A 140,555-nucleotide genomic window follows, 5' to 3' on the forward strand; every position below is an offset into this window, starting at 1 on the left:
GTAGCTCTTGCTGCCTGGGAAGGCTATTGAGCAAAGCTGTTCCCTTCCCCCCTCACCACACCTGGCCAGCTGTGGCCAGTTTGATTCCCCACTCCTCCACTCTGAGCTGCTGGAATAGCCTTGGGTGGGAATGGCAGGAGTTGTCCTTGAAAGGGCAGCTGCTGTGAGAGCCCTCTCAGCCCCACCCACCTCACAGATGTCTGTTGTGGGGGAGGAAGGTGAAGGAGATTGTAAGCCAGATGTTTTTTGCCTACAACTCCCATCAGCCATGCTGGCTGGGGCTGATGGGAGTTGTAGGCAAAAAACATCTGGAGAGCCACTGTTCCCCACCCGTCATGGAGGAAAGGCTGTTCCCTTGGCCACAAGGGGTGGGGGTGGGATCAGGGAGGCTGAGTATTGCCACTCTTGGCAAAGGGAACTGTGTTGCTTGCCAGAGAGAAGAGGGTGGCACAGTGACGGGTGCAAAGCAGGAGGGAAGCGTTGGCACAATTCTCCACTCCCAATGAGGAAAGCAGAGGGTCACAGAAAAGAAAGAGGGGCTGGGGAGCACAGAAGAACTCCGGAGGCAGAGCCCAGAGTCTCTGAGAAGGGAGCCAGTGGAATCTGGATCTCTCCAGGGCCATCTGCAGCTTGGAATTCAAAAGTTATACAAGTTACAAAACAGAGGGGGAAGCTAGGAAGTTGTCCATGTTGTGGTGGCGACCCCTGAAAGTGTGGGAAGTGGGCATTTCCACTCAAGAGAAGGTGCACTACTCCCGTGCCCCCGGGGGAGCCAGGAAACACAGGCGCTGGGCTTCCAGCGGAGGCTGCAGCCTTGGCCCAAATGCCCACGAGAGGAGGTGAAACGTGAGTGGAGATGGGCTGCAAGCCAGGTGACCCTCCCGGAGGCGTCAAGGGCCAGGCTTCCGAGCTCTGCAGGGGGCGGGAGGGGCTTTGCTGAAGCGGGCAGAAGAGTGTGAACGGTGGTGGTGGTGGGGGGGGCTTCTTGTGTTCTCTCTTGCAGCGCTCAGCCGGGATGCTGCTCCTAGGCAGCTGAACAAAGCAGGAGTCTGGCTTGGCCCACTGTGCCGGATTCCTCGTAAGCGCACAAAAGCTGACGTTCTCAATACAACTTGGTTGGTCTTCAAGGTGCCACTTGACTCCAGCTTTATAGATCCAACTAGGCAGCCGTGTTGGTCGGAAGGAGCAGAACAACGCAGGAGTCCATTTCCCCTTGAAGCCCAACGTAGTTTTATTCAGAGCGTCCGCTCCCGCGTGCAGGCCCGCTTCTGCAGATGAGGCACACCGAGCTGGTGCCCCCGAGGTGCCTCTGCTCACTGCGCCTCGGTCCTCGTCTGCAGAAGGGGAAAGCGGAATAAACCGCGGGGGTCTTAAAGGCGCCGAGGACTCCTATTGTGCTTGACTCCTGCTTGGTTCAGACCAGCACGGACCCGCCCGCTGGGCTCTCGCTACTAGGCAGGGAGGCGTGTTTCGTGCCGGGGGTTCGAATCCTGCCCGCAGGCCGACAGCCTGCCCTGCCGCACTCCAGGGGGGAGTATGAAGAAGCCGAGCGCGGAGGGGGGGAGGGCACAGGTCAGCAGACCAGCAGCAGCAGCAGCCCCTCCTCCTCCTCCTCCTCCTCCGGCCCGGGCAGGCGCCCACGTGGCTCCTGCTGCTGCCCCCTCCCCTCCCCACGGCGGGGCGGGGCGGGGCGGGAGGAGGCGGAGAGCCAATCGCCGCCCTGGCCCCGCCCCTGCCGCTGCCTCCCTGCCCGGGCTCTGGGCTGCCGCCTTCCTTCTCCTCTCTCGGCGCGGCCATGGCGGCAGCAGCGGGACCGCAGCAGCTGGGTGAGAGCCCCCTCGGGGGGGGAGGGAGGGACGGGGCTTGCCAGCTCCAGGGCGGGGGAGGAAGGAGGGCGCCGCGCTCTGCAGAGGAGGGCTGGCCTGTGCTTCTTCCGCTGCCCCCCAGGCATGGGGGTGTTGGGGGGCTCTGTGGCCTGGATCTCTCGCCCCGCAGGCTCAGGGCCGCCTCCAAGAGGCTGGGGCAGGGGTGGCCACACTTGCTTAAGGCCAGAGCCACGGGGAACGAATGCAAGGGGTTTGAGAGCCACAAGACATGAACGGCAGAGGCTTGAGAGCTGCAAGACAAGAGGGAGGGAAAGAAAGAAAGGAAGCAGCTTTCGCTTTAAATGCATTCTTCAGAAGGCTAGTGTCCAGATCATGTGAAGGGATGGTTTCGCTTTGCTCTGCTCTGGTAAGTCTTCACTCCTCACCTGGAGTATTGTGCTCAGTTTTGGGCATCACATTTTAAGAAGGATATAGACTAGCTGGAAGGGGCCCAGAGGAGGGCGATGAAGATGATGAGGGGTCTGGAGACCAAGTCCTATGAGGAAAGGTTGAAGGAGCTGGGCACGTTTAGCCTGGAGAGGAGGCGGCTGAGAGGTGATAGGATCACCATCTTCAAGGACTTGAAGGGCTGCCGTATAGAGGATGGTGTGGAATTGTTTTCTGTGGCCCCAGAAGGCAGGACCAGAACCAAGGGGTTGAAATTAAATCAAAAGAGTTTCCGGCTCAACATTAGGAAGAACTTCCTGACCATTAGAGCAGCTCCTTAGTGGAAGAGGCTTCCTCCTTCAGAGGTGGTGGTGGGCTCTCCTTCCTTGGAGGTTGTTAAACAGAGGCTAGATGGCCATCTGACAGCAATGAAGATCCTGTGAATTTAGGGAGAGGGGTTTGTGAGTTTAGAGCGGTTCCTCAGTGGAACAGGCTTCCTCCTCGGGAGGTGGTGGGCTCTCCTTCCTTGGAGGGTTTTAAGCAGAGGCTAGATGGCCATCTGACAGCAATGAGGATCCTGTGAATTTAGGGGGAGGGGTTTGTGAGTTTAGAGCGGTTCCTCAGTGGAACAGGCTTCCTCCTCGGGAGGTGGTGGGCTCTCCTTCCTTGGAGGGTTTTAAGCAGAGGCTAGATGGCCATCTGACAGCAATGCAGATCCTGTGAATTTAGGGGGAGGGGTTTGTGAGTTTAGAGCGGTTCCTCAGTGGAACAGGCTTCCTCCTCGGGAGGTGGTGGGCTCTCCTTCCTTGGAGGTTTTTAAACAGAGGCTGGATGGCCATCTGACAGCAATGAAGATCCTGTGAATTTAGGGGGAGGTGTTTGTGAGTTTAGAGCGGTTCCTCAGTGGAACAGGCTTCCTCCTCTGGAGGTGGTGGGCTCTCCTTCCTTGGAGGTTTTTAAGCAGAGGCTAGATGGCCATCTGACAGCAATGAGGATCCTGTGAATTTAGGGGGAGGGGTTTGTGAGTTCCCTGCATTGTGCAGGGGGTTGGACTAGATGACCCTGGAGGTCCCTTCCAACGTGATTCCAAGTGTCTGGCCAAGAGTGCAGTGGGAGCTTCAAGAGCCCCACGATATTCATGGAAGAGCCACACTTTGGCCACCCCTGGTCTAGGGAAACATTGGCTTGGACCTAGCTGAGCCCTGCACCAGAATTAGAACCTGTGGAGGACCAAGGCAGCTCCACCACCAGGTGGTCAACCCCTGCAGCACAATCAGTAACTGGACTGGAAGCATGCGGGGCCTCTGGCCACAGATGATGCAGGGCTGGGGTGGGGACGACAAGGAAGCCCACCAGGAGACCAGAGCAGGGGAGGCCATTCAGATGGACTCCCCTCCCCCCCCCCCCGCCAGAGGCCTGGTGGAACAGCTCCGTTGGACCAGCCCTGCAGAAGTGCGGCCAGTTCCCCAGGGCAGAGCATCCCATGGGAGTCACCAGGAGATGGGGGGCCAGAGAGCGTGCTCCCCAGGAGGAGGAGAGGTCTGGGTCTCAGGTTCCCCTGCAGCAGCCAAGGGCTTGATGGTCAATGGCTCAGAGAAGGGCAGGTCTGGGCCACAGCCTCTTCCAAGCCTCTCTCTCACTTCTCTTTCCTCTCCAGCCTTATTCAGCGTTTCAGACAAGACCGGCCTGGTGGGGCTGGCCCAGTGTCTCCGGTCGCTGGGCTTGGCCCTCGTGGCCTCCGGGGGGACGGCCAAAGCCCTTCGGGATGCAGGCCTGGATGTCAGGTAAGAACTGTGCCTGTCGAGGTGCACTGGGTGGGCAGTGGTGAGGAGCTGGAGGTCAGGCCCCTTCGCTGCTCATGGCGCCGTGGAGCGGACCGGCAGGAAGGAGCAAATGGCCTTCCTCTGCTGCAGCCTCAAGCCCTTCATGACGGGGCAGGTGAAATGGGAAGAGGGAGGCCTCAAAACCCCCTTGGGGGAACTTGCTCTGCTCAGAATCAGACCACGGGGCCATCCAGCGTCATGTTGCCCGCTCAGACAGAAGAGGGTCTTTCACCACACCTGCTCCCTGGATCTTTAATTGGAGCTGCTGCCAGGGACTGAACCGGGGACCTTCTGCGTGCCAGCCCCATCTCCCATCCCCCGTTCACCTGCTGAACCCATTGGGATCCGTCTCCTGTCCGTCAAAAAAGGATGCTGCTAGGTACGGCAGGAAGTTGTGGATTCCAACAGGCCTGTCAAAGGCAGCAAGAACTGCCCAAATGCAAGCCCACTGCTTGTCGTAGGGCTACAGTATCTCATAGAAATAAGAAGGCTTAAAAGATGGCTTAGATATCTCTTGATGTCAGTCTTTCAGGGCAGACTGATCCTTGCAATGAAGAGAAGGCAAATCTGGACGTGTCCCCTCTGCTGGGACTTGAGCCTGGCATGTAGACTTGGTTACTGCTTCAGACAAAGCTACTTTTTTGGCCCTGCCCAAAGGTTGGAAGACACAGGCTGGGAAGTGAAACACTGAAGTTATTTTTCAACTGGTTACATCAGGACAGAGATTTCTGACATCCTCTGTTGTGTTTTTCCAGCTCTGTGTGTCTGTGAGGGCGAGAGGGTGTTAAAGAGCACCGGGGATCCTTTGCTGCCTGGCCTGTGTAGGTCAAGGGTTGCTGTGTTGCTAATTTGTCCTTCCTTCAGGGAGGGCAGGCTGGCATAGGCGTGGCTCTCCCCTCCTTCGTTTCTGTCCAATGGGAAAGGCCTGGTGGGCGTGAATGCCCCCCCCAGCCTAGAAGTTTCATGGAGCCATGAGGGTTTAAACCCACCCACCCCCCTTTCTTTTCCAGTACCCTTCTCTAAATCTGTACGATGAAGGCAAAATTAAGTTCTCAGAACTGCTCTTTTTTTGGAGGGGGAGTGCTTTCAGTTTATTTGGAAGCCTTGATTGTTCTATATTTTAATTATCTGGGGGGAAATGTAGGTCATAAATAAGCCCACATTGCCTCCACTCTAGCCTTGATTCAATTTCTGTTTTTAATGAGAGCTTGTAGTTTTTCTCGTGTTTTTTCATTTGAAATTCAAGTTGAGCGATTTTTTTTCCGACACGGGTTGAATCCTTCTTTTCAGTGTCCTAAGAGCCCCCGCTCTTTGCAGTCATGTGGAAGTCATTTGATGCTTGCTTGATGTTGGGACTTCTGAAAGGAGATGTTGAAGGTCTTTTGTCCTCCTTGTAACCAGTGATAGAGTTGAATCTGGGCCCGGATAAGGGAATGGAATCCCTTCAACCACTCGCCAACACCTCTGATGTGGGGCCAGAGCTGCAGTTGTCCCACAGATACCTGCGCGTCCTCCCAGGCGGCCTAGTTCCAGACCTTCGTACCTGATCGTATGGCCCTGTTTGCGACACAGAGTGTGTGAAGGGAGGGTTGGTGTAGTTGGGTCCTGCTGTTGCATTAGCAGCCCCTTTCTGGGATGAAAAGTGACCAGTCCAGTCCAGGCACTGGCTTTCAGAATAGTTGGGTGGTTCTTCCCATTTTAGGGAGCAGCTGAGAGAGCAGCAAGTGGAGAGCTCAAACAAGTCCAAATGGTCACCTAGCCAGTGTCTTGTAGCTGGTCCCAAACATTACTAGGCATACAAATGCTAAATATCACATTTATCTTAAAAAATAATTCACTAGATTAAGGACAGCTGTATTGCTAGGAACTCGAGACACATTACTTTGGGGGGGGGGACCCATATTCTTTATAACCAGGTTGAGAGCCAGTTTGGTGTTGTGGTTAAGTGTGTGGACTCTTTATCTGGGAGAACCAAGTTTGATTTCCCATTCCTCCACTTGCAGCTGCTGGAATGGCCTGGGGTGAGCCATGGCTCTCACAGGAGTTGTCCTTGAAAGGGCAGCTTCTGGGAGAGCTCTCTCAGCCCCACCCACCTCACAGGGCGTCTGTTTGGAGGGGGGAGGTAAAGGAGATTGTGACTGCTCTGAGATTCAGAGTATAGGGCGGGATGTAAATCAGAAATCTTCCTGTGGCAGGGGCCCTGGAATTGTGTTGGATTTGGACTAGGGAGGTTGTTTTAGCTACAGTATTTCAGGTGGTCTTGCGTAAATTGCATTTGCTTATCTGTAACTTGATCCCAGTGTTGTGGAAGGAAGCCAAGTGTGTCCAGAACGAGGGGGAAGGCAGTGATCAGCATGCGAATGCTGGCAGTTCCTGCTGGATTTCTTAAATGTCCCCGAGAGAGAGATTTGTGGTGCAATCTGAAAAATGCTTTCCGGGGAGTCGGCCCTGTCAAATAGACCTGCTTTGGATTTCTGTCTTTCATTCATTTTGGACTGTGGAGTAAAATGCCTCTGTCCATCTCATCAACCCTAGTTCTTAAGGAGGGTCAAGACCTGTGAAGGAAGGAGGGGGGGCGCTCAGCTTGTCTCCTGTGGGGGCTGGCAGCCCTTCAGAAGACTTCAGGGGCTGGGTAGTGCTGCCAGGATGCCCTGGGCCCTGCTCGTTCCTTTCCCAGGAAGGGCCAGAGATGAGGTGTCTCCGATCCCATTTAGACATTAGTCTTCAAAATCCAGTGGGAGACCCTCCCGAAACTGCACACCTGGTGAGGGGTGGGAACACCCCTGGCTGAAGCAGGCGGAATCCACATTGGTGCATTCGCTCTCCTCTCCCTCTTGGTGCTGGCTGGAGCTTCAGTTTTTGGGTCTTCATTGAAGCCACTGCTGACTCCAGATACTGTTCTGAGTGCCTCTGTCTCACCTGGGTTCAGCAGATGCCCAGGCTGGGCAGGCAACACTGACCTTGAGGGATGGAAGGTCGGATTCCAGGTATGACAGCTTCCAGTGTGATGGATTCCTGCCAGCATTTAGTTGCCTTGATTCTTTCCCCCTGACCCACCCCAGTTGGATTTGTGAGCTGTGTCTGAAGTGGCGAATCCAGCTGACTGGGCCTTGAATGCAGGGCTACTGGGCATGAGGGGCCCCTGTGGAGTCCTGGTTCGAGTGTCAGGTTAGGGTCTGGGAGACCTGTGTTCAAATCCCACCCCCCACCGTGGGAGCTCACTGGGTGAGCCTGGGCCAGTAAGATCTTCAGCCTAGCCTGCCTCGTAGGGTTGTTGTGAGATTCAAACAGGGAGCAGAACCACTGAAGCCACCTTGGTTCTCCAGTGGGGAGAGAGAGAGAGAGAGGCAGGTGTGAAAGAGGGAGACAAATAATCAGGTGCCGGAGGAAGGTGCCTGCTTTGTGATTTCTTTTTCCATCTCCACAGAGATGTTTCTGATCTCACCGGATTTCCAGAGATGCTCGGAGGGCGAGTGAAGACGCTGCACCCTGCAGTCCATGCCGGTAGGTGGAAGCCCCCCAGGCTTTCTCTGTGGGGTGGGGATTCTAGGCAGGGCCCTGAGAGAGACTCCTGTCAAGCTACAGATCCCCCAGTGATTGACCCACCCCATGGCAGCCTTTGCACCTTTCTGTGCAGTGCGGAGGGCACGTGGCTGTCTGCATGGTGTGGGTCTGCAAACATGGGAGTGGGGACAGAGAGCCAGTCTTTGGGCAGAGGGACTTGTGTGGCTCCACCCTTCTGTGACTCTGACACTTCTGAATGCTGGTGGAGGGTTACATGTTTTAAGTCCCTGGCCTCAAAGGCAAAAGTTTCCTCTCAGTAAATGTTCAGAGTTCTAGCCCAGCTCCCTCCTGAATATGGAGGCAAAACTTTGACATTTTGAAGCCATGTATTTTTTTACAAGTCCCCAGAGGTCTTGTCAAGACAGTGTGCGATTGCAATAAAAAAGGCCAACGCCATGCTGGGAATTATTAGGAAGGGAACTGAAAACAAATCAACCAGTATCATAATGCCCCGGTATAAATCGATGGTGCGGTCTCATTTGGAATACTGTTTGCAATTCTGGTCAGCGCACCTCTAAAAGGATATTATAGCATTGGAAAAAGTGCAGAAAAGGGCAACTAGAATGATTAAAGGTTTGGAACCCTTTCCCTATGAAGAAAGGTTAAAACGCTTGGGGCTCTTTAGCTGGAGAAATGTCGACTGCGGGGTGACATGATAGAGGTTTACAAGATTATGCATGGGATGGAGAAAGTAGAGAAAGAAGTCCTTTTCTCCCTTTCTCGCAATACAAGAACTCGTGGGCATTCAATGAAATTGCTGAGCAGTCAGGTTAAAATGAATAAAAGGAAGTACTTCTTCACCCAAAGGGTGATTAACATGTGGAATTCACTGCCACAGGAGGTGGTGGCGGCTACAGGCATAGCCAACTTCAAGAGGGGATTGGATAAAAATATGGAGCAGAGGTCCATCAGTGGCTATTAGCCTCAGTATATATATATATATATGTGTGTGTGTGTATATATATGTGTGTATATGTATATACACACACACATATTGGCCACTGTATGACACAGAGTGTTGGACTGGATGGACCATTGGCATGATCCAACATGGCTTTTCTTATGTTCTAGCTTAGAACTGCAGAGGTTGGGAATTCCTGGGTCAGGCTGAGTTCCTGTTCAGCCTTCTCCTTTCTTGAGCTCTCCTAAGGAAGTTTTGCTGCAGGAGTTGCATAAATTGTAGCATGAAGATTTCAATTTTTAAATATGCAGGAAGCAGAGATCTGTGATAGACAGCGTGTTGCTATCTGTCTATGTCCTGCCCTTTCTGCAGAGTTCAAGACGTCCAGCCATGGCTGGTCCTCCCTCTGTTTTGTCCTGACAACAACCCCCCCCCCCCCGTGTGATGTAGGTGGTGGTTCTGGTCCCGAAGAGAGTGGGTCGCCTCGTGAGGTGCAGGGTGGGGGTTGGAACTGGAGTTTTTCAGCTGCTGATCCGACACTCTTGCACTGCCCAGCAGTGGCTCCCATGGATGCTGCATTTCTACCGGATGGCTTTTAATCTTTTGCAGTCTGAGCTCCCTGCTCATGACCTGAGTTTGATCCCTATGGAAGCTGGGTTCAGGTAGCCGGCTCCAGGTTGACTCAGCCTTCCATCCTTCAGAGGTTGGTAAAATGAGTACCCAGCTTGCTAGGGGGAAAGTGTAGAGGACTGGGGAAGGCAAGGGCAAACCGTCCCGTAAAAAGTCTGCCGTGAAAACGTTGTGATGCAACATCACCCCAGAGTTGGAAACGACTGGTGCTTGCACAGGGGACGACCTTTACCTTTTACTTCCCTTGAATAGTTTGTGCTGAAAGGGAATCCTCTCAAAGCACGGCTCCCTCAGGTAGCATCTTTTCCATCTAGAGCTTGCAATCTGTTGCTCCTGAACAGGCTTCAGTTACTTAGGAGTAGGTCCCATTGGACTCGCTGGATCTTTCTGAATATGCTTGGCCTCATGCTGCGTGGTTTTTAGCGATTGTCCTAAGGACGGCCATGTTCTTCCATGTAGTTAGGGAAGTGGTGAAATAGGGCTTATTTGTAGCAGAACCAAAGCTGGAGAGTTCCAGAATCACATCCCTGCCAGAGAACAGCCAAGCAGGAGGCCCTTTCCAGTCACACTTCCCTCTTCCCCTCCCCCCACTAGGCATCCTGGCTCGTGACACCCCACAAGATGCTGCTGACATGAAGAAACAGGATTTCAGCCTTGTGAGGTGAGCCTGCGGAGGGGGTCTTGGGAGTTGAGAACTGGTCTGGTGCCACTCAGCAGAAGTGGAGCTGCAGGAGAGACCACGGCTTCCCCGCTTCCCCTCTTGAAGTGGCTCCTTTCCATGTGGAAGTTATTGGGTAATTCTTCGAGACGTGTTGCGAACGGGCGCCTGTCTTTGGACTGGGGAACTGCCCAGGGAAAGGGACCTCCGGTCAGGGGCTCTGGTGCTGAAGTACAAGCAAACATGCCCTTTGAGACTGACATAACACTGTTTGCGTTTCGACATTCAGGTTAGCCTCAAGCGTAGCAGGGCAGGAATTCAGGGCCCACCTGGGCTGCTAAGAAACTCCGAGCGGGTCTCCTCCTGCTCCTTTTACCCCCCCTCCCCCCGCCGCCACTTTGGTTCTTCCGCCATGAGCTGGCTTGGTGCTGGACTGAAGCCACAGTCGCCGCCCTTTCTTGCCCTGAACAGGGGTGGGGGGTGCTGCCTTGTGCTGTGCTTTGTGAAGACTCCACTTCATTCCCTACCTTGCCTTGGGCGGAGAGACGCCATTTTACGCTATGGGTATCTGGGAGCTGGCAGTAGGCTTGCCAACCCCCAGGTCCCAGCGGGGGTTCTCCCGTTTTCCCAGGCTCCTTCAGCCAGCTGGCTGGTGGGGGGAAGCCCCGCCCCCACAGCCCCCATGTGCCTTCCCACCTCCGGAGGCTTCAGGCTCCGATTGAAAGGCTTCCTCTTGGGATGGGGTGTCTGTGTTACTTGGAAGAAGTTGGCAGCAACTCGTGAGTAGAGAGGCCAATTCCTCACTTCAGAGTCACCAGAAACTGGGGGGGAGGGGGAATATCTGCTGGGCACTTCATTATTCCCTATATGGAGATCAATTCTCATAGGGTATAATGGGGAATTGATCTGGAGGTATCGGGGGGTCTGTTTTTTGAGCTAGAGGCACCAAATTTTCAGTATAGCATCTACTGCCTCTCCCCAAAATACCCCCCAAGTATCAAAACAATTGGACCAGGGGGTCCAATTCTATGAGCCCCAAAAGAAGGTGCCCCTCTCCATTATTTCCTATGGAAGGAAGGCATTTCAAAAGGTGTGCTGTCCCTTTAAATGTGATGGCCAGAACTCCCTTGGAGTTCAATTATGCTTGTCACACCCTTGCTCCTGGCTTCGCCCCAATGTCTCCTGGCTCCACCCCCAAAGTCCCCAAATATTTCTTGAATCGGACTTGGCAACCCTAGTTGGCAGGAAGAGGACAACAGGCAGGCTTCAGCCTAGTCTCTTCCTCCTCCCCCCTCCGGTCTGGAAGCAGCCATTCTGAGGAGGCCTCCTAGAGAGGCAGGAAGTCTTTCAGGCTGGTCTCCCAGAAGGCTGCAGGAGGGTTTTATATTGAAGATTTAGGGCGGGAAACCTTGAGTTAAAAGTTGTCAGGGGAAGCTGACAGTTTGATTTGAGTCTTGGAGGCTCATGAGTCAGTTCTGGATGGGAGCTTCAGGGCCCATTGCATAATAGGGGAAGAAGGAGCGTTATCCCTATTTTCATCTGTTACTTCTGTTCATCCTGTATTTAAAAATGCCTGTAAATAGTTGCCTGTTTTAAATAAATGCTTTATTTGTTTAAAAGGCAGTCCCTCTGTACCACCAAGGTCCCCCAACCGCACTACTGCAAGAGGGGAGTCCAGGGAAGGCATGCAGGTGGCAAAGGTGCCAGTCCTCCAGGGGTCTCCCAAAAAAGGACTGTGGTCTCTGGGCTAACCAGGTGCTGGGTGGGCAGAGGACCTTGAGGCCAGGCCACAGAACTGGCGGGGGGGGTATGTGAGCAAGAGACCCCTAATTTCAGTTATATACGGACATCGTAATTACCCATTTGGTTGCCAGGATGCCTGGAGATTCAACTCACAAACATCTGCTGTGAAACGTGGGTTTTATCTACCATTTTATAAGAGACTTATGTGAATACTAACAGCCTCAGCGTTACAACAGCACTCTATATCTCTGGAAGAGTGCTAGCCAGAAGTACAGATGGGTTTCCAGCTACTCCGTGTGTGCACCATCCTGGCCGTTGCAGTGGAAGAAGTTGCATCGTCAGGAATTGTCCGGGCAAATGGTTTCCAGCCTTTTAGGGCAATTTGCCTAACAATTGGGAGTCCTGTTCCTCTCGGTCAGGAACCCCTAAATTAAGCAGGTGGTGGCAGCGTGCCCTAGTGGTGGGGAAAAGATAAGCGCCCTCCAGGAGTTGGCAACTCAAAAGGGAGTTGATGGGTCCAGATCTGAAGGCAGAATCGGGCCGGTTCCGTCACACGTTGTCCTGTTGCTTGCCCACACCGGCTCTGTGAGTGTTCCCTGAGGCAGAGGCTTGTATCTGGTGATCAGGGCAGGACGAGGGGCTGTTTCCTGGGCTCTCCTTGGCCCTTCTCAGGCTTCCTTCCCTGGCTCTCCCAGCTAGTCAGCATCTCTTGGCCATTGCTGGCCCAAAGGATGTCCGGCTTACCTCGACCAGGGCCAGGGCTTTCTCGGCCCTGCCTGGTGGAACCAGCTCCCCTACCGGATTTGCCACCGTTCTGTAGGGCCTGCAAGATGAAGCTATTCTGCCAGGCTTCTGGTTGAGGCAAGGGCATCCTCTCTCTGCTGCTTATGCCATCTGTTTGCCCTCCCCTACAACGATTTAGCAGTTTACCATCTTGACTATTATATTTCGAGCCAATATCTATGTTTTAATCTGCAAAATGTGCCTGCGTGCGTATGTTATATTTTATCTTGTGCTTGTTTGGATTGTTTATTATTGTTGTAGTTGGGTTTTAACTGTTATTTATTATGACTGTAATTGGCCCGAAGCCTGCTATGGGAAAGGGCGGAATATAAATCTACTAACATGAAGGAAGGAAGGAAGGGGTGGAGCTGGGTGGGGACATTCTCTGTTCTTGGATCCTTTGGTCAGGCACAGTGCAGAATTGGGTAGCAGCACTTTAATTCCCACTGCCTTGTGGTCAGGGCTTCATGTCCAACTGTGGTTCAGCACAGGCCCCTCCGAGGCTGGAAAGGTGAGGCTTCAGGGTAGGGACTGAGCTGCCTGCTGAGCTGGCCTTGAGCAGATCGTTTGGGGCGAACCCCCCCCTCACCACACACACCCCTCTTTCTTCCTTTTCTTCTTCTAGAGTGGTGGTGTGCAATCTCTACCCCTTTGTCAAGACCGTCGAGTCCTCAAATGTGACTGTGCAAGAGGCCGTTGAGCAGATTGACATAGGTAAGGTCTTTGGGAAAGTGCAAATGGCCCACAGAGTCTCTGTGTGCGCAAAGAGGGAAACGTGACTGATGGAGCCACTTGATGGAACAAGTCAAGTCATGTCCTCCTCCGTCAAGTCTTCTTGACCAATAAAACTCCGTTTCCAACCCAAGGCGGAGTGGCTTTGCTGAGAGCAGCTGCGAAGAACCATGCGCGGGTGACTGTGGTGTGTGACCCGGGAGACTATGCCCTCGTGGCAAAGGAGATGAAGGCATCGAGCAACAGCGACACCACCCTGGAGACCCGCCGGCGGCTGGCCCTCAAGGTGCGTTGTGTGTGCTTGTGGAGGAAGCAGTGCTGGACCAGCAGGAAGGCTCTGAATGTATCCTGGCTGCTTTTCCTCCAGGCCTTCACTCACACGGCTCAGTACGACGCGGCCATCTCCGACTACTTCCGGAAAGAGTACAGCAAAGGAGTGGCTCAGCTTCCCCTGAGATATGGCATGAACCCTCACCAGACGCCCGCTCAGCTCTACACACTCGGGCCCCAACTCCCCCTTTCAGGTAGGGGGGCTTCTGCGTCACATAGCAGCCATGTCCCTGCTGGCATTCAGGTAGCGCTTCAGAGAGGTCAGGGGGCTTCACCTGCCTTTGTGCTTGTTGTCAGAACAGCAAATGGGTAGTGGAGTGGGGGGAAGCATCCTCGAAGGCCCCGTGCGTTGAGGGGGTCAGCCCCCTCCCCCCCCCACGTGAGCTCACAGTAGAGACTTTCAGGCTTTTAGGGCAGCTGCAGCAGCTCCTGGATTCCCAGGCTGACAGCATTTCAGCCTCAGAAGGAAACTTCTGCCATCACATTTGCAGTGGAAATAACTTCAGTTTGTCTATTCATATTCTTGTCTGTCCTTTCCTGTTGAGCAGTCTTTCCACCACACTGTTCCTGACCCACTATGCATATGAACCTCAGCAGAGCCCTGCTGGGTCAGACCAGTGAGGGTCCATCTAGTCCAGTCTCCTGTCTCACACAGTGGCCAGTCAGTTTCTCTGGAGGGCCAACAACAGGGCAGAGAGGATGAGGCCTTCCCCTGAGAAGAACATCAGAGGAGCCCTGCTGGATCAGACCAGTGAGGTTCCATCTAGTCCAGTCTCCTGTCTCACACAGGGGCCAGCCAGTTCCTCTGGAGGGCCAACAACAGGGCAGAGAGGCTGAGGCCTTCCCCTGATGTTGCCTCCTGGTCCTGGGACTCAGAGAGTTAGTGCCTGCGAATGTGGAGGTTCACTTTTGCCACAATGGCTAGTAGTTCCTTATAGACGGTCACTCATTGTGTACGGAAGTGTTTCCTTTTGTCTGTTCTGCATCTGCGCCCCCCAGCTTCCTTGGCTGCCCTCGAGTTCTGACATTTGGGAGGATGGATGAAAAGTTCTGTGTCTGTGGCACCCCCTGTATCTGAATGGTCACTGAGCACCAAGCCCTCCAGCACCTCCACCTCGGCTCAGAGACTTCCAGGACTGGCATGCAGGCACCCTCCCATCGGCTTCTGGCTCTGGTCTCTTGGGTTAAGGGTTTAAATGTCCCATTGATCCAAACACATGCTGGACTGTGCTCACAGGACTCGTTTTGTTTGATGGAATCGTGTGTCTGTGGGGCCATCTTGGGACTTCACATGTGTTGTACAGAAAGGCTAGTCTGCCTCCCCCCCCCCCCTCCCAAATGGGCTGAGTGCAGGAAGGCTGGAGAAGGGGTCTGTGGCAGAGACTGCAGCTTCCATGCCTGGCTGACTGGGCCATCCTGATCTCTCTCTCTCTCCCACCCTGCAGTGCTCAACGGCTCTCCGGGGTTCATCAACCTGTGCGATGCCCTGAACGCCTGGCAGCTGGTGCGGGAACTCAGGCAGGCCCTGGGCATCCCAGCTGCAACCTCCTTCAAGCACGTCAGTCCAGCAGGTGAGACACGATGGTCTGTGGGGCACCTTTGGCTTTCTCTTTCTGCAGCTTCTTGTTTTGGGTGGCCACAGCAGCCTGTGCATGGGTGTCCATGTGTGTGTGTGCATGCAAAGACCTGCTTGTGCCTAGAGAAGAAGAGCCGGCACTGGTCTGCATGTGTGAGCGGGAGAGCAAGCGGTGGGCATCCCCCAGGCCGTTCAAATGTTCAGAGGGTTGCCTGTTGCTGGGTGAATGGTTGGTGGAGCGGCTCTTCTGTGACAGTCCTGCATGCAGTCTGGAGGGAGAGAAGAGCCAGGACAGGGTGTGGCCGGGCAGCAGAGAGGCAGGGGGGGACTCCCAAAGAGTCTAGGAGATGGCCAGGACTTGCCCCTTCCCTCCTGGCGAAGCTCCACTGGGCGGGGTTTGGGGTGCTTCGAATGGAGGGTGACGTTTGTCAGTGAGGCAGAAGGAGGGAGTGCTTGAGACTTCTAGCCAGTTTTTTCCTGCCTTCCTGGTGGTTAAAATAGAGTGGGGTGAATTCTGGATTTGCACGGAGAGGTGTTCCTGAAGGCTGTGCTCCTCATGGACTGTTGGTGGCAGCAGAGCATAAGGCCTGGTCTGTGAAAGAGGAGCTCCCTGGAGGTTGAGCTGCTTCAGATGCGGCCAGCTGAGGAAATCCCTCATTCACTCCCTGTGGTAGAAATACAGGCGGGGCGGCCGGTTGTTTGACCACATTCATTATCAACATTTCCGTGTTGCAGATGAGGGTCCAAGACCCCAGGTTTGTGTGGCTGGCCCCCTGGTACAGGTGAGATTTGACCTGCCACTCCTTGGTTTGTCCCTTCACCTCATGGCCACTGTGCTGCACCGTCTGGCTTTGCAGGGGCCCCAGTGTGGCTGGAGGGCGCTCGATACGCAACAGTCTTCAGCTAAGTTTACCAGATCAGAGTCTGTGTGGACGTTGTGTTGGGTGTGGGGGTGATGCCTTTGAGCTTCTTTCCACCCGATCCACGGATGCATGTGCCTCAGGCCGATGCTCTTCAAGCCCTGACCAGTTGCTCTGAGGCGGTCGAAATGCCCATGAAGCCCTCCAGGCACCAACAGAAGCTGCTGGGATCTGTACCGTCATCTCTTGCTTGTCATGGCTGAATCATCGTGGGAAATTATCATAATAAATAAATGCCTGTGGTCCCACAGTGCAGCTTTGCTGTGGCAGGGGCGGGGGGGCTCCTGATGCCGCGTGCTTTTCCTCTTGGGCCTCCTGAAAGGGCAGGGGTGTCACAACAGTCCCACTAAGAGATCAGTGAGCACATAAACGACTTCATCGAATTATAGCTGGATGAGCTTGCTGCTCAGTGCTGGGCACAGCTGTGCGAGATGGCTGAAGTGGTGCTGCAATCCAGAGGAAGCCGTGTTCTTCCCATCGCTGGGGTGGGATTGGCTGCTTGACTCCTTACTGAGCCATTCACTGCGCATCTCCGCCCTCCTCTTGACTGTGCGTGGTGCCTCTGTGGGTTCATGACCTTCAGAGCTGCAAAGATATTCCCCAGACAGCCTGACCAAGGCCTTGATAAGTGACCTTGAAAATGACTTTCAGTGGTTATTTGCCAGGGTGCCCTCCATCCCATCCGCTCCCGGTTTTGCCTCCATCCCATCCGTTCCCAGTTTTGCCTCCTTGCTCCAAACATGTGGGTGAACTGTTTTCTTGTGTGCATCTTGGATGCTGGCTGGACTTCCTGTCTGTACTCCTTTTCCCCACCAGGTGCGGCTGTGGGAGTGCCACTCAGCGAGGAAGAGGCTCACGTCTGCATGGTCCATGACCTGCTCCCCACTCTGACCCCCTTGGCAGCCGCGTACGCCCGGGCAAGAGGTGGGTGCACTCATGACAGATGGCGGCGGCAGCCCCTGGTCTCTCGAGGCGAGCTTTTCCGCACACTCGCACCACTGTAGTTCAGGCAGCCTCTGCAAGCAATGCTTATCTGGACCCCCTGAACTCATGCAGATTGGCTATGAACCCCCCCATTTCCCACAGAGGGGGCTGGTGGTGGCGAGACTTTCAAATAGACCACAAGCCCTTATTCTTTGTTCTGTTCCTGGGCAGTGCTGGAGAGAGAGAGAGGAGGGGTCTGGATCCCAGTGTTGACCTCTCTGGCCACAACGTATTTTAGACTGGGTGGGGATGAAGGTATCCAGTGATCTGGTTGTGCTTTTCTGTCCCTTTGCTGAGTTCTGCATGTGCCTGGCAAACCCCTCGGCATCCCTGCATAAGGGAAGCAAGGGAAATGGTCAGTTCCTACCCCGTGGGGGTCTGTAGTTTTCTAGTTTGGTGTAGTGGTTAAGTGTGCGGACTCTTATCTGGGAGAACCGGGTTTGATTCCCCACTCCTCCACTTGCACCTGCTGGCATGGCCTTGGGTCAGTCATAGCTCTGGCAGAGGTTGTCCTTGAAAGGGCAGCTGCTGTGAGAGCCCTCTCCAGCCCCACCCACCTCACAGGGTGTCTGTTGTGGGGGAGGAAGGTAAAGGAGATTGTGAGCCGCTCTGAGACTCTTCAGAGTGGAGGGCGGGATATAAATCCATCATCATCATCATTTATTTGAAGATCTGAATGAGGAGGAAGGTGTTTTTCCCAACCCTGCAGCTGGTGGCAGGATGAGAATCAGGGAGGGACGTTCCCATCCCCTTTTGTCCTGAGCCCCCTGCCCCAAACCATCTCCCTTTTGAACAAAGCAGGAGTCAAGTGGCACCTTTAAGACCAACCAATTTTTATTTAGAATGTAAGCTTTCGTGTGCTCTTAAGCACACTTCATCAGACAAGGAATCCAGCACAGTGAGGCTCACTGCTGGATTCCTCATCTGATGAAGTGTGCTTAGAGAGCACACGAAAGCTTACGTTCTAAATAAAATTTGGTTGGTCTTAAAGGTGCCACTTGACTCCTGCTTTGTGCAGCTGCTTCGGACCAACCCTGCTGCCCCCCTGGATCCACCTCCCTTTTGGTCATCCTGGCCCCTGAACTCAGGTGGGCTTTATTGGCGCTCATTAGGAATGTTTGTTGCCGTCAGTCTACTTTGCTGCAACACGACTGGCAGTAAGGAAGGGTGTGGGTTTTGGGAGGGGCGGGGGTGAAGAAATTAAAATAAAGCTGAGATGAGGGAAGAGGAGGATTGACGCTTCTTCAGTCTGGGACAGGAAACTTCCAGAATATTTCTCCGCCAGCCACATAAAACCTGTTGTTATAGAAGCATAGGGGACCCCCAGTATTGGCTCTAACTGGACGGCCCTGCCAGAGTTTCCTGGTCCCCCCGAGATCTGCAGATGATCAGGAAGGCCTCCCCCCACCCTTGGCTTCAGCTGGAGACTTGCTGGTATACGGGGAGCCATTACTTGAAGGCTTTCCTTGGTCCGACTCAGGCCTTCCCGGTTTTGCCCCAGCTGTTTTATTGCATCACTGAAACTTGCATTTGCAAGGTGGCATTTGCCCAGCACCCCAAATCTCAGCTCCAGTAGAAATAAGTGATATGTTTCTGCAGGGGTCATTTCATAGAAAAAGAGGTGCTGGAGCTCTTAGCACAACTCATTTGCATATGCCACCCCCCCCCCCTCGACATCACCAGAAGGTGTGCTAAGTTATATCAGCTCAGCTTCTACCTCAAAATGCTTCTTGAGTTAGAATTGTCATGATAAAACCTTACTTCCATCATCACACTTCTAAAATTACTTTCTCCTCTGTGGCCACAGTGGCAGGATGAAGATTTCCATCTGTCGGCTTTACGTGTTTTGGTTCTTTCCCCATTTTTTGTGGGGGAAAATGTTAGAAAGTTTGTCAGATCTTAGAGTTCAGCCAAATTCTCACAGGGGGTTTGAACAATGGAGCCCAGAAGCAAGTGGTTTGGAGGGGAGAGAAAGAAAGAGCATAATAAAATCTAGAGGTTCCGCAGTTCTGCTCCTGCCCAAAACGAGGCCTGGGTTTCTGCCCCACTTCTGGAGAGGGATCTGGGGATGGTGCCCACTTCTTTCCCAGGATTCCAGAGTCCTCCCGTCCTCAACATGGTTTGGATACCCAACTCTGAGCTACAACACCCAGCAGTGGGGCCTTGAGGAGTTGACTGGTCTGTTTCTGTCTCCTTCCCCCTCCCCCTAGGGGCTGACAGAATGTCTTCTTTCGGGGACTTCATCGCTCTCTCTGACATCTGTGATGTCCCCACAGCAAAGATCATTTCCCGAGAGGTCAGCAATGGTACCGTGTTCTTCCTCGGGGGGGGGGGGGGCTGCGTTACTCCGTGAGCTCAGATGCCCAGCAGGTCAGTGTGGAGGGGCGGGGCTGATGATGGAGAGAGCCTTCTTTGGTCTCAGGGCAGCTCAGGCTGGTGGGCAGTGGGGCTGCACTGGAAGATGCTCTGGAAGGTCAGGGCAACCAGGAAGCAGCTTCTGCCAGGGGCCTTCCAAGTGTCCCCGCTTTGTGTGCTGTCTTGGGCCTCTGCCGGCTGACCTGTTCTTGTTGTTCTGCCTGCAGGTGTCAGATGGAGTGGTGGCCCCTGGCTACCAGGAAGAAGCCCTCAAGATCCTCTCCAAAAAGAAGAATGGGGGCTACTGTGTCCTCCAGGTCAGGGCTTGGGGCAGTGGAAAGCACCCCCTCTCCCCCTCCCTCCTGGGGTCAGCAGATGCTCAGCCTCCCGGACCTCTTCCTGAGCCCCATCATGGTCTGACTCACTTCTGTGGCCCCACAAACTGGAGAGCCAGTTTGGTGTAGTGGTGAAGTGCGCGGACTCTTATCTGGGAGAACCGGGTTTGATTCCCCACTCCTCCACTTGCACCTGCTGGAATGGCCTTGGGTCAGCCAGAGCTCTGCCAGAGGTTGCCCTTGAAAGGGCAGCTGCTGTGAGAGTCCTCTCAGCCCTACCCACCTCACAGGGTGTCTGTTATGGGGGGAGAAAATATAGGAGATTGTGAGCCGCTCTGAGTCTCTGTCCTTGAAAGGGCAGCTGCTGTGAGAGCCCTCTCAGCCCCACCCACCTCACAGTGTTGTGGGGGGGGAAGGGAAAGGAGATTGTGAGCCACTCTGAGTGGAGGGTGGGATATCAATCCAATATCATCTTCTTCACTTTTGGGGTAGGTGGGGCTCACTTGAGGTGGTTTCTGCTCCATCATGTGCAGCAAGGAGGAATCCACAGGTTTAGTGCCCAGAGGAATCCCATTTTGCACTCAGATTCTGCAATGACTCACAGCTTAGCTGGTAGAAATCCGCTCACTGGGACTGCTTCAGGAAGAGGCTTCAACCCCCCGCCCCCGCCTCTTGTGTTTTGCAGTGGGTCAGCCCCACGTGAGGGCCAGATATTATCCAGGCTGGCAGGAGCCGGTGTGCCCTTCCCAGCTCCCTGGGGGTGCAGTTCCCTTTAGCCTTGAGGAGGGATGCTGGCACAGCTTCCAAAAAGTGCTTTTTTCTTTCCTGCCTCCAGATGGACCCGGCTTACGAGCCAGAGGAGAACGAGCTCCGCACTCTCTTTGGGCTCCACCTGATGCAGAAGAGGAACGACGGTGTGATCAACCGGGCCCTCTTCAAAAACATTGTTACCAAACACAAAAATGTGAGGTGATTTGGGGGGCGGGGGGGGGCAGAGTATGCTTGCCCAGAAAAGCATGTGTGAGAGGAGATCCCCAGCAGAGCTCCCACAGATATCAGAGGCTCTCCTCTGTCAGGTTGCCCTCTTCAGTCATGCCAGCTGTGCAGCAATTCCTATTTTCCCCACCGCATGTCTGGCCTGTTACGACTAAAACTTTCCTCCTTTCCTGACTTGATTTTGCTAAGTCACCTAAACCACAATGAATTCTGGCTGGGAGGAGGCTGGGCTGCCCTGGGCCTCTGCTCTGACGGCTGCCCAAACTTTGTGACTGGCCTGGCTGAATGGGCACGCCTCGGAATCGTTTCTTTTAACATGGGATTTTTATCAAAGCTCTTAGAAAAGGTGAAATTGATTCACTGACATCTTAGTGACTCTTTCCATTCCGAACTCTGAAAATTTTCTGTCTTGCATTTCTGAATTACCAGTGAAAGCTTAAAAGGCTGAGCCAGGAATCTCTCACCGCCAGGGAGACGGGGAACTATATCCCAGATTTTAAGCAAGGAGATTGGATTATGTCGGTGTCATAAGTGGCATCTCCTCTTTCTTTTTGGAACTGTCCTGAAATTGTTCTAGCACTCAAGATTAAATGTAGCTGCTGAAATTCAGGTGTTGCTCTGAAAAACACCATTTCAGTAGCCCTGGCAGCAAGATTAAAGTGTCCAGATGCTTACCTTGTATCTCTGCTGTCAACATGTCATAAACTCGCATATAAAAATAGTTCCAGTGAGCCTTGATGTGTGTGTGAGATTCTTAAAGCCACATCATGTTTTTGTAGAAAGTGTTTACAGGTAGCTGAGAAGAAGCTTTTCATTGCTTGGCACCCTTTTTGAGACGCTTAAAGTGGGCACGCTGCAGTTCCTTGAGCGGCTTCATTCTCCATTCTCCACAGCCGGGGGGGTGTACGGGGGAGGGGGAGGATGCTGAGTTGAGACCACGTTAACAGGCATGTGGTCCAAGCAGTCCACAGTCTTTTGTGCTCAACGACTTGGGGGGCCTCACTTGTGTGCTAAAGGCCTCTCCTCCTGCCCATGGCCTTCCATCCCGTCTGCTCTTGTTTCTGAAGGTGGCTCAGTGGTCACCTGAGTTCTCTGGACCCACCACTGGAATGGTTCCTGCATCCAGAGATCCTGCTGGGCTTAGCAGGTGCACACCTGAGCAGTGCTCCCTCTCAGCTGAGTTAGTGTGAGCTCGCTCATAGTTTTTTACCCTCCGGCTCACAAAGCTTTATCCTAGCTCAGGACGGACAGCCCCAGAGCAAACTAATCTATGCAGTAGTCAAATCGCTCCCTCACAATTTGAATGCCAGGAGCTCATGAAGTAGAATTTTTGCTCACAAGACCCCACAGCTTAGGGGGAAGACTGCACCTGAGCACTAGGACCCCTAACCCTGGCATCCTCCTCCAGGACCAGCCCCCCCCCTCCAGGTGCCTGCAGCCCACCTGGGAGCCAAACGAGGAGGCGTGGCCCTTTCTGCTCTTTCTCACGGGAGAGGAAGGCATCAGCAGGGAAAGCGCAGCCCTCACTCAGCCTTTGTGGGATAGCGGTTATCATCCCTGTCGTCTTTGCCAGGTTTCCTCAGTTAAGAGCAGCAAGTGTTTATTCAGGGGGCAGAAAGTCTCCACTCCGCCTGTAGCTGGAGGGTGCCCAGAGCTCTCCAGCACAATAGAGAGGGCCGTAGCCTCAGTGGCTGGTTCTCTCAGGGGAAATGCCCTTGCCTGAGAGATTCCTTCCCACTTTTAGCACCTCTGAGGGATTGTTGGGGGGAAGGTTGGCTTTGTCAGTGCTGGAGAAGAAGACCCCTTGTGGCCTTTCTGAGCAGCTCCCTCAGCCTAACCAAAACCTACTTTTAACAACTCCAGTGTTGCTTACTGGCTGTGCCCGACTCTTTGAGCTGCCGCTGGTGTGCTGTCTGTCTGTCTGTGTCCCTGGGCACTTGTGGGTCACCCACTGGAGGGCCTGTAGTGGAGCAGTGCCAGCAGGTGCAAACCAGTCAGCTGTTCAGAATCCCCCCAAGGCAAGGTCAGCAACACACCATGCAGATGTGTGTCTGCTGGAGGGAAGCCTCTGAGAAGCTCTCCAAGGGATGTCTTGTTTGTTTCACACGGGCAGTGCCAGGGAGTGAGGACTTTCTGCTGGTGTTGTTGGCAGAGGTACCCTTATGATGGCCGTCTCCTTGTCCTTTCAGCTGCCCGAGCCAGCCACCCGGGATCTGATTGTGGCCAGCATCGCTGTCAAATACACACAGTCGAACTCGGTGTGTTACGCCAAGGATGGGCAGGTAAGCAAAGGAGGGGGCAGGGCCTGTCTAGCAGAGGCCCCGTTAGAGCTCGCCAGGGGAAGCTGCCTGAAGTGGCCAAACCAAGCAGCCTGCACCTGACTCTACTTTCAGGTTGACCTGCAAGATGATTTTGTTGGCCCCTGTTGGGGTGAAGGGTCGCACCCCCCAGCTTGGCATTTTAATCGCTTCAGGATCTGCTCCTTGCTTCTCACTTCTCTCCATTGCAGAGATGGTGCAGATGAGTAACCGGGGTGATTGCCTGGTTGCCAGGGCAGGCGAGCCCTGCAGCCGCATGTTTGGTCAGGTTTTTGCTCAGCTCGTGGCTCATCTGTTCCAGGTGATCGGCATTGGGGCGGGGCAGCAGTCCCGAATCCACTGCACCCGCCTGGCTGGAGACAAGGCCAACCACTGGTGGCTGAGACATCACCCCCGAGTGCTCTCCATGAAGTTCAAAAGCGGCGTGAAAAGGGCGGAGATCTCCAATGCAATTGACCAGTACGTCACGGGGACCATCGGCGAGGTAAAGCAGAGGGGCCCTTTGGCTCAAGGGGCTAAGACTTGGGGCTCCTCTTCTTTGTGTTTAAAGCATGGCCAGGTCTGAGATGTGCTTCCAGTATTTTCCCTCAGAAATGCTGTGGGGATAGGAAATGGCCATCGTGTGTCCTGTCCTCTCAGCTGCAGTTTCTTGTGTTGACCGTGAGAAAGGGAGGGCTGGTGCTGAAGCCTGCTGCCCACTCTGATGTCCCCTCTGAGCCAGGGCAGAGTTCTCAGGGGAAGGACCTCTCTTCCTTTTTCGGCCCTTCAGCCCCCTTCCCCAGTTCAGGCCCCAGGCAGTCAGCTGAGGGGTTCGTCGGTCTGCCCGAGCGCCTGGGGCAAAAGAGCCGGCCTACATATTCTCCCAGTTTTGCTGTTCCAGCACACATGGACTCTGGTTCCTTCCAGAGGGCAGACAATTAGAATGAACACTTACCAGGACTGCCCTAAAGGAACTGTGTAAAGGATCATGATAGAATTTTGCCTGGAGTGCTAAAGGGTTAAAACAAATGTCCAGATTTGAAATTCCAACTCTCTTTCCACCCTCTTCACATACGTGAGCAGAGAGATCTGTGTGTTTTCAGCAGCTTCTGTTGGACGCACCGCATCGCTCAGCCAGCAGAGTGCCCAGTTCAAGCTATAAACTCTGTAAATTGGAGTTGTTTCTAAATCGTGTGCTTGGCCAACCTTGGCGGCAAATCTGGTTGTTTCCTGAGGGCAAACGGGAGCTGGAGGAACGGAGCTGAAGAGGGTGGACAGCGAGTCAAGATCCTGTTGGCCAGACTTTCCATTTAGTGCCTGGAACTGGATCCCGTGTTTTGGGTGTTCCGATGTTTGCTCCCAGACTGGAGTGGCACAAACCAGGCCAAGCAAAGCATGTTGTGAAGCAAGCAAAGGGAAGCTTTAATAAGAGGTTTCGAGGGTTTTAAGCTATGACAGTCCCCTTTGGCTCAGGTTTTAATGTATTCTGGCTATGAATTTTCCAGAACTAGTAGTGTTGTAATTGTAGACCAGATGTGAGCGTCCAAATAGAAACTGTGCCAGTCCTTGCAATGGGGTACTGGAAGTAACACTCACCAAACACTTCTGTCACTAGGCTTGTTGTGGATTGTTGATTCAACTAATGTAGTAATTAAAAATATTTTTTCAGGATGAAGATCTGGCCAAATGGAAGGCCCTGTTTGAGGAAGTCCCTGCTCTCTTCACGGAGGCAGAGAAGAAGGCGTGGATTGCAAAGATGACTGGAGTCTCGCTCAGCTCGGATGCCTTCTTCCCTTTTAGGGATAATGTCGACAGGGCAAAACGGGTAAGTCACCCCCCCCCCCATGCTGCCCCATTGGGAGCTGGCGATGCCTGTCCTTGGAGGGGAGGACTGGAGGGCCATCTCCTTCCTTTGGCGACTATGCTCACAATGGCCCAGTGGGGTGGGCCTTCATGGTGGGATGTAGGGGCCAGATTTGGCTTCCTAAGGCAGAGAGCCCAGTCAGGAGTCCAGGCAGAAACCAGACTTCCAGTTTTGGCCCTCCAGTACAGAGGAGTCAGCTGGCTGGGATGCCAGAGCCCACTGGGTTATTCTGTGTCCATGTGCAACACATGGATTCAGTGGACGGCATCTTGTTCTCTCTCTTCTCCTCCACTCAGAGTGGCGTCCAGTTCATCGCTGCCCCTGCTGGTTCGGCCAATGACCAAGTCGTGATCGAAGCCTGTGATGAGCTGGGGATCACTCTAATTCACACCAGCCTCCGCCTCTTCCACCACTGAGCGGCTCCGGAGGAGACATGGCAGGCCTCTCTCTTGGCTAAGAAGAAGCCGCATCTCCTTCAGCAAGGATCGAAGAGCTTGGCTGCAGAGGCCTCTTTCCCTCTCAGAGCGGCCTCATGCTCCTTTTTAGTGAACGTGAAGGCGAAGCTGCTTGTGTCCTGCAAAGGCTGTCTGGAAATGAAAAATAAATACATCCAATGGTCCAGTCAGAATGGTTTCGGAAGGGTCTTCTTGCTGCTTGCGTTGCCTTTATGCTGCCTAGATTCTCCCGGGTTTTTTGAAGTGGGTCTTTCCCCCTTGCCTTTGACTCTGGCTGTATGTTGGCCCTTTGTGGGGGCAGGCGCATGCCTCAGCCAACATGGCTTCCTGTGTCCAGCTCCTTAGTCCTTGGCTTCATCGCCTCTTCTTGGCCAGTTGCTGCTGGCACCACCACTGTCGCCTGGAGTCCCTTGGATGCTGAGCCGGACCAGCCTGCATTGCTGAATGGCTGGGAGGCTCCCTCACCTTCAAGTGGGGAAGGTAGTCCCCAGTTTCTCAGCTGGGAAAAAACCCCCAATGATAAGGTGTTTGTTTCTAGCCACACGCCAAAAAAGGGGATTTGTGGTCAGAAGCGTCAAAATGCAGAAAATACAATCATTGTTTTTGGCTAGCTAGCAAAACTCTAGCAGGATCCCTTGCTGCTCCTCAAAACGGATCAGACCAAGCCCCCCCCCCCCCCCCCCCCCCGGTGCACATACCTTTTGGAGCCTGTGCACAGCAGACAGAACCACAAAATGGCTGCTGTAAGAAGCGGAGCCACAGAGAGAGAGGAAGCCCAAGGGCAGGGGAGAAGAGACGCTACTTTCTGAAAACACTTGTTGGCGGGTGCCAGGAAGTGTCGGCAGGCTCCACAATGGGGACTCCGGATTTCTAGACACCCCGCAGTGGGCAGCTGTCAGACAAAAGGCTGGCAGGAAATGGGTTCTCTGCAAAAAGTCCCTTCTGCGCCATGCTTGCCCAAAAAAGGACTGCTCCTTATTTTTCCTTCAATTATATTTCTGTAAAAAGGTTTTAGTTCACCAATAACCCAGACTTTACAAAGACAATGTATAAATTTAACTATGCATTTGCTGTTCTGCTCATTAAAATGATACAATCTTTAAGTAAGTGGAGAAACACAGAGCTGGAAGGGACTTCAAGGGTTACCCACGCTTAACAGCCTGCACAATGCAGGAAATTCACAACTACTCCCCCAGTGATGCCTGCTTTTATACTCGGAGGAAAGCAAAAACCCTCCAGGATCCCTGGGCCAGTCTGGCCTGGAAGCAAATTCCTTCCTGACCCCAAAGTGGTGATCTGCATTGCTGTGGGCAGAATCAGAAATATACAGAGAGTGCTGCTCATTGTTTTCTCATCCTTTGTCTCATCTTCACAACAACCTTGAGAGGTAGGCTGGGTTTACACAATAGTCAAATGTAGGCTTGCTCACAACTTTAATGCTAGTAGCTCACCAAGTAGAATTTTTGCCCACAAGAATCGCCAGCTTAGAGGGAGCATTGATCCCACTATGTCAATCTCTTTCTGCCTGGCTTTCTCCCTTGCGTCTTTTAACTCAAGGTCTGTTTTAATCTCTTCCTTAAACTCCTCAGAGTTTTTATTTATGCCGCCTCCTTTTCATAGAATCATAGAGTTGGAAGGGAGCTCTAGGGTCATCGAGTCCAACCCCTGCACAATGCAGGAAACTCACAAACATCTCCCCCTACATTCACAGGATTTTCATTGCTGTCAGATGGCCATCTAGCCTCTGTTTAAAAACCTCCAAGGAAGGAGAGCCCACCGCCTCCCAAGGAGGAAGCCTGTTCCACTGAGGAACAGCTCTCATGGTCAGGAAGTTCTTCCTAATGTTGAGCCGGAAACTCTTCTGATTTAATTTCAACCCACTGGTTCTGGTCCTACCTTCTGGGGCCACAGAAAACAATTCCACACCATCCTCTATATGACAGCCCTTCAAGTACTTGAAGATGGTGATCATATCACCTCTCAGCCTCCTCCTCTCCAGGCTAAACATCCCCAGCTCCTTCAACCTTTCCTCATAGGACTTGGTCTCCAGACCCCTCACCATCTTCATCGCCCTCCTCTGGACCCGTTCCAGCTTGTCTATATCCTTCTTAAAATGTGGTGCCCAAAACTGAACACAAAACTCCAGGTGAGGTCTTACCAGAGCAGAGTAAAGTGATACCGTCACATCACATGATCTGGACACTATACTTCTGTTGATACAGCCCAAAATTGCATTTGCCTTTTTAGCCACCACATCACACTGTTGACTCATGTTCAGCGTATGATCCACTAAGACCTCTAGATCCTTTTCGTACATACTGCTGCTAAGACAAGTCTCCCCCATCCTATAACCACGCATTGGATTTTTCCTACCTAAATGCAGAACTTTACATTTATTCCCGTTAAAATTCATTTTATTGATTTTAGCCCAGTTTTCCAGTCTGTCACGGTTTCTGTATCCTGTATCTGTCATCTTTTTTTTAAAACAATTTTATTGATAACATATGGTTACAATGTCTAATTATATCCTTACTATCTCTAATCCATATGATATTTTCAATCCTCCCTCCCTCCGTTACTAGACTCCCGCCGAGGTTGTATACTTAAGTTCAATTATAAAGGTACCCTTAACCAATCAAAGTGCAATGTCTTTCTTTTCTCACATTCATATTAAAAAATTGTCCAATGTCTTTTTACATTCCACTCTTGCTCTATATATCTTCTAAATTTATTCCACTCCTTTTTAAACACGTCCAAATCATAGTCTCTTAAAGTTCTTGTTAATTTGTCCATCTCACTCCACGATAAAACTTTCACGATCCAGTCCCATTTCTCTGGTATTTTTTCGTGCTTCCACAACTGCGCATACAATGTCCTAGCAGCTGAGAGCAAATGCCAAATTAAGGTCCTATCTTCTTTTGGAAATTTTTCCATTTGTAATCCTAGCAGAAAAGTCTCTGCAACTTTCTTGAAGTCATATCCCAAAATTTTAGAAATTTCTTGTATCATCTGCCAAAACTTCTTCGCTTTTTCACAAGTCCACCACATATGAAAAAAAGAACCCTCGTGATTTTTACATTTCCAACATCTATCCGACATCTTTTTACTCATCTTTGCCAGTTTTTTCGGAGTCATATACCACCTATACATCATCTTAAAACAGTTCTCTTTAATATTCTGACATGTTGATATCTTCATCGAGTTCTTCCAAAGATACTCCCATGTATCCATTTGTATTTCTCTATTCACATTAATTGCCCATTTAATCATTTGAGATTTTACTACTTCTTCTTTTGTAGACCATTTCAATAGTAATTTGTATACTTTCGATATTAATTTTTCGTTATCTCCAAGCAGAACCCTTTCCAGTTCTGTTTGCTCACGTCTAATTCTAGTTTTAATATCGTTTTCCATCAAGCTTTTTATTTGGTGCATTTGAAACCAGTCATACTTGTTGTTTAACTCTTCTGCAGACTTTAATTCAACTTTGTCACCTTGAATTTTTAGCAGTTGATTATATGACATCGCTCTTTCTTCATCAGATTCAGCTGTCATTTTTATTACTTCTGCTGGCACTATCTAGAGCGGCTTTTTCTCATCACCATATTTCTTATATTTTATCCAAGTGTTTAGTAAGCTATTTCTAATATAGTGGTGAGAGAAGAGACCGTCCATTTTATTTTTCCCATAGTTCAGATAAGCGTGCCAGCCGAATTTATTCCCATGAGCTTCTAACCATAGAAGCTTTTTATCTAACAGCATTATCCAATCTTTAATCCATGTCAAGCAAACGGCATCATGATACAGTCTTAAGTCCGGAAGCTGAAAGCCTCCTCTCTCCTTAGCATCTGTTAAGATTTTCATCTTAATCTTTGGTTTCTTCCCGGCCCATACAAAGTCCGAAATCTTCTTTTGCCATTTGTTAAATTGTTTGCTATCTTTGACAATTGGAATAGTTTGGAACAAATACATTATTCTTGGCAAAATATTCATCTTAATTGCAGCAATCCTGCCCAGCAAGGACAAGTTAGGACTGTTCCATTTCATCAAATCTTTGTCCATCTTACACCATAGCTTTTCCTAGTTATTTTTAAACAAGTCAATGTTCTTCATAGTTATTTCTAAGCCCAGATATTTAACTTTACAGGTAATGTATCTGTCTTCTGTGTTTGCAACCCCTCCCAATTTAGTATCACCTGCAGATTTAATAAGCATTCCCTCTATTCCTTCATCCAAATCACTGATAAAGATGTTGAACAAAACCGGTCCCAGGACAGATCCTTGAGGCACTCCACTTGTCACTCCTCTCCAAGAGGATGAGGAACCATTCACAAGCACTCTTTGGGTGCAATCTGTCAACCAGTTACAGATCCACCCAACGGTAACAGGATCCAAACCACATTTTACCAACTTGTCAACAAGGATAGTATGTGGAACCTTATCAAAAGCCTTACTGAAATCAAGATAAATGGTGTCTACAGCATTTCCCTTATCCAGCAAGGTAGTCACTTTCTCAAAAAAAGAGATCAGGTTAGTCTGACATGACTTGTTCTTGAGAAAATCATGCTGGCTCTTAGTAATCACATCCATTCTTTCTAAATGTTCTAGGACCGACTGTTTGATGATTTGTTCTAGAACTTTTCCAGGTATAGACGTCAAGATGATGGGTCAGTAGTTACCCAGATCGTCTTTTTTCCCCTTCTTGAAGATGGGGACAACATTCGCCCACCTCCAATCTTCTGGCACCTTGGAACATTTCAGCAGTGCTTTTCCTTGGGACATTTCAGCAGTGCTGCCAAGTCTCTAGCCTATTCTCTCTCACTCTCTGAGCTGGTTCTAGTGACCCTCTGTGCATGCTCAAGTGTTGTCTGCCTGGGACGGTTCTTTGAACACTTGTAAGCTAAATGCCCTTTCAGCCCACAGAGAAAGCATTGTCTATCCTTCCAGCTTGCACCTTTATTCCCTTCTATGATTTTGTCCTCTTTGTAATTTCAATTCTCTCACACATTCCTTCTCTTTCTTCCTCTTGTCCTCTCTTTGATTTAAAAGCTGGTTTATGAGGAAGGCCATTCTTTACATGGTGGTCCCAAGAACCTCTTGTGCCAGACAGACACTTCCTATGAATTTCCAGTTCCCCATCTGCTAACTGGGTAGGCTTTCACCCCAGATAAGGAATTGCGATTGAGGAGGGTTTGTTCCTTTATAAATTCTTCCCCAGAAATAGGCACCTAGGCACACTGAAAGTTGAAACAAACACCAATTTGTTAAAATGGGTTGGAAAATTATATTTACACATGAGGTTTGGTTAGATTTGATAGAGGTTCAAAGATGCATCCCAAAACTGTAAAAAACCAAAAACCTATAGATATTTTAGAGAGTATGTTTTCTGGATTGACTTTGGCTTGCTCCTGTTACAGATGTTTCAGAGTTTATAGAGAGATGTAGATATTACTAGAGCTCCTTATACTTCAACTGTTTTTCACATCAGGAGATTTCTTTCCCTCCTTAAATATATGTAATGTTTTGGTGCTTCTTTGCCAGAATCCTGGTCACCATCCCCAAGTCTGTCATTTGCAGAAGTCACCACACCCTCCTCTGCTACAGACGGGGTGCCTAACAGACCCTTTTTCTGCAGAGTCCCTCCCTAGTGGGAGTTTTTCTGTCCACTCGGCTCCCCAGCTCCCACGCCAACTCTTTTTCTCCAACTGGCTCACTGATTCCTAAACACTTAAATACTTATTAACTACCCCGTGTTCCATTTCACAGTCAGCTGCCTTCACCCAATCCGAATGAGCTCTATGAACTGACAATCCTTTTTCCAGTCAGCTCACCCTTTCTCAGACAGCACTGCTTAAAAGCCTGCCATTGCTTGCAGTCTGTCATATCTCTATTAAGTGTTAACTGATCAGCCTGTCCTGCTGCCTGGTTGACATTTTCTGGAAGCTTCTCTTTCACCAGAAGCCTGATTTCTGAGGGAAGCCAAATAAAAATTGATCTAAAACCATTAGATTCCCTATTCCCTCTTTAGAGGCAGCTTTGGCAGATGAAATCTGCTTATCAAAACAGTCAGTCAGTTTGGCACTTAAAATCTTAAATTACTTCTCTTTCTGAGGCAATAAGCTAAATTACTTTCTGAAGTAATCAGGACCGAATCTGAATCTGTCATAAACTACCTCTTTGTATTCAGCATAGACAAGTTTATCTGAGGGAAATGTAGACTGGGTAAATTCTTCATATACTGTGTGTCTGGTATTGCCCAGTTCTGAGCAGACCTTTCAAAAGTTGACAGGGAGATTTGTGGGTCTTCTCCTGACACTTAAACCATAACATCTTGTGGGGTAACTTGAAGAAAATAATTTCTGAGTACAGAATTTTCCCTCCTTTTTATCCCCATTCTTAAGTCTTTCTAATTGTAATCTGTCTGCTTCCAAAGTGGTTTGTCCTTCCATCTCTTGAGATCCATTTATCTAGTTGAGCTCTGCTTCTTCAACTTTTCTCTCAGAAACTCTAAATACTCTGGACAGGGTTTATCCATCCCCACAGTGTGTCTCTCAGCTGCGGTTCTCCTAGGCTGCATAATTCTCAGTTCCCCTACACTTTTCCCCTCATGAGGTAAATTTCATTCTTCTGAATCAGAGCCTCCTTCTTCATTCTTAGACACTCTGCCATGTTTCTCTCTTTTAATTGTATTTCCTTTCACAATCTACTAAACCTTTCAAGATTCTGGTCTGTCTTCTAAAGTATTAGTTTCTTTGTGTCTTTTCTATGTAACAATTCTATTTCTCTCACAGAATCCAATTGTACATTAAATCTCCTCAGCCATCCATCCCCTCAGAAGGCCTTTCTCTTAGAGCAGGGGGTCCTCAACCTTTTTAAATAGGGGGCCAGTTTCACTGTCCCTCAGACTGTTGGAGGGCCGGACTGCCGTTACTGTACAAGGCCGTGGGCCGTCAGTTCTCCGTCTTCTGCATCTCTCTCCCTTCCCACACCACACACCCTGGCCTGGGAACTCACCTCACCTCGGTATCACCTCACACTCTGTCTCCGCCGCCTCAGCCCAGTGCCGGAAGTGTGCGTTGCTAACGCGAGTTTAGGTCGAACGTCACTTCCGGTCTGATTTTGCCATAACCCGGCGGGCCGCATAAACGTCCTCAGCGGGCCGCAGGTTGAGGACCCCTGTCTTAGAGCTTTCTTTCCTCCTCAGGTATCCTGTTCCCTTCCCTTTGGGACAAGTCCTGCACCTCAGATTGTTTTATTCCACTTATAATAATTTCCCCTTCCTCGGGATGTTGTATCCCACTGCTAAGCCACCACGTGCCACATCATCCTCTTAGAGTATGCAATGCTGCTACTTTATTCCAAACACTTTAACATTCCCCCACGCGCACACACTGAATTGTGCCCAAGCTCTTGATTCAAACAATTTTATTAGTAACATATGGTAATAAATTTCAATTTCTTCATTAATAATTACTTTTTTATCTATCCCATATATTACTTTCTACCCACCCCTCCCCCCGTTACTTGACCCCCGCCGGTGTTATATACTTAAAATCTTAATATTAAAGGTGCCCAAGCTCTTCTAAGACTTCTTCGTTGGACTCTGCGGCCCTGAGGAGACTCAGATGTTATACTAAAATATGGATCTAGGTTTTAATAAAACAATGCAAAACTTTTATTTGTATGTGAAGTGGATTTGGTTTCTGGATGTAGAGCTACTTATAATTTCTGTGGAAATTAATGACCGCTAGCTGAGGGGTCCCACTCCTTCACTTCACTCCACTCCTCTCAATCCCTCCTCTACACAATGCCCTTTGGCTCGTCTTCCTTTTGTTTTTGCTTCCTTCAAGCTTTCCCTCTTGGACTCAAGTGTCTGTCAGTTTCTTCCTCTCAGACTCTTAGCGTATGTGGGCAGTCTGAGGGCGGACTCTCTTTTGCCTCTGAAATGTCCTCTTAGCGGCTTTAGAAACTTCCTGTGCCTTTCGCAGCAGCACTCATAAGCGTTTCTACCCAGAAGGCTGATGTGGATTCAGACTCGACCCAGGCAGCTGCTGCTTGGCCAGGGGCACTCCACGCCCTCTGTTGCTGCTGCCAGCTGACTTCTCCGCCCACACTCACACCAGCCAATCCCCTCACTCCCTCATCCCCCTCGCCCTCTCCTCTATGCCCAAGCGTTGCCCTCCTGCCTTCTTCAGGCTGGAGGTTTTGCTTGCCACCCTCAGGCTAGCAGCCTTCCTGTCCATCCTCAGGGGTGATCTGTTGGCATTAGATTAACCCCAACAGCAGAATGGCTCCATTTTGGAAATATTATTCTCCCAAATGGAAGGCGTATGCACACGTAGGGAAGCTTATTGCCCAGAAGTGAACTTTGTGGGCCTTAAAGGTGCCCCTGGGCTCCACCTATGTTCTGTTGCTTCAGGCCTCCCCACCTGCCTTTTGCTGTCTGTCAGCAAGGTTCCTCAGGGACTCCCCATGTTTTGACACACTTGCTCCAAAGCGATGGGGAGCATTTGCCTGAATCAAGACCATCCTTGGAGAAAGGGGGATCACAACAGCAGATATTTCTTCACCCAAAGGGTGATTAACACGAATTCACTGCCACAGGAGGTGGTGGTGGCTACAAGCATAGCCAGCTTCAAGAGGGGATTGGATAAAAATATGGAGCAGAGGTCCATCAGTTGCTGTTAGCCACAGTATGTGTGTGTGTGTGTATACACACACACATATTGGCCACTGTGTGACACAGAGTATTGGACTGGATGGACCACTGGCCTGATCCAACATGGCTTCTCTTATGTGACCCAGAGTGTTGGACTGGATGGGCCACTGGCCAGATCCAAAATGGCTTCTTATGTTCTTATGTGACACAGTGTTGGACTGGATGGGCCACTGGCCTGATCCAACAGGGCTTCTCTTATGTTCTTCTGTGACACAGAGTGTTGGACTGAATGGGCCACTGGCCTGATCCAACATGGCTTCTCTTATGTTCTTATGTGACCCAGAGTGTTGGACTGAATGGGCCACTGGCCTGATCCAACATGGCTTCTCTTATGTTCTTATGTGACACAGAGTATTGGACTGGATGGACCACTGGCCTGATCCAACATGGCTTCTCTTATGTGACCCAGAGTGTTGGACTGGATGGGCCACTGGCCTGATCCAACATGGCTTCTCTTCTGTTCTTATGTGACACAGAGTGTTGGACTGGATGGGCCATTGGCCTGATCCAACATGGCTTCTCTTATGTTCTTATGTGCCACAGAGTGTTGGACTGGATGGGCCACTGGCCTGATCCAACATGGCTTCTCTTATGTTCTTATGTGACCCAGAGTGTTGGACTGGATGGGCCACTGGCCAGATCCAACATGGCTTCTCTTATGTTCTTATGTGACCCAGAGTGTTGGACTGGATGGGCCACTGGCCAGATCCAACATGGCTTCTCTTATGTTCTTATGTGACCCAGAGTGTTGGACTGGATGGGCCACTGGCCTGATCCAACATGGCTTCTCTTATGTTCTTATGTGACACAGAGTGTTGGACTGGATGGGCTACTGGCCTGATCCAACAGGGCTTCTCTTATGTTCTTCTGTGACACAGAGTGTTGGACTGAATGGGCCACTGGCCTGATCCAACATGGCTTCTCTTATGTGACCCAGAGTGTTGGACTGAATGGGCCACTGGCCTGATCCAACATGGCTTCTCTTATGTTCTTATGTGACACAGAGTATTGGACTGGATGGACCACTGGCCTGATCCAACATGGCTTCTCTTATGTTCTTATGTGACACAGAGTGTTGGACTGGAGGGGCCACTGGCCTGATCCAACATGGCTTCTCTTATGTGACCCAGAGTGTTGGACTGGATGGGCCACTGGCCTGATCCAACATGGCTTCTCTTCTGTTCTTATGTGACACAGAGTATTGGACTGGATGGACCACTGGCCTGATCCAACATGGCTTCTCTTATGTGACCCAGAGTGTTGGACTGGATGGGCCACTGGCCTGATCCAACATGGCTTCTCTTATGTTCTTATGTGACACAGAGTGTTGGACTGGATGGGCCATTGGCCTGATCCAACATGGCTTCTCTTATGTTCTTATGTGTGGACTTAGTTCCAGACACAGGCGTGGGGGGGGGGGGGGCTCTGGTATCCCACTGGCAAAGAGGACTGGAGAAGTTCCCCCTCCCACACTTTTCCTTGAATGAAGGAGTTGACCAGCCTTTCCCTGCTGGACCTTTGGGAGGCTTCTACTCCTTCCTGTTTGGGCCTCAACGCTGTCCTCCTCCTCTCTGCAGGCTAGTCCTCAGCCTCCCAGGCTGACTAGGGGGTAGAAGAAGGGCCTGCGTCCCCCGCCCCACCCCACCCCCCGCACACCCACATGCAGAGCTCCTGGGTCAGAGCCACTGAGGGGCTTTCTGCAATGAGACGGCCAGAGGAAGACTCCAGTGGCCCAGGAGATCTAAGATGGAGGGAGCTGGGATGACAGCCAGAAATATGGCACGGAAGACCCCCTGCAGCCTAGGAGCCCTGCAGACAAAGACCCTGCTCGGCCCCACCCATTGCTCTTTCCCCAGAACTCCCCAGGCCAGGAAGGTGCCCTCCATGGAGCACAGTTGCCAGGCAGAAATCCTGTGACCTTGAAAGCAGCCTGGTGCAGCAGGAAACATGCTGGGCCTAGGATCAGGGGGCTCCTCGGGGGACTCCATGGACCGGCTGCTTTCTCTCAGCCCAGCCCACCTTGCAGGGCTTGTCGTGAGCAGGGCAGTGCTGGGACCAGCGACACATCCAGCCGTGTGCTTCTTGCAGAAGGGGCCACAGGACTGATTGTGCCTCCAGCCAGCTGGCCCCCTGGCCTTGGCCCTTGGAGAGGGACCCCCTCCCTCTGGCCTGCTGGGAGTGGAGGGGCCCCTGATTCGTGCAGGGCTCTCTCTGCCACCATCTGACCTGTGGTGGGCAAGAGGCCCTCAGGGAAAGGGAGCCCCATGGTGAGGCAGGGGGAAGAAAACGCTCCAGATGAGCAACGGGGGGGGGGGGGCGGCAGCTTCCTCCATCATCTCTTCATTGCTGTGTGGTCCAGACCCCACGGTGGGCTTTGCAGGATGAAGGTCAAAGCAGGGGAAGAATGAAACAACCCTGAGGCCAAATTGCAGACCTCTGCTGGCTGTGCACCCAGGGGCTTCTCTCCCTTTCCTTAGGGAAGGGTGCTCACCCTGCACCCTGTGGGGACCCCTGTGCTTTCGAGGAAAAGAGGGTCTGGTTTCCAAGGGTGTGAGGGATTCCTACCCCTGCATGACGGCAGGCCCAGCTTCCTCACAGTGGGCTGCTGGACAGACTCTCGGGGGTTCCTTGGAAGGAGGGCAGGGTAAAAATGCAACCCAGCGGAAAGAGTCCTTCCTTACACAAGGCCACCCCACACCCTCCCGCTCACCTGGTCCCTCCCTAGTGGAGAAGGGTGTCTTGAAAAGCGACCTGGCAGAGTTTGCTGCTTCCCGGGCCGCACTGATACCAGCTAAGAAACAAGCCCACCGCTGGTTTGTAAAACTTTTTATTAAAAGAGTGGTCTCCCACTGTAGTAAAGCTTTGGCACTTAACAGTATAAAAATAATTACTGATCATAATTACACCAAATTCCTCTGTCAATTGTGTTCTACGTGTCTCCAATATATCTTCCCCACAGAAACACACTTGGGGAAAAGGGGGGGAGAGATCAATTTGATAAATAACAGCACAAAATGCTAACCGAGCGCCGGGGGGGGGGGGGGAGAGGAGGAGGAGGCAGCTGGGACCAGCTTTCGGGGGCAAAGGGAGGGGGCCGGAGAGCTGCAGGGAGGGGGAACTAAAATTTGGCTTTCCATTCATTCCTTTCTAGGGCAGGGAGCTCCCCCGATCCCTTACGGCTCTCCCACGTAATTACCCTGGGGGGGTGGAGAGAGCAGAAATACTGACTGGTACTGAAACTGAGTAGGAAGAGAAGCCAACAGACAGGGTCCATTTGGGGGAGGAAGTCCGAGATGCCCCGCCATGAAGAAGCCGTGCACTGAGCCAAGCGAGGAGGCAGGGCCCCCGGGCAGCCCCCAGAAGGCTGGCCAGCTTTTCCCTCAATTTTACTGGCGGGGCTCTCGGCAAGCAGCTCTGCCTGGGCCTTGTGACAGTCTGTCGTTGCGCGTTAATCTCCACGTCGGTTTTGTGCGTCTGACTGTAGATGGAGAGGGTAGAAGCACTCGATGGGACAGTGCACGTTCTGTGGGGAGAGAGAGACGAAGAGGCAGTAGTGCTCCCAGAGGCACTCTGCGCTGGCCCCGCTTGACCACTCCCTCCTCCAGAGCCTCAGCCCTCACCTGCTCCTCCCTCCCACCTGTGGGTCCCTGAGGGGCCTTCGGGTGCCCCTTCCTCATCGGACCTGATCCATGCCACGGGGGGGGGGGGGCAGGGGGAGCTGCCTAAGCCTGCTAGGAGCAAAGTTTTTCACTCAGGTAGCCAGTAAGGGAAAGAAGCCCTTGTGGATGTTATCAGCCCATTGTGGCTAGGTCTATCTAAGGGACTTCCGAGGAAGATGGAGAACTGTACCTCTCTGAAACCATTAGGCTTATGAGCTGTACTGAAACTGTTAGCCTGTTAAACATAAATGCAGTTTATTTGGAAGTATAAGTGAAAGCAACCATTTTGTTTAGAGTAAGGATCCCTTTTGACATCACAGCTACTCCCACAAACTGATCTTTCAGTCATCTGACCAAATATAACCAAGCCCTCTCGTTCTATGTGTCCAACTAAGAAGTGTTAGGCAAGAGTAAGGAAGGCAAGGAGGCAGCACAACACATGTCACCTCAGCACATTCCAGAGAGGTGCCATGACAAGGGTTACCTACAATGAGTCTCAGAAAGGAACAAAACGGTACAACCACAAGGTGGCCCAGCGTCACACTTGGGCTGAGAGAGCAGAGACTGTCAGGGGGTCTCAATGGCCTCTTTCTCGGGACTCCCCCCCAAACTCTGCATCCAGATCAGGCTGAGAATTCAGTGCCACCCAGAGCAGAACAGAGCAAACGGCCCTGGTCCTTTAGGAATGCCTGATCCATGAAATTCTTCTGAACAGACTGAAGGAGTCCCCATTCTTACCTCATTGGACCTGGCATCTCATTATGTTACCAACTTGGACCTTGTTGAACAGATCTCTCTTCTCAGAGCCGCCCTCATTATGACAGAACTATAGAGCTGGAAGGGCCACAAAGGCCACCTAGTCCAAGCCCCTGCTCAAGGCAAGATCAGCCTAGAGCATCCCTGATAAGGGTTTGTCCAGACTGCTAGTGAGGTCGGGGGGGGGGGCGGCTCACCACCTTCCTAGGAAGCCAACTGCTGAACAACCCTAACTGTGAAATTTTGCTTCCTAATGTCCAGCATTCTTGTCTTCTCCTGCTCCACCCTTCCAAGAGGGCCCAGGCAATGTAGATCTTAACGGCTGCACATATAGTCTACTTGCAAAGTTAAAATTCCCAGAGGCCACTGCAGGAAAGCTGTATCAGTCTGGCTTATAACCATTTCAGACTGGCATGTAAACGTCATGTTTTGAGACACTGTCCTGGCAACGTGAATGAGGGAGAGGTTGGAAGCCCCTGATGCTCCAGCCAAGCTGCTATGGACCCTGAAAGAGCCTTGTGTTTCCCAAGTGTGAGAGCAGGAAGTGGGGTGGCAGGGTGGGGGGGAGGACTTACAGTCGTCGTGGTCTGATGTTGTCTCTGGGAGTACTGGGAATAGGTGTGGCCCGGAGAACTTTCTGGAGAACTTGGAGCCCCTGGTCTGCGACAGTTGTCACACCGCCAGCCCTGAGGAAGCAAGCGGCCCACAAGTTACCCCCAAAAAGCAGGTGCTGCTCTACCCATGAACACAACAGGTCAATACGCTTATCCCAATCGCCTTGTAAGACACGCTGGAAAAGGATGTCCAGGAATGACTCTTCTTAGCCCTGGGGGGCAGAATGTGCCAGGAAGGAGGAGGAGAGTGGATTTGTGCCCCACCCTTTGCTCAGAGGGGCTTATAATCTTCCCTTCCTCTCCCCACAACAGACACCCTGTGGGGCAGGTGGAGCTGAGAGAGCTCTCCCTGAACTGCTCTTGAGAAAGTAGCTCTTACAAGAACTGTGACTGGCCCAAGGTCACGCAGCAGGCTGCATGTGAAGCAGTGGGGAATCACACCTGGTTCTCCCAGATTAGAGTCCACACACTTCCCCACTACACCAAACTGAGGGGGAGGCTGGTCCACAGGCCCAGAGGTCTGTCTGTGCTTACATCCTTCTTGCCCTTTGTTATGTTTCTTCATTCAGACTTTGGCTTGGTCAATTTCCTGCTGAGCCCAACAGAAGGGAAGAGGCTTAACTGATCCACCCCGCCCTGGTGACCCAGACTAGATCTTAGAAGCCACATGGGGTGGCCCTGCTCAGTCCGTGGATGGAAAGGGAACTCCAGGGTGGCTGGGACTTCATGACAACTTAAAACAACAACGGTGTTCAGGATTGCAAACGTGGTGTGCAGAGGTGCTGAAAGCAATTCAAGAGTCAGGACATCGGAAATATTTGCCCAGTCTGCCCATAAAGGAGACTTTCCGGGACAACAGAGGAGTGAATCGCTTGTCATGTTGAGTTGTTCAAAGGGGGGGGGGCCTCTCAGGACACGCCAGATGGCCTTTGTTTCTGTAGGCAGGGCCAGCACGGGGGCAGGGGGGCTTGGGAGAGAGCCCTGCCGGCCTCTTCGGATTATGGCATCATCCTTGTCAGTTGCCTTGGAGACAAACATGCTTCAAACATGACCGACTGGATGAACGTCCCAAACCTTCTCCCCCCTCCCTCTCAAAGGCTGTGCCCCCCCACCCCCCAGACCCACCTGCTGCCCTCCGTAGCAAGTGCAGGAGCAGATGGCCCCCAGGTACTCCTTCTGCCACTGCTCCCCCACGTGGTACATCTTGCCGTCATCGTAGCAAGTGGCCTCATCTGCAAGAAACAGTCAGGAAAGGACAAATGCCATTAAGAACATGTCAGGCAGCAACAGGGAGCAATCACCCCAAAAGAAAAAGTGTCACCCTGGAAGCAGGAATGTGTGAATTCCACCCCCCCACGCCACCCCCTGCACCAGCAAGAGGCCTGGTGAGAGCCCAGAAGGGACAGGGCATGAGAACATAAGAGAAGCCATGTTGGATCAGGCCAATGGCCCATCCAGTCCAACACTCTGTCACACAGTGGCTTTTGAAGCTGTCTATGCTTGTAGCTGCCACCACCTCCTGTGGCAGTGAATTCCACATGTTAATCACCCTTTGGGTGAAGAAGTACTTCCTTTTATCCATTTTAACCCGACTGCTCAGCAATTTCATTGAATGCCCATGAGTTCTTGTATTGTGAGAAAGGGAGAAAAGGACTTGTTTCTCTACTTTCTCCATCCCTTGAATTATCTTGTAAACTTCTATCATGTCACCCCGCAGTCGATGTTTCTGCAAGCTAAAGAGCCCCAAGCATTTTAAGCTTTCTTCATAGGGAAAGTGTTCCAACCCTTTAATCATTCTAGTTGCCCTTTTCTGGACTTTTTCCAATGCTATAATATCCTTTTTGAGGTGCGGCGACCAGAACTGCACACAGTACTCCAAATGAGACCACACCATCGATTTATACAGGGGCATTATGATACTGGCTGATTTGTTTTCAATCCCCTTCCTAATAATTCCCAGCATGGCGTTGGCCTTTTTTATTGCAATCACACACTGTCTTGACATTTTCAGTGAGTTAATCTACCACGACCCCAAGATCTCTCTCTTGGTCAGTCTCTGCAAGTTCACACCCCATCAACTTGTATTTGTAGCTGGGATTCTTGGCCCCAATGTGCATTACTTTGCACTTGGCCACATTGAACGTCATCTGCCACGCTGACGCCCACTCACCCAGCCTCAACAGATCCCTTTGGAGTTCCTCACAATCCTCTCTGGTTCTCACCACCTTGAACCATTCTGCAAACTTGGCCACTTCACTGCTCACTCCCATCTCCAAATCATTTATGAACAAATTAAAAAGCATGGGACCCAGTACCGAGCCCTGCGGCACCCCACTGCTTACCATCCTCCACTGCGAAGACTGCCCATTTATACTCACTCTCTGCTTCCTATTAATTAGTCAGTTTTTGATCCACAAGAGGACCTGTCCTTTTACTCCATGGCTCTCGAGCTTTCTAAGAAGCCTTTGATGAGGAACTTTATCAAAAGCTTTCTGGAAGTCAAGGTAAATAACATCTATTGGGTCTCCTTTGTCCACATGTTTGTTCACCCCCTCAAAGAAATGCAACAGGTTAGTGAGGCAAGATCTTCCCTTACAGAACCCATGCTGAGTCTTCCTCAATAACTCGTGTTCATCAATGTGCCTATTCATTCTGTCCTTGATAATGGTTTCTACCAACTTTCCCGGTATTGAAGTCAGACTGACTGGCCTGTAATTTCCCGGATCTCCTCTGGAACCCTTTTTAGATGGGGGTGACATTTGCTACCTTCCAGTCCTCAGGAACGAAGGCAGATTTCAATGAAAGATTACATATTTTTGTCAGGAGATCCACAAGTTCAACTTTGAGTTCTTTCAGAACTCTTGGATGTATGCCATCCGGACCTGGTGACTTATTAGTTTTTAATTCGTCTATCAGTCATAGGACCTCCTCTCTTGTCACCTCAATCTGACTCAGGTCTTTCAACACCCCTTCCAAAATTAGTGGTTCTGGAGTGGGCAAACACTTCTCATCTTCCACAGTGAAGACGAAAGCAAAAAATGCATTCAGCTTCTCAGCCATTTCCCTATCCTCCTTCAGTAATCCTTTTACCCCTTGGTCATCCAAGGGCCCCACTGGTTGGTTTCCTGCTTCTAATATATTTGAAGAAATTTTTATTGTTGGTCTTTGTTTTTTGCAATATGCTCTTCATAGTCCCTTTTTGCCTGCCTGATCACAGTCTTGCATTTGATTTGCCACAGCCTGTGTTCCCTTTTATTAATCTCACTTGGACTAGCTTTCCACCGCTTAAAGGAGTCCTTCTTACCTTTTACAGCTTCCATTACTTTGTTAACCACGCAGGGCAGCTGGACTCAGAGCTGGAAGGCCGAGATGCCAGCCCCACCCTGCCCCAGAAGCTGGTTGGATGACCAGGTTGTCCTTATGGGTGAATGCAGCTATCTTGTCACCTGCCTTCCGGTTCACAAGGAAGGAGCAAAATTGCATTCCAAACAATCCACGAACACCCCCTTCCTTTCCGAAGGAAGAAACAAGAGAGACTGGTGAACTGAAAGGGTGGTGAAGGAGGGAAGGAGATACTTACGTGGCTCACACTTGAATTCTCCTTTCCCGTTCCCCAGGCAGGTGCAGCTCATCATCTGCCCATTCTCCCCCTGCCGGTCCCACTTCTCCCCAATCTTGTAGTTGACGCCGTTGTCATGGCACCACTCTGGAAGAGACAAAGCCAAGAAGGCAGCCCCATCACCTGCGGGAAGCTGCATCCATGGGATGGCGGGCACTGGGGGATTTCTGCACATGAGGCTGCTGCACAAAACAGCCTCTCAAGAATGAGGAAGTTAAAAGCTCTTCTCCAGATAGGTGTGTGAAGAAAAAGCCTTGGTTTACGCAGCCAGCTTACAGAAATGATGGTTCAGGCATCAGCGCTGGTCTGCCCGTGTCCACAAGGCACCCCAGGGTGCCTCAGCCACACCTGGTTGCCGAGGATCTCCTTGGAATTATGGTCTCCCTCCATCCCGTTCTGCCACTGTTTACAAGTTATTCCCTCCAGGAGGAGCCTGATCTGGGGCTAGGGGGAGGGTGGACTTTCCATGCCTCTCAGCTTGTGATTCGCCAGTGGGAGAATCGCAGGAAGAACAGAGCCCAGAAGGCAAAGGGAAGTCCAAGAGCACTAAAGGGTTCCTCAGCAGGCGCCAACAGATCCTGTGGCTCTTTCCCTCAACAGCTGTTGGCATCTCATGGGTGAAGAGACTCAGGCTGTAATCCAGGCACAGTGCATCAAATTGTATCCAGTCGTCTTCTTGTAATGCAGCTTTATTCGGGTTGGGTTTGGCCAAAGCGAAGCACTGAAAATGCTCAGAAACGTGGGCCTATGAGTGTGTTTCCTATAACTGCCCACTCATTCTGGGGTGCAAATAAAAGGTAGCCACCAAGTAATGAGCAGGGCAAAAGGGGTGTGTGTGTCTCTTTGACGGGTGAACAAAATGTGTGTCATGGACTGCCCCCCCCCCCACATCGCCCAGCTACTCACTGGAGGAGTCGCACCGGAAGTGCCCGCTGCCCAGGCCCAAGCACTGGCACCAGAGTTTGAACCCGGACTCCGACAGCCTCTCCCACTCCTCACCGACCGCGTAGAAGGAGCCGGTGTAGGTGTCATAGCAGGTGTCCTCCGAGGGCTGGTTCAACCCGTCAGTAACTGGGAAGCAGAGAGAGAATTAAAAGGCAAAAGAAGCTGCTTTCCTGTAACTGGTGATCTCTGAGTGGCCATCTGGGCATTCACACTCTTGGCATAGTGCGCCTATCGGCACTTAACAAGCCAAAGGATTTTCACGCCCAGACTCCAGTGAGCATGTGCAGAAACCCCACCATGCATGCTCAGTGGAGTGGGCGCCGACATCCCTCCAGTTCCTTCTGGCTTGTTAAGTACTGATCGAGGTTGGCGCAGCCGCACTATGCCAAGGGTGTGATGCACACAGACCACCAAGAAGATTGCCTGTTTCTCCTCTCAAGCAGGCTCCCTCCAGTGATGAAGCTTCCTCCTTATTCCCATCCAGAGCCTCGCCTGCTGCTGCTCCGGCAGATCTGCGCTCAGGTAGGCCTCTCCCTGGAGGCAGGCGCCTTCTCCCCCTCAGCTTTTGACCCCCAAAACATTATTGCTAGGATTGTTTTTTTAAAAAGGGAAGAGGAACCCCTGCAAAGTGCCAGGATGACTGGGATGAAACCCAGCTGCAGGGCGCATCCCAAGACTGAAGGAGCTGGCTTGGGAAAGGACCACCTCTTGCAGAAGGCAAAGGGCCCCTGCTGAAGGGAAGAACCCCACCCCAGAGCCCAGGGCTCAAGCTGTGGCCCGAGGCCACTGACGACCCAGGCAAGCTCCAGTTCTCTGCGGGGAGGCCTCCTTTATCCTGAGGGGAACAAGGAAGCCCCTTCTGCTGAACTCGGCACACCAGCTGAAACCCCTGCTTGCACCTGCATGGAAGTCCTGGGTGACTGGGAAGGTCAGGGGGCAAAGGCCACAAGGGCTGCCTCCAAAGCAAACCACCCGTCAGCAAGGGAACCTCTGTGCAACCAGAAACCACACGCTGCCATCCCTGCTGGCCCTTCCTCCTCACAACGAAGGATCCCCAACTGGGCAGGAGGGAGGCCTGGCGAGCTCCACGATGCTCAGCTATGGCAGCACAGAAGTGTTCTCTGCAGGGGGCACAGGCCCTCACATTTTGGAGAAAGGCTGCCTTTCAAGGAGGTGATCCACCAGGGCTCTGAACTGGCTCAGAATGTGGGAGAGAAGGAGATGTCCTGGGTAGAAGAGCATTCATGCATACTGCTCCCCCCCCCCAACATGCACACTAAAGGGACACCTCCACGAAAAGTAGACTTTAGCAGCTTTCCTTTGTCCTCTGAAGATACACTAACTGTGTTTAGGAATACGACGGGAAAAAGTTCTTTGGAGCTGAAAGATCTGCAGGTAAGTCAATCTCCGCTCCAGCCTTCAAGAGGAAGGGGGATTTTCTATGAATGTGCCAGCCCCAGCAAGTCTGTGGCCAAGTCTCCTGGCCTGAGCTTTGTGGCACTTGAGGCAAGGCCCAGGGCTGGGGCAGCAAGGCAGGCTCCTTCCCATCAATCAAAAGACGCCTCTTTGAAAAGGCCCCCTGACTGCAGGGCTGTCACTGGGAAGCAAGTTCCTGGAGATTTACCAGGTAACATCCCTTTGATCAACAGACAATGCTTTCTTTAATAGGGCAATAGCCCTAATAAGACCCTGGGATGATCCTGGGCCTAGTGAGGCCTACAAGCTCCAGAGAAGCCTGCCTAGGAGTTACTACAGAAAGCCTACCTTTCCCCAGGTCCCTTTAGTCCCTCTGATTGGGTGGCAAAGTTTTGGAGGGAAAAGTGGCCCAGAGAGGGGTGGGACCTGGGAAGAGAGCATAAAAGGGCAAAGCACAGCCAGGGTGTGGTCTCTCTGACAGGGAAGTTCTCCAGCTAGAGGGCTGAGCTGGAGGCAGGCTGTAGTCTAGAGAGCCTGCAGCTGGGGAGAGACCCCTCACCCAAAGGAGGTGGTGAGTTTTGGTATTTGTAGCAGGGACTGTCTAGTCAGTTGCATCAGGGCTTCTGTTTATTTGCACCAACTTTTACTGTTTTCATATTCAGTATAGCACTCCATGTTTATCACCCATTTATTGCTTTAGAGCACTAATAATAAACTTCTTTTTGTTGTTATAGTGCCTGGGTCCTCATGTCCACAGTTAAGAGGTATTTATCAATAAGGAAGATAGAGAGGTGGTTGGGTGCTGTGGGTCCTCCCATGCAGGCCCTGACCAGAGCGGAGGCACCAGCAGAAGGCCCTGCTGTGTGACAGACCCTTGCAAAAGAAACCTGTCACTCGACCCGGGAACTGACTGTTGCTTCGCTTCCTGAGGGGCAGCCTGGCTAGTCGGCTGCAGCAAAAGCAAACTTTGGGTGCCACAAGAGTCTCTCGTCTGTTTTCCCTTCAGCTCCAGATTCACAGCTCTTCTTGGCAAGCAGCTCTGAACCAGTTTGGGAAGGCAAAGTTCTTCCTCCCACTTTGGTCACCCTCCCAGCCAGAAGAGACCCCCCCCCATCCCCGAGTGCACGGCTGCAGGCCTTGGGGCAGGTTTGCTCGAGCCCTTCCTTGGCAGAACGAGAGCCCTCCTCCTCCTGGGAAGCCAGCCTGCTCATCCTGCCCTGTGATTGGCTGCCAACAAAAAGTCTGCCAAAGACCTCAGATGACCACGAGCCGGTCTGTGCGGATCTCCGGCCTTGGTCTTCCACTGGAACCACATGAAGGAGGGAGCTGGCAAAGACACCTTCCGATAAACACGCTGTGTATTTACAAAGTCCTTGCCCCCATGCCCAGTGATAGCAAGCTGAGTTTAACGCGCTTACTGGCATTGCCCACGGTGACCTTCTCCTCCAGGACCTTGTGCCGCCGGTGGTTCTTGACGGCCTCCACGATGATGTTGTAGGTGGCCCCCCGAGTCAGACCAGTGAGGGTTGCACTGGAGGAAGTGCCAGGGACTTTGAACTGCAGTTGGAGGAAATGCCGCACATCAGAATGCAGCCTTTTGCTTTAACCACAAAGAAAAGACCACTTCTGGAGCAGCTTCAGGGTCTTCAGAGCCTCTGGAGCAGGACGATGTTTTGCTCCCCCATTCAGCGCCCCACCACCAAGACTCCAGGGCTCCCCTCTAGCTAACCTTCTGCTGAGAGCTCTCTGGGGATGGACAGCCCAAGGCTGGGGCAGGGGCAGGGCGGGGGTTCCTGGCACCAGGGCTTAGCCTGACTCCTCTGCCTTCACCTCCTCTCATGCTCTCTCTCCTCTTTGCTCCTTCCCACAAAACCTTCTTCCCTTACTCCCCCCCCCTCCTGCTTTTCCATCCCTTACGCTTCCTGCTCATCTTCACCTGCTGCTAGCTGGGCTGGTCCACTTCCTGGTGCCTCCCACACCCCCCCCCCACCAGGAGGACTAGGGGCAGCCAAGGTCGTCGTAGCCCTGCTGTGTCATTCCCAACCGTCTCATGGAGATGGCCCCAACTCAGCTCCAGGCAAATGCAACCACTCACTCAGCATCTGCCTCTCCCTGCACAATGCAGGAGAATTTGGCTCCTTCCCCCCAGCTAAAGCTCCGTTTCGTGTCCTGGTTGCCTCCCACAGGGACAGCAGCAACCAGCTTCTCCTCTCCGGTCTGCACCAGGATCCTTCACCCTCTCCCAGCACTCGGGGAACAGGGGGCATCCCTCTCTTCCCAGGCCAAGAGCACACGCTGGCTGGTTCTCTAGCTTTAAACAGGTCAACTGCAAGATCGCTAAAGAAACCCTCCTCCATTTCCCCCCACAGCCTCACTCCTCTGCCTCTCAGGCACAAGGAGGAACGGGGCAGGGCCTGGAACACATCGGGCGGGGGGCGGGGGGGGGTTCCCAAGGGCCTTTTTAAACCAAATTTTTCTGATGGAAAAAGTAGGGAAACTTGGGGAGCACCAGCCCCCCCCCCCACAAAACACCTTACATTAAACTTTTTTCCCTCTTTTGGAATGAGTGAACTGTTTTTCAAGCCAAATTTTCCCTCACTCAAAATATATAGTATCCAAGTCTGAGAGGTTTTTTTTAAAAAAAAAAATTCTGATGGGAAAAACAGAAAATATGGAGGAGTATGAAAGAAATCCTATGAAATATATTTTTCTTTCTTCCAGAATGAAATGCTTTTTGAAGTCAAATTTTATTCATTCAAAATGTAGAGTGTGGAAGTCTGAAGACTGTTTCTCAGAAGAACTAAAATTTTGGGGAGAGCTAAGAAACTGCTATGAAACACGCACACACACACACACAGAACACAGGAAATGTGATAAGATGGCACCAGCTGCAGTAGTTTTAAGCTCCCCTCCCTTCATTATTGAGGATATCTGCAATTCTGCATCCAACTTAGGCCCTGACCCTTCTGCTCCCCCAGCTTGCCCGTCCTCCCCTGAGTGTGTCTCCCCCCAGTTTCTCACAGCTTCCAAGGAACCCCTTTGGTCTGTTTCCAAGACCTATCTCTGCAGCCACACCCAGGCCCTCCCTCCTCCTCCTCCACCCCCTGCCCATTGTCTCCTGTGGCCTCCAAGAAGGCATGCTGGGCAGAAACGCAGGGCTTCCCGAGAGCCAAGCCAGAAGGCCATACCTCTGAAGGCTCCTCTTCGGTCCCAAGAGGGTGGCAGGAGATGACATATTCGGAGCTCTCCCCCAGGGGGCTCCAAGCGATGGTTGTCTGAGAAAGAGCCTCCTGGAGCCGGGTGTAATTAGTCCTGGGCCCCAGGCTGTGCGGGTAAGAAGGCTCGTCCAGGTCTGGGATGCGGATGGGGTGCTGGCTCACCAGCCCCGGCTCTTCGTCCACCCTCGGCCTGGGCCGAGGCCTGATGGGCGTTGCCACGGTGGTCTTGGCAGGGGTCCGAGACCCGTACACTTCCACAAAGACCTGCTGGCCCTGGTTGCTCAGGATGGGCTGCTGGCCGGAAGTGCCTGGAAGTTGGATACCGTTGCCGTTGTCATAGGAGTCCGTGAGGTAAGGCGTGTTCTCTACAACAGAAGGGACGTCCAGGATCTCTGGTCCGCTCTGGCCAGGGTGTGGATGCATGACCAGGTGGGGGAGCACATCTAAGCCAAAGGAAGGTTAGAAGCCAATGAAGCCAAGCCCTCCAGCCGCTGCAAGCACTGCGTTCGTTAAGGGGCGCATGAGGCCTCTGCGCTGGGAAACACTGCGCCACGTTCAGACAAGGCAATGCTAGCAGCGTCCTCCATAGCCTTCAGGCAAGCGCTGGCACCCACAGAATCACCTTCCAAGGACACCCTCAAAGCTGCAAGGAAAGCCCTGATTGGCATTTTGGACATAATTAACAGCTTTAAGTCTACTGCTCAAGAGGAGGAGCACCGTGGGCCTATTATGAGATCAAGTAGCCTGGGATGGGAAGCCCTGGGCCCCTTTCTAACCTGAGGGTGGCCACACACTTAAGGGATGAAGGAAGCCAAGGGAAAGAGAGGTAAGAACTCGTCCATGAATGAGGGACTCTTCAATTACATTTTGTGAGGAAAAAATCTTCAGTTTTGTTGATAGTTGTACAGTTTAAAAAGAAACAGAAGTAGAAAAGAGCCAGAGTCCAGGGGCACCTTCGGCTAACAAAATTTGTGGCGAGAATGAGCTTTTGTGAGTCCCTGCACTCACTTCTTCAGAAACAGAAGAATTGGTGACAGAGAGGCCTCTATAGCAAACCAACCAGCTTCTGCGTTCCAGCTGGGTTTAAACCACCTACAGAAGCCTAAAACAAACAAGATCCGTTTTCATCGACTGAACTTCCTTCTATGAATCCATCAGAAATGAGAATTGATCCAAACCAAAGGAAGATCACACTGAAAACACTGGAGACTTTTCTGCGGCTGGATTGTTCCCTAATAATGATGATCATAAGGTGTTGTGTGTGGTGTAGCTGGGAATTCCTACGATTGGCTGCCTAAAGCACTACTTCTTTTTAGCATTATGCATCACTAAGTGGTGAGTTAAACTTTTTTTGGGGGGGAGGGGCCTGAGAGAGCTCTGAAAGAGCTGTGACAGACCCAAGGTCTCCCAGCTGGCTCCATGTGGAGGAGGAAGGTGGAATCAAACCTGGTTCTCCAGATTAGAGTCTGCTGCTCTTAATGACTACACTGCACCGGCTGACTGTTCCCTAGAATTTGGTGGATACAGTCTCACCACCAAACACAAGCTCGGAAGGGAAAGTATTCCATACAAGCCCATCAGACTGAACGAATGATTATTCTGCATAAATAATCACTGTTCAAGCGGCGAAGAGCAGCTAGACAATGCCTATAAAACACGCAGGCGGAGAGAATGCTGCATAGACCTCCTCCCACACCCACAGATGTCCAAACCGTGAAAGCATTAAGCGCTGCAAAACGGCGGCGGCATTAGTCCCCAGGCTCTCCCGGCTCAGCCAGATGAAGGTGGGGGTACCTGTTGTGGTCCTGCCGATCAAAGGTTCGCTCTTCTGATTGTTCTTCACGGCGATGATGTAGATGGTGTACTCTGTCCCAGGCTCCAGACCTGAGGAGGGTTAGAAGCAGCCTGTTTCTAAATGGCACCAAACTACACACAATTCAGGACCAGCTCAACAGCTGAAGATCAGGTTTGCAGAGGCCAGAATGGTTCATATTCTGGAACAACTCAGCTAGAACTTGGTCAGCCTGCCTGCCCGGCAGATCCCAGGATCCCATCAGCTTCCAGCACAACCAGGAGATGGATCCCAAGGTGCGGCTTAGTTGGATTCAGTGTGGCATCCAGAAGTCTAGTTTGTTCGTTCCCAAGAGATATTCGAGGTAACTCACCAATTCCAAGGGGCTGAAGGAGGAGGGGGAATCACAGGCCCCTCCCTCTCACGAGCCCTCAGAGTCTCCTCCACCCCCCCCCGCCCCCCCCGCGGATCTTCAAGAAGTCCCCAGCAGTGTCCTTGGCCAAAGCCCCTGTCCCTTCGCTGGAAGGACAGACCCACCTGTGATTGTGGCCTCCGTCGTGCCTGGCCGGGGGCGAGGGAGCAGCTCTCTGGGGTGCCCCCCGGGGGTCTCGTACTTGATGATGTATCCTGTGATCTTGGCCCGGGGGGGCTGCCACGTGAGCAGCAGGGAGTTGCTGGTGGTCGTCAGGAAGCGCAAGTTGGAGGCTGCATCAATGGCTGAGGAGAAACAAAACCACCTTCAACGCCTGCCTGCCAAGACGCCTGCTGTGTCTCCCCAGAGGGGAAACAGTTCAGCTGTGCTACAAATGATCTACAGAATCCAGGGAAAGGGAACCATCTCTTCTGTTAAGGTCATTACCAGTGGAAGCATCAACCACCGCCGGGGAACTGCGAGCGTTGTCGTTCAAGGAGTAGATGTAGATCTTGTAGTCGGTGCCTGGCTGCAAGCCTGCAAAGCGGAACGGAAGAGGCAGGCGCCTCAGGCCAGGGCAGCATCTGGCAGGTCCCCCTGCCCACAGAGAAGCTGTCCATGGGGAAATGTGGAGTGGTGCTTGCCCCCTGGGCATGACAAGAAGGCCACCGTGACCTGGAGCACCAGAGAGGAAGGAGCCACTCTCCCATGGGGGGGGGAGAGCAGGGGGGGCCCACGAGAGCTCGCGTGGTCAGAGCACGGGACCTGGACTGTGGACATCCCAGCTGCCTATGCCTTATGCACCTCACCGGGTGGAGAAGAGAATCAGATCTAATGGGGTGAAGGAAACAGGCAAGAAAGCCAGCAGGGCTGTGAGCCCAGGAGGAAAAAGCCCCCCCCCGCCCCCGCTGCACTTCTGCCATTCCAGCAGCCATGGGGTGGAGAGAGGGGAAGCCGCCCTCAGCCAAGTCCCCCGTTCAGGGTATGGCCTCCACAGCAACCCTCAAGCAAGCCTGAGCAAATCCAGAGCATCGGTTCCAAGTGCTTCTCCTGCAGCAGCTGCTTTTCTCGGAACCATCTCCACCCACCCCCCCGCTCCCAAAACGCCCTCCAGAGTAGTCCAGCTGAGGAGCCCCAGCCCCAGCCCCTGCAGAGCAGACGGGCTGCTTCTTTGTGCCCCTCCGGCATCTTCCCTGCAGCACAGCGCTTCCTGAGCAGTGGGCACGTACCAGTGATGGTGTAGCTTCTAACGTCGGGGCTGATGGTCCTCTGCACGGGGTTCTGGCCGCTGGCAGGGATGGCATCGATCTGGAAGCCAGTGATGGTCTCGGTCTTGGTGCGCCACGTAATGGTGACTGTTCTCTCTGTGACGTCTGTCACACGTGGCCTGCGAGGAGGACTGATGTCTGCAAAGAAGAGGGCAGCGTTCAGCCACCGTCCCAAGAGGAAGGACTGCCCAAAAGGCCCCACGAAGAATTCTCCAGCTTCAGTCAGTCATTGCAGATACCCTAGCAGCTACACCCCCACAGCCTCCGTTCTCACAGTCCCCACTCAGGGGCTGCTCTCCTGACTCCAGCAGCATCCCCTCCCCGGTTGCCCCACCCCTGGCTCAGGGGACGACAGGGGATGGCTTACTCTCGAGGGTAGTGACGACACCCTGGACGGGTCTGCTGGTCAGAGAGTCTTTCAGAGCATAGACGTTAACCTCGTATTTGGTCCCCATCTGGAAGAAACAAAACCAGGCAGCATCCAGTTTACATCCCGCAGAAGGAGTCACAACCCACTCCAACATGATTGTTCACTGCTTGTGTTCTGGATAACGTTAACCCTATGAAGACTTTACTTCTCAGCAAAGACATCAGCAAGAGGAATTCTGGGAATACAGGAAGAAGGAAATGTCCTGATTTCCTGTTGTATTTTGAGCTGCAGTAATTTACAGGACAATTCAGTAACAAAAATAATCAAACTTACTACTCAAAATACAAATAAAACATTAAATCTACACAAAACTAAGCCTCTGAATCTTAAGAGCCAGAAGGCAACATCAGGGGAAGGCCTCAGCCATTCCATGATGTTGTTGGCCCCTGTGTGAGAGAGGAAGCTGGACTAGATGGACCCTCCCTGGTCTGATCCAGCAGGGCTCTTCTGATGGTCTTATTATCAGAGGAAGGCCTCAGCCTCTCTGCCCTGTTGTTGGCCCTCCAGAGGAACTGGCTGGTCACTGTGTGAGAAGACAGGAGGCTGGACTGGATGGACCCTCCCTGGTCTGACCCAGCAGGGCTCTTCTGATGTTCTTCCCAGTGGAAGGCCTCAGCCTCTCTGCCCTGCTGTTGGCCCTCCAGAGGAAATGGTTGGCCACTGTGTGAGACAGGAGGCTGGACTAGATGGAACCTCACTGGTCTGACCCAGCAGGGCTCTTCTGATGTTCTTCTCAGGGGAAGGCCTCAGCCTCTCTGCCCTGCTGTTGGCCCTCCAGAGGAAATGGTTGGCCACTGTGTGAGACAGGAGGCTGGACTAGATGGAACCTCACTGGTCTGACCCAGCAGGGCTCTTCTGATGTTCTTCTCAGGGGAAGGCCTCAGCCTCTCTGCCCTGCTGTTGGCCCTCCAGAGGAACTGGTTGGCCACTGTGTGAGACAGGAGGCTGGACTGGATGGACCCTCACTGGTCTGACCCAGCAGGACTCTTCTGATGTTGTTCTCAGGGGAAGGCCTCAGCCTCTCTGCCCTGTTGTTGGCCCTCCAGAGGAACTGGCTGGTCACTGTGTGAGAAGACAGGAGGCTGGACTGGATGGACCCACACTGGTCTGACCCAGCAGGGCTCTTCTGATGTTCTTCTCAGGGGAAGGCCTCAGCCTCTCTGCCCTGTTGGCCCTCCAGAGGACCTGGCTGGCCACTGGTGAGAAGACAGGAGGCTGGACTGGATGGACCCTCACTGGTCTGACCCAGCAGGGCTCTTCTGATGTTCTTCCCAGTGGAAGGCCTCAGCCTCTCTGCCCTGTTGTTGGCCTTCCAGAGGAACTGGTTGGCCATTGGTGAGAAGACAGGAGGCTGGACTGGATGGACCCTCACTGGTCTGACCCAGCAGGGCTCTTCTGATGTTCTTCTCAGGGGAAGGCCTCAGCCTCTCTGCCCTGTTATTGTCCCTCCAGAGGAACTGGCTGGTCACTGTGTAAGAAGACAGGAGGCTGGACTAGATGGACTCTCACTGTTCTGACCCAGCAGGGCTCTTCTGATGCTCTTTTCAGAGAAAGGCCTCGGCTTCTCTGTTGTTGGCCCTCCAGAGGAACTGGTTGGCTCCTGTGTGAGGCAGGATGCTGGACTGGATGGACTCTCCAGCAGTCTGATCCAGCAGGGCTTCTCTTATGCTTGTTTAATCTTGCTTAATCTGGGGCCATCTAAAACCATTATCTGGTGGAGCAGCTGAGTCCATATCGGGTGAGACTCTGCTGCAGAAAGCCTTTTTCCAGGGCCACAGCCTTCCTACCTGCCCAGCCCAACCCCTCTCCACCCCAGCCCAAAGGGAAGGCTGACCATGAGTCCAGAGACGACAGCAGAGGTGCTGTCGGGCGAGAGGTGGATTTCCTTCATGGGCCCGTTCTTCTCCTGGGGATTCACTCGGAGTCTGTATCCTGTGAGCCGAACGGTTGGAGCCACCCAGGTCACCGTCAGGCTGGTGGGAGTGACCTGGATAAACTTCAGATTTGTCGGAGGAGGGATTGCTGTGGAATTGAGAACGGACAGAATCACAACTGTTCTGGAAGGAGCCCAGTTCTACCCAACCAGCCTTTAGCCAATGCAGAACCTCCCAGGAAAAGGGATGCACAAGAAATGCTGCCCCTTCACCCCTGTCCTTCTGGGCACCCATTAGGAGCACCTTCCTGGTTTGCATTTGTGAGGTGGGGAAGAAGCCCAGTGCCTCTCCAAAGCTTCAAAGGCTCCAAATGGGAGCTCCCTTTCGGATGCAGCCACTTTCAGGTGGGCACTGAACTGGCCTGCAGGAGCAGAGCAAGGTTAGAGTCCAGAAACACCTGAGAAGACTTCCAGGGTCTCAGTTTTGCAGACTCAAAGCTCCCTTCCTCCAAGGGAGGAAAACCTGCTCCATCTTTATGGTGCTGCTGGACTCCCATCTTGCTGCAGACAGACAGCTGTGGGCGGAGCCTGACAGTGAGGGGGAGGGGGCAAGCAAGCTCTATCCCTACAGACAAAGCACTCTGATCTCCCTAGGCTGGCATTCAGTGCCAGGGCACAGTCCAGGAAGGTCCTGCTGCCCACAGATGGCTGTGGCTAACCTGGCTGCTGGGTTTGAAGATCTGAACGCCTGTCTCTGCGGGGAGCATCCTGCTTCCAACCTCTAAACCTCTGGCTCTCTTTGAAGCCAGGACTGACAGCTTTTCATCTCTAGGATGAAGGCAGCAGCAGTACAGATATGGTCCCAACTGGCTTCACCTGGCCGACCAAGGCAAGAATGTTCACAGGCTGGTTTGAGGAGGAAAACTGAGCCCAGCCCTCTTTCTACAAGACAAGCCACCCTGCCCACAAAGAGGAGATGGGCACCCCGTGCAGCCAAGGAAAGAGAAAGTGGCCGTCCTCTCTGAAATCAAAGGCCAGGTGAGCACAAAGTTAGGTCTGTCCTCAACTGGGTGGATTCCCAACACAACATGGACAGGAAGGGAGAGAGCTAGAGTTTTCTCTTGATGTTAAAAAACATTTCTCTCCTGACTTCCCTTGTGCTTCAAGGCAGTGTCTGAAACGGTGTCTTTAACAAGTCCCAAAGGTGAAACTCCCAGAGAACCGAGCCCTGCTCCCGTATCTTGATCCCAGGCTGTGCAAGATGAGCAGAAGGAGTATGAAAGCATCCCCCAACTGCTGGGGAGGCCTCCCTGTCCTCTGGTCTGCCTGAGGAAGGAAAGATCTGGCACCTGGAAGGAGTGGAAGACACTGACATGCTTTTGATAACTGCAGCGGCCTCACCAGGAGACTCCCAGGCTGCTGGCAGTGGGGCTTCCTTGCAGCCAAACCAAGGAGGGAAGTGGGGTGGACTGGGACCCAGAGGCCTGGGTTCAGACATCTATTTCTGGATCTCATGGAAACCCCAGCAACCTTCTGTGTTGCATTCTGACTGGATTGTGGACTCTTTCCTCGGCATTTTGCAACTGGACGTGGAACAAATGAACAACGGCACCAACAACACCAGCCACTCTGTGGCTTGCAGTTGCTCAGAGTTGCACCAAACCTTCCAGGAGCTGCACAGCCACTGCAGACAACTTCAGGGGGGCAGCCGGGTTGGTGTGAAGCAGCAAAACAAAGTCTGAGTTTCCTGCATTGTGCAGGGGGTTGGACTGGATGACCCTGGAGGTCTCTTCCAGCTCTGGGATTAGGAAGAACTTCCTGACTGTTAGAGCAGTTCCTCAGTGGAAGAGGCTTCCTCCTTGGGAGGTGGAGGGCTCTCCTTCCTTGGAGGTGTCTAAGCAGAGGCTGGATGGCCACCTGTCAGCAATGAAGATCCTGTGGACTTCGGCAGGTCATGAGAAGGAGGGCAGGAGGGCTGCATCAGGGCTTCGTTCTCATGGGCCTTCCTGACACGCCCAGGGAAATGCTGGTTGCCACTTTGGGGTCAGGCAGCAATTTTTCTCCAGGCCAGTTTGGGTCAGGGATCCTGGAGGTTTCTGCCGTCTTCTGGACATAGTAAACTAGGAAAATAACACTGTGAAATTAACAAGCTTTGAAGCAAATGCACATAAACAGTTTATATAGCCGATTCATTGGATTATTGGTTTATTTATTGATTTTTTAATATAATTTTGGGAAGCAGTATATTTATTTATTGAGCCGCCCTGAGCCCGCCTTTGGTGGGGGAGGGCGGGGTATAAAAATAAAGTTGTTGTTGTTATTATTATTATTATTTATGTTAAGTTCCTGATAAAGATACAGGTGGCCAGTGGAAGTGGCAGAATCTTGGACTTGTGTAGCCACATTTGTTGGATGGAGGACTGCTACCTCTACATTATTTGAATATATGGCATTCCTGCGTCTTTCAGCAAGGAAGCTTACAGACACTAGGTGTTGTGATCCTGGGCCTAGCGAGGCCTGCAGACCCCAGGGAAACCTGCTTAAGAGTTACTGGGAAAAGCCAGTTTTGTCTGATGAAGTCTGCTTAAGCATACGAAAGCTTACATTCTGAATAAAACTTAGTTGGTCTTAAAGGTGCCACTTGTCTACTGCTTTGTTCTATTGCTTCAGAGCAACACGGCTGCCCATTTGGATCCCCTCTGTCCCTCTCACTGGATAGCGAGGGTTTTGGAGGGAAACAGGCCCAGAGAGGGGTGGGGCTTGGGAAGAGAATATATAAAGGCCAAGCTCAGGAAGTGGGTGTTCTTTTCCTAGCAGGCAGAGCTGAGGAGGAGCTGCTGCCAGGAAGAGACCCTTGCCCTTAGAGGAATGGTGAGTAGGCTACGTTTGACTGAGACAGTAGGGACAGTAAGATAGATGTGTTAGGGCATTTGTTTATTTTCCCTTCACCCTTTTACTGTTTTATTGCACCTTGTTAATTCATATTGCACTGCAAGAAACCCTTTTGTTGTTGTTCCTTCTGCCTGGTTCTCGGGCCTAAGCTACAGGAGGCCTGAAGGGCTTGGGAGGGGACTCTGGGCCTTCTCAAGGGGAACCCTGAACCCAGAGTGGTGGCAGCACTTGGTAAGACCCCCCTGAGTCGTGACAGCAGGATATATTACCAATCAATCACAGCACTGAGATAATTTCTTTGGAACTAGAGAAATAATAGCTGAACTTCTGAGTTCTGTTGAGCCCTTTTGATTTTTGTTTGATGACTGCCTTTGTTTAGTTCCAATGAATGGGCTATATAAAGTGTTTCTGTGCATTTGCTTCGAAGCTTGTTAATTTCACAGTGTTGTTTTCCTAGTTTACCTAAACTGTACAGGATGGTTTCCTGCTTGCTCTCATCTTCTGGACATGGAGCAGGAGTCACTGGGAATGTGTGTGTGTGTGTGTGTTGGGAGGGAGCTATCTGTGAGTTTCCTGTATTGTGCAGGGGGTTGACTAGATGACCCTGGAGGTCCCTTCCCGCTCTAGGATTCCATGGCAGTTCTGTTCCTGGTATAAGCCTTTGTGTGCCCTTTGTAGGTCTTAAAGGAGCCCCTATTGGCAGCTGCTCCCCTTTCAAAGCCAAGGCAGCCCCACTGCTAGTGCCCACTGTGGGGCTCCCCCAGAGGAGGCCCTGAAAGGGCAGCGGGGCCGAGGGGCGGGGCAGGTACCTGTGGACTGGGTTCCAACCAGAGGCGGGCTCTCCAGCTCGTCATGCAAGGCCACGATGCGGACCGTGTACTCGGAGCCGGGCCGGAGGCCATGCAGCTCCGCCGTGTCGTCTTCGCCGTCAGGAGCAGGGAAGAGCTCTTGGATCCCGTCCTCCGGGGTGGAGTAGGTCACCCTGTACCTGCTGACTTGCCCCTGGGGGCTTTCCCAAGCAATTTTGATGGAATCAACATCCACATCGGTGAATGTTAATCCTCGGGGGCGGTCAATGTCTGTTAGGCAAATTAACGGGGAAAGGTTAAGTGGAAAGGGGGGAAGCAAAGCAGCTGGCAAAGGGCATGCAAAGCAATTTCCTCCTGCTGCAGATTCAGACACGGGATGGCATGAGCTGACCCAGAGCCTCCTGGAGAGATCTACAGCAATGCAGGGGGGGTGCCCCAGCAAGTGAGGCTGGTGCGGTGCCTGCGCACCGCAAGGGGGGCTTTGTCAGAGAACGCACCCCCCCCCAAGCCAGACTGGCTGTCACATCCACACAAGCACAGTGCATTCAGAAAAGGCCCCTTTTGTGGGTGCTGCGGCCCTGGCCATGGGACTGGCCACAGATGGGCTCCTAAGCAGTGAGTGGGATCCCATCCGAGATGAGGCTCAGCTCAGACCTCAAGAAGCACAGCTCTCCTCGCTAGCAAAGGCTTCGCGGGGGGCCTGCAGCCAAACCCCCACCTGCAGCAGAAGGAACCATGGCAGCTATTTCCTCCTTCCCCACTGATCTTTGCGTCAGTTCTTCTGGAAATTACTTCTGCAGTATATGCGCAAGGAAGGATATATCAAGCACAGATTAAAGAACCAGGATTTTGGTTTGTTTTTGTGTTACTGCGTAAACACAAAAGCAAGTCACTCCATGCCTGAAGCCACCTGTTGGAAGGAGGGCTCCGGGTGACCAGCCCAGCAGTTCTGGCAGCCATGCCATGGAGGAGCCCCCAAAGCACTTCACACATCTGCCTCCGTTTCCTCCAGATGCTTCACAAGTGACTTGTGGGAAAGGCTTCTCCGGGCATCTCAATCTTTGGCAGGCAAATCATAGTCAATCAATATGAATCCGGTTGAACCTCATTGGAAAAGCGAGTGCCGCAATCCTCACTGGGAGGTCAGGCCTCCTCATACCCTCCTGTGGAGGAGACAGGCATTCATATTGATCTGCCAGGCAGGCCCCGGGAGGGTTTCTGCCACGAGGTTCAACCGATGGCACAGTTTTGCCATGAATCATTGCAGGGTGCGGTTAGCTGCGTGTTTCTATGCCTTCCAAGGTAAAAAAGGTGATTTGTTTTCTGTGATAATGCTTGGGCTTTGAGCAGAGGTTGCTCTGTCTCTCCTTCAGGTCTCGGCTTCTTTTGAGCCCTTCGGGGCGGGGGTGTTCCCTTATCCAGGAGAACTGCTGGGGTTCAGCTTCCCTTCTCCACTGGGGGGCCAAGCAGCACGTGCCCGTTTCCCCGACTGCAGGCTCACTGGGCTGGGCTGCTGCTGCTGCTGGAAAGGGAGGGCTGGACTGGAGGGACCGATCGGATCCAGCCGCATCCCTTAGGCAGCTCGGTCATGTTTTGCATACCTGGGAGCCTCAAGAAGGAGAGAACGGCAGGCCCTTCCTTGCTCTCCTACCCCGCAGAGGAACAAGGACCGGTTCCTCAGAACAACTTCTCTCGCCCAAGAGTCAAATCACCTTGGCTACCTTCCCATAGAAAAGAGGATCTTTCCAAGCCCCCAGGTTCCCCAAAGCCAATTCAGGTTTTTCTTGTCCTTGGCACTCAAAGCACAGGTGTTGGTGTTGCTGTGGATCGGTGTGTTTGTGTGTGCGTGTGGAGGGGTGGATTTTGGCAGGGAGAAGGGGGCCAGTTCCTGCTGTCTCAGGAATGTTCTGGACGCACAACGTGTCCATTCAGGATTGACAAGACTCCTGGTTCCTGCCTTGGAACTCAGGCCACATACTTGTGACAGCCGTCTCCACCAGCGGCTGGCTCTCTCCATCGTGGCCCTGGGCGTAGACGCTCACCACATACTCCACGGTGGGCTGGAGCCCTTCGATTGTGACTTCCGTTTGCTCTGCAACAAAAGGCCAACAAAAGAGCCGTCAGGAAACAGCGTCCTCTTGGGAGAGCTCCTCGTCTCCAGCACAGCCCTGGGCTTAGGAGTGTCCACTGCAGCAAGGCCATTCCCTCTACCCGGCTGAGCTGCTTGGAATTATTCAGGCCTGCAAATTCACAAGAGTGCAAAAGGGAGAAACACTTTGGCCTAGAGATGGTTTCAGTTGTGCACTGGAGGGGCTTCAGCACCCCTCTGTAAGACCCAGCTTGATGTGGCGGTTCAGACTGGCACACTCTAATCTGGAGAACCGGGTTTGACTCCCCAGTCCTCCTCCTCCACAAGAAGCCAGCTGGGTGACCTTGGGTCAGTCACAGTACTCTCAGGACCCATATTCCCTCTAAGCTGTGGAGTCTTGTGAGCAAAAATTGAGAGCTACTGCATGAATTAGTGTGCTCTGGGGCCATTTCTCCGGAGCTAAGACAAAATGTGTGAGCTGGAGGCTAAAAAACTGTGAGCTAGCTCACACTAACTCAGCTGAGGGAGAACCCTGCTCAGAACTCTTCTTAGCCAATAGCCCATGGGGGGAGGGGGGGGATGAGAAATGCTGGGAAACCCAGCCAGGGCATCTTACCTGCCGAGAGCACTTTGGTTTTTGTGGGGCCGTGACCATCTTTGGGGGCCGTGGTCACTCGGTAGCCAGTGACGGGGGAGGAGGGGGGCTGCCACCGAACGGTGATGCTGCTGTCCTGGACGTCGACCACTTGCAGCTGGGACGGGGTGCCAATCTCTGGGCAGGGAAAGGGGAAGCTGCATCAGCCCTTAACCCTCCTGTGGATTCTCTGGCAATGTCAGCCACCCCCTGCAGCCTCCTTTCCTCATTACGGCTGATGCAACACGTTCCCTCTTCACACACTCCGAGGCCGCCCATCCTCAAGGGGCTTAAGGCAACTCACAGCACAATCCATTCAAACAATCTGCACACCACCCAACAGAAAGTGCTGATCCAGGCCTGGACAGTGTGGTGTGGTGTGGTGCGGTGTGCCGGCGTGTGCTTTGTTTACCTGGGATTTGGCAATGGGATGCCAGACCCAAGGACAGCTGCCCTCGCCCGCCAAGTCGCACCCACCCTGTCCATCTAGAGTCAAGGGAAAGCTGCCCACCTCCTAACTCATCCCGCCCCCCACCTAGCTGCATCTGCTGGTGTAGAGATCAGAAACCTCAAACAACTCAGACCTGCCCACCAAAGCACAGGCAGCAAATGCAGCACTGCCTTGAAGGATCACAACAAGCATCAAAGGAGCTAGGAAACACCAGAGGAAAAGCCAAGTAGACTGAGTGCCACAGGAGAGGCAGCTGGGTGGGAACGACAGAACTGAAGAGTGGGCCTAGGCAGCACCGAGGAGGAAGGCTGGAAGGAGCCAGCAGCAGGCCTGGGGCCTCTCTAGAGAGCAGCCTGCAGCCCAGCGTTTCTCTTGCAGCCGAGGAGAGCCCTACGGAAAGGCCTGCTTGCTCAAGGCTTACCCATCTTGTAGCTGACCGTGATGGGCTTGCTGCTGGCGGGGCTGTCTCCGCGGCCGGTGACAGCATAGACGGTGATGGTGTACTCTGCTCCGGGCTTCAGGCCAGGGATGGTGGCCGTGGAGAGGTGGCCGGGCACCGTGAACTCCTGGACGGGGCCGCTGCCTCCTGGGGACAAGCGCAGGACAGGCGGGGCCAGGGCTCAGGTGAGGATCACAAGACACGCCCAGCCCCAGGATGTCAAATCTCCCAACTGCTGGATGTCTCTGATTCCACTGCCTACCCGGAAGAAGTTCTCCCAGACACTGGTGCCCACCTTCATCATGACACCCGTTCTTCTTGTCTGGCTCTCAGGGGAGATGGTGAAGAAGGACTCCCCCGCCCCCACTCCGCTGTGTGACCCTAAAGGCTGCTGCACACCTGATGCAGCTGACGGAGAACAGGCCTGTGTGCTGCGCAGAGTTCTGGGGGGAAAGCCCAAGCACAGCCCAGTCCCAAGGAAAGCTCAGCCCTTCTGGGTCTCTGCCTCAAGCAGTGGCGAGGGTGGGGGGAGGAGGCAAGCAGTGCCTGGGACGGCCTTGCTAGGCTCCAGAGCAGGGCTCCTCAGCCTAGGGGTGCTCACGGGAGCCCCCCGTCTTTCCTGGCCCTGCCAGGCATTTCCAGAAACCGGCTGAGCCAGATGGCCTCTGGGCAGCTGCTGGAGAACTGACTGGCTGAGCAGACGTTTAGGAATGCTACTTTGGGAGCAGCTGCCAGCACAAGGACCTTCTCGGAATGGCTGAAAGCGGGCTGGGCGGATAGGCAAGGAAAACAGGAAAACAGATTCCTTTTAAAAGGCACCCTGTTCGAGCGAGCTTGTGCCTCCAATGCTGAAGGGCTGCTCTTAGCGTTCTGCATAACCTCGCTGCCTCCTGCAGTGGCCATTCGGGGGGCTGTGCCCCAAACCACCTCCTCAGCAGAATTCCAGAGGGGCCCACGGACCCAAGAACACTGGGGATCCCCACGCCAGGGGCTGCCATCAGGAGCAAGAAAGAGCAAGTGCCTCACCCTCCTTTCTCCCCCAGGCACTTCTCCTCCTCCTCTCAAAAACACCCCCAGGAGCTCCACTCTCGCCCTTCCACTGCTGCTGCTTACAGCTGAGACTGACTCCATTTCCTGTCAGGGAGAAGTTCAAGAGCTCCGGCCAAGAGGCGGTCTGGCCCACTCAAGAGGCAAGCAGAGTGAATCCTTAATGTGCACACTTGCATGAGATACACAACTGCAGGTGCGTGTCTTCAGACTGGCTATTTTAACTATGCGCCTCACACCTCTGAGGCAAACGCCCAGCTATGGAAGGTGGACCTGAAATCACCTGGGCAGAGGAAGCCAAACCTTCTCTTCTTCCCAGGTGACTGTCCAGGTTCCTCTCCTGCTCATCCAAACAGCTACGCAGCAGCTCTGCTGGCCTTGAGTGCTTGAGGAGCATGAAGCCAATTAGTGTGTGTGTGTGTGTGTTAAAATGCAAAAAGTGCTGCAAGTGATTTGGTCTCACAAATCCCACAGCATAGTTCCATATTGCACAGGCGGGCAGGGGAATGATTTACATGGTGGTTCATTGTGTTCTCAAGCAAGTGGGCAACCTGGGGTCCACAAGCAGCCCTAGTGCACTCCCCCCCCTCAACAGAGACTCCCCAGGCCATTTTGCTGAGCACAGTGACTCCTTTGCTCTACACCTCACAAGCAGGGGGCAGCTCAGCCCAAGCAGAGCTCTTGCTGGGCCCCCTTTTCTCCCCACCACTTTGGTCTGCTGGCCCCCCAACCTCTTCACAGGCAGATGAGGCACCTCCTTCCATGTCCAGCCCCCAAAGGTTGCTAAGCAACAAGACAGAAGGCGATTGCTGCAATCCAAACAGAGCTTTCACCACAGCATGGACAAAGCTTGGTTCCCCTCCTGTATTTTATGCCTCTGGTCAATATCTCAAAGTAAAGGGCAGATGAGAGCCAGGGCCTAAACTCCTCCAACGCCTGGTTTGAGATCCTGCCAAAGAGCTCTTCAAAACACTAGCATTCCTCTGAGGGTGCACAGTAACGGCACAACTGCTGACCTGTCTCTCCATACGTGATCCTGTAGTATCGAACGGTAACAGCAGGGGCATCCCAGGAGATGACCAGGCTAGTGGGGCTGGCAGAGGTCACCTGCAGGTCTCCTGGAACGTCAGAAACTAAACAGAAGAGTTCAAGCAGAGTTAAGATTGTCCCACATTCACTCCACCCACATTCCCTCTGCTGCACAACAGAGAATGCAACAGAGAGGGAAGCATTCAGACCACTTTTGCCAACAACATGAAGAGCCTGCCTCTGAGATCTTATCCCATAACAGCCCTTGACAGGTATTTCCATGTCTCCCACAACCTCGCATAAGAGAGAGGCCATGTTGGATCAGGCCAATGGCCCATCCAGTCCAACACTCTGTGTCACACTGTGGCCAAAAAACCCAGGTGCCATCAGGAGGTCCACCAGTGGGGCCAGGACACTAGAAGCCTTCCCATTGTCACCCCCCCAAGCACCAAGAATACAGAGCATCACTGCCTCAGACAGAGAGTTCCAACAATATGCTGTGGCTAATAGCCACTGATGGACCTCTGCTCCATATATTTATCCAATCCCCTCTTGAAGCTGTCTATGCTTGTAGCCACCACCACCTCCTGTGGCAGTGAATTCCATGTGTTCATCACCCTTTGGGTGAAGAAGTACTTCCTTCACCCAAAGGGTGATGAACACATGGAATTCACTGCCACAAGAGCCCCCCACAATGCCTCACTATTCCCTTCTTCATTCCAGGTGGACAACAGCCTCAAGGACACCATCTTGCCCAATAAGTCCCCCTCCATCCATGGGATCCAGGCACCTCTGCATCTGCCACAATCCCATCCTTATGCTGTGCAGCTGCCCAATTTGGTACCAAAACACAATCCAGCCCTGGGAAGACCCAAGGCCAGAACTAGACGATAAATGAAGATGCATCTTCCACCAGCAGCACTGCTGCCTCCCCTCCCCTCTCCCAGCTCTCAGGAAATGATTCCACAAAAGCAGCCTTCATGCTTCCACTGGATTTCTCCAGCTCTCACCTGTACTTTGTTGTCCAATCAGGGGCAAACTTTCTTCTTTGCCATTGAATGCAAAAATGCTAACCACATACTCAGACCCTGGAATCAGGTCAGTGAGAGTGATGGAATTACGAGACGGTGCAATGCGGACTTCTTTGGGTCTGCTCCCGCCTTGCTCGAGGTAATGCCGGATCTTGTAGCCTGTGATGGTCGCGCGGGGAGCGATCCAGTGGACGGTGAACGAATGGGCTGTGATCTCGGAAAAGTCCAGCCCAGTAGGAGAATCCAGCCCTGTTGTTAAAAAATATATATGTGGATTTACTTCAAGCGGACAATTGGTAAATGTCTTTTAAAAGGGGGGAAAGCATCTGCACATACAAGCAATTACAATGATTACAACTCAGATTCAGGTGGGCAGCCAATTTGGTGTGAAGCAGCAGAACAAAGTTTGAGTGCACTGGGACCCTGAAGAACAATAAAGTTTAGTTCCAAGTATAATTAAATTTTATATGTACACAAAAGCTTCTGCCCAGAATTAAACTTTGTTGGCCTTAAAGGCGCCGCTGGACTCGGACTTTGAACTGAACCAGGTAGCAGCGTGGCCACCAATGGCGTGACTGCGGAATGTACACAACATGGACGCTCCCCCTGGCTTTGGACAGGAACCAAGCTGTGGCATTCTGCAGCAACTGGAATTCCAGGGCTGCCTTGGAGGGCAGGCCCATGTTCTAAGTCTAGTCCTAAGATTAGTGGGCATGAATCCGGGCCAAGGCAGGGAGCCCTCTTCCAGGCTGAAGGAAGGTGGACAAAGGCTCTTGACCAGGGCCTGTTTTGCAGCAGGACCCCTTTGCATATTAGGCCACACAGCCCAGATGCAGCCAATCCTCTCTTAGCACAGCCTAGTGCCGAGCATGTTAGCAAGGGTCAGCTGAACCCCATGAAAAGCGGAAAGCACCGTGCCCTCCCGTCAAGCCTTCCCAAGCCGCATCGCCCCCATCTTCTCAGGATTCCGCTTCAGCTTGTTCGCCCTCAGCCCTTTCACAGCAGCAGACAAGCGCTGGCTCTGGACCTCTGCAGCATCACTGCAGGATTTGGAATATCAGACCGGGTCTTGTCAGCCTACTCTGAAGGATCAATGATTTCTCCTAAGGTCAAAGGGGATGGGGGATGACGGAGCCCAGGGGATCCCTCCAGGACAGGCCCCGTGTTGGACAACTGGCCTCCAACAGCAACTCTCTGAGCTGGGTCCATATGGAATGATTTAAACCACTTCCCTCAATCTCTCTGCCTCCAAACGCCTCAAAAAGACGACACGGTCACAGTACCAGAGGCTGCTGATAAATCCAGTAAGAGCAACAAAGACGTACAGCTCTTGTCTACATTTAAATGGAGATAATCAACTGAAGTCACCAGCACTGTCAGCGTCCCATAGCCTGTCCTAAAACCAGACTGAAATGGGTCTAGAGCAGATCCAAGAAGAACAGAATTATTCTGCAATTGTCCTATCCTCTTGCCCAGAAAAGGCACACTGGAGAGTCTTCTTTGCAGAACATGAGACCTTCCCTTGCAGGCGGAGTGCATCAAGCAGAGATCCATCCGGAGGGCCCCAGACTGCCTACTCAGACTCAAAATCCACCTCACATCCTCCTTTCCAAGCGTTCCGTCATCTTGGCATGGAGGTAGCAAGTCTGTTTTAAGCAGATCTGAAATACAATTTTAAAGCCAAACCTCTGGCTGGCCACTGCTCAGCTAAATCCAGTTATGAATTGAGCCTTGTCTGAATGGAGCCAATGGAACAACTTAGCTGTGAGAAATGTAGATCAGACGGTTTTCATTGGAGCTCAGGCAGCAGTGCCATTTCGGATTATTTGATAGTAAATCTCAGGTTATTCAGTAAACCCACGGAAGCACACAGGAAATCAGGGTATGAGTCACAACTAACTCAGCCTGCAAATGAATTCATGGAAAGTAACAGAGTGGATCATCTTGTCCCATGGAAACAGAAGTATTTTCCCCCAAAGAACTAGAGGGTTGGATCCAGACGAGACATTTCCACAAGTGCAAGAATTTCCACCCCACCATCCTGACCTCCCTCACTACATGGAAGTCTAGTATGCTGTGGAAATCTTGTCCTTAGAGACATAAGAACAGAAGAGAAGCCATGTTGGATCAAGCCAATGGCCCATCCATTCCAACAGTCTGTGTCACACAGTGGCCAAAAAACCAAAACTAGGTGCCATCAGGAGGTCCATCAGTGGGGCCAGGACACCAGAAGCTCTCTCATAGTTGCCCCCCCCCAAGCACCAAGAATTTAGATCAGACATGACACAACCACCCTGGAACAGGACTGAGGGGTGGCATTTTATGGCCACTGTCTGAGGTGGGGGGGGAGAGGAAAGTTACACTTTATGAGCAGAAATCCTTGCACCAGAGGAAATGTTAGACTGGATCCAATTTTGCAAGTCGCTTTGATGCAGCTGTTATGTCGGACTAGTTTCTTGGTGACTCAGAACTCTCAACTCTGCCAAGAAATGTTGCTGGGGGACCTTCAGCTGATCACAAACTCTCCACCTCACCCACATCACAGTGTAGTTAGGAGAAGAAAATGGAGGTGAGAAAAATGATGAATAATGCATATAAAGTGTTCATTCCGGGTATAAGCTTTCAGGTGCACGCGCATGAAAACTTTTCCCCAGAATTAAAACTTTGTTGGCCTTAAAGGTCCTGGCGGATTCCCACTTTGTTCTTTTGCTTCAGACCAACACAGCTGCCCACTGAAGAATACTGTAAATTGTGTTGGATCCCTCTGGGGAAAAAGACAGAGTAGAACTGAAGTAGATTAACTGATGTTCCATGAAGGCAGGTCTCTCCTGATATTGAAGGGAGGCAGAAACGATTTTTTCCATGTTTGTCATTCTGCATACCTGTTCTCTGCTCTCCACTCAAAGGTTTACTCTCATGTTGTTCATAGATACTGTAGACCCGGATTAAGTACACCGTTCCCGGCAGGAGACCTGGGGGGTTAAAAAAGCAAACAGTTACAATCTCTCCATTACAGAACTCTTAAGGATGCAAAAATTTGAGCTTCTTACCTAGCAGAATTCCTTAATCAACATGAACACTACTTTTTGCTCATCAAGCAAACTGAATGGGTCCCAGCAGTGTGTCCTCTTTTTCTTCCTTTTGTGGTTCAAGTGCATTTCCCCCCAAAAGGCATGCTCTTAATGACTTTGCTCACAGAGATTTATTCAAGCTCGAAAAATTCCCTTCATTACCACTGAAAGGTACAGTTTCTGTACCGAATTGATTTATGAAGAGGAGGAGGAGTTGGTTTTTATACCCTGCTTTCCTCTACTCTAAGGAGTCTCAAAGTGGCTTACAATCGCCTTTCCCTTCCCCTCCCCACAGCAAGCACCTTGTAAGGGCAGGTGGGGCTGAGAGAACTCTAAGAACTGTGACTGGCTGCATAGGGAGGAGGGGGGGAAATCAAACCTGGTTCTCCAGATTAGAGTCCACCATTCTTAACCACTCCGCCACCCTGGCTCTAATTAATTTATGAGAAGGCCTAAACTAATTGCATCCTTATCAAAATGTACCTATTAACTGTTGCCTTTGGTGCAAGTGGTTTCCTAAACCCAAAGGGATAAATCAACCTTTAATGTTTACAAGTAAATGGGGGGGGGGGGGGAGAATCTCTAGACATGCCACTACGGCATAGCAGTTAAGAGGCAGACTCTAATCAGGAAAACTGGGTTTGATTCCCAGTTCCCCCAAATCATAAGAGGCTGCAGGGGTCCCATCGGTTGGTAAAAAAGGCCTGTCACAACAACCCGGCTTTATTTCCCCTTCCTTGGCTCAAAACGTTATCCACTCCAAAGGGTGGAATGGTGGTGCCACAAAGGCACTAAGGAATCCCGCTGCCTGGAGGTGAGGAAGGGGACACCTCAGCCAAGATCTCCTCAGCTGAGACTGGCTGCCTGTCAGTCCAAAGGGGAAAGAGATATTTCCTGAAATGCTTGTGTCTTGACAATAATGAAACCCTCTGGAACATTTTCAGTGCTTCTGTGGAGCATCTGGAATGTAATTTGTTGCTTGATACAAGAAGTGAGAATGAAATGGCTCTATGCCCTCAAAACGACACTTTCTGAACTGCGGAGCGACCCCTCGCTTGGCACAAGACAGGAGGGAAGGTGGCAGAAATACAAGAAAGCAAAACAGGCAGACAAGAAAACACAAGAACGGGAGGAAAAGAAACACAAACCTGCTGCCCATCCCTACATGCAGCTCCCCAAATTCCAAAAGGGAACTGGAAAAACGATGGTGTCGTGATCCTGGGCCTAGCGAGGCCTGCAGGCCCCAGGGAAGCCTGCTTAGGAGTTACTGGGAAGAGCCTACAGTTCCCAGGATCCCTCCTATCCCTGACTGGGTGGCCAGGTTTTGGCGGTGGGGCCTGGGAGGAGAGAGAAAAGGACCAAGCCCAGGCAAGGCGTGTTCTTTTCCTAGGAGGCAGAGCTGAGGAGGAGCTGCTGCCAGGAAGAGACCCTGGGTGAGTAGGCCCAGGCTTGACTGGCAGCTTAGGGACAATGAGTTCAGGTGTGTTAGGGCATCCCTTCACCCCTTTTACTGTTTTATGCACCTTGTTTGTTATATTGCACTGACCTTTAAATAAACCTCCCCCACCCCCCCACTGTTGTTCACTCTGCCTGGTCCTCACACCCATTATTTGGCCTAAGCTACAGGAGGCCTGGAAGGGCTTGGGAGGGGACTCTGGGCCTTCTCAAGGGAGACCCTTAACCCAGAGTGCTAGCAGAAATTGGTAAGACCCCCCCGAGTCGTGACAGATGGAGAAAACATTTCCTGCACCAGAGAACAACACAGGTAGATTCTTACCTGTCAAAACCACCACATTGTCTGAAGGCGAGATAGTCAGCTCAGCAACATCCTCCTCGTTCTTTACAGGCGAGTAACGCACAAGGAAGCTGGTCAGTTCGATGGAGGCGGGGGGAGTCCACGTCACTCGAATGGTGTCCGGCCCCACGTTGGTGAAACGGAGGTCAGTGGGAGGCGGGACAGCTATGGTGGAAGAGGCAACGTCTTAGTTCTCTAACAAGGAATGCAGTTTGACATTCAAGAAACAGACAAACGGTACCCCATGCAAAAAACTTCCCAAAACTAAAAATGTACTACGGAGTAAAATCCATGCAAACATTAACTAGCGTTAACTAGGTTCATTCCGCTATTACAAAAACTGCTGTAAAGCACTGTCAGACCTCATGGACGCTAAGCAACATGTTATGGCCCCTTTTTCAGAAAGACAGCCCACCCCCTCCTGTCAGCAGGAAGGGGCCCTTGGCTCTTCAGCAGCTCCAAGATGGGAAACACCAGCGGCATGCAGACAAACAGGAGGGGACTCTACAAGGACTTGCATTTCAACAAGGTGATGAAAGTCTTCCCAGGGCCAAGGGGGACCCTGCTGGCTTCCAGGCACCACAGGCTCTTACTCTGCACATGCACTAAGACGACTTTCACGGGTTGCCTCACCTGTCACTAGCAGGAGCTTGGAGGACTTTTTTTTTGGGGGGGGGGGAGGTGGAATCACTTGGGCCACAAAAGTCATCCCACCCTCTTTCAGGATCAGAGCACAGAATGCCAAGAGCTAGCACTCGGAGAGAGAGCCAACATGGCCTGTTTTACTCTGAATGTGTCTTTTCAAGTTCCTGCTCCGACAAAGAATATTGGATAGCAATAAGGACCGGATGCTGCTGCTCCCCTAAGCACCGGGAGCCAAAGAAGTCCCCACTAAGACCTCCAGCCGCCTTGGGTTTTCTAAAAGGACAGCCGCCCCCTGCCCAGTGGAGCCGTAGGGGCCTAGCTCTTCTTCCTCCGGGGAGCCAGAGTCCTCCAAGCGGCCTTTGGCGACAGGGGGGCAGCCCTCTCGCACACACGGCAGGCCTTCCGCAATCACCCGTCTGCTGCGTCAGGGTGGTGGGGGCGCTCTCTCCGCCACTAACGAGGGTGATGACGCTGATCTCATAGTCAATGCCAGGCTCCAGGCCGGTGACCCTGTAGTAGCCTACTGAGGAGTCCACAAAGTCTTCAAAAATGGGGACGCTTTCTCCTGCCGCCAGCACCGTGATGCGGTAGCCAATGATGGAGGAGGCGTTGAGAGGGCTCCACCTCAGGCCGATACTGGTGTCAGTTATGTCAACAAAGCTTAGGTCAGCGAGCTGGGGCACTTCTATGGGGTTAGAGAGCACACCCCCCGGAGCACAGGCACACAAAGGCAAAAAGAAAAACGAGGAGGAAGAGAAAAGAAGACAAGCAGTGACCATCGGCTTCAGCTTGCACGAATTAAAAATGAAAGCGACAGTGAAGTCATTACGGTGATAAGTGAGATGCCCTCAGCAATTCACAACAGCCAGCAATCAGCTGTGTGTTTGATGAGTCTGACAACAATGACAAAGCCCTCTAAATCCCCATTAGGGGCACCAACAAGCTTTTAAACTCAACCTGATGAAACGTTCTGCCAATAGGAAGCGTGTGGAGGGGGGGAGAGAAAGGAGGTCTCCAGGCAAGAGGGACAACCAGCAACCCCCCCTCCCCCGTCATTTCAGCTGCCGCAGCCGCGTTTCCCACCCTCCAAGTCTTCCTCCTCAACAGCACTGGCAGCTCTTAACAGCCTCCCTAGTGAATGTGGACAGATTCAGTCTTTTATCAGATCCAGCAGTGGCTCACCCCAAATGACTTCGCTAGTTCAGTCTAGTATCCTAACACCAAGCCTCTGAACTTGGATTTTTGGATTTATTCCAGGGGCATCCCACTTTCCAGGCCCATCACACTGAAGCAGTCAAGGCAGTTCCCACGGCCTCCAGTGTCCAAGGGATAGAATCCCCTGGAACCTTGTGGAAGCTGGGGGGGGGGGGGGAGAAAGAGAGGTGGCCGGCCAGTTTGGGGCTGCAGAAGATGCAAGCCACCATCAGACCTCCCTCTACCTGTTCATGATGGACACACACACACACACAGCTTGTTCCTGTACTCCCACAGGCCTTTGGGTGTGCAGCAGGACTGTGGGAAACGGTTGGCTTGTGGGGAGGAAGCCACCCCTGTATGCCCCTCCCTACACCTGCACTTAAACCTCACAGCCAATTAGAGTTTGCCTGAAGGCTCCCCTCAGTTGGAAGTCTTTAATTGCGCTCTGGATGTGAGGAGAGAAGCAAGGAGTAGGCAGAAGGGGATACGCAAGTATCTTTTGGGGAAGGCCGACAGACCACTTTGAGGTCTGCAAGAAAAGTAAACCCATATGAGCTGGGCTGGGGAAACAAGGAATGGCACGGGAGTCCTGGATGAACTTATCCTAATTTGCAAGGAAGGGATGAAGACAAAGAAGCAGGATACCAAATGTGGGGGGGGGGGGGTGGAATTCCATGTGAAGCAGGAAGCCCTGAGTTCACTGCCTGAGCCCTGCAGTGAAAAGCTCTCCTGTTCATGCTGCTCCCTGAAATGGCCTGGCTCCAAAAGTCCAGTTTCCATCAAGAGGAGGCCCTTCCATCAGAACGGAACCTTTCTGCTGCCCCTCCCTCCACACAGGCAACTGAATACCCCCCGAAGTGACTTCCAGTCTGCCAAGAGCAGCATTTCAGAAATGCCGGAGGAAGGGAAAGGTGAGAAAGTTCTGTTCCAGTGAAAGAAAAGCCTTCTGGCCAATGGAAATCTAGCCTGGACCCAGAGTTAGAAGTATTCGCTTCCATTGCTTAATAAAACCTTTTAGTTCTGTTATGCAAAGCCTTTAAAATAAATATGGTGCAGAACCAAAGAAACAAGTTCCACATTGCCTCCAAACACCACTTATCTTTGAAGACTGTGATGAGCATCTCACCCGCAAGGACAGTACTAAAGAGGCCTCCACCAAAGATGCCTTTTCCGTACTTCTTTGCTGTCTAAAGTGGCATCTGATTACAGCCTCGATGGCTTGGAAGAGCTCATGCCAGAGCGTTAGTTACCCACAGGGCAGCAGCAGAGACAGCCGTGGTGAGAGCACAGAAACCTCAAGCAACGTTAACAGCAAGCATCTGTCTGTGTGGGAACTCCCCATAATCACAGCCTTGGGGCTTGGCTACAAACACAGGGCTAGACTGAGCTGTCTCAACACTAACACAGCTTGGAAAAGATGTTCAAGCCCATTACTTTGAAGCACATAAAAAAGAGCACGGAGATCCCTTTCATGGGTCTATGCACATCTGTGCAAGCATGGCTCCCTTACGGCAGACAAGAGGACCCACCTCCAAGCAAACAACCACAGAATCAGGCAGGCCAACTGAAGCAGCTGACTTGCTCTGGAGTTTGTGGTCATGATCCGTTTCTGATCCTCGGCTAGCCAGGCTCTTTTTCAGAAAAGAAGAAGAGTGCCGGCACTAAAGCGTGCAGCCTTTGCCTCACAACTCCCATAATTTGGCCAGCACCCCCCCCCCACCTGGAGCTTTCCCATCCACCAGGTTGTTTGTTTTAAAAAATGACTCAAAAGACACCGGATCCCTTGCACTGGGCGAGACGGTTCTTGGGCAGATCTGCTCACTCACCTGATCTATGCCTGACGCACATCAGGCGTCTGGCAAAATAACAGTTGTTCTCTCTGCAGCATGAAGAGAAAGGACCCCTGTCTGCAACACGGAGGGATTTGGCCCCAACTAAACCCCTCTGAAGTAACATGGTTGTATTCCTGAGGAGACAGAGTCAGTGTCCCGGAGGCTCACAGGACCCGGATCCGTGACTCAGATTCCTAATTTTACCTTGGGTGATGGTCTCAAAGATGGGCACGCTCTCCTGATCGTCCTTGACAGCGTAAACACTGACGTTGTACTCCACCCCCGGGCTCAGGTTTTCAAAGATACAGGTGGTCTGCTCTGCATGGACCAGCTCCTCCAGGGTGTAACCCTGCTGTCCATTGGTTGGGACGGTCGTTATTCTGTACGCAGTGATATCTGCAGAGTAAGGAGGAGCACATTTTAACCTCTAAACGGGAGCTCTTAATACTCAGAAACCTGAGAGCAAGAACTCTGTCCACCAAGTGTATTCCAGATAATGCTGCACTACGCATATTAAACCAAGAAGGTCTTTGAACGTGATCTCCGTTTTCTCCCCAGGTGGAAGTGTGTGTGTGCCTGCATTCAAGAGTACACAGTAAGTAGAATCTGTGTAAGTAGAACCTCCAGAGGCCATCTGGAGCTCTCCAGCAGAGCTCTGCTGCTACCAGCCCTTCCCCACAGAGGTAGCCCAGTAGTCTGCAAGGAATGGGAGGGAACTTGGGGGGGAGGCAACACCTTGGCCAAGCCTCCTCTTCACTTCTGATCACAGACCCACCCCCACAAATCACTGCACGCCGTGACCCTCTCTGCTCTAAAACAGAAGGGAACTCTTTCCTCTTGTGCCAACGCCTTCTCACTGCTTCAGAGATGTGGTCGTTTGCTGCCTGTGCTCACTGCCTCCCTCTTCTGGTGACACAAACAGGAAACACTCCCTCCCCTGCCCCCCCCCCCGGGTTCCCACATCACACTTGGAGCCTCCCAGAACCCCTCTGGAGACCAATCTGAAAACCTGCACGTAGGAGACCCTCCAAGTGCCAACACAGACAGGTCCAGGCAGGCAAAGAGAAAGTTTTGCTGTGGCTCAGAGAGAGAGGGAGGCCCCACCGCGCTCATGCTGGCAAAGCCTGAATGAGGAACACAGCTGTCCCTGCACAGAAGCCGTCCCCAGTTTCTTGAGCAGGAACAGAATGGAAGAGAGGGGATGACGGTCTCTCCCTTGACCCACCAAGAACGGAATTCACAATGGGTGGAAGCTTCTCCTCTCTCTGGGGACGGAGGAACAGGGCAGTTGGGGATGTAAAAAAACAAAATGCTGCTTCAAGAACGCAGGTAAATCTGGGATCCCTTCTTGGAGAAGACTTCTGGCAGAAGCAGCATCCGATGAAGGGAGCAGGTCAGTGTAAATGAGCTAATTTTTAAGTACTTGTCTTACAAACAGAGACACAGTCCCCAAATGCAGCCAGAGCGAGAAGTTAGCATTGATGCACAAGAACCAAGCGAGGCGTTTCTGAGTGAAGCAATGGAACATTTCCGTGATCCATGAACTTTGGTTCCAAACATGTAGAAATTCAGGGCCTGAACATCCAAGTGCTGCCATTTTCTTTCCTGAGGGTAGCACAGGTTGGAGCAAAATGATGGAAGAACAAGTCTGCTTAGCTCTGTGACACCATTTTGCTCTGCCGGATGTGGAGAACGACCTGTGACCTGGCCTAGAGTCCTGACATACCAACAGGAGTTTCTGATATACTGGCGGGAGTTTCTGACACACCAGACGTATGGGCTGGTGGTACAAGTCCCCCAGCAGGTCCCTTAAGCCCACACACAGGGCAGCCTGAGGCTCTGGGGAAGAGAGTGGGGCTAATGGCCTCCTTGCCTCAGGTGAGGCGGCCTGGGGGCACCCCCAGAACAGGAGGGTGACCACTCAAGGGAGCAGCGCTACCTTGACCTGCGTGGCCTGAAGACGCTGTGAACTGAATGAGCCGACTCTATCGCACCCCCCCCCCCCTTCATCTCTTTCTGAGCCTGGCAAGTGGGACTACAAAGTCAGCAGCCAATAGGGAGGGAGGGCCCTTCTGTGTTCTGTCCATCCAGGATGACCAAGCCGTGAGCCAGCAAAGGCCTCACAATCTACCATCTTGCACAGGCCAAATACCTGGAGTTGTGCTTCTTTCCCAAGAGACAGTGAGGATTCCGGTGTCTGGATTAGACTCCAGGTGCAAGTCGGACGGGGGGGAAACAGCTGAAGGAAACAAAACCAGCATTGTGAGACTTCCCTGGAAATGCAGCGGTTTCCTCCTTTAAAAACAAACCCTGAATCAGGAAAACTTCTGCAAGTTCCCAGAGCTCCCCTGGGTGGTGGGCCATATGCAGCCCCTTCCCCATGTCCATCAACCTGCCAGGGTGGGGCCCCCTCCAACATCACACTGCCCCCCCCACACACACACGGGATCAGCTGGCTCCAGGCCCAAGGGACTGGCAAATGGGCTGCAGGAGCCCTAGTGGGACTCACACACCTGCGGGCAACCCCGCTGCACAACAACGCCTTGGGAAGTGCGGGGGGGGGGGGGAGTGACCGAGGTCAGCCCAAGATGCCAGCTGTCCACAAGGGCCTTTCCCACTTTGGGTGTGCATCAGAATCTGCAGGATCAAGTCCAGCTACTCCAGCACAGGCCTTCCAGACATCCAGGGGTGGAATTCTAGCAGGAGCGCTTTTGCATATTAGGCCACACCCCCTTGATGCAGCCAATCCTCCAAGAGCTTCCAAAAAAGAGCCTTGTAAGCTCTTGGAGGACTGGCTACACTGGGGGTGTGACCTAATATGCAAAGGAGCTCCTGCTAGAATCCCACCCCAGGGTCTATCAGTGAACCAAGGCCTGCCCACCCATAATTCAGGGAGGAGACTGCTTTAGCCACTCTCGCATCACCCCTCGCCAGTGGCAGGAATCTCCCACACTGCCTGGGACTAGTAACTCCTACGTTCTTTAGCCCACGTCCTCCGTCTGGATTTGGGGGCACTCTGTGGATGACTCGGCTCCTTGGCCTGAGACTGTCCCCCTGCAAGAGACATGAAGGGGCCTTACGTGTGACGATGGTCTTGATGATTGGCGCGTCCCTCTCCTGGCCGTCTGTCAGGACGGTGATGCTGTAGATGTACTCCACACCGGGGGTCAGGCCAGAGATGACGATGCTGCCCGACTCGGAGATGACCTCCCGGGGTGCTTCTCCCCCTTGGCTCGGCCGCACGCCCAGCTGGAACAACCCAACGGATCAGGGATCCCCTCCATGGGGAGAAGGGCCTGGGGCCCAGGCGGCTCATGAGCATGGCACCTCAGAGGGAAGCAGCTGCCCCTCCCACCTCAGCCCCAGAAGCAGCCCAGCCCAGCCCAAGGGAAGCAGCTACAGAGAAGTCCAGGAGCTCCGCGCACTTGGAGGCCTCCGTGTAGCTCAGGGTCATCTAGTCCAACCCCCTCACAATGCAGGAAACTCGCAAGTATCTCCCCCCCCCCTCCCACCCACGCTCCAGTGGCCTCTGCTCCAAGCCCAGAAGATGGCCAAAATCAGGACTCTGGAAACTAATTATTTTCAGGACATCACCTAAAACACCAAGAACTAAATATGTGAAAGAAAAGGAGAAGAATTCAGCCTGCTCAAGGCCCCGCGAAGTTCAGGAATCCAGAGGACAGAAAATTTCCAGACTGTCCTCCAATCCCATTCCTCACAGGGAAGAGCTCCATTCTGCATAACAACACGCCAGCTGCTGGGCAGGGATTTACATTTGGACAATAAAACGCAGTCATTTGAGCCTCTCGAATTCACATGTTAGACAAGCAAGCCTGTATGCCTGAGGAACTGTAGAGGGTAGGAGGGTTAGCCAAACAAAACAGGAACCTCCTGGCAGATTTCTAGGTCGACCTCTTGGGCGCCACTCCATGCATGACTGTGGAGGAAACTTTTGAAATGTATAGCTGGAGAGAGGCAGGAAAGAGGAGGGCTTCCAGTTTGTATAGCGTCATGCGAGGGAGGGAGGGAGGGAGGGAGGCATCCCACAAGGGCAGCTTCTCCTGCAGCTGGAGCACGGAGGAGCCAGGAAGAAGCCCCCCACCCCCACCCCGGACATTGCTTTGTGCAGCACCCAGAAGGCCTGGTGTGTGAAGAATGGGAATGCCCAAAATGCCTCAGACTCCTGTGTGGCCAGGAGGGGGTGCTGCTACCTTCTTCCCTTGGGCCTCAGTCTGTCATCTCTTCCCTTCACCCCAAATCTACCCCCCTCCCAGCCTTCTGAACCACCGCAGCAGCCTCAAGCAACTTCTTCCAAAAAGCATGTTGAATACCAAGGATTCCTTTTCAAATACTCCTGTGCAACCATCTTGTGCGTGTCTGTAGTACACATGCTGGGCCCAGGCGAAGACTCTGCTTGGTGCAGAGAGCACCTGTGTCTTTTGATCTTGGCTGACTTCTAACCTGCTCATGCTGAGGGCCTTCTTGACACTCTGAGGAGACTTCCCACCCCCTGCCCTGTCATCTGAAGCTGTTTGCATGAGAGCCGTGAAAAGCCACCGCCCGGGAGAGCTGGAGGTCTTTTCCTACCTTAAAGCCAATTCTGGGCGCAGGAGTCCAGGTGACAACAATCGATGTCTCCGTCACTTCCGTGTTATAGGGAGGGATTGAGCCCTGGCGATGCACTGCGGAGCAAAAGCACAACGAGAATAACTCCCACTGGACACGGTCAAGAGATGAGCATCAACTGCACTGCGCCACAGACACACAAGGAACATCAAACACTCACCTGGGGGGTGTATGTTTTGCTTTAACATTAACATATATTGTTATTTATTTGTGCAACTGACCAGGTATGGCCTTAAGGAAGCACACAATGCAGCACGCCCAATGAGCACGAATACCCTTTTCTGCCCCCACACGTCCCATCTGGACACGGGAAGGAGCCCCTGACTCACTCGCTCCCTGGCACCACACAGGCTCCCCTTCGTGCCCATACTCTGCTCTGGTTTGCTAGTGCTGGCTCTGACATTTCCTCTCAGCCTGAAGAAAGGAAAGAGAAAAGACAGAAGGAAGAGACACAACTTGGACCAAAGGAAGAAAGCCACCCTATCTTTCTTTGTACAGGCAAAAGAACAAGAAAGAGCAGGGAAAACAGTAACAGCAGTTCTCAGAGGGCCAGCACACAGTTGCCAACAGCTCAGGAGACAGAAAAGAACCAAGCAGGAGAGGCAGCTTCCTCCCTCAGCAGAGGCATCTGAACACCAAGCTCTGGTCGAGAACTTTCCAGCACAGAACCCAAAGGCAGAGTCTACAAATGATCTCCAACAACACTCAACAGTGCTCCTGAGAGGAAGGCAGCAAGGCTGCTGCGGCTGCTTCTTGGCGCTATGAATGTGCGGGGCTTCTGAATGCAATTGTCAGTCCATGACAAGACGTGGCTTTTAGTGCTTCATCATGCAAAGAAGAAACCTCTTGACAGGCCAGAAATCCCAACCCATGTTAGGCAGCGACTCTTTGCAACCCTTCGTTGGACTGCCAGGAAACGCTGGGTGCTCCTGGACAAAGGAAGACCCCTCAGGGACCACGGAGTGAAGCTGGCCACAGAAGTTGCCACAGATCTTTGTTAGAGCTTTGTTAAAACTCCACAGCCCCAACCTCACACTTTCACAACCAGTGCAGAGTTCTTTTCCTGGGCCTGAGGTCCTCACAAGTACAGCTTCTGGGAGGCAACTGATTGAGTGGAAGAAGAAGAAGAAGAGCCCCCCCCCCATACTTACAGGTGGTGAAGACTCCGGTTTCGGGGTTGCTCTGCAGGTTGCCCTTGACAGCCACCAGGGAGAGGGTGTACTCAGAGCCCGGCTGCAGGTTCCTCAGCAGGTACCTGGGGGCCTGAGGGCCCAAGGTGTACTTCTTGGGCTGCCCTCCTCTGGTCAGCCCCACCGTCAGGCGGTAGCCTGTGATGTGGGCCTGCGGGGGCCTCCAGGTCACCACCACCGTGGAATCCGTCTCGTTGATGAACCGCAAGTGGGTGGGGCCATCAAGTCCTGGAAGGAAGAATCAAACCACTTTCCTAAAGCTTTGCTTCTTCTATTCAGACGCTTTCTTTGTTTCATTATTAGCGTATCTGAGGCTCCAGCCAGCTCCAAATGTTAAAACATATAAAGTACAGTAAAGCCAAAGTAACAACCTTCTCCCCCCCCCCCCCATACACACAAAAAAAAGAAATGCTGGCAGCCTTATTAAACCCCCTGCTAAAAACTTCTCGAGATGTTGCCTCCAGTCTTCCCTCGAACTAAGCTGAGTGAGTGTGAGCCAGCTCACAGGTTTTTAGCCTCCAGCTCACTCATTTTTGTCTTCGCTCAGGAAAAATGGCCCCAGAGCACAAGAACTGATGCAGCAGCTCACCACTTTCATGCCAGTCGCTCACACAGTAGAATGTTTGCAGCTCAGAGGGAACCTTGGTTGCCTCCCTCCCCCTCCTGATGCTGATGCCAGAGGGCAGGCGGGGCTGCTACAGACCCCAAGCGGAGGCTGCCCACTCAAGCAAGGGGCCCCACTACACTGCTCTGCAAGCTGCCAGGCATGAAGGAGACATAGGCAAACTCCTGCCCACAATTCCTTAGCCCCAGGCTTCTAATCCTCCCCCGGGAAAAGCAGTTGCCCGAGCACAAAGAGCCCCATCGCAACAGAGAAAGATCTCGGAGGGGGAGGCAGCAATGCACACTGGGAAAGGAACCTGTGTCGTCTTTGCCCCTCCATACTCAAAATGTCCCTTCGCACAGGAAGGGGGCATGCCAGGGAGGTTCTAGCCTTGCCTTTCCACTAACAGCCTCGTTTTCCACGTGGATGAAATCGGAGCGCACGAAGGGACTGACCCTCGTCTGCAGTGTGAACCAGACGGGGCTTCAGGCGTGAGACCAGAAGAGCGCCACTGAGCAGAGATGAGGAGATGCACTTACGGGTTGCCTGCTGTCCTGTGAGAGGTTTGCTTTCTCTGCCTTGCCCCAGGGCGTAGATCTTGAAGAGGTAGGTGGTTCCAGGTAGGAGCTCTGTGACCTCTGCGAAGGAATACCTCGTCACAGGCAACTTCTGCCCATGCTCGCCTGGGCGGTTCACGGGGATCACTTCCACCCGGTAGCCGGACACGGTGCTCTCGGGGGGATTCCACATGATGGTGATTTTGACGTCTGTGACATCCACAAACTGCAGGTCTTTCGGGGGAGGAATCTCACCTGGGCGGAGAGAGGCGCAAAGGACATTCCTCACCGAACAGCAAACAAGACGGCAGCAACTGGGAGCTGGACATGGGTCCTGACACCCTGGTGACCACATCAGGACCTTCCTCTTACCGCAGGGTGAGAAGACTGGGGCTGCCAAGGAAGCTCAGCTCCACGTCACACCCAGCACTCCATCAGACGAAAAGCCTGGCATTGCCTATTCAGTGTTATGGGACACAAGCCATGACAGGCGCCCCACAGCTGCAGAGTGGGAAGAGCAGCCTTGCCTCCTCCCCTCCGAAACTCTGGACTGGGGAAGGAACGGGCATTCCCCAACAGGGGGTTCGAATTCCAGATGGGAAAACAAATCAGAAAAACAACTGGGGAGTCCAATGATCCCCTGCAGCTCTGAGGGCTGGACATGCGGTGCTTAAAAATGCCTTTGATCCAATGGGTGCCCCTGAGTGCAGCGGCAGGAAGGCAGTCTTGGTGGGCACCAACTGCTCTGGCTGACCAGCTACCAAGCTCAACCCCCCAGGTAACTCCTACAGAATAAATGTACTCAAATTAGCTCCTGCTAATAACGAAGCTGCAACCTGGTTGAAAGGAAAGGGAGGAGGGTCTCTCTGCCCAAGCTATGCAGGCCATCACTCACTGCACACTGGAGGCCAGACCGGGGGGGAGGGGGGGCAGCTGCCACACTCCATGAGTCCCCCCTTGCACACATTTCTAGTGCAGGCATGAAGGATACAGGGCTGTAGCCTCCCGGGAAGGTTCAGGAGGGAGGAGGACTGCCTGCTCGCTGTTTCACTGGACACCAAGAAGCCCTGGGAGGAAAGGCTGAGGAGGGACTAGGGAATGTCCAGGTTGTTCCTGTTGTCAGGAGAGCAGAGGACTTGCGATGAAGGTGCCTGCTGGATATTCGGAACAACTTCACACTGAGAGTCATCCAGCAGTGGACTCAGCTCCTGAGGGAGGGGGTGTGCTCCCCCTCCCTGGCAGTCTTGAAGCAGCGGCTGGACAAACCCTGGTCAGGGATGCTCGAGGCGGATCCTGCCTTCAGTGAGCAGGGGGTGGACTAGATGGCCTCTATGGCCCCTGACAACTCCATGATTCTATGACTGTTTGTTGTATATATTATCTTGTTTTTGCTGCTTTGTCTTCAACTTCTGTTATCCATTTTCTATACTGGGGTTTGAATTTGGGGGGGGGGGTGCGGGTTTGTCTGCTGCACAGCCTTTACATTCTGCTGTCCTAGTCTTATCGCATTGTTAACTGGATGTCTTACATCGTCTGACTGCATCGTTTTGTATTGGGTGATCCACCCTGAGTGCTGGTGAGACCAGCAGGCCATAAAGGAAGCAGATACGCAAATAAATGGAAGAAAAAGACCCACCCACCCCCTGCCCCTTACCCTCCTGCAGGATGCCGGTGGTCTTCTGCTGAATGAAGACGGGGCTGCTCTCCTGGCTCTCCTCCACAGCGTAGATGGTGATGTTGTACTGCACCCCCGGCATCAGGTCGCTCAGCGTCACGGAGGTGGCCGACTCCGGCAGGTTCAGCTCTGTGCTGCTCCCCTCCACGGATGGGGTGTAGACGATGCGGTAGCCTAAGAGGGACAAACCCATCAGAAACCTTTTGGATCCATTCAATTCAGTCTTTTGAATCAATTCAATGGCCACAGTCAGAAAACACATTTTTATTAACTTACACATTGATTTTTCAAAATCACGGTTTTCAGGTTAGTTTGCTGAGTTCAAGATTGAGGGGAGCAGGCTGGGAAAGCAAGAGCATGGCTAGTCAAGGGCTGAAAACCCCAGAAGCCTCTGCCATGGGCCTGCGAGAACAGCTGCTGACCTGCCCTTTCTTTCCAAAGTCTTCAGCCGACACTGGGCACAGCCAGGGTAGGGAGGGACCAGGTGGTCTACCTGCCCACCCCTCACCTCCATGAGACTTCAATGCCTACCTGCATTCTCAGACTTCACTGACACACTAAACTTCCTGACTCATCTGTTTATGGGACTTTCCCCAAACAAACCCTGAGGGCTAGAAGTGAAGAAGAGAAACAATCCCTTGAGCGGGGCACTTTCCCTCAAGGGTTAATCGAGGAATCTTTACAAGACTTGTGAGGCAGGTCTTGTGCGTCTTTGCATTTATTCCATGGCAGGATGGGGAGGGGGAGCTTGGCTGAGCAGCCCCCTGTAGGGCTCGCCAAGGCTCCAGCCACTCTTGCCGCACCCCGAAGGAAGGAAGGCAGGAAGAGCAGTGGCACAAGGACCACTGCTGGCCACTGGAGGGCTATTCATCCATGGTTTTAAGATGTGTTGGCTTTATTGCTCTTGCCCAACTTGGGCCCCAGTTTTCTGGGAGGGAGGCTGGTCTACACACATACTAAAATAACACAATTTCTACCAAATTCCCTCTAGAAGGGAAAAAAAAGCTACACAAACTGTCGGTTTCAACTAGGTAGGAAGCAAGATAAATCCTCCCCTCTTTTCGCCTGAATACTTTTCATCTGGATTGTCAGACACACACCCACAAACACGCGTCTCTCTTGCAAACGAGAACACAAGCAAAACCACCCCAACTGGGAGGTCAAGAGAGGCAAAGAGGGCAGACCTGTGATGGGGGCCTCCGGCCGGCTCCAGCTCACAATGATGGACGTGTCATCCACACTTTCCACAATGTGTTCCGGAGGAGCATCAGGTGCTGTGGAAGAAGAGAACAAGAAGCCCAGGTGAATGGCAAATGCAGCCCCGGGAGCACCCAGCAGCACCCCTTCCCCCGGCCTGGCGTGGCCAAAACCCACCTGTGGTCTGCGAAGTGGACAAGATCAGGTTCTGCTTGCCCTCTTCTGAAATCTGATAGACGTTCACGATGTATCTGCGGCCCGGAAGCAAGTTGGGGATGTTGACCGACGTGGCTGTACTTGGAAGGTCTTTCAGAACACAACAAGCACAAGGCAGGAAAGCTCAGATCCCTCTAGAGAGACACAACTTGTCTGCCCCCTCCCAGACTTCTGTCAGCAAAGTGGGCCGGGATTACGACAGAGGCCATCCTGGTTATTTAAGTTACTTAAACAATGGCAGCCTTTGCTAATCCATTAGGGGGTTTCTATTCATGTTCCTAGTGTCCCCCATTTCCACACAAACATGTGGAGTTTCGGATGGAGTGTGGTTCTTGTAACAAGTGGACAAAATCTGACATGGTGCAAAGGCTTCCTGCTCAAGGTGAGGAGTCGAAGGAAGTTCTACCCAACCTTTAATCAGCTCCGCAGGGCTTGCAAAACCACCCTCTTTCTGCAAGCATATAAGGAGCCCTGAAAGCGATATCTAGCCATCGGAATACATCTTTTGAACATAGCACCTTAATTTATTGTAGTTTTAACTTTTTATGTAACTGTTTTTTAAATGTATTTATTAACTGTATTTTAAAATTGTTTTATGCGAATCATGGTTATACCATGTCTTGTTAGCCGCCCTGAGCCTGCTTCGGCGGGGAGGGTGGGATACAAATAAAAGTTTTTTTTTATTATTATTATTATTATTATTATTATTATTATTATTACTGAGCCTGTGCACAAGACGGACTGTGAACCACAGAGAATGTGGGCTGGGTCAAATGAATTTTTGCAGGTCCCAGGAATTATCACTATTTCTGCCATCAAATCCTGATCAAGAAGTCCAGGCCACTCTTCTTCCCTTACCCAGATACTGGGGCTCGTCACCCTCCTCACTCAATTCATATTCGACCCGGAATCCTGAGACGGTGTCAGAAGCAGAAACCCAGGAGACCACAAAGCTGTTGGCTGTGATTTCTGTGACCGACTCCGAGGTGGTCACCACAGAAGGAAGTGCTGTGGTTTCTCCAGACACGTGGCTGCCTGTAGTGGGAAGATCAAGAGGCAAGACAGCAATCGACATAAAGCATTAAAATAATCTTCAATCAGATTTTGGAAGTTGACCTTTAATAACATTTTTTCAAAAACAAATGGGTCCCTGCATAGCAAAACACAAGCCATCCTTTCAAAAGCTAAAATTCACAACTCAGAAGAGGAACACACAGAAACAAGATCTGAGAGGGAGAGGCGGCAAACACCAGCTTGGCCACAATCCCCTAAAATCTGCCTTCTCAGTCTCTGGGAGGACCTTAAGATAGCTGAGCAGAAGGAGGAGTTGATATCCTTGCTGCTAATTGCAGCAAAGTTTGCAATAGCAACAAATTGGAGGTTAAATTAGCCTTCCTTGTTGACTGTCTGGCTGAGTAAGAGCTGGGAATATTTTATCTTGGATAAAACTGCTCACCATCTGGGTGGCAGGATGAGACCAGGAGGCAGGAATGCCCTTCTTCTTAAGTGGTCCCCTTTTCTAGATTATTTTGCCTGTGGTATTTCTGGACAGGGCGGGTCTAATTCTAGTTTATAGGTTTGCTCTCATGTTAGATTTTATATGCTGTAAGCCGCCCTGAGCCACCTGGTGGGAAGGGCGGGACACAAATTACAAATAAATAAATAAATAAAATAAAGTACCAATTATTTTAATATCTTATATTAACATGTAACAATCTATTTGTAAACTGTCAATTTTGGTTTGGATATTTGTTATCTTGTATATTATTTATGAAATAAGATTATTCTGAACTTAAAAAAAGAAAAGTCTGAGGGACAAGCAAGGCATCCAACTGCAAGCAAGACAACAGGATGAATGTGGACATTAGACCCGAAGCAATCCCATAATTCCTCCTGTGTCAAGAGAGAAAACTCTATGCCGTTCCTTTTGCATAAGAAAGCATCCTGCAAAGCACAAGCCCAGAGGCATGGAAGGCCCAAACAAGAGGACTGGGGCGGGGGGGGGGGGGGGGGAACCTACTTGAAACAGCTGTGGTGCTGGAGGTGGTGAATTCGAACCGGGTGACTTCCTGCTGCCCGTAATGCTGCACACAAACCAGCTGCCCCTCATAGAGGATGCCAGGCTTCAGGCCAGAGATGGTGTAGGAGTTCAAGTAGGCCGGAATGGTGGCCTCTTTCCATCTCACTCCAGAGTTCTTCTAAAAAGCCAAACAGAATGGAAATCAGGGCAGGAACCCCTCAGCCAGCAAAGCCTTCTGGAGGCCACCTGACCCCTGGCTGGACAATCCACACCCCCAGCCAGAAGGCGAGTGGGGCTCAGCACAGCAGGGCTTTTGGTTCCTTTTGCCTTTTCAGTCAGCACATGTAACCAGTTTTCAGTTCCAAACATACATGGGTTGGAGGCATGAGTGATTCCCAGATTCATTGGCTAGCCCTGCATTCCTCAACATTAAGGAAAATGTTGTGGTCATAGCTAGATGACTCAACTTAACTCATCTTCTTGGCAAAAATGTTCAAAATTCTGATGTTTATACAGGAAATCAGAGATTACGGAACCTTCATTTCTGTTGATACGCTCCTGTTCGTGCTTTATGACCACTCTGACTAGAGCAAGAAGGGCACTTCTTACATCCCTGAAATGCAGCCCTTGCCAGATTCAGAACTGGAAGCTAAGGTGCCAGACGAGATTGGATGAGGTTTGTCTCAACCAGCCTCCAGAGTGGCTGAATGAAGCTGGAGGTGAGAGGGAGGAGGGGAGGGGAGGGGACGGGAGAGAAGAAAGGAGGGGAGAGGAGCAAAGAGGAGAGCGGAGGGAAGGGGAGGGGAGGGGAGGTGTGGTCATCATAAAGACATCCACAGCTTTGCACTGAGGGGTACTTTCAACTTCAGTCTCAATTAGTCAAGGGTACCAATGCATCCAATGACATGACTTCACCTCCTGGAGTTCTACAGCAATTTACAGAGACAACATGGTCACAAAAAAAGTTTGGTTGCTCAGCAGTTTCCAGTTTTTTCCCTGGTTTGGATGCCCCATGTTTACCGAACATTGCCAGTAAGACCACCGACTTGGAAGTTATTTATGAATATCTTTTCAATTCTTGAAAACTGGGCCAAGTCCAGCTCTTGATCTCCATAAAGCAAGGCAGAGTCCTGAGAATGCAATACATCCTTGGAGAGCCATCCATGCCTGAATGACAAGGCACAACCGAGGACATCTGATTCTTTGTGCCAGGGGGTGAAGAAGACAGCAAGGAAAGAATTGTCTTTCAGTGCCTGTTAACGGCTGCTCGTGTGGTTGATGGAGATAAAGGGCACACTGAAGAACAGGAAAACAATTTTGGTGGCCAAAGGCCTGGACAGCAGCGCCCCTGAACAACTAGAAGAGCCCTGCCGAAGAAGCGAAGGCCAAGCCCTTGAAGGCACAAAAGCCCTGCAGCTTCTCTGCAGATGACCTCGCTCCAGCTTCCCTCCCAGGAGGTCCGCCTGTGGATGTGCGCTCCAGAGAACCAATATTTGTATAATCATCTGCCAACGAGGATCCTGAAACGAACCGCTTGTTTGTGCCAGAATCCAAGGTGAGCGGGATGCAGCAGGCCCCGCCCTCTCGTCACACTTAGCATGAGATCCCTGTGGGGCTGGCAGCCACACGCCAGCCGCAAACTCCCCCTGTGGCAGCTGAATTCTCAAGCACTGCAGAGGGGCCAATGTGGGTCAGGACTTCCTCCCACCTCCCTTTCCTGACCCAAATGGCCCTAGTGAGAAAGGCCAGAGTCCCTCCTCTCCCTGTGCCACGGTCACAAACTGAGAACTGAATTCCCACAGGGAACTTCCAGCAGGCACATGATGATCAGCAGCTAAATGTGACAATCCCCCTCCCCCTCTAGGCCTCTTGGCCCCATCGGCCCCCAGGGGATGCAAGCGTCCACACAGCCATCTGGTTGACGTGCTTGGTTTTGCTAAGCCACCCCGAGGCTGCCAAATTAGAACACATGAAGCTGCCTTCTACTGAATCAGACCCCCCTTGGTCCATCCAAGTCAGTCTTGTCTACTCAGACTGGCAGCGGCTCTCCAGGGTCTCAAGCGGAGGTTTTTCACACCTACTTGAGTGGACCCTTTTTAGTTGGAGATGCCAGGAATTGAACCTGGGACCTTCTGCTTACCAAGCAGATGCTCTACCACTGAGCCACCGTCCCTCCCCTAACTGGCAGCCGCTCTCCAGGGTCTCAAGCTGAGGTTTTTCACGCCTACTTACCTGGACCCTTTTTAGTTGGAGATGCCGGGGATTGAACCTGGGACCTTCTGCTTACCAAGCAGATGCTCTACCACTGAGCCACTATTCCTCCCCTTAGTCATATGAACATATGGAGCTGCCTTATACTTTATCAGACCCTCAGTCCATCAAAGTCAGTCTTGCCTCCTCAGACTGGCAGTGGCTCTCCAGGGTCTCAAGCGGAGGTTTTTCATGCCTACTTGCCTGGAACCTGTTTAGTTGGAAATGCCGGGGATTGGACCTGGGACCTTCTGCTTACCAAGCAGCTGCTCTACCACTGAGCCACTGTCCCTTCCTTGTTCCAGAACAGAAGTAGGAGCCCCAGCCAGCTGCTCACAGCACCAAAGACTGCTCCCTTGCATTACTATAACAGAATGCCCCCCAAGTGTTCTTTCCCCCATTCACAGCCTTCCCATCCTCCCCAAAATGGTGCTGGAAGCTGACAGAGATGCGAAACTGGGGCTTCCACCTCCTTCAGCTCCTCTCTGCCAGTTCCCAGCCCCGGCCAATGCAGATGCAGACCATGAGGAGAAGTTCCTCCTTCTAGATTGTGGAGACAGAGACAAGGCAGCCCTTTGCCAAGGCCCACGGATTTCTCGGGTTAAACGGCCGAGGTCCTTACCGGCTTCCACCGAAGGATGTACTTGGAGATGTGAGAGGATTCCGGAGCGATCCACTGGACGGGGTGAGAATCAGGATGGATTGGGACATCTGTGATGATCACCTGGACCGGACCAGTGGAACCTGAAACAGAAATGTCACCTATCCACTCACTGAGGGCTTCCTTCGTTCCCCAGTCCCCCAAAATGCACTTCAACCTTGTCCCCTCCCCCCAGTTCAGCAACAAGACGCTGATACTGAAGGTCGGCACAGTTGGCATATTTGCAAATATCCTGAGTAAAGATCCACACACCAAATTGTCTGAATAGTATAGAAAGGGTGGGCTGAATGTAGAATTCATCTGCTTTTCACAGAATACAAAACGATTCCCAAGGGCACTCTTGGGGCAGGATCCACAAGCAAGGGGGTTATGAAAGTCTCCCCTAAAAACAACTTGCCCGCCCACCCACCCACAGGGCCAGGGGCTTCCCACTACTGCCCTCTGGGGTTGACTTTTCAGGACCAGAAAACCACAGTAGCCCAGGTGGCCCACAGTCAGCACAAGGCCGGGGCTCAGGAAAAGCTCTTCTCCAGATGCAGGTTTCATCTGGTGCTCCTTTGCATTCTACAGCCTGGTGATTCTGCCAGGCTCTGACTGCCGCCAGGGAAGGAGCCGGGGGGCACATAGGATATGGGAGCTGCCAGGCGTGAGCATGGCCTTCCACGTCCCGTGCACCTGACACAGCAGTTCAGCACTCCAAACTACTCCCTGTGTGGCCATAAGAACATAAGAGAAGCCATGTTGGATCAGGCCAATGGCCCATCCAGTCCAACACTCTGTGTCACACAGTGGCAAAAAATTTTATATACACACACACACACACACACACTGTGGCTAATAGCCACTGATGGACCTCTGCTCCATATTTTTATCTAAACCCCTCTTGTGGCCACCACCACCTCCTGTGGCAGTGAATTCCACATGTTAATCACCCTTTGGGTGAAGAAGTACTTCCTTTTATCCGTTTTAACCTGTCTGCTCAGCAATTTCATCGAATGCCCACGAGTTCTTGTATTGTGAGAAAGGGAGAAAAGGACTTCTTTCTCTACTTTCTCCATCCCATGCATAATCTTGTAAACCTCTATCATGTCACCCCGCAGTCGACGTTTCTCCAAGCTAAAGAGTCCCAAGCGTTTCAACCTTTCTTCATAGGGAAAGTGTTCCAGCCCTTTCATCATTCTAGTTGCCCTTTTCTGGACTTTCTCCAATGCTATAATATCCTTTTTGAGGTGCGGCGACCAGAACTGCACACAGTACTCCAAATGAGACCGCACCATCGATTTATACAGGGGCATTATGATACTGGCTGATTTGTTTTCAATTCCCTTCCTAATAATTCCCAGCATGGCATTGGCCTTTTTTATTGCAAACGCACACTGTCTTGACATTTTCGGTGAGTTATCTACCACGACCCCAAGATCTCTCTCTTGGTCAGTCTCTGCCAGTTCACACCCCATCAACTTGTATTTGTAGCTGGGATTCTTGGCCCCAATGTGCATTACTTTGCACTTGGCCACACTGAACCGCATCTGCCACGTTGATGCCCACTCACCCAGCCAGTTTGGTGTAGTGGTTAAGTGTGCAGTCTCTTATCTGGGAGAACTGAGTTTGATTCCCCGCTCCTCCACTTACACCTGCTAGCATGGCCTTGGGTCAGCCATAGCTCTGGCAGAGGTTGTCCTTGAAAGGGCAGCTGCTGTGAGAGCGCTCTCCAGCCCCACCCACCTCACAGGGTGTCTGTTGTGGGGGAGGAAGGTAAAGGAGATTGTGAGCTGCTCTGAGACTCTTTGGAGTGGAGAGCGGGATATAAATCCAATATCTTCTTCTTCTTCTTCAGCCTCAACAGATCCCTTTGGAGTTCCTCACAATCCTCTCTGGTTCTCACCACCCTGAACAATTTAGTGTCATCCGCAAACTTGGCCACTTCACTGCTCACTCCCAACTCTAACCATTGGATTCCCCCTGCCCTCTCCTCCAAGGAGGCTAGGACAGCCCCCACTGATGCTTCTCCCCCCCCCCCGGCCGGCACTCAAGATGCAACTGGGAGAAGGGGGGGTGGTCAGCTAAGCTCCTCCCACAACCAGGCAAAAGTCACAGAAAAGAAGTCCCATTTCATTCACACTCTGATGTCTGCCAGACACTCCCATTCCCATCCCATTTGCACCCCCACAACCCACCCTCCCCCGCACCACCTTTCTGACTAAATGACTCAGTCTAGAAGATGCTGAATAAGCGTGGGTGGGGGGGTTGCAGGAGAGATCCAGATGACTGAGCACCGCAGCAAACAGCCGTCTGACTCAGTGGGAACCTCTGCTGTCTGAGAGTAAATTAAAGTCTCCCTTCTGAAACAGCATCCCTTGCTGAACCTGTACAGCAGACAAGGAAACTGTGGGAATTTTTAAGGGGCTTCTGTAAAAACAAACCTCTCCTCCCCCCCTCCCCCGACACCCACACACAGACCACTTCCAAGCTGGCCTCCTGCCCAGGGAGCCACTGAGGAATTCTGTTGTTTGACAGCCTGGCCCATCATCCCTCCGTCTGGTCTCTGACGAGAGACCACGGCTGCTGCTCCTTTGAGTGTACACAGCACGGAGCTCCACAAGGTGTGTGTGCAACCCAACAGGCCCAGGTCCTGGGGCTCAGAAGCAAACCAAGAAACGAGGTCCTTCTCCTTGAGGACACACCAAGATGTAGCATCCCTCAGAGCCTGCTGTGGGGCACCAGGGCACAAAGTTAGAATCCAGGGGCACCTTCAAGACCTATTTCAGGCATGAGCTTTTGTGCGCACACACACACACACACACTCTTCCTCAGCCTGAAGTTCTGACCCCAACTTTGTTCTACTGCTTCCGACCCACTCAGCTGCCCATGTGGGGCACGAGAGTTCATGACGGATCCTGGCCGATTTGTAAGCAGGCTCCATCTGCTGTGAGTCGACCCCCCCCCCCAAGAAAGACTTGCCCCCCTCAGGCTGCTACGCCTGAGAGCTGCTCTCCCGAGGGCGTCCAGGAGAAAGCAAAAAGGATGCACTGATTAAAACGTAGCCCGAAGGCCCAGGCCAAGCTGCAAGCCAAGACCAGCTCCTGATCTTGCCCCCTGGCTGAAGGAGCACAGAAGGGCTAACAGATCCCCAGAAGGAGCCTGTCGGTGCCCAGGGAATTCTCAGCTGAGGAACTGCATATTGCTCACTAAATTGACAGACAGACAGAGAGACAGACAGATAGGCCTCAGGCCATGCACCTCGCACAACAGCCAGCTCTATGCTGCGGTACCATCTCTGCTGTAATATTAAATTACCTTTTTACTGTGCCAGATTCTCAGTCTATATAACATGTGCCCAACTTGAGCCACCACCTATAACTGCTTATGATTCAATTGTATTGCTTTATTGATACATTTTAATTATTCTTTATACTGTTTTTATAATGCTGTTCTCTGCCCTGAGCCCTTTTTGGAATAGGGGGGGATAGAAATGGTCTAATGATAATAAACAGGGTGCTTTGAACGCCCCCCCCCTTGCTTTAGAGGCTGGCCCTCCCTTTCCCACCGTGGCTGCTGCTACTGCAGAACCGGGACACCTCCTTGGCACCTGTGTTCCCATCGAGAAGCACCTGCCGTTTGTTTGTGACGGCACAGTGGCTGGAACCGTTTTTTGAATGGCTCCAGGAGAGCCCTGTTAGTCTAGCAGTGTGACAAAAGGAAGAGCCCAGGAGCGCCTTCAAGACCAGCCACATTCTCCGGGGAGACCAAGCGAGGGACGAAAGCTCTCCTCGTGAGATACAAGGAGGGATGACGGTCCATGCCCCCACCTGGAGCCCCGACTCACGGAAGGTCACGCCACGGGACCTGCAAGTGCTCCTGGGCAAGAGTTCTGCTTTGGGCCGCGGCTGCCTCCAACAGGCCGGCTATGCCTCATGAGCAAACACACAAAAACAAACTGGCCTCCGTGGTGGTGATGGGGGGGCTGTTAGCTCTGAGGGTCTCCTGTGACATCCTGTTGCCTCCTGTGACCCTCCCAGGACAAAATGTCCACAGCCGAGGTCAGCCAGGGATCAGGCATCTCCAACTAAACAGTCAGCCTTTTTGCCACTGAGATTCAGAGAAACAGGAGCTTGTTCTTTCCTAGTCGCTGCCTTCAGGCAAGCCACACAGAAAAGGAACACCTTAAAAGAGGCACATGCCATTCCCAGCACATCAGGTACATTAACTGCTGCTGCTGAGTACAAAGACACACTGTGACCAACCCGCAACCTTCCCCTTACTGCAGCCTCTGGCACAGTCCCCACCACGTCAACAAACGCTGACAGGAGGGCAAAGACCCCAAGAGAACAGCAGGCTCGGGCCAGCCCTGACCTGGGACAGGAGACGACTGAGGGCAGCAGGGGGCCTCCAGCAATGGGGCCCTGCCAGAACGCTGGGAGGGGAGCTCCAGAGGTGGTGGGGAGAGGGGGACATCAAGGCTGGCCACGAGTTGAAGCCCCGGTCCTGATGGAGGTGTGGTTTTGCAGCTTGGGTTTATTTCACATCCCAAGCCACACTGCCCTGGTCACATTTCCATTCAGGACTTTAATGCAGCATGGCTGAGTGAGCCTCCTCTTTCTCACCCTCTGCACTCACTTGCTCTCCTCTGGTGGCTTGGCTCACTTGCCTGAGCAACACCGAACCCTCTGCTAAGCTAGCACCTTGATGGGGGAGGAGGGAACGGTTCATTCCTGCCTTCTGCTTGCAGTTCACTGGAGCTCTGGATTACCTGGGCTGGCAGGTAAAGGGAGGGCTGATGGAGGAGGCAGGAGAAGGAAAAGGCTTGGGCAGCACCGTCTCCATCTGCACAAGGCAAGGCAAGCTGTCCAGTCCTGCACAACTCTTCCGGCAGAGTCCGGTTTAACCTCCCCCTGCAGACTCCCACTGAAAGCCTCCACGGAGAGGCCTGCCTGTCTCGGGGTGACCTTCACAAGGGACCCCCTCTCCCAACTCCACACAAAACATTCTTTTGTGAGTCCACCTGGATGCAGCTCTCAGAGGGGGAAGTGCTCTTGTCCTCACAGACAAAGTTTAAAAACTAAGGTGCGCAGGGCAGCAGCAACAGCCGCTGGGGAACATGAAGGTTAGTCCCTCCTCTCCCTTATCGCCCCTTATCAGTGTGCAGGACCGAAGCAGATCAAACAAACCACAGTTGTGGAGAGTTCCTGGAACGGGATGAGCCCAGAGGGCAAACAGTTTGTTCACAGAACGGGTTGCGTCAGCAGCTCCGACACCCCAGCAAGAGCAGCAGCCGTAGCAGCTCTGGGCAAAGAGACCCGTCTGGGGTTGCAACAGGAGCCAGCTGCTCCTGCCCACCCCGGGAGAGCCGGAAGGAAGGAAGGAAGGAAGGAAGGGGGGGGCTGAATCATGGTGTGACCTGGTGGGAAGCCCGCCTCCTCCCGGAAACCAGCAGCTCTAACCCACATGCAGAGCTGGGCTGTCAGCGCCTTCCTCAGCAAAGCGCAAGAAGGAAGAGGTCAAGAGGCCCAGCTTTCTCCTTCCTTGCTCTTAAGAAGCCAGGGATCTTGCCAGGAAAAAAGCTGGTGCCTTTTTAAGAAGGAAAATTTAAAGCTAGCAGTGAAAAACACCCAAACTGGAAAGAGAAAAGTTAAGCAGATGGATCCGAGTAAAAGCGGTGCGTTTCCCTGAAAAATGACCACGGGAACCTGCATCCCCAACGGCACCTCTCTGAGGAAGCGCACCTGCACACGGATCCTTGCACCCAGAATTAAGCTCTGCGGGTCTTAGAGGTGCTCCACTGGGCTCCACCCTTTGCCCTTCATCTCACAGGAGGCTGTTGTGGCAGGAAGAGAAGGGCTGGCAGCCACTAGGGACGGACCCTCCCGGAGGACTCCTGGGATCAGAGGGCAGCGGGGGCAGAGGCGATTTCTGCAAAGGCTACTAAGGAAGGCCCACGTTGCCTTCCTGTCTCCCTCTCCTGTTAAGACGGTGAAGAAAACCCTGACCGAGAGGGAGGGCTGTGCAGCATTCAGCACAATGTGGACGGCGGGAGACCAGGAGGCGTGCTCTGAGGGGCCTCCATTCCTCCACAAAAGAGTCTTACCTGGGTAGGCGCTCAAAGGCTGGCAGTGCCACTCGCCAATGCCCCGCCCGTAGCAGTAGCACTGGTATCGGATGCCATGGACGTGCTTCTCCCACGAATCTCCGATCTGGTAAAAGGTCTGGCTCTCCGAATCCTGGCACTGGTCTGAAAGGGGGGGGAGAAGGGGCTTTATCTCAGGGACGATGGCACTCCTCCTCACCCCCCTCCAGGACTCCTCCACCTTGCCCTGGGGCTCCTGGCAAGCCCTCCCTCCCTCCCTCGCTTGGGCCAGGCAGAGGGAGGGGCTCTGCAACCGGAGGGGCCGGACCTTCCTGGCGGAGGACACCCCCTCTGGGGCCATGCCGCTCTTCGGAGGGCCAATGCCCAGCAGGCTATGGGGCTTTGGAGAGCTGCGTAAATGGGGCAGCAGCTGCAGCAGCGCCTTCTGTAGGGAAGTGGTCCTCACAGTTGCAACTCTCGGCTGACGGACGCAGGGGAGGCCCGCCAGAACAGGGGAGCTGAGGAGAAGAGGCTCACCCTGCCCCTCCCCAACATTCTCACCCTTCTTCCTTCCACAGCTGCCCACATGGGATGTGAGGGCCGTGGGCACACTCCCGCAGCTGCCTGGCCCTCATCCCCTGGGGACACAGCCCCATTCACATTCCACTAGCCGCCCCCCCGCCCCCCACAAAGAACAAAATTAGATTTTAACTCCAAGAATGAGTTCATTCCCTTTGTGAAACGATGCTACGTTTTCCCAAAAGACACTAATGGGTGAGATCCTGTGCAGATGTTTTCTCCATCGGCCAGAGCTTTTGAAACTTGTGCCAGGAAAAGCACGTTAAATAAAGACTCTCCAGGGAATGAGGAGCCAGAGACGGGAAAAAAGAGAATTTTCTCATCATTTGATCAGAATGGCTGGGGAGGGGGTGGGTGGTTTTTTGCTCAGAAAAAAAGCCATTGTTCATTTCCAGAAAGAAAGAAATTGTGGTCAGACTTGGAAGGGTCACCAGCCGGGGGGAGGGGGCCTCTTGCCCCTTCAGTGAAGGCCAGGCCCTCAGCTACGAGAGAAAGGCCCTTCAGGCGCGGGGTCTGGCAGCAGACTTCAGGGTCTTTCCCCGCTCTCCCCCCTTCAGCAGCATGATCCTCCAACCCCAGTGGGAGGGGCCTGGGCAGGCTCAAAGGAAGGGGGAGGGGCAGCCCTCCACGGCCCCTCCCAGCTGGAGGGAGGGGAGAGAAGTTTCCATTTTCGGACAGCCAAAGGCGAGGGACTGACTCCGCTTACGCCATGAGAGAGAGAGAGCGAGCGTGGGACCCAGTCCTCCTGGAAAGGAAACCAGGCCCCAACACTTGGGATGGCTCATCTGGCCTCTTCGGTTTGGAGAAGTTCCCTGTCTGCCTCCAGCAGAAACCAGCTGTCTGGGAGGAAACTTCTGCAAGGGATTCCCAGCAGGAAGCGGGGCAAGGAGGCCTTTCTGGCCAGACCTGTGGCAATCTGACTGATGCTGCGGTGGTCAGGAAGAAACAAACCCACCCCAGTGGCAATTCTAGCTGGGCCCAAACTCACCCACAGGATCACACTTCCACCGGCCCCGCCCTTGGCCAAAGCAGGTGCAGTTCAGCATGTGCCCCTCCTCGTGGCGCTTGTGGAAGGTCTGGTTGACGTCGTACGTGATCCCGTCCACGATGCATTGGTCTGTGCCAAGAAACAAGCCAGATGTTTCTGCCCCGGATCACGCGGCACAACTCAAACACACAGCCGGGAGAGGCATCTATCCCAAAAGGCAAGCGGAGGGATCCCCACAGGACACCCTGGTCATGGCCACTTGGCATCCGTTTGCCCATCCTCCCTGAGGGGTCTAACACCTCCCTGCCCCACCATCTAGAAGACAGGCCCCCCGGGTCCCCCCCACCCCACGCCTTCTTCCAGAAAGGGCTTCTTGTCACGGTTCAATCTCCTCATCCCCTGCCTTCCCTTTGCCCCTCAGTTCTCTCCCTGGTGGCTTCACAGCCCTACAGACTCCCACAGTGCCCCCCCCCCATCCCTTTGCTTGATCAACACACTTTATTCTGGCAATCTTGGTCGAGAAGTCAATACCGCCTATACGGGACTGAAATAGCGCTATAGAATGGTTTTAAAGTTAATATATGTAAATTATGGTTTTATATGTTTTATTGGATTGATTGTTTTTATAATGTTGTAAGCCGCCCTGAGTCCGCTTGCGGAGAGGGCGGGATATAAATGGGAAGTAATAAATAATAAATTAATAAATAAATATTCATCACACCCTCCACTCAGATCCTATGCACATGGGGGGCATTCTGCATAAGATGAAGGACAGCGCTAAATTTCCTAAAAACATGCTGGTCAACCAGTAACGCAGCCCAAATCTTGCAGCAAGTTTTCCTGTCTGTCCAAATATCAAATCCTCTAGGTGGGACACAGGGAATGACTAGACCTCCTTCCAGTGACAATAAGAGGCAGCTTGACTTCTGAACTCTCCCCCAGAGCAGTGCCCCTGGAGTGGAAATTTGAGCCGCAGCCCAGCAGGGACACAACTAAGCAAAGGCAAGCAGAGAGACCCACTGAAGCTATCTGGACTTTGGCAACACAAACGGCTGGAGCTGGAGGATTCCAGAGCGGAGCAAAGTGCAGAAACAACGTCCAAAACAAGCACCCTGCAGGTCAGCTGTGAGGTCCTTTCTCCACACACATTCCCTGATGGTCTCCCAAACAGGGGGGACAAAATGGCTCCCTCTCCCCTTCACCTCCACTAAGGGAAGACAAGGACGGAAGGAAGGAGGGGCACACTGGGCTATGACTCTGCCACAATCGGGGAGCAGAAACGCCCAAAGGCGGCTGATCCTGGCACATTCCTCCCATGGCTTCAGGGCTGGATCTGACCCACCATCTGTCAGTGGGGCTGCGGAGGTGGGAGAGAAGACAGACATACCTCTGAGCTGGGAGTAGGCGATGCAGGTCCACTCCCCGCGCCCGTTCCCCACGCACGTGCACCTCATCATGTGGCCCATGTCGTGCTGCTTGTCCCACTGGTCCCCGACCCGGTACATGACCCCCTCGTTGGTGGTGCAGATCTCTTCATGCGCTGTTGAAGGAACGGCAACGGTTAATAAGCTTGCCCCTGGGGAACAGCATCTCCCTTGTCTGCTCTGGAGCAGCACATGCCACAAATCTACATGCTGAGCAATCTGGGAGGGCGACAGTCGGAAGCTAAAGGAAGGAAGGAGAGCTGGACTCCAGCCAGGTTTCCTGTTTCCCCTTGGAGCCCTGGGGAGAGGGGTACAGCTCACAGTTACACTGCCCTGTGATGTCAGCAGCCCCCCCAATGACTTCATCAGCCCCCCCACCCCAAGCAGTCATGACAACCAATACACCAAAAAGGCAGAGTTTTGTTTGCATAAAGGCCTAACTAGACGCTACACAGAGAATCATGAAACATTCCTCCTGCTTAAAGAAAAAAAAAGAATTTGGGGGAGGGGCCGTCAGTCTGAGCAAAAGTGCCATGTGGGGGGGGGGAGGTTGGTGAATCTTTGCCCATCCTGTCCATTTTCTGTTGACCACAGAAGAAAGGGTTTCAGCATAAATGCAAGCAAAAAAATCAATGCTGCTACAAACAGTACTGCTGAAAAACAACACAATTGCTTCCATCCTATTCATAATTTAAACCAGTGTATCCAATGTTATCATACCTTCCCTCCAAAAAAATTACAATTTACAATACACTGCAAATCATTTGCTTCCACAGTTTCTGATAGAGGGATTAGTAGTCTTCAACAATTCCTTCCTTCAGAAAATAAAGTTCATCATACAGTCCATGAAAAGTTCTGAAATCCTTTCACGTAGGAAGGACCAGGACATCCTTACAGCCTTCATAAGACGTCCCCTCTGGATTTCAAGACATTTCAATATTGGTCTTCTTCGGTTATCAGGCTGTCAAACTGGAACCCGATTTCAATGACTTCTAACACAGACTCAAGGTTCATAGCTTACAGTAGACATCTCGTGAGCACCTGGACCATCCCTTGCCAACCCCAAGGAAAAGCAGAGAGGCCGGCCAGCCAGCCAGAGGCTTCCCACTGGACTGACAGCACCAAACGCGCACGCAGCTCACCTGCCATGGGGCAGAAGCCAAATTTCTGGTCGGCATCGTAGTTTGGGGTGGTGCCGCACCACTTCATGTTGTCTCGCCGCCCCTCCGAGGTGCAGTCGGTGTGATTCCGGCTGTTGTAGATGAAGGGGAAGTGGCAGAGGGCCCCGTTGGAGTTGCCGCCCCGCGTTTGGACCAAGACTGCAAAGAAGCAACAGGCAACCCAAGAGGGTCAGAACCAGGCGAGCCGCTGCTCCTCCCCCCCCCCCCCCGCCTGAGCTCCACCACTTGCTCCGACATTCAGGGCCTTGAGGGGGTCGGGGGCTCCAAAAGACCTCCATCCTCTGCCCCCAGGACAGCCGGCTGCTCTCAGAGGGCAAGGAACCTGCCCTCACATCTCAAGGATTTGTTTTAATACATTTGCTTAACGCCTTCATACCTGGCCTTTCTCCTCCCCCCACTCACCCAGTGGGGACCCCCAGGGTGGTTGACCTCATTCTGTTCTCCTCCATTTCATCTTCACAACAGCCTTGCCAGGTAGGTTAGGCTACAAGAGTGTGACTGGCACAAGGTCACCCAGCAAGCTGGGGATTCAAATGTGGGTCTCCCAGATCCTAGTCCCACCCTCTTCACCACCAACCACCCTGGCTCTCAACCAAGATGCATGCGCAGAGCAGACCTAATCTCAGGGGCGATGCATGTACTGTAACCCCACACGTCCTGCCTCAGCAGAGCACACATGCCCAATGAAGTGGGGAAGGCACAGAGCACCACCTGGCCCCCCTCCAGAAGCCACCTCTGCTTCCCTGGCAGCAATTTCCACAGTCTTTCAAACAGTTCTCTGCCTGTTGGGCTCACAGCCAAAAAGCTCATCTGCATCCAAGGCCCAGACGGCTTCTCCTGGTCCCCCGTTTCTCCAGGCAAGGAGCCTGATGTGTCTCCTTGAGGCAGAGAGCCTGGAGAGCAAACCCTCCAACCTGTCCCACCCTGGCTGCAGCTGCATCAACAGAGCGGCTGGTGAAAGGCCGGGCATAGTAGACGCCGCATGGATGGATTGGGGGGGGGGGGAGGTGTGGGCATGGTGAGAGAGCAGAAGTGGCTTTGGAGGCTTTCGGCTTTCATCCCTAATTGCAGCCAAATGGTCTGGAGGAGACGTGTGCTGCTAGCGGAGTTCTATTTTAAGGACCTTTTTTCCTTCCTTCATGAGGTCCTTCCCATTAGAACATTATAATCAGTGTTGCCCAGTTGCTAAAGAAAGCTCCTTGTTTTAAAACATCAAAGTGGGATGGAAATAGGTGCAGCATTGAAGAAGAAACAGTGCAGAATTCTCAGCCAAGGCAGCCAGAAGCCAAAACCAGGTCTGCATCCTAAAAATAAGGTAGGAAATGGAGCAGGACGCAGCCTCAAGGTGGAGATTCATGTGGACTTTCTCTAGAGATGCCATTTGCAGCTGCTAACAGAAGGCCCCGCTGCATGCATGAGGGGGCACTTCTAAGCAAGCCTCGTGGACTTCAGTGGGACAGCGGAGAAGAGACATGCTCTCCCGCACTTCAGCCACTGGGTGAGAAGTGCTTTGCTTGGGTTCAGCCGCAGACCCACCCATCACGCCTCCAAAGCCACAACCAAGCAGAGGCTGACTCAGCAGGGCTGGGGGGTCCAGGCAAGGATCTCAGAAAGAGCCCAGAAGGGGGTTGGGGCCATCATGCAGCTGTGGGACCACCAGGAAATGGGGACCCTGTGGAGGAGGGAAGGCAGCCCAGGGCTGGAGGCACAGGGTGGGGGGGGGGAGGCAGAAAAGCCAGTGTGGCCAGCCCAGCGGCCACCCTGAGCTGAGAAAGTGGGGGGGGGAGTAGAAACAGGCCCTCCTCAGGGAAGCAGTCCTGAGGCACCACTGCTGTAGACACCACCACCACCCACAACGCCAAGTCAAAAGGTCCAAGAACAGTTCCAGGCACACCAGCTGGTGCGACTGAAGAGGGGGGAAAGAGGCAGGGCGAGACAGAAGCCCAGTGATTGCAGGAGACTCCAGGGCCCAGACAGACCTAGAGCAGGCAGGGGTGGCCAGCGGTAGCTCTCCAGATGTTTTTTGTCTACAACTCCCATCAGCCCCAGCCATTGGCCATGCTGGTTGGGGCTGATGGGAGTTGTAGGCAAACAACATCTGGAGAGCTACCGTTGGCCACCCCTGGCCTAGAAGGTCAGACCTTGGAAGCTGAGAAGGGACGGCCCTGCCTAGGCCGCGGAAGGGAAACCACCAGGAGGGCTGGCAGCTCCGAGCTGGGAAACACCCAGAAATGATGGGGGCGGAGCCTGAGAAGCACAGGGTTGGGAAGGGAGGGGCTTCGGCAGGGTCTAACGCCATTTTCTCCAGGTGGTCTCCCCAGGAGATCTCCAGTCCCTCCCTGGAGGCTGGCCACCCTGCCACCAAGGAAGCCAACGTCACAAACCCGCCTCTGAACATCTCTTGCCTTGAATGCCGCGAAAAGGTGGGGGTGGGGTGGGGCTGCCATAAAACAGCTGTGATTGGACAGCACTTTCCTCCCTCACCCGTCTGACACTGAAACCAGAAGAGATACCTTCTGAAGACTCCTGCCTTTGCTTTGTCCCTTCTGGCCGGACATTTTTCCTGAAGAATCTGCACTTCTGCTCCCATTTCTGATCAGAGCAGAGAGGCACCTTTTGATCACAGAACCTTCTGGGATGAAAGACAGACGGAGGGAGCAGAAGACCAAGGCTCGGTTCAGCAGAAGCTGTTCAGAGAAGCCTCTTCTACTTTCCTAACTTTTAGCAAAATCCACCCACAGGCTCCCTGGTTTTTGTCTGCAATGACCAGCACTAGCAGCAGCAGGCCCGTTAAGAACATCAGAGAAGCCCTGTTGGATCAGGCCAACGGCCCATCCAGTCCAACACTCTGTGTCACATAAGAACATAAAAGAAGCCATGTTGGATCAGGCCAGTGGCCCATCCAGCCCAACACTCTGCGTCACATAAGAACATAAGAGAAGCCCTGTGGGATCAGGCCAGTGGCCCATCCAGCCCAACACTCTGCGTCACATAAGAACATAAGAGAAGCCCTGTGGGATCAGGCCAGTGGCCCATCCAGCCCAACACTCTGTGTCTCATAAGAACATAAGAGAAGCCATGTGGGATCAGGCCAGTGGCCCATCCAGTCCAACACTCTGCGTCACATAAGAACATAAGAGAAGCCCTGTGGGATCAGGCCAATGGCCCATCCAGTCCAACACTCTGCGTCACATAAGAACATAAGAGAAGCCCTGTGGGATCAGGCCAGTGGCCCATCCAGTCCAACACTCTGTGTCACATAAGAACATAAGAGAAGCCCTGCGGGATCAGGCCAGTGGCCCATCCAGTGCAACACTCCTTGTCACACTGGGGCCAAAAAAAAAAACAGGCACCATCAGGAGGTCCACCAGTGGACCCAGGATACTAGAAGCCCTCCTACTGTGCCCCCCCAAACACCAAAAATTCAGAGCATCACTGCCCCAGTCATAAGAACATAAGAGAAGTCCTGTTGAATCAGGACAATGGCCCATCCAGTCCAGCACTCCGTGTCACACTGGGGCCAAAAAACCAGGAACCATCAGGAGGTCCATCAGTGGGGCCAGGACACTAGAAGCCCTCCCACTGTTGCCTCCCCCAAGCACCCAGAATACAGAGTATCACTGCCCCAGAGAGTTCCAACAATACACTGTGGCTAATAGCCACTGATGGACCTCTGCTCCATATCTTCACCCAATCCCCTCTTGAAGCTGTCTATAAAAACATAAGAGAAGCCATGCTGGATCAGACCAATGGTCCATCCAGTCCAACACTCTGAGTCACACAGTGGCCAAAAAAACAAATAGGTGCCATCAGGAGGTCCATCAGTGGGGCCAGGACACTAGAAGCCCTCCCACTGTTGCCCCCCCATAAGCACCAAGAATACAGAGTATCACTGCCTCAGACAGAGAGGTCCATCAATACGCTGTGGCTAACAGCCACGGATGGACCTCTGCTCCAGATGTTGATCCAATCCCCTCTTGAAGCCGTCTATGCTTGTAGCCACTGCCACCTCCTGTGGCAGTGAATGCCACGTGTTAATCGCCCTTTGGGTGAAGGAGGACTTCCTTTTTTCCGTTCTAACCCAACTGCTCAGCAATTTCATTGAGTGTCCACGAGTTCTCGTATTGTTTGAAAGGGAGAAAAGTCCTTCTTTCTCTACCTTCTCTATCCCATGCATAATCTTGTAAACCTCTATCATGTCACCCCTCCATCAACGTTTCTCCAAGCTAAAGAGCCCATTCAAAGAAAACGGTCAGCCTTTTGGTGTTGCAGGGCTCTATGCCAGAGAGCAGGTTCTGCAAGCAGTGGCCAGATCACCTCTCTTGACCCACACAGCCGGTCCATGTTCCCATCACAGAGCACTGCTCTTCTCCCAATTTCATTTCATTTCTCTCTCTCTCTCTCTTTTGTGCTCCACTCACCACAAGATTGATAAGGAGACATTTGCTGATCAGCATTTTCCGAAGAGGCACAACTTTCTCAGAGGCGCTCAGAACAAGAGACCTCATTCTGAGCAGTCTGAATGGATCTGGAAAGCAGACACAGACGGCAGAACCACTGCAGGTGGCAGCTGCTGCTGCACAAGGAAGACCCGATGATTTGGGAGGCCAAAATCTGGAGACAAAGGCTTTCCTCAGCCTCCCTAACTGTGGCCACCTTATGGCTGGCTGGGGGGCATTTCTCTAATGCAGAGGGAAGAGAGACTGAGGAAATGATCAACAGCATCCAAAGGGGCAGTTTTAGCCAGACATTCCACTCCCCCCTGGACAAATTAACTACACCGCAGGAGCCTCACTCAGTTCCAGGCAAGATGCTGTCAGGAGAACCCCCCCCCACCGAGTCCCAGGAGAAGCTCCAGATTTCTGCTATATATGGCCCCCTGGCCGAGGAGTCCAGATCCGAGAGTGACATCACAACATTGCGCAGATCCCACTCAGGAGGCTTCTTTCCCTCAGACCTAATAGGGGCATTCCTTTGACTGGAGTGATTGAAACACAGCCAAGAAGACACACACAACCACAAAAGCCACTCCAGATCACAGAGAGGGAGCTTGTCCCTGGTGGCCAGCTTCATGTCTAGACACGTCCTCCCTGCCCCGGAGTTGGGAGGGGTGCAGTTAGAGCCAAAGAGGTTACAAGACGACGCGAGTTTTTGCAGAAGATGCTTTCCCACCTACATTTATGGAATCCTCTGATAAAGCCCTGTAAAAGAATCCAAATGTGTAACTGCGGAGTAATTTCCGCAGCCCAAATGGTTCTTGATGAAAAGCAGGTTCAGCTTCTCAGGAACTGCGCGCTGAGGCCTGGCGGATCCAGACCGCTTTGCACCAGTGCAGAAGGAGCAGCCCAGCCCCCAGGAGTCAGAAGTGGCCAGGCCAAGGGCCACAAGAGACACAACGCAGCCCTGACCCGCAGAGCCCAGGCACGCTGGCAAGCACTTGGACGGGAGACCTCCTTGGAAGGCCAGAGCCAGAGGCAGGCTTTATGCAGCCACCTCTCTGAAGTTCCTCCAGGACCCCAGTAGGGGCAGTCACCAGAGGTTGCCATGGCTTCCAGATGCACAAGCAGGCGAACACACATACAATAAAAAAATACAAAAAAAGAACTTGTCCAAAATTGTCTAGCAACCCTACAGATGATCACAGAGCTCAAACCCAGATTTCTTGAGTCTAAGGAGAATTTGCCCTGGATTCAGATCTCCAGTTCCTCAGTTTTTTCCTTCTCTCTTCCCTGAAGCTGCCTTGAAAGAGTTCTCCACTTTCCCTCCACTGAGCCTCTGCCTGAACGTGTCAACTGCCGAATTCAGAGGAGCGTTACCAAAATTCCTGTTGTTAGGTCCGTCACATTCTCCTCCAGTTTGCCAAAATCTCTCCTTCGCCTCCCCCAAACCCACATTTATTTCGAAGAGCTTACCATTTTGTTCTGTGCAGAACGAGTATCTCTTTTCCTGGTCGAAATTAGAGGTGGTGCTGCACCAGAGCGTCCCATCCGTGCGGCCTTCCGAAGTGCACGAGTAGAAAGTCCTCCCGTTGTAGGTGAAGGGGAAGACGCAAGGCTCCCCATTGGCGTTTCCTCCATAGGTCTGCGTCACAGCTTCACAATAAAACAGAACACTGGGTCAGGATCCTGCAGCACAGCCACAAACAGGAGGCTGAGCAGGATTTAGCAAGGAGCCTTTCTTATCTTTCTTTATTCTAGCTTCCACTGCCCTTTCTTTCGCAGTACCCTCTATTAATATTACTTGACACTAATAACCCCATTTTACCAAAACCCCATTTTGTAAACTTTCACCACAGTCTGCCAAATAGATCAGTAATATCTTCTGACTGCATACAGAGCCTAACCTACCTTACAGGGTTGTTATGTGGAGAAAATGGAGGGGGGGGGGGACAATGTCAGCCACTTGGGGTCCCCATGGGGAGAAAGGAAAGGAAAGGTCCCCTGTGCAAGCACCAGTCATTTCCAACTCTGGGGGGACGTTGCTTTCACAGCGTTTTCACAGCACTTTTTACGGGGTGGTTTGCCATTGCCTTCCCCAGTCCTCTACACTTTCCCCCCAGCAAGCTGGGGACTCCTTTTACCGACCTCGGAAGGATGGAAGGCTGAGTCAACCTTGGGCCGGCTACCTGAACCCAGCTTCCGCCGGAATCGAACACAGGTCGTGAGCATAGTTCAGACCACAGTACTGCAGTACTGCTGCTTTACCACTCTGCGCCACAGCGCAAAAAGCAGGGCCCAAAAGAATTATTTACATAAATAAATACAGAAGCCTGAAGCTATGCCTCAGTTCAGTTAATGGTGGAGCCACAAGGGACAAGGATTGAGTCGAGACACTTCCAGGAGGCTTGTCTTTAAACCGGGGGAAGAGGCCTGAGGCTGGAGGAATTGCCTGCAGCTGGAAGCGGGATGCTGGCCCTTCTCAGCACCCCAGTCCCACTGAGTAGCTCCTCCGTGTATTCCTCTGCCACGCCTCTGTTCTGCAGCCTGAGAGCCCCTCCTGGTCCATACCTGTTTCCTGGCAACTGACTCCATTGCCCAGGCAAGTGCAGAGCATGTGCTGGCTGCCCTGCGTCTTCAGCCACTGCATGCCCACCGAGTACACCATGCCGTTGTCCGTGACGCAGTGTCCGTAAGGGGCAGGCTGGGGCTGGGGCTGGTAAAGGGCAGTTTGGACATCGGTGAAGGTGGTCGAGCCAGTTCCTGAGGCAGAAGATGGAAGCAGAGGGTGAGATCGACCGAGACCCAGAAGGCCTTTGCCACTGCAAAGGCACAGCTAAACTTCTGATGCCTTCTTCTTCTTTAACATTAAGTTGTGTCCCCCAACACACACACACACACACACAAGTGCGTGTCTTAGCAAAGTGATACATTCCAGAGGGCTGGCTCCCATGTTTCCAAGGGTGGGATTTTGTGAATGGTTGGAGGGAGAGGCATCACAAAGCAATCGGCCCTCAGCCTCCCAGTTCATAGAGGGGGGGAGGGCATGAGCATGCAGGTGGGGCAATCTTGACACTCAGTGCAAAAGCAACACTTTGAGGGAAGTACTGGGAGTCCTTGCAGGCCTTGCAGAAACAAGACACATGCAGGTCTCTCTCATGGCTCTCTTCAAGCCACCACCACTGACCGATTCCCGTGGCTTGCAGGGAGGAGTGTCTCTCGCACTTCCACTCCCCTCGTCCGTTCCCTGTGCAGATGCACTGCAGAAGGTTCCCTCGGTTGTCCTTCTTGCTCCAGGTGTCTCCGATCCTGTAGGAGGTCCTGGTGTCCTGGTCGTTGCACCTGTCTGCGGAGGGGAAAGAACGAGCATTAACAGAGGGGACCTAAGGAAAGGAGGCCGAGGCGTCAGGCAGGCTGGTCCAGTTAGAGGCTGCTGACCTGCCTGAGTGACAGAAAACCAAACCCAACTTCCTCTTTTATCACTGCGTCTTGATTCACGTCCATTTGCACAACTAGGCTGTGAGATATTCTCATTCCGTAATGGGGAACCAGAGAGGTCTCTCATGCAGTGACAAACCTGGGAGTTTTACCCAACAGCATGGAAAGTGTTGAGGGGAAGCCCCTTTTTCCCTCCAAGCACAGAAGGGCCCTGCTGGGTCAGACCAGGGAGGGTCCATCCAGTCCAACCTCCTGTCTCACACAAGGGCCACCCAGTTCCTCTGGAGGGTCAGCAACAAGGCAGAAAGGCCGAGGCCTTTCCCTGAGAAGAACATCAGAAGAGCCCTGCTGGGTCAGACCAGGGAGGGTCCACCTAGCCCAGCCTCCTGTCTCACACAGAGGCCAACCAGTTCCTCTGGAGGGCCAACAACAGGGCAGAGAGGCTGAGGTCTTCCCCTGAGAAGAACCTCAGAAGAGCCCTGCTGGGTCAGACCAGGGAGGGTCCATCCAGTCCAGCATCCTGTCTCACACAGTGGCCAAACAGTTCCTCTGGAGGGCCAACAACAGGGCAGAGAAGCTGAGGCCTTCATAAGAACATCAGAGGAGGCCTGCTGGGTCAGACCAGTGAGGGTTCATCTAGTCCAGGATCCTGTCTCACAGGGGTCAACCAGTTCCTCTGGAAAGCCAACAACGGGGCAGAGAGGCAGCGGCCTTCATAAGAAAAGCCCTGCTGTGTCAGACCAGTGAGGGTCAATCTAGTCCAGCATCCTGCTTCAACACAGTGGCCAGCCAGTTCCTCTGGGGGACCAACAACAGGGCAGAGAGGCCTTCCCCTGACGTTGCTTCCTGGCTCTGAGATTCAGTGATTTACTGCCTGAGAACGTGGCGAACTCTGCCAGTCATGGCAAGTATACATGACTGAGGCTATTAGTGCTGTTGATTAGAGATGAGCTCTAATTTATAACTGGAAGCAATACATTCCCCACATTTATCTGGCCAAACAGGTTATGGGAGCAGCAATCCTTTGCACACTTACCTGGGATTAAGGCTGCATCCAGAAAGCACTGGCTATTGTGCCACAGCAATCTCCACAACTAGGCTGTCTTGTGGGTGACTGAATGTAGCCAAATGACAAGACAGCCCAATATCTGGTGCTCTCCGCATGCAGCCTTATGATATCCAGGCAAATAAACAGAATGGACACGCAACCATATATGAAAAGTATGAGGATTCAATTCATTCATTACAGCAGAACTGATTTTGCACACCACCACCTGGCTTTCATTGAAAAAAATCTTTCGGGGGGGGGGGGGGAATGAGGCAAAACCTTGTAATGCATTTTCCCAGTTTCCCCCAGGCTGCCACACCTCTGCTCTGGGATCAATGCAGCAACTGTTTGCTTGCATGAGAAAGAACTGTCTGAAATGCCCAGAATTAAGCCTCACCCCAGGGTGGTTTTACTCAGCCTCGGTTCTCCTCTCTCACAGACAGCCCAGGCGCTCTCTCTCCCTCTCTCAAGAGTTACCCCTCATGCACCTCCTTCATACAGACAGCCACCTAACAGACACCCCCACTAACTTTTCCATTCACTCAGTTTTCCAGGAAAGCAGGAGGACCTGACAAAAACCTTCACCATCTTTCTCCTCTACGTGATAACTGAAAGCAGCAGTGAAAAGCCGTGAGACCAGTGGAGGTGCCCGGGTAAGGGCATTCCCCTCTCCCCTGTCACAGGAGTTGGTAGAAGGAGACCTCAGCATCACTCCAAATACTCCCTTCACACTCTTTGGCAACAAAGCCCGGCATGTGGGAAACACATTAGAAAGATGCCAGATTGGATTAATGGGATACCGCGTGCTTGCCAGGAAACTAGCCTGCAGCCTGATCCCTGTCTGTGTGGATGGGCACCCAGGGACCTAAGTTTCCAAAACATTTAGAGCTGGGAACCAGAAGACCTCTGAGGTACCATTCAGAAAGCTCAAACTGATGGCTGGATGGGAATAACACCTGGTGGACATCCATACTTCACGGGGGAACTCCATCTTTGCGGGCCAGCAACTGCAGACTTTGCAAGAAAGTCAGACAAGCTTAAAGAAACTGTCAGGCTGTGTAATCTGGCCAGGAGAGCATTCCCCCCCTGGATGGCCACTACGCAGGATCTTACGACTGGGAGATGAAAGGAGCCCTGAGGCCTTTGCAGAAGCCTCCTCACCTGCAGGACATAAACCCGAAAGGGCTGAAAGGACCACGTGTTCTTGCTTTGAGGCCACTAAGCAGAATGACGCCCCAGGAGTTGGTTTAAAGTGGGCCCGACAGAAAGTCCGAGGAATCCTGAGTGAGGAGGGGGTGTAGGCAAGCCCCAGGACACTCCCTAAAGTATTCTGGGCACTGCAGGTGGGGGTGGAGGAGCTCCAAAATAAACAGAGGTGTCACCCACAGACCAGATGTTGTTCTTCAACCAGAGTTTTAATCCCAGTCTGCCTACATACCAAATAAATGTTATATGCAAGTCCCTACATCTCACCTGCGGGCTTAGAATACTGTTTATCTATCAAGTTTCTAAGGTGTCTATCCAGAAACTTGTTAAGGGGGCTCACAAGGTAGACAGATAAATGAACTACTTGTCAGGGGACTGGGATCAGTTCCTGGGGGAAGGATATAAGACCTGTGCAACCTTCAAGAAACTTAGGGCTGCTTATTTCGGCTAGCATGTGTATTAAGCTGACAGAACAGATTTCATTTAAATTTAGGATATAGTTGGAAATTCCTGCTCTAAGCTTAAATACATTTCCAGACACAGCAACAAAAGAGAGCAGAACATATAATTATCTAATCGTGCCTTTTTCTTGGCATTCGAGATCATCGCTTCTGTTTTACCCTTGCTATTTCATATTTACTTATCCATTTGAACTTACATATATAGGAGGCACCCCCAAGGCTTTGTGGGAGGCATCTCCTCCCCCCTCCCATCATCACTATTTCCTCCTTCCTTTTCCTGGCAGCCCCCGCAGCCTCTCCTCTTTCCCTGCTTCCTACTCTCTTCCCCACCCCCCACCCTCCGCTGTCTTCAGCGTTCCCCACCTTGGCAGTCACCACTCAGGAAACCACAAGTAGCGTTGCTTCTTGTTGCACACGGCTGGCCACTGGACCCAGACACAATGGAGGGGAACCTGCAACAACCCTCACTCTCTCCAACATCTGGTCCTCATGCTACTGTTTCCTTGCTTCCTGGCAGCCCCCACAGCCTCTCAAATTTTCCTGCTTCCTTCTTGTCTACCAACAAAGCTATCTTTTATCTGCTCCCATCTTCAGCTCTATTTATTATTCACTTCTTTCATCCCCCGCCTTTCTCCACAAGGTGGACCTAAAACAACTTCCATCGTTCTCCTCTCCTCCACTTTATCTGAGGTGAGGCAGGTTGCCCTGAGAACCTGTAACTGGCCCGAAGTCATCCAGTGAGTCTCCACAGAGAAGTGAGGATTCAGACCTGGGCTTCCCAGATCCTCATCTAAACTGTAGCCACTACACCTCACTGGCTCCATGGAGGTAGCTGCTGTAGAAGAGGAGCAAGCAGCTAGGCCTGGGAGTCACGCAAGCTGGCCTGAGTAGCTGCAGCTGGGCCTGGTCCTTGCGGCTCCTCCCGCAAACACCAGAATAGCCATGGAAAGGGTTTTGCTCACTCTCCCTTCCTTTGACTGCTGGCAATACTGTTTCAGTTGCCTAGCAACAGCCACTGAGGGCACTCATTTCTTTTACGGCTACAGGCATTGTTTCCATTGTGTTGGGGAGGTACAGCTTATGTTTGGCCATTACTGGAGGGAGGAGTGGAGAAGTAAATGAGGAGGGAAAACCTTCCCCTCACAGCAGATACACAAGAGCTTGCTCAGATTCCGCATTGGTGAGCCTTCATGCACAAAGACACTCTGGTAATTAAGAAGGTTATTCTTAGAGTTATGTATTCCACATTAATATGCAAATCGGCAAGCAACACTGCATACTTCAAACACTTTTAGGCTTTCTCCAGGAAAGTGCCCTGAGCATCCGCCCCCCACCCCCCGCCCGGCAAAAGGTGGTACCTACTTCGGGAAGTGCAGGTGATGCGGCCGCTGCCTTCTCCTAGGCAGGTGCAGTCCACCATCATCCAGCCTTGGTAGGGCTTCTCCCAGATCTCTCCCACCACATAGGAGGTCCCAGCAGAATTGTCATAGCACCGCTCCGCTACAGGAAAGTGAGTGGGAAATGTTGGAAAGGCAGCAGAAGCCTATTTCATGCACAGAATTCCATTCAGCACAAACCGGATGACCCAGGTGAGCCCAGTCTCCTCAGATCTTGGAAGCGAAGCAAGGCCACCCTGGCCTGTCTTTGGATGGGAGACCTCTGAGGAAGTCCGCGGTTGCTAGGCAGATGCAGGCAGTGGCCAGCTCTCTGGACGTCCCTTGCCCAGAAAACCCCACCAAGGTCACTGCAAGGCAGCTGCAACCACCTCACAGCCCTTCCTCCTCCTTCACCCCCAACACAAAACCAGCATTCTCAACAAAATCTTCACCAGAAAGCAGCAGGCCCAAGAAGCATCAGGGTTCCCTCTAAGTGGAATTAGTGTGAGCCAACTCACAGATTTTTAGCCTTTGGCTCACACATTTTTGTCTTAGCTAACCCTAACCCAGAGCAAACGAGTTTCTGCAGGAGCTCCCAGCTTTACTGCCAGGAGCTCACAAAGTAGAATTTTTGCTCACAAGACTCCACAGCATAGAGGGAACATGGCCATGGACCTACTCATATCTTGCCCAAATAAATGAGGCAAATAAAGACAAAGCGGCACATGAAATCTAACAAGGAAGAGGGTTCCTGCTCACTGCGTGGAGAGACACATCCCTGTGCTGTGCCCTTTCTGAATGTAGGAAGTGAAGGTTTCTCCTTGGGAAAAACATTACTGCCCGCAGAAAACTAGCACACCAGGGCTACAAGGCTTTTTTCTCCCTGATGCTCTGGATTTCTACATGCTGGAAACATTTTTGTACAGGAAGAAAGACAGCAGAGCATCCTGGCCACCCAAGGGACATGGTACAGAACAAGATCCAGTTTACTGCTTCCGTGAGCAGCCGGCCAAGCCCCTCACGGCAGCAACAAACCCGGCTGTTTCTGTAGATGGCAGCCTGGACAAGCTAAAAGCATGAAGAGCTGCAGCCCTGGGAAACGTTCTCTGTGAAATAACTGTGTCAACCAACAATCATCTCAGCAAGAGCTGCCACATAGGGCTGTCCTACAGAGGATGGCGTGGAGTTGTTTTCTGGGTTCCAGAAAGTCAGACTTGAACCGAGCTTCCTGACCGTCAGAGCAGTTCCTCAGTGGAACAGGCTTCCTCCTCTGGAGGTGGTGGGCTCTCCTACCTTGGAAGTTTTCTAACAGAGGCAAAATGGTCATTTGGTGAACTTAGGCAGGTCATGAGAAGGAGGGCAGGAAGGGCTGCATCGGGGCTTAGTTCTCATGGCCCTTCCTTACACGCCCAGGGAAATGCTGATTGCCAGGGCTTGGACGAGAATACCCAACTCTGTGATTCTCTCTGCCCCCAAGAGTTCACCTCCGGGCCAAGCCGTTACCGGAAGGAGTCGCACAGACTGTGTCAGAAGCTGCTTGCAGAACGTCTCACAAACCCAGAAGCCCCAAAGGAAGACCTACCCACAGGCTTGCAAGTCCATTCGCCTTTCCCGTTGCCGAGGCAAACGCATTCCAGCATGTAGCCGCCCGTCTCGTGCGGCCTGCGCCAGGTGTCCCCGATCTTGTAGGACTGGCCCCCTTCATGGCAGCGATCTGGGGAAAGGGAACGGGTGGGTGTGCCTGAGATCCAGGCTGTGGGCCCCCCACCCAGCCCAGGTGGGCAGAGATGCTCCAAGGTCCCAGGAAAGCTCCACAGCTTGGCTGTGCCAGGTCCTTCTGCAGGGACTCAGCTAGAGGCCTTCTGAGCTAAACCCCCCCAAGGGGACTCTTGCTGAGCTGGCTGGGAGAAGGCCTGAGGCTCAGGGGAAGGAGGAGGCCATCTTCTCTCGCTTGGCATCTGTGGGATGGGAGCAGGCTGGCTGGATGTCTTAGGCCGTCTGACTGAACTGATAATGCTATAATCAGCATTTCAGCAAGGGAACCAGGTTATAAACCAAGTAAGGAAAGGAAAGGTCACCTGTGCAAGCAACAGTCGTTTCCAACTCTGGGGGTGACATTGCTTTCACAACATTTTCATGGCAGACTTTTTACGGGGTGGTTTGGCCATTGCCTTCCCCAGTCATCTACGCTTTCCCCCCAGCAAGCTGGGCACTCGTTTGACTGACCTCGGAAGGATGGAAGGCTGAGTCAACCTTGGGCCGACTACCTGAAAACCCAGCTTCCACCGAGGATTGAACAGAGCTTAGGACTGCAGTACGGCAGCTTTAACACTCTGCACCATGGGGCTCTTAAACCAAGTAAACAAGCAGATAAATCCAAGAACATTCACAGTTCGAATTCATTACTGGCCTGCAGAATCCTTTGCCCCTGCTTCCTTGCAGTGAGCGGAAACCCCCACCCCCGCCCCCAATTCTGTGGCTTCACCAGCCCCACAGCTGCCTCCATCCCTGACCTACTTGCAATGGTGCAGCTGATCCTGCCGCGTCCCGCCCCAATGCAGGTGCAGTCCCAGATCATGGAGTCCTTGGGCCGCTCGTAGGTCTCCCCGACGCGGTAAGCGGATCCCGTGTACTTGTCAAAGCAGGTCTCCTCCACTGAGGGGCAGGGAGGGGAAAGAGCATCAGCACCGCAGAACAGCTCCTCTCAAGGGATGCGGGGAGTGGGGGGCCAGGGAGCCTGTGGCTGTGAGCAGGCGAGGGGGGGAGGCAGGCGAGAGAGCACGAGGGGGAACAGGCCAGGGAAGGAGCCCCTCCCCCACCATGGGCCAGGTGCTGCACAGGTGGAGGCAAGGAAGGGGCCAGTTCATAGGCAAAAGCCAGACCTCCTCCCCGCATCTCAGGGCTCATCTACTGGGCCTCACTGCAACAGCGAGAATGCCTCCCCCCTCCCCACCCCACACACTGCCTGGGCTTCCTGTTTGCCCTGAAATCCCTGCAGAGAAGGAGGTTTTGGAGAAGCAGCTTCCGCAGGCTGAGGCAGCCCAACAGTCAGCAAGACCCTCAGGAGAGGCTTTCCGGCTGCTGTCTGCTTGTGGTGCCCCCTGGCAGCCCCCCCCTCCTCCTGTTCACACCGCTGGTCTGGAAGCTCCTCTTCCCCCTGAAAGCAGCAGGGCCGGAGGCGGTTCCCCCCCACCCCATGGAATCCAAGCCCGGGCAGGAGGACTTGCAACCAGAAGCAGGAGGGAAGAGGAGGAGGCCCGCTGCCAGCAGCCCGGCAGGGATTGCAGAAGATCTGCCCAGCAGAGCACGAGGGCCAGAGAGCCCTGCCCTGGGCTCTCTCTGCAGCCACCGGGGGAGCCAGCCAGGGACAAAGGGCTGCGGGTTCGAATCCGTGTCCCTTTCGAGCCCTGGGAGCCCCGTCTCTCTCCCTCCCTCCCTCCGCCCCCGGGCTCCCGGGCGGGAGACTCACGCTCGGGCTTGCTCTCGCAGTTGAAGCCGCGGCCGCCGCCGTAGCAGGTGCAGACGAGGGTGTTGCCCAGGTAGATGCGCTCCCACTGCTGGTTGATGTGGTAGTGCTGCCCGTTGTCGTAGCAGCCGGCTGCCCGGAGGGAGGGAGGGAGGGAGGGAGTGAGAAGCCGCAGCAGCCCCCCCCGCCGCCCTCCCGTCCCGTCTCCCGCCCAGCCCGGGGGAGCGGGGTTGGGGGACTCACGCTTGCTCTGGGCGGCCGCGGGCCCCGGCAGCGCTTGCTGCTGCTGCTGCTGCTGGCGGGCTTGGCGGGGGCTCCTCTCCGGCGGGCCCCCCTCCCGGGCAGCCCGGCCCAGGCCCAGGCCGAGCAGCAGCAGCAGCAGACAGGCGGGCATGGCGCTCAGCATCCTCCTCTGCTCGCCTCTCCTCGCCTCGCCTCCGCCGCCCGGACCCTCTTTATCCCGCGCGCCGCCGCCCTCGCCCGCCCCCGCTCCCCATTGGGCCGCGCCGGGAGGCAGGGGAGGGGCCGCGGCCGAGGGAGGAGAGGGAGGGGGCGACCCCGGCCCAGAGGCAGCAGCCGGGAAGGGGCTCCCGCCACCGCCCCCCCCCGCCGGCCTCTTGGCGCCCTTTCTCGCCCCCCCCCCCCCCGAGCGCCAGCCGCCGCCTCGCCCGTCCTGTCCTGTCCTGTCGCGCCCGTCGGGAGGGCCCGGCCCGCGGGGGCTCCCCAGGCAGGAGGCGCTGCCGCTGCTCCTCTCCCCCCCCCCCCCCCACGCTGCTCCGCCGGGGACCAGCAGTCCTCTCCGGCCACCCTGCCCCGGCTGCCCTCGCCGCGCCCCAAGCCTGCCTCTGGGCCACAGCCTCTTGCTGCAGCTCTCCCGCTGGATTCTGGGGGAGGGCTTCTGGTGTCCTGACCGGGCCCCACTGACCCACCTCCTGAGAGCGCCTGAGTAGTTTGGCCCCTGGGACACCGACTGCATGCGCCATTGCCCTGATCCAGCAGGGCTTCTCTTACGTTCTTATGTCTGGGGCAGGGATGCTCTGTCTTCTTGGTGCTTGCAGGGCGGGGGGGGGGGGGGGGACAGTGGGATGGCTTCTACTGTCCTGGCCCCACTGGTGAACCTCCTGTTGGCAGCTGGGTTTTTTGGCCAGTGTGTGAGAAACCAATTTTATGACTCTATGATTCTATGATTTTAGTGTAGAAAGTCAGTTTGGGGACAGAGTTAAACCAGGATTAAAGCTCTAGTGCAAAATTGGTCTATTGGACCAATTGGTGTTGGACTAGATGGGCTTCTGGCCTGATCCAACATGGCTTCTCTTTTGTTCTTAGAGTCTATCAAACACATGCTGCTGCTTTACCCATTTTACAATGATACTCAGTCTCAATATCTAGCTACAATCATGTCAACTTTACCAGGAAGATCTGAGCAACTATAGGTCTCCCTCCTTGTAGACTTTTCCCAAGGGACAACTAATACAGTTGTGAAATTTTGCCTTCCGGCTTGTGGGATATGCAGAGGCCTGACTGAGGCTCAGAAATAGCCTCTCAGCCAGAGAAAGGACCCCTTTGGCCACTCCCTCATTTGTGCTCAACATTAGATCCCCGCTGCACTGCCTGTGCCCCTGCACCTTCTTATGCCTTTATTTTATTATTTCAGTTTTCTTTTCTATTATTATTGCTGACTCTTCAGAGCTAATTTTGTATCAGAATAAATGATTGAAATAAATAAAAATGTAAAATATCTTACAGTGAAATATGCAAAACGTTCTTTTGTTTCACAGAATCTCTGAATGCTGGATTTTGCACCTCAGTAAAGGGACTCCTCTCTCTCCCCTCTCTCTCCCCCCCCTCTCATTTTCTCACACACACACACACACAAGTATTCACTTCTGTAATTGGCTTTTTTTCTAGGGGAACAGAGCAGAATAGAGTTCTGAAACCTCTTCATGGAAACAAAATTCTTTAAAAAAATGCTCATGAGGGGCACCCGTGTACTTCTCCTTCATTTCCCTCTTGAGAGTTTTGGCACCTCTTTTTCCAGAAAAAAAAGCCCTGCCCATAATAAATAACATCTCAAAAGTGGATCAACCTCTGAATCCCATTGTCTTGTTCTAAAAGAGAACAGGCATGAGAAACATAATTTCTGCTTTGGACTCTCCTGATAATAAGTAACAAGGATGGAGCATTAATCTAACCTTTCCAATGGGGTATGCTGCATTTCAGCCTTCTAGATTGCCTTGGATAAAACCTCACATTCCTTTTATTCTTCTATTTTCTAAATGGAGAACTGAAACTTCCGTGACCATTTTTTGCCCCGGGACATCCCAGTGAGTTCATGATGACTATATTGGCTCCAGGAGACTTTATATGATCCTCCTCAGCCCCCAACAGCTGAAGGCGTTCAAAAAAGGAAATGCTGCCGTTAGGGGAGTTTGTTTTTATCAACGTCTTGTTGCCAAGGAACGGGGAAATCTATAAGATTCAGAGAAGAGGCATGTTCTTGGGGGTTTTAAAAGTAAATAACAAAAGCGGATGAAGATATACCAGAGGCATCCCCGTACAGATTCCGTGGAGGATTCCGCTGCAGAACTTTAAGGGCTGTGCTTCAGTATCTCTGTCTCAGCAGTAACATGCTAAGCTGCTTTTTCAAAGGGATTTCTAATACAAAACGGCTCGATGCATTCCTACATGTATAGATTGAGAGGCTGGGAAAGAGCTTCCTGCAAATATAGCATAACATTTCATGTCTGTTTCCAAGGAGTCTAAAAGCAGGCTGTGCACAGAAATGGTTCTCAAATCATTAACCGCCTCAGTTTAGGGGAAAGATAGTCTTTGTTGTAGCATTTGTGACATTAGAAAGATCAGTAAGCCCTGTGTTTCAGGACATGCCATATCAGCTAAAGAACCAAGGAGACAATATGAAATAGCTTTTAAGGTTTTGTTTTTCTTTCACACAACCAGATTCTGTAGTTCAGCCCTTCAACAGAATCTTTGCTTTGCTTCTCTTGGCACTTTAGTTAAGACCACTGGAAGAGCCGTGCTGGATCAGACCAGCGGTCCACCCAATTCAGCATCCTCTTCATAGAGTGCAGCCGTCCAGTTGACCTGGGTCCCAGCAAACAGGACACAGAAGCGAACGCCTTCCGCAATGCTGCCTTCTAGTTCTGGCCTCCAGAGGTTCGAATCCCCACTGTTGCCATGGAAACTCACTGGGTGACCTTGGGCCAGTCAGTCTCAGCCTCACCTACCTCCAGACCTCGGATTCAGTGGGAGTGCACAGGAGTGCAGCTCCTGAACCTTTCTGAGAGTTCCACCTTCTCCTCCTGAGAGTGTCACCGCCTTGTCCATTGAGTAGTAGGTACAGCTGTATAACAATCCCTAGATGAGCTCCACCACCTATTTTTCTACAAAGTGACCCCTGCCTACCTCACTAGGTTGTTGTGAGGAGAAGGGCATAAATCTAAGAGCTCACACACACACTTGGCCTACCAGGCCATGTTCAACAGTTGCAGGCTCAGTTTCCACTCTGGTTTGGCTCTCTTTGTGTGTGTTTCATTGATTTTCTTCTGACATTCTCTTGTGGGCTCCAGTAACGAGTGTAAAGTTACACTCTGATCCCTCGTGCCTCTTTTCTGAATCCAACTTGAACATCTGGCATTTCCCATTCCATATACAGTAATAGTTTCTTTACTCCTGTGAGAAATTAATGCTGCAGTCATTGGCGTCTCCTTTTTTCCCATTGAATTGAATTGTAGATTGTGCATTTCCAGTCTGTGGGCCATTGTTTTGTTTTCTATATATATTGGCATATTCTTGTAAAGATCTTGGTGGGCTCTGCTTCTGTGGCTTCCTTTAGCCTGCCCGAAAAACCAGCAAAACTTTAGGCAACCCCTGATAATCCCATACCAGTGAGCATTGCTGTTTTACTTTCAGGAAATGGGAAAATATATCGGATCCTGTGACACCCCTCCCCCCAGACTGGCACTGCAAGTTCCCAGCTGTCCATCATACATTCTCTCCTTTTCCTGGGCAAACAGGGCTGCTTGATGGCTGGAGGGTTCATTGTGCTGAGTGCATTTTTTTAAAGGCAAAGTGGCGCTTGGGCTCTCTCTTGCACTTTTCCTAATGCACTTTTCTGCATTATCCTTTTTTGGTGAGCGGACTTGTATACAGTATTTCAAATGGGATGGCACAAGGGAATTGTGCCCTTTTATTTTCAATTCCTTTCCTAATAATCCCCAGCAGAGCGTTGGCTTCCCCCTGCTGCTGCACGCGAAATCCGCATTTCCCTCCTGCTAGTTTGGGCTTTACTGGGAAGGAGATTCCTGCCCCTGCACATTGTGGCAAGTCTTGGTCTCTCAACCTGAAAATTCCTCTTGGAAATAATTGATGAGCCCAGAACGGAAAAAGTCTTTTAGATGAAAAAGTGATCAAGAGCTTTTTAATCACATTCTGTCTCTTTAAAAAACCATCTTCAGGTGTGGGTCTGGCACATTAGAATCCTTCTGTGCTTATTCAAGGTCCTCTCAGATGTGCCGTTGGCTGCCCTTTTTATTGAGGACATAAGATGAGCTACATTCAATATGGCTCGTGTGGGGCGGGGGGCCCTGCCAGCTCTACGCTGGGAAATCCTCAGAGATTTCAGGGGGGGGCGAGGGGGGGCATTGACAGGGTATAAATGCTATAAAGCCCCCCCCTCCAAAGCAGCCGTTTTCTCCAGGGGAAGCGACCTCTGTCATACAGAGATTAGTTGTGAGTCTGGGAGACCTCCAGGCCCCACCAGGAGGCTGGCAACCATAGTTTCAAGTTCATGTTATGGAGAGAGTCCCCATTCTCTTGTCATTTCCGTGCTGCTCATTCAAAGTAGTAGCTGAACCTCATTTTCTGGCAGCCTCTCCCCAAAGGCCTCTCTCTCCCATTGGTCATTCCCTCCGCCCCCCCCCCCCCCAGCTGCAACCCCAATTCTGCTGGGCTTTCTTAGACCAGATTTCCCTCCTGCTTCTTTCCGGAAGTTTCTGGTGTCTGCTTTGGCCGGCTTCTCCTCCTGGGATCGGAATGTGATCCATCTTAATCCCCCATTAGATCAACAACGGATGCAGCGACCACCTGGATCTTTCCTACCCGCAATGGACAAGCAGCCCTTGGAAACATGATTGTGTTGTTTATTGGGGTGGGGGTGGGGTAGAGATGGTCTTCTGATGTGCCTGCCCTAGAGAATGGTTGGCCCACAAAGCTCAGATCCTGGGGTCGGTTCTGCCCTCGTCCTCCCTGTGGGTTGTCTTGTTGACTTGGTGTTAAATGTGTGGGTGAGGGGGGGCACAAGTCCTCCCATTCATGGAGCTGCAGACTGCAATCCAGGCCATCTGGGCAAACAGAGGCCAGCGGGTGAACTCCCTCTTCCAGGCATCCATCAGAGATCATCTCTCTCCCTAAACTGAAGGGGGGGCTCCATTTAATTATTCCCTGTTTATCCTTCACGGTGACCTCAGAGAGCCTGCAGCTTGGAAAGAAAAGGGGGTTTCACAGAAATAGTTATTGAGTCACTACCCCAAAGCCAGATTTGGGTGATGATTCTCCCCAATTGCTTGCCATTACTTTTGAATCATTCTGTGGTTAAAGAAATTTAAATAGATGTCTCACTTTGTGTGTGTATCTTTTGGTGGACTAGTGGTGTAATCCTTTTGAAAATAAGGACATGGTTTTAATACTGCTATATCACTGGAGAAACGAGCCTGCTGTGGCCAGCTAGTTCTAGTCCCGGAAGCCCACGGCGATGTGAGGTGACTCAGCCACTCTGTGCTGCTGCTGGTGACACCACCCCACCCCCCCGCCCAGGTGCACATGGCCTTGTAGGGCCAGAGGGTGAGTCCGTTAAAGAAAGCGAGGGGCTCTTTGCTGCGAAGGGGCACGTGCCTGCCGTGGAGAAGAGCGCTTGCAACAGCTCGGGTGGCCTCGGCCACTTAGTGGTAATCAGCTTCATAGAAGTCAGTTCCTCAACCACTTTCACTTTTAAAAAAATTGAAATGGTTCGTTTGGCTTTTGTAAAAAGCTGCCATTTGATTTATGAATTGGTATTTAAGCATCCTAGCCCACTTAGTCAAACAACTATTCCATTAAACTGCAAGATAAACCTAAACATCGGAGGCAGCCCTCCTCCTTTCAAAATGACGCAGCTTCTCTGACAGAAGCCAGGTGCAAAACTGGGCCTGGGAAGCTGCTTCAGTTGAAAACTGCTAAAGGGAACTGGCTCTTAGCCCCCGTAGCAGCTAACTCAACTGGTTCAGTGCCATGTGAGGACTTCACCCAAAAGGCAGTTTTCAGAGGGGGCGAACTGACCTTTTCCTGGTGGGCTGGTGGGACTGCTGGGAGTTCCTTTTCCTGCCATCCCCGCCATTTCTGCCCCACCGCAGAGGACGCTGGTGCTTACAGATGCTCATGGCTCAGGCTGAAGTAGAGGAAAAGGGTTATCAGCCCCGACCTGGCTGCTAAGTCTCACCTCAAGGGCAACCCAATGGCTCGATGGCAGATTCTTCCTCTTGGTCAGGAAGAGCGAGAAGGACCCCGGAGGGAGATGGAGGAGGGGAGATGATCAGTTCTCTGGACAGCAGCTCTGTGGTTCCACCTGGCTCTTCACTGGGAGGGGTGGGAGGGGCTCTCTGCTGCTGCTGCTGGGAGGAAATGCCACTTTGTTCACGAAGAAGTCTCAACTCTGAGAATGGAAGCCATGCTGCACTTTTTAAATACGACACGTTCAAGGAGCACTAGTCTATCCTAGTTAATTGGTTTAGGATAAGGTACAGGATGTAGAGTGAGAGGAATTTATGTTTTTACCTTTTCTTAGTCTCCATGTTCAGACTGAACACACCATGTGTAGTGTTTTTCTTTTTATTAGCCTTCCTTGCAGGGCTTTTTAATGAGCAGGAACAACGTTCCGGCTGGCTTGGTGTCAGGGGGTGTGGTCTAATATGCAAATGAGTTCCTGCTGGACTTTTACTATCAAAAAAGCCCTGCTTCCTTCAGTGGTCCTTCAAGGTCAGCAGCTCCCAAAGTAGAAATTGTTTGCTCACAAGACTCCACAGTTGAGAGGGAGCAACGGCTTCCTTGTGCTTCGAATGCTGGCAGCCTGGCCTCTGTGGGGTCTTGCTGCTGTCTCAGTGGGGGAGCAGGATCGTCTGCAATGCAAGGGTGCAATGATTGCCTTTGAGCAGGATCCTCTGCAGTTGCAAGGGGGCCGCTTACTGTCCCCACGCCAGCTTGGGTGAGCAGAGCCAGAAGAGTGGGGACTGAGCCTCTCAGCAGCCATACAGAGACAGAGGGCTGGAGAGGCAAATGTGAGACACTCTCCGATCTGCCAGTGGTGGCAGGGGATACCAAGTTCTTTTAAGGGGGAGGGTGGAAAGGGGTGGCATCACTGAGCAGAGGCTGGGGGCAGCTGCTGGATTTTCTGACCTCCTGGAGCCGAGAAGGAACAAGGCTGCTGAGTCTCTTCCTTCTCAGTCTTCTTGTATCCACTGCAGCCTTTGGAAGCAGCTGCATTCCATTCACTAACAGCCAAAGACTTCATCTTTATCTGATTCTACCATCGTGTCTGTGGCTAGCTGAAGAGACTATTTATTCTCCACCCCTAAACTTTTTCTTTCCACAAGTGAATATCTTGTCCTGCATCAGAGAGGAGGAGGAGGAGGAGGCGGTTTGGATTTATCCCCTGCCCTTCACTTGGAGTCTCAGAGCGGCTTCCCTCCCTCTCCCAACAACAGACACCCTGTGAGATTGGTGGGGCCACCCCTCTCCCGGCAACAACAGCTGGGACATGGCATTCCTCCTGGCAAGGGACAAGTGGCAAAGGAAACAGTGGCTCAGGCACTGGAACGTGGGAAAAGGCCGCCTTTCAGGGTAACAGGAGAAATCCCAAAAGAATTCTGAAGGAATCTGCTGCTCCATCTTACATTTCCTCAAATTTGGAATTAACAAACATCTTTCTACTTTGCATTCTTTGTGAATTCCCATTTTGAAGAAGGGGCATTTCCCCAAAGGTCTTGTGAAATCCCTGCTTGGCTCCCTGAATTCCACATCTCCTTTGAAGAGTCTGGAATCGACATCCACACTACACAAAAGCACCCTCTGAGTTCCTGTGAGCATCTGTCGGATGCATTTCCATATAAAATGCTGTTGTTTTCCTGTAATAACTCATTGTGACTGACATCGGACTCCATCCCATGACAGATGAAATGCAGCACATAGAAACAGGCAGGGCACAGGCTGAAGCACCGCTCTGTGGAGGTCAAGGGGACCTGAAAGTCCTTCCTTTACAATGGGGCCATTCCTGGCACTTGCATGCCTTGTCTGGCTGGAACCCACCTGTGGGCAGGAAGTGGAGACAGACCTCCCTTGGTAGGAGGAGGAGCTATAAGAACAGCCAGGTTCATTCAGGTTGGGCTAGTTGCATGATTAAGCCCTTCCTGAATTACCATAACATAAATCTTACAATCATAGAGTTGGAAGGGGCCTCCAGGGTCATCTAGTCCAACCCCCTGCACAATGCAGGAAACTCACAAACACCCCCCCCCCCTAAATTCACAGGATCTTCATTGCTGTCAGATGGCCATCTAGCCTCTGTTTAAAAACCTCCAAGGAAGGAGAGCCCACCACCTCCCAAGAAAGCCTGTTCCACTGAGGAACTGCTCTAACGGTCAGGAAGTTCTTCCTAATGTTGAGCTGGAAATGTTTTTGATTTAATTTCAACCCATTGGTTCTGATCCTACCTTCCAGGGCCACAAAAAACAATTCCACACCATCCTCTGTATGACACCCCTTCAAGTACTTGAAGATGGTGATCATATCATCTCTCAGCCTCCTCCTCTCCAGGCTAAACATCCCCAGCTCCTTCAACCTTTCCTCATAGGACTTGGTCTCCAGACCCCTCACCATTTTCGTCACCCTCCTCTGGACCCGTTCCAGCTTGTCTATATCCTTCTTAAAATGTGGTGCCCAGAACTGAACACAATACTTCAGGTGAGGTCTTACCAGAGCAGAGTAAAGGAATACCATCACATCACGTGATCTGGACACTATACTTCTGTTGATACAGCCCAAAATTGCATTGGCCTTTTTAGCCACCGCATCACACTGTTGACTCATGTTCAGCATATGATCCACTAAGGCCCCTAGATCCTTTTCCATGCTGGAAACACCCCCTGGATTTAGCATGAATAGAAAAAAAAATCTGACATTAATTCACTGTGAAGATGAGTTCAAAATCAGTTCTTCTTGAAGATCTCATGCAATGCAGCCCAGCGGATTCCATTCTTGTTGGATTTAAAGCTGCCCATTTACATCTCCTACCGGTGTTGCTACAGGTGCTGCTTTCAATGGTGGCTGAATTCTGCAGAATATTTCACATTCTTAGCTATCCTGCTGTGCCAAAGGTTGGAAAGAGGCACTATCTAGATGTTTTATGGAGAGTTTTAAAAATCTAGTAGCATGTTTATGTTTAATTCGATAGCATAAGATTATTTATTTAACAGTTCTGAAAATGAAATCTTCAACATATATTCATAGCTGAATAAAGATTGTACTGATTTATCGGAGGCGGCGGGAGGAGTGTAGTAAACAACCATATATAGCGAGGCAAATTATCCTGCTTGATTTTTTGTTCCCAAAATGTCAGGACAGGGCATTAGAATCTTATATTCCAGTATTGTCAGCAGCTCTCCTAGTGCTGGCTTAGAACAGATAAATTGTTGATTCCACTATTTGGCCCAAATGATGAAGAATTTACCCTTCCCTATGGTGCCGGGCTCCTCACTTCAACATCCAGGTTGTTGAAAACAGCTGTCTGTATTGCATCTGCCGGACATATTTCCATAGAAAAACAAACAAACTCTTGTGGCACCTTAAAGGCTAATAAAATATTATTCCAGTAAACTTTTTGAATGTCACTATGCCTTCCTTCTGTGGAAGAAGTGTGGGGAAAAGCAGGGCCAAGGGGTCGCAAAATGTGGGAAGTGCAGACTGAAATGGAATGCTATACCACTGCAATTAATTAGGGGAAATGCAGAGACCCTCCCCAAGGCCTAAGTGCTGCTAAGCCGGCTGACCCCTCTCATGTGCAAGGAGGACGCCCAGGTTGAGCCCCATTGCTGGACAAGAATCCGTAACCCAGGCTGAGCCCCTCAGAGGAAAGAGACCACGGAGTGAATCCCACTGCCGTTCCTTGGCTGAGGAATGCTGACGTTGAATTGTGCAGGATTCCGTTTCACCCTCTGCTTCCTGCCTCCCTGGCCCATTGACCCCTGGGCTTGTTTGTCTTTCCAGACCTCCTCCATAAGCCCTGAAGAAGCCTCATTCATTGCGCCTGGCCTCGCAAGCCAGAATAAAGTCCTCTTAAGCACAGCCAGAGAGGTGCCCTGCTGGATCAGGTCGCTGGTTCATGGTGTGCAGCATCTTCTTTGGTGCAGGGAGTGACCAGCTGGCTGCCCCGTGCAGTCAAGTAGCAAGGCCCAGCCTGGCCAGGCCAGACTCCTCCTGAGGGGGTCTCCTTCAACCCCAGGGCAGGCCAAGGTGTATTACTTCCTCTGCCTGTGAACCTGCTCCTAGGCTGGCCCTTTGCTCCCTCTCAGCAGGTAAACAACCCCCCCGGGGGTTTTGGGAAATACCTAGAGATTTGGGGGGTGCAGCCTGGGCAGGGTGGGATTCAGGGAGGGGAGGGACCTTGTAGGGTTGCCCACCTCCAGGTGGGGCCTGGAGAACTCTAGTTGGCACAGATCAGCTCCCCTGGAGGAAATGGCTGCCTGGAAGGGTGGAGTCTATGGCATTGGACCCTGCTGATGCCCCTCCCCTCCCCAAACCCTGCCCTCCCCAGGCTGCACCCCCAAATCTCTAGGAATTCCCCAACCCTAAGTTGGCAACCGCATCTCCTTCCCACCCAGCAGCCAGCCTACCTTCATCTGCCCCTCTGTTTCCAGCTTCCAGCCACCCTCTCCCGCCGCCAGCCTCCACCTAGGAAAACAAGGGTCGGTCCTTCCCTGCAGGGGGGACCAAAGCAGCATACCGTTCTCCTCCTCTCCTCCTTTTTATCCACACAACCCCCCTGTGAGGTGGGTTAGGCTGCAAGTCTGTGACTGGCCCAAAATCACCCTGTGAGCTTCCACCTCAAGATCCAACCTGGGTCTCCCAGACCCTGCTCTGAAGCTCTAACCACTACACCACACTGCTGCTGAACAACATCAAGCAGCCAGGCCTCCTTCAGCCATTCTGGGCATGCAGCAGGCTTCACGGGGGGAGGGGCAGTTTGGGGCAAGGTACTTGTGAATTTCCTTCATTGTGCAGTAGGGTAGACTAGATGACCCTGGAGCTCCCCTTCCACCTCTGTGATTCTGAGTTAGGTCGTATCAAGTCACCCAGAGGTTGCTGCGAGGCCTAGGGTTGCCAGCCTCCAGGCAGGACCTGAAAAACCCTCAGAATTACCGTGGAATTCCAGCTGTCATGGAACTGACTCCCACGGCTGAGCTGATTCACATACAAAATCCTGCTGTTCTACTATTATAATTTCCTGTAATACCTTGGCAGGAGACTAGCAGTGCAATAGGAAGCAGAGTGATAAGTCCATGGACTCCCAATGCCATGAGTGATAAAGGGCAGTGCACACAAACAGTGCAAGGACTCCAGAGTGCTTTCACTTTGTGGGTTGGCCCAATGGCCTGTGTGCATGCACATGCCTTGTTCTGGACCTTGCGCTCTTTGGGTTTTCCCTTCTTGTTTGCCGCTCAGGCTTCTGTCCTGTGACCCAGGACTGTGTTCGGATTATGCACGTGGCCTCTTACCCCAGGCGCCGGTGCCTGAGTCACTTTCTACTACTCGTTTTAGTGTTTGCATATATTGTGTGTGGGATCCAGTGTGTCAACACATGGTTCAGAAACCACTGACTACTATTATTTGTTTGTTTATTTCTCCACAATGAGAACCCAAAGCAGCTTCGGCTGGTCTTCTCTGCTCTGCTTTATCCTCAAACAGCCTACCTCACAAGGTGGTTGTGAGGATGACTATTAACAGTATTATTAGAATGAATGTACCTGAGAAAATAATATGACTGAGTGACATCTGGAAACATTTGTTATGGGCTTTCTGATAGAGTTCGAGGTTTAAGAAAGCCTGAAGAGGGAGCACAGCTGATTGGTAAACATAGCTATCAGTTACAAAAGTATTTAAACTGATAGCTGTGTAGACCAATCAGCTGTGCGACATACAGATATTGCCTCAACGCTGGATTGTACTTACAGATTTGTCCTACCAAAGTGTTCCTTGGTACATTGCTGCCCCAATGCCTTTGATTTTGTTATCCATAGAAGCGGCAGTGGCTCTTCTTAAGTGCATTTCTGTTCTTTGGTGTTAGACAGAGGACCAAATGCTTAATTTGCATTTACTTTTATATGGGCAGGTAGCAACTCACTATGGGCTAGTGAGTGTCAATGATCAATGACAGTCCATTGCAAGAAGAGCTGTTTATTGATACATGACAGGTCAGAGCAACGCTGGCTTTGGCGGGCAAGTGCCCTCTACTTATAGTTCAGGGCTAAACCATTACACATTCAAATCTTAAGGTGTGAAGCAAGCATCCCTCCCCCGATAGTTCTTTCCCAGGCCCCTTGCAGATGCGAACATAATCAGACAGAGACAGTCTTGGCCATCTCTGAGACTAGGCAGAAAGAATGCTTCACTTGTTACACAGAGATAGGAGTGGCACAAAGCAGAGATGGTGGAGAGTGAAAGTACTCCCAGACTAATGGCAAGAGTGCCTCTTGACAGTGCGGTGCAACAAAGTATAATATTTCAGCATTAAAAGTTACATTCTGGATATGAAACAAAAATACAAATACCAATTATTACTTACCACATTTTAATACAGCACTTAGAATTCTAGAATCACGCAGAGTTGGAAGGTGCCTCAGAGGTGATCTAGTCCAGCCCCCTGCTCAATGCAGGATCAGCCTAGACTAGAGCATCCCTGACCAGGTTTGTCCAGCCGCAGCTTCAAGACTGCCGAGGAGGGGGGGCTCATCACCTCTAGACAGCCCATTCCATTGTTCAACAAATTTCATTATTCCCAACTGCAGAAAGAAACAAAGAAGTATTATAACAAGTCATAAAATGCATAAGGAAACACCTTCTCTCTTTACCGTACTGTTTCAAAACATTATAAACGGGGCCCAATGCTCAATAAATGTATCTGACCCTTAACAATTATTTCTGTGTGCTTTTTATGGCATTATCTTCTAATTGTAGTAATCCACCTTGCATTACTATAAGAAAGGTGAACTATTAAATAATTTATCTTTGAGATTCAAGTTAATTAAATGAAATTATAGCAAATATTTGTTTTAACTTTATTCTCTTAAAATACTTTAAGAAGTTCAGAAATTCTATTCATCTTCTCAAGCACAGAACAAAATTAGTGCAAAATTACTATACAGCATTAATGATCCCATATGAAATAACATTTAAATGTAACTCCATTGACTTCACTTGTATACACATAAGAATATGGTTAGTTCCCTCTGAAATGAAGAGATTTATGGCAGGGGTGGCCAATAGTAGCTCTCCAGATGTTTTTTGCCTACAACTCCCATCAGCCCCAGTCAGCATGGCCAATGGCTGGGGCTGATGGGAGTTGTAGGCAAAAAACATCTGGAGAGCTACTATTGGCCACCACTGGTTCATGGAATGGGAGATGATACAACTCATATTTCCCTCCTCTCCACTCTGGTGGATCATCAAACAGCATAGAAATTATTGTTTTGACTAAGAGAAAACAGGAGATTCTTCATTGAATTCTGGAATTCTGCCAGAGGATGGCCCCAGGCAAAGAGAGGATTAGACAGGTTGATGGAGGATAGCTCTATCAGTGGTTACCAGCCACAGTGACTAAAGGGAACCTCCACATTCAGAGGCACTAATCCTCTGAATCCCAGTAGCAGGAGGCAACAGTGAGGAAGGTCTTGGCTTCTATGCCCTGTTGTTGGTTCTCCAGAGCATCTGGTTGGCCTCTGCATGAGACAGGAGGCTGGACTAGAGGGACCCTCTCTGGTCTGGTCCAGCAGGGCTCTTCTGATGTTCTTATGAAGGCCTTGGCCTCTCTGGCCTGTGGTTGGCCCTCCAGAGTAACTGGTTGGCCCCTGTGTGAGATGGGATGCTGTGCTAGATGGACTCTCACTGGTCTGACCCAGCAGGGCTCTTCTGATGTTCTTCTCAGGGGAAAGCCTTGGCCTCTCTGCCCTGGTGTTGGCCCTCCAGAAGAACTGGTTGGCCACTGTGTGAGACTAGATGCTGTGAATGAATCCTCACTGGTCTGACTCAGCAGGGCTCTTCTGATGTTCTTCTCAGGAGAAGGCCTTGGCCTCTCTGCCCTGTTGTTGGCCCTCCAGAAGAACTGGTTGGCCACTGTGTGAGACCAGATGCTGCAGATGGATCCTCACTGGTCTGACCCAGCAAGGCTCTTCTGATGTTCTTCTCAGGGGAAGGCCTCAGCCTCTCTGCCCTGTTGCTGGCCCTTCAGGAGAACTGGTTGGCCACTGTGTGAGACCAGATGCTGTAGATGGATCCTCACTGGTCTGACCCAGCAGGGCTCTTCTGATGTTCTTCTCAGGAGAAGGCCTCAGCCTCTCTGCCCTTTTGTTGGCCCTCCAGAAGAACTGGTTGGCCACTGTGTGAGACCAGATGCTGTAGATGGATCCTCACTGGTCTGACCCAGCAGGGCTCTTCTGATGTTCTTCTCAGGAGAAGGCCTCGGCCTCTCTGCCCTGTTGCTGGCCCTCCAGAAGAACTGGTTGGCCACTGTGTGAGACCAGATGCTGTAGATGGATCCTCACTGGTCTGACCCAGCAGGGCTCTTCTGGTGTTCTTCTCAGGAGAAGGCCTTGGCCTCTCTGCCCTGTTGCTGGCCCTCCAGAAGAACTGGTTGGCACTGTGTGAGACCAGATGCTGTAGATGGATCCTCACTGGTCTGACCCAGCAGGGCTCCTCTGATGTTCTTATGAAGGCCTCGGCCTCTCTGCCCTGTTGCTGGCCCTCCAGAAGAACTGGTTAGCACTGTGTGAGACCAGATGCTGTAGATGGATCCTCACTGGTCTGACCCAGCAGGGCTCCTCTGATGTTCTTATGAAGGTCTCGGCCTCTCTGCCCTGTTGCTGGTCCTCCAGAGGCACTGGTTGGCCACTATGTGAGACCAGATGCTGTAGATGGATCCTCACTGATCTGACCCAGCAGGACTCTTCTGATGTTCTTCTCAGGGGAAAGCCTTGGCCTCTCTGCCCTGTTGTTGGCCCTCCAGAAGAACTGGTTGGCCACTGTGTGAGACAAGATACTGTGGATGAATCCTCACTGGTCTGACTCAGCAGGGCTCTTCTGATGTTCTCAGGAGAAGGCCTTGGTCTCTCTGCCCTGTTGTTGGCCCTCCAGAAGAACTGGTTGGCCACTGTGTGACACCAGATGCTGTAGATGGATCCTCACTGGTCTGACCCAGCAGGGCTCTTCTGATGTTCTTCTCAGAGGAACTGGTTGGCCACTGTGTGAGAAGACAGGAGGCTGGACTTGATGGACCCTCCCTGGCTTGATCCAGCAGAACTCTTCTGTCCTTATGGAGTTGTGCCTTTTTACATTTTGAAGGATCTTGTACCTCTCAACGCATGCAACAACTGAGTGTACAACTGTCCTCTCCATATGTTCCTGGTACAGCTTGCACTTTGAAATCCTACAAGCACTGTGTGAACATGCTCGAAACTCTGTGTATGGAAGGAGGAGAAGAAACAATCCCCGTCCTTCCCACCATATTTGATTATTCTACAGACTCTCTCTGGAGTGACCCAAGTAGGGATGCGTGCTTCCCCCATGGAATGTCTGGCTTTCTTCCCTGCTAAGGGCCCCTCTTCCCACACTCTGTGACAAATTGCCTTTGAACAGCTCAGCTGCATGGGGTGGGGGGGGATGTGCGTTGTTCATGGACATCTCATTCCACACATGTTGGAATTCTGGCCTCCATAGGTAGGACCTACTGTGGAAGAAGTCCCCCTGAGTGTGGCGCGATTCATTTCTGAGGAGACATACATAAGGCTAGCGGCAAGTCTCTTTCTGCCTGCTAGAACCCTCTGAAAATAGACACACCACTGTCCCAAATGTGGACGGCACCTCTGTGGGCTTCTGTGGCAGGCATTTTGGACTGGCCTGTTCTGAGAAGCAGAGCTCACCGTGGAGGGAGGCCTGGCAGCACCAAGGTCACCCTCTCATGGAAAACTCCACGGCCAGTCAGTGGAAATAATTTTATTTCATTCCCCACTCCCCCCCCCACTTGTTTCTTTGTTTTGGAACTGAATTCCTTAGATTTGCAGTCAATGAATCAGGAACACCTTCCTCAGACTCAGCTTAAAAAGGCCTCTTTTTTTGAAGGTGAGAAGAAAAAGATGCGACAGAAGGAGGACCAGGCAGGCTCCCACCGAAAACGCCACCGCTCTGTGGAAGGCCTCCCTCCCTCCCTCCCTCCTTATCATTAGTGCGTCTTCTGGCCCTGAATTATCCCATGGGGTGTGTGTGAGGGGTGGGGTAGCCTTGACCTGAGCGCATTTTCTCCAGGCCAGTTTGGCCAGGGATCTGGTGGAGGGTTTTTGCCATCTCCTGGGCGTGGATCAGGGGTCCCTGGGGATGACCTGACCCAGAAGTTTCATGGAGATGTTCAAGAGCAGCAGGGACAGGAACGATGCAAAGTGATGCCACCCTATCCCAGTGCAGATAGGTGATCCAGAAGGATGCCATTATCAGTGATAAGAAAGCCACTGAGTGGTCCAGGAGAATCAACACTGTGATACTGATGGATCCATAGTTCTTATTTAAACTTGCAGAGAATGCTAAACCACCCAGACTGGCACTATGCTTTGCTCACTGTCCTCGCAGTCTTGTCTCATGGCCATCCTTCTGCCTTGCAGGACACCTGCAGTTCCAGCCCTGCCTGGGGCGGAGGGCAAGGTGCTGCTGCTGGTGCTTCTGCCAGGGGAGCAGCCAGTGTGTGTGTCACACACACACAAGCCAGTTGCACGCCAGTGTTAGCAAGCCCTGCACTAATCCTGGTGGGTGGCACCAGTTGCAGGGACTCCCTCTGTCCTGGTTGCAATAAAAGTTGCCGGATTCCAGCTGTCAGCTTCCAGCTCAGCTTCTGTGGCTGCCAGTTGAGCCCTGATTCAGAAACACAACATCCTCTCCTGCTCAAGGCTTTCCTGGCACAGTCCCTTCCTGGCTCGGTTCAGATGGAACATGAAACCTGCTTAGCTGTGAAGGGAGCTTCAGCTCAAGGGTGCAAATGAGACACGTCTTTCAGCTGGGCTAATTTGGGACTGCAGCAGAGGGGGGACCTGGGCCATTTCCCACCCCCAAATGGTGGCTGGAATGCTATGTGTCCCACTGGGGGGGGTGCGCATACAGACCCCCAGTGGGGCAAACAGTGTGTGTCCCCCCGGCTATTTTGAGGCTGGAAAGAAACTATCCCCCCCCACCCCCTGATCCAAGCTCCCCCTTGCAACGCTTGGGGAATTCAACTGGGACGAAGGAGAGTCTGGTTGGGTCCCCCCAAGCGAATGTGTGCAAAAGGACGGTCCCATCTCCTTGGGTCTCTGCTGGGCTCCATTCCTGGCAGAGTCAGTGCAAGGACATCTATTTAGTGCACTCAGGAAGTCGGTTCTGCTTCGGCTTTGAGGGAAACAGGGAGCATGAGAAAAGGATTGGCACACGCTGAGGCTGTGGGTAGGAAAAGTCTCTCTCAACCTGCACTCCTCCGTGTCTTCTTGTAACCATCACAGCCAAAACAACATGATGTCAACAGATGTCTCAGGAAAAGGGATGGAAAATAGGCAAGCAAGGAAGGCAGTCCCACTGGAAGCAGCGCACAGCCAAAAAAGCAGCAGCAGCCAAAAGAAGCCAGTCAAGGCTCCGTAGCAAGCAGGCTTCGCTAGCTGAGAGAAGGTTGGAGTCGTGTTCAGATTAGTCTGAATGGCCCTGGATATTCCTGTTCTGAATTGAAGCGGCTCATTGGATGAAGTGTAAATCTGCACACACTTCCCCAAGGTCCTGGGAAGAAAACTCGGGGTGGGGGGATCACGCTAACATCTTCTGCCTTTTGTCTCAAGTTGAGTGTGCAGCTCAGCAATATATAGGACAAGAGTTTTACTCAGTTCTCACCCATGGGGTTCAAGTGACCAAACAGTTTAAAGTTTTCTCTCTGTAACACTAATCACGTTCTTCTTCAAGATATTTTTAGGGAGTTTAAGTTTAGGGTTGAAAAACAGTATGACTTTTAAAAGGAATAATTCAGCACATAGAAGAACAAGCCTTGATTTAGAAGAACCAGCATGGTTTGAGGGAAACATGTTCTGCCGCACCAGCCTGTCAGGTTCTTTGAGTGCTGCCAAGCCTGTCGAGTGGGGCAGGGCTTCGGGACCTTTGGACTTCCAAAAGTCATCTAACCAGTGAGCTTCTTTCTACTGAATCAGACCCAAGGGGTCAAGCGAGGTCAGTCTTGTCTACCCAGACTGGCAGCAGCAGCTCTCCAAGGACTCAGGCAGAGGAAGGCCTTTTGCGTCACTTTCTCTTGGATCCTTCTAGCTGGAGAAGCTGCTGGGGACTGCGCCTGGGAGTTGGGACCTCACAAGGGAGTACGTCACCTGAACTGTCAGGAGATGAGAGGGCAGATCCTCCTGGATCAGAGACTGGGAAGCAAAGTGCAAAGTCAGCCGTTTCTGCGGATAAGAGGAGCAAGCACGAATGGTTCAGGCAGTTTCTGCTGGGAGCCCTCTTCATAAATTATCTGGACTCCGGTGGCTGAGTCAGTGGGCCAACACCAAGCTAAACAGGCAGACTAAGCAGAGAACCTCCCGTGGAGAAGCTGACCAAAGTCAGCAACTGAATGCACCACCCATCTTCATTCAAATGCTTTACAGAACCCAAAGGTAAACTACAGCAAAACACATGTGAAGCCAGACCAACTCCCTCCGTTTGCGGTAGATAAACACTGGGGTCAGAATGTCTCCACCACCTCCACAGCGATTGGCTCTTCTTTGCTAACAAAACTAACCAAGGCAGAGATCTTGGGGTCAGGGGGCAGAGAGCCCAGTGAAAACAATGGCCTTATTGTGCAGCAGTGGTGAAAAGGAAAGACCCCCACTGAGATGATTGACCCAGGAGCTGAAGCTCCAACTGCTAGTCTCATGAAGTCCTCACAACAATCCTGTGTGCCCTGACTGTGGAAATACTTGTTTGGGTGACGCCATCTCAAAAGCAGTGACAGAGACCTGAAACAACTAGTTCAAGACCCTCCTTAAACAGCCTCACAAGTTCCATGAGTGACCTGAATACAGAGATTTTTATTTTAACACTTCAGTGCCTGACAAACACACAACACACACAGTTCCATTAGAGCAATGAGGGAAGGCAACTCCAGACATGAAAACTATTATTGACATTGTTAAGGCTGGAGTTGGAACAAAAGTGTGGCAACAAAGACCTCAAGCAGGACCCTGCTTTGTTGTTTGGCCCTCTAGAACGGCCCCTCTTCACCGGTTGGTGGCTCTGCTGGCGGCTTCTGTCCTCTCCTTGGCCAGAAAAGGAAAGGCCTTCCACGCCTTCAGAAGCGGCAAGGAAACAGTCAGATCTTCCAAGGGGATCTGCAGCAGGGAGTGGGAGGAACCAAACTTAGTTGCCAGAACTTATTTTTCAATGAATTTCTCCAGGAAAATTGTGTGTGTGTGTGTATGTGTATATGTATGTATGTATGTATATGTAGTGGTTGTGTTGTTGCATTCTGGTGTCCTTGCTGGTCTCCGTTAGTTTGTGGCTTTATTTTTTCTGATTTGTGTTAGCAGCCCTGCGGAATTTTTGTGAACCTAAAAGCTGAGTATAAATATTTCAGCAGGAGTCTTGTTATCAAATAGTGGTTAGATGTGGTATATTCTGACTTTTCTCAAGATAAAGGTCTTGTCTTCTTCGCAGAACAGAACTGAAAGAACACCATAAAAGGAAGAGTGCGAGCAGGAGAGGCCAGCTTGACAAAATGCTTTCATTTCAGTTTCCATGAAGCCAAATAGCAGCAGGATGCCTCATGAGCCCTCTCATTACAGGGGTCTCCATTTATCAGCTTGAGGAAGGTGGGTTCCCCCTCCCCTTCTACTTTTGTCGCCTGTCCTCACAGGCAGATGAAGGAAGAGAGTCGGGGAGGCTGAGATGAGGAGGATCCTTTTCGCTGCACAAGCCAGAACAGGCTGGCTGCCCTGTGGTCCTAAACAGAGTTGTGCCTGCCTAAGCCCCTTGACTTCAGTGGACTTGAGCTGGTGGAACTCATCCACGGGGCCCGCTGTTTGGAGTTCTCATTCTCTGGTTATGAAACAACAGCTCTTCTTCCTCCTTGATCACTGTTAACACCTGAAAGTAATAATTTCTTTGGTGTGAAGCTCTCAGATGCAGAAAAGGAAGCCGTTAATCTGACACTCCAGGATGATCTTCTGTGTTTCTCAAGGGCTGGAGCCATAGAAAAGAGTCAGAGTCCAACCCCAACAGAAAGACTAACAAAAATGTGTGCATCATTATAGGATGGGGGAGACTGAGTTTGCGAGTAGTTTGTGCAAAAAGGATCTAAGTGCCTTAGTGGACCATATACTGAACATGAGTCAGCAGTATGATGCGGTAGCTAATTTTGGGCTGTATCAACAGAAGTATAGTATCCAGATCACGTGAAGTGATGGTATTGTTTTACTCTGCTCTGGGAAGACCTCACCTGGAGTATTGTGTTCAGTTTTGGGCACCACATTTTAAGAAGGATATAGACAAGCTGGAATGGGTCCAGAGGAGGGCAACGAAGATGGTGAAGGGTCTGGAGACCAAGTCCTATGAGGAAAGGCTGAAGGAGCTGGGGATGTTTAGCCTGGAGAGGAGGCAGCTGAGAGGTGATAGGATCGCCATCTTCAAGTACTTGAAGGGCTGTCATATAGAGGATGGGGTGGAATTGTTTTCTGTGGCCCCGGAAGGCAGGACCAGAACCAATGGGTTGAAATTAATTCAAAAGAGTTTCCAGCTCAACATTAGGAAGAACTTCCTGATGGTTAGAGCAATTCCTCAGTGGAAGAGGCTTCCTTCTTGGGAGGTGGTGGGTTCTCCTTCCTTGGAGGTTTTTAAACAGAGGCTAGATGGCCACCTGACAGCAATGAAGATCTTGTGAATTTAGGGGGAGGGGTTTGTGAGTTTAGAGCGGTTCCTCAGTGGAACAGGCTTCCTCCTCGGGAGGTGGTGGGCTCTCCTTCCTTGGAGGTTTTTAAACAGAGGCTAGATGGCCATCTGACAGCAATGAGGATCCTGTGAATTAGGCAGATCATGAGAAGGAGGGCAGGAAGGGCTGCATCAGGGCTTAGATTTCGTGGCCCTCTCTTATGCACCTAGTTCACCACTTTGGGGTTAGGCAGCTGCTTGGATGGGGTCTCCATGAGTCAGAGGTGACTTGACGTCCCTTTCCACTCCCACCCCCTTAAAGACTTTTGTTCGGCTTCTTGCCAGTGCTGCCGGATTATCCTTTCTCTAAACATTGACGGTGAGGTTGTGTGGCCTTTGGAAGCCTGGTCTGTAAATATGGGCCTCTCTGCTCAAAGACTGTCAATTTGCTCCTAACATTTGCATTTGCCCAGTGCTGTTTGCAGTTATGGGTCTTCTCCTCAGGGGCTGCTGCTTTGGCATGTGTGAGGGAAATGCCAGTAGGAGCGTTTCAGAGGAGGGGGATCATGGTAAGCGGGATTTTGTCCTTGCCGCTTCCGAGAAAGTCCCTCCAAATGCTTGTGTGACCTGTAAGGTCAGTTTAGAATCCTAGAATCATAGAGCTGGAAGGGACCTCCAGGGTCATCTATTCCAATCCCCTACACAATGCAGGAGCGTCACAAATACCTCCCCCTAAATCCACAGGATCTGCATTGCTGTCTCCAATTTGTGTCAGCAGAAAGGAGCCGGAGAGTGCAGTGGCACCATTGAAAGCGGGGAAGGAGCTTTTGGGATCCCTTCTGCAGATAGGGATGGTGACCAGAGCTGGGGGGTGAGGTGTCCTGTGCAGGAGGGTGCTGTCTGGGGGTCAGGAGGGCTTGAGAGAGAGGAGGCCTCCTTTCTTCCCACCCCCCAGAGGGACACAGAGGCTAGCCATGTTTCAGACTGATCACTGACAAGAGGAAGTATTTCATACAACGTTTGATTTATGGGACTCACTCCCACCAGCTGCAGTTGTGACCGCTGGACGTTGCCTGTAACAGGAGACTGGCCAGAAATCCTCCCCCCCCCCCGCCCCAGTGCATGACAGTAGCAGCTCAGGCCCTGGGGCTCTCCGCACTTGGGGGGGGGGCTACTGCAGTGCTCCCCCCCTCCCCAGTGGAGCTGGGCTATCTCTCAGCAGCAGGCAAGAGGCTCAAGAGGCACTGCAGAGCCAGGCTTCTGAATGCAGGGAGGTCAGATCGGATAAGATTCGGGTTGTCTCTTGCCAAAAGGTGACAGGCTATTTTTAACATCTGTTTAGACTCGCACACAGCTGGGACCTGTGCAATAAAGCAGGCACAGATACTGGTCTCCGACATTCCCCCTCCCTCCTCCCCCCCTTCCCCTGTTTAATTCGGCTTTGGGGACTGGCTCCCCCCCCCCCCATGCAGTCTGAAGAAGTCCTTTCACCCAGTTGGAAATTTTAAACTGGGCCAGAATGGAGCAGGCCTTGGTTGTAATGCTTGTGAAGGATAATGCTGGTGGGAAGAAGAAATCTGTCTGCGGCCGAGAAACGACATCAAACGGAACAATGCTAATTATGCTAGTTGTGATAAAACATTCCTAGCAACTGGGGAACTGTTCTGCAGGCAGCAATGCATAGTGGTTAGAGTTTCAGCCTAGTTTAGGAGGCCTCAGTTTGAACTCCTACTCTGCAATGATCGATCAGGCCAAGGGCCCATCCAGTCCAACACTCTGTGTCACTTAAGAATATAAGTGAAGCCATGTTGGATCAGGCCAGTGGCCCATCCAGTCCAACACTCTGTGTCACATAAGAACATAAGAGAAGCCCTGTTGGATCAGGCCAGTGGCCCATCCAGTCCAACACTATGTGTCACATAAGAACATAAGAGAAGCCCTGTTGGATCAGGCCAGTGGCCCATCCAGTCCAACACTATGTGTCACATAAGAACATAAGAGAAGCCCTGTTGGATCAGGCCAGTGGCCCATCCAGTCCAACACTCTGTGTCACATAAGAACATAAGAGAAGCCCTGTTGGATCAGGCCAGTGGCCCATCCAGTCCAACACTCTGTGTCACATAAGAACAGAAGAGAAGCCATGTTGGATCAGGCCAGTGGCCCATCCAGTCCAACACTCTGTGTCACATAAGAACAGAAGAGAAGCCCTGTTGGATCAGGCCAGTGGCCCATCCAGTCCAACACTCTGTGTCACATAAGAACATAAGAGAAGCCATGTTCGATCAGGCCAAGGGCCTATCCAGTCCAACACTCTGTGTCACACAGGGGCCAAAACCCAGGGGCCACCAGTAAGACCACCAGTGGAGTCAGGACACTAGAAGCCCTCCCACTGTGCCCTCCCCACCCCAAGCACCAAGAAGACAGAGCATCACTGCCCCAGACATAAGAACATAAGAGAAGCCATTTTGGATCAGGCCAATGGCCCATCCAGAAGGCAATTCCCAAGCCAGTTTGGTGTAGTGGTGAAGTGCGTGGATTCTTTGGGAGAACCGGGTTTGATTCCTCACTCCTCCACTTGCAGCTGCTGGAATGGCCTTGGGTCAGCCATAGCTCTGGCAGAGTTGTCCTTGAAAGGGCAGCTGCTGTGAGAGTTCTCTCAGCCCCACCCACCTCACAGGGTGTCTGTTGTGGGGGAGGGAGATAAAGGAGATTGTGAGCCACTCTGAGGCTCTGATTCCGAGAGAAGGGCAGGGCATATATGTGCAATTCTTCTTCTTCAAGCGCAGGCGGATGAGGCAGCCTTTGCCCCTGTTGCAGTGTTCTCTGGTGGTGACCTCCACACCCACCCTCCCCTGCTGGGAGGACGTGCACCCAGAGCTTTCTGGCTGGATTAGTTGGGTTTTGTAGGCGAGGATGTGGCAGGCAAGCTGTGGCCAAGAGCGGGAGTGGCACAGCTGCCAGCGTGGAAGGCAGGCAAGAGGGAGGAGGCACTGCCCTTGTCCAGCGACAACTCCTCAGACTGCCTCAGCAGCCCTCAAGGCAGGAGGAGAGGAGAGCCCAGTCCTGCTACATCTTCTGCATCTCCACCAGGGCAGGGTGGGCACCCCCCAGCTCCCATCCCCTCCTCCCCCCGTGCAACGGCCAGCTCACTTCTTGTTGTGTCTTGACTGATCTCGCTCTTGTGATGTACTCGCTATTAAAGCATGCTGCCTTCAACACGTCTCGGCCTCAGTAGATTACACTTCTCCTAGCAATTCTGTCCCCTGAGTGTCAAAGAAACCTCCTTGGGGAGTTCAAGAGGGGCAAGGCAATGCTTGCTTTGGGGACCAGTCCTGCTATGCCTCAACGCTGTTCTGTATAGTTTGCACTCTAACCACCACACCTGCCAGACGAAGAAGACCCTCCCCTTCCTTCCATGCCAGAAGAGAGGCCTCCAGGACGGGTCATCCTCCCAACAGGCACCCCACAGCCTCAGCCTGGAGGAGGCCCCCACAGAGCCCAGCCCTTCTGCCACGCAGGGTCTTCAAAAGACCATAGAAGAACTGAGTCCGGCTTGGTCCTTGGGGGCCTGCGGAGGCCTTGGGAAGGCAGCAGGTTCTTCCAGGAAGGGTCCTTCCCAGGGTGTGGCCAGAGGAATGGAGACCCAAGTGGCGAACCAGATGTGATTTGTGGCTCAAGCACAGGCCCCATTCCAAGGCAAACTGCTGCCTTTGTGTAGCCAAGCTTTTTGGCAATGTCTTGGTGGAGGCTAAGGACAGGGAAACAAAACCTTCCTTATAGCCCAAGGGTGGCCAAACTTGCTGAACGTAAGAGGCACACAGAATAAACATCAGATGTTTGAGAGCCACAAGACATGAATGTCAGAGGAAGGGGTGGAGGGAGGGGTGGAAAGAAAGCAACTTTAACTTAAAATGCATTCTCCAAGCCCCTGGCTGGCTTGGCTTGGGGAAGTGATTTAAAGCTGGCAGACAGGGCAGTGGGGGCTTTGAGAGCCACACAATATGTGTGAGAGAACGACACGTGGCGCCCAAACCACAGTTTGGCCACCCCAGTTACAACCCATCAGAAGGCAGCTGTCATCCTTTCACAGCTGGTGACCATTTGAGAGGCCCAGGGTTACCAAGGGCTTACAACAGAACTGGCCCATTCAGGGTAGCAGTCAATCCCACCGTGCTCCTAGCCAGTCCACTAAGAAGGGAGGTCACCGAGTCTCCCTCCCTCCAGAAACTGACATATGAAGCTACTTTGGACTGAATCAGATCGTTGGTATTGTCTACTCAGGCTGGCAGCAGCTCTCCAAGGGCTCGGGCAAGGAAGGGTCTTTCCCATCACCTGCTACCTCATCCTTTGAACAGCATAAGCCGGGGACTGAACCTGGGACCGTCTGCATGCCAAGTAGATGCTCTCCCACTAAGCCACAGCCCAGCTGCAGTGCATCCCTTTCCTGCCCTGGCACTAAATGAGAGAGGGGCGGTGGGCCTGCCCTGGAGTTCCTTCTCTTGAGTCCCCCAAGCCTTTTTTTGAACAGCTCTGGCTGGTTTGGCACCAGGGGTGTGTGGCCTAATACGCAAATGAGTTCCTGATGGGTTTCTTCCACAAAAAGCCCTGTGGGAAACAATGGTGGCATCAAGGGGTGTGGTCTAATATGCATATGAGCTCCTGCTGGGCTTTTTCTACAAAAAAAAGGCCCTGGGGAAGAAGATCATGTTTCCATGGGGCTCCTGGCAGTCTGGTGTGGAGCAGATTCTCAGGTGTTTCTCCTATTTTGTCTGTCTTCTTAGAGGCAAAGCTGAATCTATGCAATAATGCTGTATTTGGACCAAAGATGCGTTATCCTTTTGGCACAAAAAGCAGAAACTTTTTGTCTGTCAGCATCTCTCAGGCTAGCTTCTTCGTAGATATCTGGGGAGGGGGTTATCTTTTGCAAGAGGACAGAGTTCTGCTGGCTTTCCCTCCTGAGCTGGAAAGAGAGAACGAACTTTCCTATCTGCTGTTGGAACTCAAGAGAAGCATTGAACGGACTGTTGAGACGAGCTCTGGAGAAGGTTGAGAAATGGCACGAGGAGGGACTGTTTGCTGCTCGCTTGTGGACTTCCTTGAGGACACCTTTGCTCACCAGAGGTATCTGTTCCAGGTCAAATCAGCACTCCCCCCCCCCCAGAGGGCAGAACAAAACACATCCTGTTTATAAAGCTTGGGGGGCTGTGTGCAAACAGCTGCTAGCACTTAAGTGCTGTTCCTCGTTCTTGGCGTTCCTGCTGCTGCGATTCCTCCTTGACACAGGAATGCAAACCTTTCCCTCCTTGCTTCTTCCTAGTCCAGCTGCTTTGGGGCTTCAAGGGAAAACACACTCTTTGTGAGGAGGGTTGTCTTTATAAATAATATAAGTGCAGAGAAAGGCAGAGAAATTAGGTAGTTGCGAATGAAACTTACCCCACTTTCAGTCTTGGTTTAATCTTATAATAACTAGTGGGTGCTGAAAAGTTTCATTCATAGAATCACAGAATTATTGAGTTGGAAGGGACCTCCAAGGCCATCTAGTCCAATCCCCTGCCCAGTGCAGGAACTTCATAAATCCCTCCCACACAGACACTTCCCCAGCGAGCCCTGCTCCATGCCCAAAAGATGGGAAAACCCTCCAGGATTCCTGGCCAAACTGGTCTGGAGATCCCCACATGAGAACTCCTCTGTGGCTGTGTCAGGTGGGGCGTGTGGCCAGAGGTAGCCTTGGGTGGCTACGATAGACCTGCTCGCTTCTTGTGTTCCTTCCCTTGGGAAGAATCG

At 52.2% G+C, this 140,555-nt stretch overlaps 2 protein-coding genes across 5 annotated transcripts; one reads left to right on the forward strand and one right to left on the reverse strand.

The window, feature by feature from the left end:
• The first annotated feature begins 1,740 nt into the window (after positions 1-1,740).
• ATIC (5-aminoimidazole-4-carboxamide ribonucleotide formyltransferase/IMP cyclohydrolase) lies at positions 1,741-25,368 on the forward strand. The gene is made up of 16 exons (XM_060256889.1): positions 1,741-1,826; positions 3,910-4,036; positions 7,503-7,579; positions 9,765-9,831; positions 12,980-13,068; positions 13,221-13,372; positions 13,454-13,610; positions 14,862-14,987; positions 16,729-16,836; positions 19,107-19,192; positions 19,479-19,568; positions 20,422-20,550; positions 22,772-22,864; positions 23,202-23,384; positions 24,549-24,704; positions 25,040-25,368. The coding sequence occupies exons 1-16, from the start codon at positions 1,796-1,798 to the stop codon at positions 25,157-25,159; spliced, it is 1,791 nt and encodes a 596-aa protein (XP_060112872.1). The 5' UTR covers positions 1,741-1,795; the 3' UTR covers positions 25,160-25,368.
• A 6,681-nt stretch (positions 25,369-32,049) lies between these two features.
• FN1 (fibronectin 1) lies at positions 32,050-113,693 on the reverse strand. 4 transcript variants are annotated; one of them, XM_060257349.1, is made up of 46 exons: positions 113,547-113,693; positions 112,595-112,732; positions 111,660-111,791; positions 110,064-110,201; positions 105,736-105,894; positions 105,120-105,311; positions 104,025-104,204; positions 98,074-98,250; positions 96,895-97,047; positions 95,508-95,636; positions 93,962-94,105; positions 87,838-87,959; positions 84,966-85,143; positions 83,804-83,980; positions 82,907-83,035; positions 82,717-82,806; positions 81,512-81,706; positions 79,840-80,112; positions 78,658-78,924; positions 77,468-77,562; positions 75,961-76,129; positions 75,033-75,119; positions 73,085-73,276; positions 70,264-70,536; positions 69,189-69,371; positions 67,223-67,312; positions 64,320-64,589; positions 63,297-63,413; positions 61,216-61,380; positions 60,326-60,481; positions 59,599-59,712; positions 57,621-57,890; positions 53,881-54,068; positions 51,984-52,071; positions 51,578-51,754; positions 50,796-50,885; positions 50,474-50,653; positions 49,939-50,028; positions 48,115-48,587; positions 46,345-46,483; positions 43,472-43,636; positions 42,527-42,652; positions 40,072-40,178; positions 38,908-39,018; positions 37,321-37,440; positions 32,050-32,062 (listed from the first exon to the last, which is right to left on the reverse strand). In XM_060257349.1, the coding sequence occupies exons 2-45, from the start codon at positions 112,653-112,655 to the stop codon at positions 37,366-37,368; spliced, it is 7,086 nt and encodes a 2,361-aa protein (XP_060113332.1). In that variant the 5' UTR covers positions 112,656-112,732; positions 113,547-113,693; the 3' UTR covers positions 32,050-32,062; positions 37,321-37,365. The 4 variants fall into 4 exon arrangements, with proteins under 4 accessions (XP_060113332.1, XP_060113330.1, XP_060113334.1 ...); XM_060257347.1 differs by lacking the exon at positions 32,050-32,062 and having other exon boundaries at positions 36,729-37,440; XM_060257351.1 differs by lacking the exons at positions 32,050-32,062; positions 70,264-70,536 and having other exon boundaries at positions 36,729-37,440.
• Between the last annotated feature and the right edge of the window lie 26,862 nt (positions 113,694-140,555).

This window comes from Heteronotia binoei, chromosome 16 (genome assembly GCF_032191835.1).
Source record: "Heteronotia binoei isolate CCM8104 ecotype False Entrance Well chromosome 16, APGP_CSIRO_Hbin_v1, whole genome shotgun sequence".
NCBI lineage: Eukaryota > Metazoa > Chordata > Lepidosauria > Squamata > Gekkonidae > Heteronotia > Heteronotia binoei.

What these genes read in the sequence shown, in the direction of transcription:
- FN1 (XM_060257349.1), bottom strand. Translation starts at nt 112,655, where the DNA reads ATGATCTGGGACTGCACCTGCATTGGGGCGGGACGCGGCAGGATCAGC. An exon ending in GGAAAGAAGCACAACTCCAG is followed by an intron (nt 73,277 to 75,032) that starts GTATTTGGCCTG and finishes CTTACTCTGCAG; the next exon opens with ATATCACTGCGTACAGAATA. An exon ending in TAGAAGCTACACCATCACTG is followed by an intron (nt 50,886 to 51,577) that starts GTACGTGCCCAC and finishes TCCGCTTTGCAG; the next exon opens with GCTTGCAGCCAGGCACCGAC.
- ATIC (XM_060256889.1), top strand. Translation starts at nt 1,796, where the DNA reads ATGGCGGCAGCAGCGGGACCGCAGCAGCTGG. An exon ending in CAAAGATCATTTCCCGAGAG is followed by an intron (nt 19,193 to 19,478) that starts GTCAGCAATGGT and finishes TTCTGCCTGCAG; the next exon opens with GTGTCAGATGGAGTGGTGGC. An exon ending in GGGGCTACTGTGTCCTCCAG is followed by an intron (nt 19,569 to 20,421) that starts GTCAGGGCTTGG and finishes TCCTGCCTCCAG; the next exon opens with ATGGACCCGGCTTACGAGCC.